Source organism: Aristolochia californica, unplaced genomic scaffold (assembly GCF_029961685.1).
Source record: "Aristolochia californica isolate CCGP_79_NKW_82.1479 unplaced genomic scaffold, dmAriCali1.0.hap1 SCAF_3, whole genome shotgun sequence".
In the NCBI taxonomy this organism is placed as follows: Eukaryota; Viridiplantae; Streptophyta; class Magnoliopsida; order Piperales; family Aristolochiaceae; genus Aristolochia; species Aristolochia californica.
In genome coordinates this window covers 46,673,309-46,776,710 of record NW_027181992.1, presented here as the reverse complement: position 1 = coordinate 46,776,710, position 103,402 = coordinate 46,673,309, and the positions used below count along the sequence as shown (strand labels likewise).

General features: G+C 40.5%; 10 protein-coding genes and 2 pseudogenes across 14 annotated transcripts; 7 read left to right on the top strand and 5 right to left on the bottom strand.

The window, feature by feature from the left end:
- Window positions 1–8,465: 8,465 nt before the first annotated feature.
- Window positions 8,466–14,514, top strand: LOC137958387 (tyrosine--tRNA ligase 1, cytoplasmic-like). 2 transcript variants are annotated; one of them, XR_011113980.1, is made up of 11 exons: window positions 8,466–8,801; window positions 8,913–9,060; window positions 9,940–10,223; window positions 10,459–10,555; window positions 10,710–10,815; window positions 10,903–10,985; window positions 13,074–13,219; window positions 13,667–13,772; window positions 13,920–13,979; window positions 14,151–14,244; window positions 14,357–14,514. XR_011113980.1 is itself a non-coding variant. In XM_068805370.1 (10 exons), exons 1-10 carry the CDS (start codon window positions 8,698–8,700, stop codon window positions 14,169–14,171), a joined length of 1,155 nt encoding a protein of 384 aa, XP_068661471.1. In that variant the 5' UTR covers window positions 8,466–8,697; the 3' UTR covers window positions 14,172–14,514. The 2 variants fall into 2 exon arrangements, 1 of the variants encoding a protein (XP_068661471.1); XM_068805370.1 differs by having other exon boundaries at window positions 14,151–14,514.
- A 169-nt stretch (window positions 14,515–14,683) lies between these two features.
- Window positions 14,684–26,053, bottom strand: LOC137958385 (uncharacterized). Of its 4 annotated transcripts, none has more exons than XM_068805366.1 (9): window positions 26,025–26,053; window positions 25,518–25,900; window positions 23,796–24,990; window positions 20,325–21,660; window positions 19,955–20,234; window positions 16,747–16,854; window positions 16,353–16,631; window positions 15,634–15,777; window positions 14,684–15,373 (listed from the first exon to the last, which is right to left on the bottom strand). In XM_068805366.1, exons 3-9 carry the CDS (start codon window positions 24,934–24,936, stop codon window positions 15,185–15,187), a joined length of 3,477 nt encoding a protein of 1,158 aa, XP_068661467.1. In that variant the 5' UTR covers window positions 24,937–24,990; window positions 25,518–25,900; window positions 26,025–26,053; the 3' UTR covers window positions 14,684–15,184. The 4 variants fall into 4 exon arrangements, with proteins under 4 accessions (XP_068661467.1, XP_068661468.1, XP_068661470.1 ...); XM_068805367.1 differs by lacking the exon at window positions 26,025–26,053 and having other exon boundaries at window positions 25,518–25,595; window positions 25,713–25,907; XM_068805369.1 differs by lacking the exon at window positions 26,025–26,053 and having other exon boundaries at window positions 20,325–21,567; window positions 25,518–25,907.
- Window positions 26,054–27,357: 1,304 nt separating this feature from the next.
- Window positions 27,358–31,544, top strand: LOC137958893 (transmembrane 9 superfamily member 2-like). The gene is made up of 7 exons (XM_068806094.1): window positions 27,358–27,658; window positions 28,394–28,434; window positions 28,538–29,123; window positions 29,771–29,908; window positions 30,023–30,179; window positions 30,263–30,747; window positions 31,019–31,544. Exons 1-7 carry the CDS (start codon window positions 27,492–27,494, stop codon window positions 31,236–31,238), a joined length of 1,794 nt encoding a protein of 597 aa, XP_068662195.1. The 5' UTR covers window positions 27,358–27,491; the 3' UTR covers window positions 31,239–31,544.
- A 2,079-nt stretch (window positions 31,545–33,623) lies between these two features.
- On the bottom strand, window positions 33,624–35,082 carry LOC137959055 (non-functional NADPH-dependent codeinone reductase 2-like). The gene is made up of 4 exons (XM_068806332.1): window positions 34,700–35,082; window positions 34,333–34,576; window positions 34,071–34,250; window positions 33,624–33,977 (listed from the first exon to the last, which is right to left on the bottom strand). The coding sequence occupies exons 1-4, from the start codon at window positions 35,008–35,010 to the stop codon at window positions 33,753–33,755; spliced, it is 960 nt and encodes a 319-aa protein (XP_068662433.1). The 5' UTR covers window positions 35,011–35,082; the 3' UTR covers window positions 33,624–33,752.
- An 8,169-nt stretch (window positions 35,083–43,251) lies between these two features.
- Window positions 43,252–44,612, bottom strand: LOC137959911 (non-functional NADPH-dependent codeinone reductase 2-like; annotated as a pseudogene).
- Window positions 44,613–52,786: 8,174 nt separating this feature from the next.
- LOC137960131 (non-functional NADPH-dependent codeinone reductase 2-like) lies at window positions 52,787–54,427 on the bottom strand (annotated as a pseudogene).
- A 5,328-nt stretch (window positions 54,428–59,755) lies between these two features.
- LOC137959193 (serine/threonine-protein kinase BRI1-like 2) lies at window positions 59,756–63,278 on the top strand. The gene has a single exon (XM_068806552.1). The coding sequence runs from the start codon at window positions 59,791–59,793 to the stop codon at window positions 63,157–63,159; it is 3,369 nt and encodes a 1,122-aa protein (XP_068662653.1). The 5' UTR covers window positions 59,756–59,790; the 3' UTR covers window positions 63,160–63,278.
- Window positions 63,279–64,022: 744 nt separating this feature from the next.
- On the top strand, window positions 64,023–66,395 carry LOC137959644 (uncharacterized). Its single transcript, XM_068806998.1, has 10 exons — window positions 64,023–64,174; window positions 64,269–64,404; window positions 64,558–64,623; window positions 64,698–64,776; window positions 65,035–65,291; window positions 65,386–65,427; window positions 65,529–65,688; window positions 65,789–65,844; window positions 65,935–66,006; window positions 66,133–66,395. Exons 1-10 carry the CDS (start codon window positions 64,023–64,025, stop codon window positions 66,262–66,264), a joined length of 1,152 nt encoding a protein of 383 aa, XP_068663099.1. The 3' UTR covers window positions 66,265–66,395.
- A 458-nt stretch (window positions 66,396–66,853) lies between these two features.
- Window positions 66,854–67,486, top strand: LOC137959643 (protein DMP6-like). The gene has a single exon (XM_068806997.1). The coding sequence runs from the start codon at window positions 66,854–66,856 to the stop codon at window positions 67,484–67,486; it is 633 nt and encodes a 210-aa protein (XP_068663098.1).
- Window positions 67,487–67,785: 299 nt separating this feature from the next.
- Window positions 67,786–72,238, bottom strand: LOC137959642 (pentatricopeptide repeat-containing protein At5g15280, mitochondrial). Its single transcript, XM_068806996.1, has one exon. The coding sequence runs from the start codon at window positions 72,236–72,238 to the stop codon at window positions 68,351–68,353; it is 3,888 nt and encodes a 1,295-aa protein (XP_068663097.1). The 3' UTR covers window positions 67,786–68,350.
- An 866-nt stretch (window positions 72,239–73,104) lies between these two features.
- LOC137958950 (thioredoxin-like 1-1, chloroplastic) lies at window positions 73,105–74,601 on the top strand. Its single transcript, XM_068806173.1, has 4 exons — window positions 73,105–73,427; window positions 73,540–73,722; window positions 73,864–74,028; window positions 74,128–74,601. Exons 1-4 carry the CDS (start codon window positions 73,215–73,217, stop codon window positions 74,362–74,364), a joined length of 798 nt encoding a protein of 265 aa, XP_068662274.1. The 5' UTR covers window positions 73,105–73,214; the 3' UTR covers window positions 74,365–74,601.
- Window positions 74,602–87,703: 13,102 nt separating this feature from the next.
- Window positions 87,704–88,471, top strand: LOC137959641 (CASP-like protein 4D1). The gene is made up of 3 exons (XM_068806993.1): window positions 87,704–87,888; window positions 87,970–88,105; window positions 88,214–88,471. The coding sequence occupies exons 1-3, from the start codon at window positions 87,704–87,706 to the stop codon at window positions 88,469–88,471; spliced, it is 579 nt and encodes a 192-aa protein (XP_068663094.1).
- The last annotated feature ends 14,931 nt before the right edge of the window (window positions 88,472–103,402 follow it).

Here is a 103,402-nt window from a genome sequence, read left to right as displayed (position 1 = left end):
ATTAAATAAATGATTTTTTTATAATATTAAAATAGTTAATCAAATGTTTGTTGGTGGCTTCAAATTTGTAAAAATTTTGGTGCAAATGACTATGAGATTTCTTCTATTTCTCATATACCGCCTTCATCTTGATGTCGTCTATAGCATCAATCTAATGTAAAAGAACAATGTTGTATTTATTTGGATAAAAAGCCAAAGTATTCGTATTATCTCTAATATGGAGGAATATACTACTCATAGAATATCCTACAAACATTTCAGTTTCATTTACTTTTTCTATTCTAAGCTTCTGGCACGTATGAATTCATACAACTATCAATCAGTAAGCACAAAGAATCATTTCATAGTTCAAACCAACACTTTTGTACTAAAATGATTGGATAATCCACTGAATCGACAATGATAAGAACATCTAATTATCAAAAGAGTAAAAAAGCAAAAAAAAAATGGTATTGCATTAATCAATGACGGAATCGTTAATAGATAGAAAGGGAAATTCCCATTTAACTAAAACTACCTACAAAGTGGACACAACTTATTGGTGATGGACAACGACGATGTGATAAGGAACGGCGATACACGGAACGATGGAGAGCGATGTGATTCAAAGCGTCACGGAGAAAGATGTGATAAAGAACGATGCGAATCGGAGCGGATCGAAAGCAAACTGATGCGATGCGGAACATAATACGAAGTGCCGTGAACGTCATGATGTTGATCGATACAAGGTGATACAAAGCGACACTCGGGACCCCATCTTGGGGCATCCCCCTTTATCCTCTCTCGCCTAAAAAAATCCAGAACCACACCCCCTACCACATCACCCCCCAAACCCTTGGGTGGACGCCGAATTGACGCAGCAGCAAAATAAATGCGTTGAAGCGGAGACCTCCAGATCGAAAGAGCTTGCCGATGAAAAAGGATGGCAAACTGTAGTCAGTCGCACATCAAGACGAAGGATCAGATTGGAAAATCCATAAGATTTTCATTTACGAAATGGCACTAGATCTATCTCCCTCCGGAAGACGGTAAACCTCAATGGCTCCTCTTTGAAAATAATCTCCCTAGCAGGAGTGAAGCGATCCTTCATCTCCATTCCCATCCAGGTCGTGGAAGCTTTCAACTTCATCCTACAGAAAGTTTGGGAGGGGAAGATTGGGCGAAGTTTCGGCCGCTCCCTCTTCACTCGGGAGTTAGAGTTCTAGATCCACACTCTATTCCACGGGGGAAAGCTCGAATGCTCTATCTCCCAAAGACGAGCTAATAAATTCATGAGAATGATTTTTATACAATAGAGCCCAAGCTCTGGCTTGGTATGGAGACAATTCAAATCCTTGATATTCCACCTCTCTTAAACACAAACCCCAGAAAAATCCTTCATTATCTACCACAAAAAAAAACCAACTTGTCGCTCCCCATCATCGCCCCTCAGGAGGACACAGAACCCCCAAGACTCACCACTGGAAACACCTCCTCTACCCCTTTAACCCTAACCACCCAGAAAACCCCGATAAAACTCCCAAAGAAAACTATCACCCTTCCCCCCTCTCGAAATCAGCCACCCACGAGAACCATCTCTCCCTAATCCTCCCCAAACAAACCCTGAGAGAGGGTAGGAAGAGGTTATCTTTAGCCGCAATTGTAACAGTTGCAAATGATCACAACTCAGCCATGTCGATCAAAGCTTGGATTGAAAAAAAAAACTACATTCAATGGCCAGTGATGACCACCCACATCCAAAATCACCTTTGGATGTTAACTTTCAATTCTCTCGAAGATAGAGAGGTGCTCTTCAAAGACAAAAATGAGGTAGGATCCCCAATAACAAGCAAATGGCCATGGGATTCTGGCTTATCCAGGATCGGACAAAGAGTAACGGTGCACAACATCCTGACAGAGCTTCGATGTAAGCGCACACTCGAAACCATAGAAACTATCTTCGAAGAGCTCATATGGGCCGAGGACAACCCTCAAGAATTACTTTGGGAGAATTTCTTCATTAGACCAAAATCTTTGGTAAGAGGAACCAAACTCATTGAACTTTTTTTTGGTGATTTATCCGCTTGGATCTCGCTAGAATTTGGTGATCTATGTTGTCCCCTCCCCCCATGGCTTCCAACTCATGAGCTCTGGAATCGTGGCTGACTCTGCAAAAATCTCCACCGAGTACTGAGTTAAACCAGGTCTGCTCTGACCCATTGCTATGGCCCGAGTTAACCAGTCAAATTCAGGGTACCTCAAGTTGAACCCCCATAACCATCTCGAAGGAAAATTCAAATTTCAAAACCCTCAAACCCATCACTCACCCCATCACCTCAACGCCTATTGCCACTCCTGAGAACACCTTGCCTCACACTTCCCCCATACCTTTCGACAAATCCCAAAGTACCTTCCTAACGGAAGCTTCCAACACACTCCTCCCATCTCTTCCGCACCAACTCAACTCTTTTCCTTCTCTGCACCAATCTACCACAAATCCCCCTTACCTGGAACCAAGTACCACTTTGGTCTCTCCCCTCACGACAATTGGAAACCCCGGACCTTTGTCCTTCCCCAATCTCACTCTTTTGCACCTAGAGCCAAGAGCTCTGACTCCCGACATCATTCATCTACCACATCCCCACTCATGAGGAACCCTTCCCCTTCTTATCAATCACACCACCCCAGATCAACATCTCTGTACCAGCCTCCATCTCCCTCTACAACCATAGTCAGTCTGACACTGACTTAACCCATCCCACCCGCAGTCTTCCCCTGGAAACCCAAGTCTTTAGCTCAAACCCCCTAAACACTCTAAACCCATTCTGCCACCCCCTATCCCACCAAGACAATCCCTCACCCGATGCAGAACTTCTCTACCCTTACAGGTCCCCTCAAACAAATGACACATTTCCCCTTCCCTCGGGAACCCAATTATACCCTGAGCATGATGGAAATATTTCTCGAGACCCCTCACATCGCCCCACCGAAGCCTCACCTCCTATTAAATAGAGTACCCCCCATTGGATCAACTCACCTCCTCCCACTTCTAATCCTTCCTCCGTCGCCCTTTTTCATACTCCTCTAGCCTCATGTTAAGCACCTAAAAGACCGGCCTGGTAGGTAGCGGAAAACCAAGTATTTTACCCAGGATCATAACATCACATCCCACCTTCACGAGTTGACGACCCACTCTAGCGACACCGCTAGGTCGCCCCCTCCGAGATTCAAACTTACGAAGTGGGTGCCCGCTCTAATACCAAATGTTAAACACCTCGCCAATACTACCCAAAAGATCAGCCTGGTAGGTAGCGAAAAATTAAACACTTAAACCACAAAATCATAACAATACTCCCACCATTATGAGTCGACGTCCACGATGGCCCACTCTAGTGACCCAGACCGCCTTTTTGCGCTACGCAGGTCTCTAGGTCGCCCCCTCCGGGATTTGAACTCGCAACTGCGGTATAGCTCTGATACCAAATATTAAGCACTTAGTCAATACCCAAAAGATCGGATTGGTAGGTAGCAGAAAGCCAAACACTTAACCCCAAGACCATAACACCTCAATGGACCCTAATTCCACAAAAATTCCAGAAACCTCGACCAATCGCTATGGAAACAATACCCTCTCCCCCATCACCTATTACAGACGCACGCCCAAACAGGCAAAGCCACCCGCAACCCCCATCAAAAGACTACCCTCATCTCACCCGAAAGGAACGATGTAAAAATTTACAGACATGGATTATGAAACACTTGGCATGCAATGTCTCCCCGCATAGGTTCGAGAAGATGCTGGAGTTGTGTTTGGACTTCTCCAAATACTATAATGGCCTCTTCTGCTACACAAATAAAGATATTCACAGGATCTCCTGGCCATGATAATCTTATCCTGGAACATCTGAGTAATCAACTCGCTCCCTAAGTGAGACACTATCAAAGCAACCATTTTTTAATGTAAGTCTGATATAGTTATACTTACATAAACAAAGTTGCAATCTTTTGATCTCTATATAGCGCACAGTCTCTGGTTTAAATCTAACCTCAAGTCGGCTGTGATCGATGCGATGAGGGACTCTGGAGGCATCCTTGTCATCTGGAATCCGAATTCGGTTGAGGTTGTTTCTACGAATCTTGGTCATTTTTCTCTTTGCATTCGCTTCCGTGACAGATCTCTAGGATCTGAATGGGCCCTCATGGGGATCTATGGGCTTTTGGGCAATGCGAACGATCTATCTTCTAGGATGAAATTTTATTCAAAGTCCAAAAATGGAATGTCCCCTGGCTTCTACTTGGGGATTTCAATGCCACCCTTGTTGTTCCAAAAAAAAAACACTCCTTAAAAAATAATCACCTCCACAATGCGAGCTTTTTTCTGACCTGATCAATTGTCCTACACTCATAGAAATTCCCCTTGCAGGGAAAAAATTTACTTGGTCCAATGACCAAAATCCCCCCATCCTCTCCAAATTAGACCGTTTCCTGGTTAATCATGACTGGCTGACTCTTTTTCCCAATACTGCTAGTCAGGTTCTCAAAAAAATTGGCTCAGACCACTGGCCTATCCTCATGAATTCTCATCCCCCAAAAAGGGGTTTTTCTCCGTTCCGTCTTGAAAATTCCTAGCTCTTGGAGGATTCTTTTACTTCAAACTTGAAGAATTGGTAGGAAGATCTCCCTCATCATCCAAACCTTGGGTGGGCATTCCACTGCAAACTCAGAGCTCTCAAATCAGTCATAAGACCCTGGGCTCGCACCCTTATTGTTGATGTTGGAAAAAATAAAGCCTCCATCCGTCTCCGAGTCTCTGAGTTGGATCTCCTGAAGGAACAAAGGTCTCTCTCCCCCCCTGAAATCATATGCAGAAATAGCCTGAACCATGAACTCTTAAAAATCCTCACTAGTGAAACCACTTACTGGAAGCAATGTGCCAGATTTCGATGGCTATCTGACGGAGACGAAAACATGAAATTTTTTCATGCTATTACCTTCGACTGAAAAAGAATTAATCGTATATCCTCTCTTAATCAATGGACAGGAATGTACAGTTGGTGTTTCTATTGCTAATGAGTTTGTGAAGTTTTTTTCAGGTCTTTACACAGAGGAGAATTTCAACCACCCTGTCCTAGACCAGATTGACTTCTGTCGAATCTCTGAATCAGATGCTTTTCATCTGAAAAACCTTTTTGCCCGGATGAAATTGATGTAACAACTCTCGGAATGCCTAGAGATAGGGCCCCTGGTTCGGATGGTTTCAATGGGGAATTCTACCGTCAATACTAAGACATTATCAGAAGTTATGTGCACAAATTTGTTAACAATTTTCATCAAGTAAGTATCACCTACAAATCCATTAGCGCCTCCTTCATTGCCCTTGTTCCAAAAAAATCCTATTCCGCACATGCAAAAGATTACAGACCCATAAGCCTTACCACAAACTCCTACAAAATCCTAGCTCGTATCCTTGCCAAGCGCCTCAAATCTGTTCTCCCTAGTATCACCAGTCCCTGTTAGAGTGGTTTTATTGCTAGTTGAAATATACTAGACTCATTTATGGCTGCCCATGAAATCCTTCACTCTTTCAAGAAATTGAATAATCCAATAGTAGTTATCAAACTTGACTTCGAAAAAACCTTTGATAGAGTCAACTAAAAGCTAGTAAACCACCTCCTCAATAAGATGGGTTTTCCCATTCGTTGGAGATTCTGGATGAGAAGTTGTATATCTAATGTCTCCTATTCAGTCTTGGTAAATGGCAAACCTTGTGGATATTTCAAAGGTTCTAGGGGAATCAGGCAAGGGGATCCTCTGTCCCCCCTTTTGTTCACTCTCATTCGAAAACAGTTAGCCGCAATGATTTGTTTGTCTAACATGTCAGGATGGCTAAAACCTATCTCTCCTAACCCTGCTCTCGATATTAGCCTCCTTCAATATGCATATGACACTATTCTTGTCTGTGACGACTCCGTCAATCAAATTCATAATTTAAGTGCCCTACCGAGCTTATTTGAAATCTCATATGGGCAAAAAATTTGTTGGGATAAATCATCTATCTCGGGTTATAATATTGAGCCTGGTCTACTAAACTCTATGGCCAGTTATCTTGGATGTTGCATTGAATCATCTTCTGAAACCTATTTGGGCCTCCCTCTGACCCCGTCTAAAACTTCTTGGCACCCTGTCATTAAGTGTTTGGAAGGAAGGCTTGCCACTTGACGGGGGAAATTCCTCGCAAAAGCATGCAAGTTAATTATTATCAAATCATGTTTGCAAGGAATTCCTAACTACTATTTATCTATGTTCCAATGCCCAACTTCAACCAGAAACAGAATTGAACTCCTAAAGAGACGTTTCCTTTGGGGTGGTCCAAACGGTGAAAAAAAATATCATCTGGTTAAAAGGGAGGAGGTATGCAAGCCAAAAGCGTTGGGTGGGCTGGGTATCCGAGATACCTCCACAACAAACTTTGCTCTCCTCCTTAAGGGGATTTGGAAATTTAGTATGTATCCTGATTTGATTTGGAGAGCTTTTGTTGTAGATAAGACAAATCTCCACTCTGGCTAGTGGATAGAGGGAAGGCGAATTTACTCTCTCACCTGCCTGGAAAAAAATAGCTCGGCTCCTCCTCAAATTCAAAATGGCTACAAAATGATACATTGGAAATGGAAATACAACAAAATTCTAGAATGACTGGTGGGTTGGCCAATCTCCTATAAAAAATAACTTCCCAGAAATCTTTGGCCTCTCGTGTAACTTGGAGATCTATATCTCTAACATCTGGTTAGAAAGTGGGGACTGGAATCTCAATCTTAGAAGACATCTCCCTGATCCTGAAGCTCTCCTTGCATCCCAACTCCTTCACAATCTTCCAACCAGACAGCCAAATATCTCCAGTGACACTTTAATTTGGACTCCCTGCCCAAAGGGGTCCTTCTCCACATCTTCCGCATATATATACTTAAACAACCTCTCATCAGCCCACCCAAAGCTCCCTACTACATGTGCTTGGGATCTACTCACCCCTCCACGTGCTAAATTCTTCACAAAGCACCTTGCTGCCTGTGCTTGGGATCTACTCACCCCTCCACGTGCTAAATTCGGCATTTGGTCTGTAGTAACAAAATCCTAACTTCTGATTCTTTAATACGACGGGGTACACCTGTCTTGGACCCTCTCTGCCCTTGCTGCAAAAATGCTCCAGAAACATCAACCCATATCCTTCTATCATGTCAGCTTGCCTACGTGGTCTAGACTTCCCTTCTAAACAAAATTGGCCTACAATTCTATGCTTCTGGAAACATTGTTGACACTATCCTTTCCCTCGTCAGCTCAAAACTCCCAAAGTTGGGTAAAGTGATAATATCTTATTGTATTGGACATATAATCTGGGATCTCTGGAAAGCATGTAATAGGAGGAAATTCAAATTCAAAACTTGTCCTATTGAGGTTTTGACTAAGCAAATCTCTAGCCAAGTTTTTGTCTGGCCCCTAAATAAAAAGGAATTCAAAAAATTTAGTGATTCAAACTTCAGAGGAAACTGGCAGACTATCGCTGAGCTGTCTCTGCCTTCTCACGCCCCATCTATGGCTACATGCCCCCTTCCTCCTGGGCACACAAAACTCAATTTTGATGGAAGTGCTTTTAGTTATCCCGGACCAGTTGGATTCGGTGGTATTATCCACAATGGAAATGGCAATCTCCTCTTCTCATATGCAGGCCCCTTGGCAACTCAGATTCTACCACTGCAAAACTATCTGGTCTTTTGCACAGGCTCAAAATCTTCTCTAACCTCCTTTCTGGTCCACTTTATATTGAAGGCGATTCAAAAGTAGTCATCAATTGGTGTGTTAACCATGGCCAACCCCCGTGGAGTCATTGGAATATGTTCAATGAAATTTGTAATTTATTTTCTCCATTAAACTGTAAATAGAACCACATTCTGCGCTGTGCTAATCACCTGACAGACTCCCAGGCTAAGGTGGGTATTTCTCTCCAACACTTTGTTGTGGAGTCAGGCCACCAAAGTTAGGTTTGTAATTCCCTCCCCCTTTTTTATTAATATACATACTTTCATAAAAAAAAAAAAAAATGGACATGCTTTCTAACATCACTTCCTAAGGCTTGCTTGTTTTTCTTCTTCTTGAGGCCGGATTTTGCAACTTTGAAACTCTGGTGGATTGCACTCAATCTTGCAAATGCCTCAGGTTCATATCAGGGAAGGATTTCACTTCTCCCACCCATAAAAACACACAGTAACACATTTTGCCTCGGGAAAGTGAATTCACGTGCACTAACAGCCCGAAATGGCTAGTTAAAAACAAGGTTTTTTTGCTAAGTATATAACGTAGATTCGGATGTGGGCCGGACCTGGGTTGTTACCCGGCTCTAAGAGCAAGCAAAAAAACCTTAGTCGGACCCATCTTATACCCAATAAACCCCCTTCTCAGTTCACCCAACTCTGCAGTCTCCCCGACCCCGGACGCTCGCCTCCTGCAGTGCCGCCGTTTTCTCTCTGGCACTCGATCTGCTTTTCATATTCAGCAAACCGGCAAGCATCCATCTCGTTTCCTTTCCTTTCTCTTTCTCCTTTTTTACCTCGTTTGTCAAAGAGGGAAACCGCCGGCTCCCTATAGAGACTTCTGTAACTGCAATTTTGCCACGAATTTCTCATAGTTGACTGTATCAGAGTGGTGGCCGCAAACAACTAAGGCACAATGGCGGAGGATGCCGCTTCAGACCATGTACCAGCGGTCCAAGATCCTCCCAGTGTGCAATCTCTATCGCTTTCTTCTCAATCTCCAGCTTCTGCTTTATCCGGGTAAAAGATAAAACGGAAAGAAATTATAATTTCAAATCCAATTTCACGTTTAAATACGAGGCGCCGAATCAATTCGTTTTGAGGTGTCTAACGTACTTGGTACATTTATAGATTGACTTTGGAAGAGCGGTTTAGGATTATACGAAGCATCGGGGAAGAATGCATCCAGGAAGAGGAATTGATGAGGCTGCTATCTGCGAAGAAGGAACCTATCTGCTATGATGGTTTCGAGCCTTCGGGAAGAATGCACATCGCTCAGGTAAACTTTTTAGAATCATGACATCCTCCCGCCCACCCACTCACGCATAATCTATCCTCTTAGTGTTTGCTATTTTTGGAAATTGTGCCAATTGGGTATGCATGACTACCATTGACTACCATGTGGTACCTTTTTAGTTATCTGAGTTCCATTTTTTTATTTTATGAGAAGGCAATACCTGAATTCCTTGACGAGTTATGACTTGAGTATGATTATTGCCGCCATTTGATGTGGACTTCTTTTATCATGAATTATTTTCATGTTAAATTACTTGCACTGTTACACTTGATTATGATTATTTTTTAGACCAACAAATTGATTATAAAAAAAAAACTGCAAAGAGATGAAATGATTCTATCATTTAGGCCAATCAGCAGAAAAAAGATTGAAATTTTCCCTGGAGAGAACTCCTAGACTGAAGAAGGAAGGATGAATCTCTAATACAATGTGCCCTCAAACAATTCATTGCTCTAATACCATGAAAACTAAGAAAAGAAGGATTAAAGAGAAGAGAAGAGGAGAAGAAAGAGAAGAAAGTTGAAGAAAGAGATTGTGTTTAATTCAGTCTCGTTAAGCTGTCTAGTCCCTAACCCTCTTACTAAAACAGTTTAAGTGAATTACAAAGAAAAAGTCCATATTGCCCCTAGGACACTTATGCCACTTACAATCATAAAACAGTAATAAAAAAATTATAAAAATTACATCATTGGACTTCCCAAATTAATATCTTGCTTACTAGAACATCAAGACACAATACATCATAGTAAAATTATCAGACTACCCCTGGACTCTAACAATATATGTATTGAATTGTCTGATGACATATCAATGGAAGATGGAATTTGAAATGTTGATATGAATACTTCAATTGCTAAACAGGGGGTTATGAAGGCAATAAATGTGAACAAACTCACCACTGCAGGCTGCAAGGTCAAGATATGGGTTGCAGATTGGTTTGCCCAGCTAAACAACAAAATGGGGGGTGACCTGAAGAAGATTCAAAACATCGGTCGATACATGATTGAAATTTGGAAAGCAGTAGGAATGAATCTTGATAAAGTTGAGTTTTTATGGTCTTCTGAAGAAATTAATACAAGAGCCAGCGAGTACTGGCCAATTGTAATGGATATTGCTCGAAGGAACAATCTTGCAAGGATTACTAGGTAAAAGTAGAGAATTTATTTATTTTAAATGTTTTGTTGTTGCTATTTAATTATTACGTATGATGTAGATAGCATTATTGTCAAAAATAGTATTTAGATATTAGGAGGTACCCTTCCATTCAAGTTTCTTCCTCAAAAAGTTCTATTCTTTCTTGAGATAAGGAAAGTGTTAAATAGCTTTCAGAATCCGTTGCTTAGTGTTTTTTTGCTTAGCAGAATTTCCTTATTTTGGCAGGTGTTGTCAGATCATGGGTCGGAGTGACCAGGATGAATTGACAGCTGCTCAAATCTTCTACCCATGCATGCAGTGTGCTGATATCTTTTTCTTGAAGGTACTGTCTTTGCACTCATTATTCATTAATGCTATTGTGATTTATTATCATGGACATGGTCGTCGACACATGGTCGTCGTTGTTAGTATCATATCATACTATCAACAAGACTTTCTATTCCAGTTGTGTATTGATTGCCAACGTTTGCTTACAGGCTGACATTTGTCAACTTGGCATGGACCAGCGCAAAGTAAATGTACTTGCCAGAGAGTACTGTGATGACATCAAAAGAAAGAAAAAGCCTATCATCTTGTCACACCGTAAGCCCTTTTCTCTTTTTGGCATCCTTTTTGTTTCGTTATTACTATGTACTATATACAGAACCTGAATTGCTGGTGTTATCACAGATATGCTACCAGGTTTACTGCAAGGACAAGAGAAGATGTCAAAGAGTGATCCATTATCTGCCATTTACATGGAGGATGAGGAGGTATGAGTGGTACATACAGACATGATAATCCGGTTCATAGTGCAGAGTGATTTAAAGATGGTATCCCTTTTTAAAATTATTATATTAAGGGAAGAAATGATTTTTTTAGAAGTACAATAAGGGCCCAAAGAGGGAAAGGAAATTAATGGAGAACAATTAGGCTACCACAGAAAAATAAAATTTTAATCTAAATGCATAAGAATGGAATCTCCGACTAGAAGATTTTGTTGGAATCCCCAGATTTGGCAAAAGAGTCAGCGAGGTGATTGGCCTTGCACCACACATGAGTCCATGTGACGTTGAGATGGTCAAGGTTCAAGATACTTCCCTTGATGGCACTCCATAGAAAGTGCATGATCTTTGGGGGTGCTGGAATTTTCCATTAGAGGGAGCAGGAAGCCTTAGTGATGCTCAGTGGAAGATTTAGGTGTAGAAGCTGGAGACTGAATTCTCTAGAAGTGCTATGTGACTAGATAAAATTAGTCCTGGCCATGGGTTAGGGAGTGGACCACAAGCATACGTGGGATATTACTGGTGGCAGTAGCCTGATCAATCTTAAAGGTTGTGTTTGAAACATAGAAAGTGGAGAGAAAATAAAAGAAAGAGAAGTAGAAGAGAGAGAAAATGAAAGATAAAGAAAGAGGTTTTTGTTCTCTTGTTTGAATGCCCATGGAAAATGAGAGAGAAAATGGAAGAGAAATATAGTTTCTCTTGTTTGAATGCATGCGGAAAATGGAAAAAAGAAAAAGAAAAATTAGTAATATTTTAAAATTTTGATAATTAAAATTTTCTCTCTTATTCCTATTTCATTTCTTTTCCTCTCTAAATTTCATTCTTTTTGAGAGAGTCCATTAACTAAGAGAGAAAGTAAGTTTCTCTCACATTTTCTTCTCTTCGAAAATTTGTGCTGCCAAACATTGGAAAACGAATTTCTGTCCCTTTTTTTTCTTTTCTATGATTTCCAACATGCCCAAAGTGCCAGTGGAAAGTTTAAGTTCCATGTAAGATGTCCAAAATCCCTGGAAGAGTCACACACAAGAATGAAGGTCACAAGCAACACTGTGAACAGATGGGAAGAGAAAAAATACTCAAAAGTTCAGTTTTATCTCTTTTTAACATAGACTAAGGCTGTTTGGAACAAAGAAATTAGAAAGTAAAGAAAAGAAAAAGAAGAAAGAGAGATGTAAAGTTGGGTCCAAGGCTCATCCCAAAATGACTAGCCAACTTAGGAAACCTCTTTCCTAGTTAATAAACTAAAAATTTTTGTACTCACTAATCTATGTGAGACTATTCCTTAACACTCCCCCTCATGTGTAGGCCATCTTTTTGTGGCTCTACAAGTGGATAGTTTAGGTGTAAGCCCTTTTTTGTGGCTTTACAAGTGGATAGTTTTAGGTGTAGGCCCTCTTTTGTGGCTCTTCAAGTAGATAGTTTAGGTGTAGATCCTCTTTTGTGGCTCTACAAGTGGATAGTTTAGGTGTAGACCCATATATGAGTACCCGTTTTGATACCATGTAAATAGAAAAGAAAAGAAAAGGAAAGTGGTTTATTTTCTCTTGTTTGAATGCCCGTAGAAAATGAGAGAGAAAATGGAAGAGAAATATAATTTCTCTTATTTGAATGCATGCAAAAAATGGAAAAGAAAAGAAAAATTAGTAATATTTTAAAATTTTGATGATTAAAATTTTCTCCGATTTCTCTTTCTTTTCTTTTCTCTCCAAATTCCATTTCTTTCATGAGAAAGTAAATTTCTCACATATTTTTTTTTCTCTTCGAAAATCTGTGCTGCCAAGCACTGGAATTGGTCTCTTATGGCCACCATTTTAAATGATTAAAAATCACTGAACTATAAATGGAGGTCCAGATTTGTCTGAATCAGAGCATCGGTTTTAATTGTTTTACTGCTCTTTAGCATGATCAAAATTATATACTTATCAAGGAGAATTGTCAAGAAATACTGTGTGATATTTTTTCATTTTTAATTTGTGTGCTTGAAATTTACAATTTTATGATATAATCTTTTTCATGGTTTTGGTCATCAGTCGACAACCAGTAATGATTTGTCTGTTTTGATTTTCAAATTTATAGGCTGACGTAAATCTGAAGATAAAGAAAGCTTACTGCCCCCCAGGAGTTGCTAAAGGAAATCCATGTCTTGAGTACATTCAATACATCATCTTCCCGTGGTTTGGGAAGTTTGAGGTAGAACGCAGTGAAAAAAATGGTGGAAACAAGTGAGTACTCTCTTGTCTTATTATAAAAGTATTTCTTTCTTTACAAGAAAGGTATTTGACCAGTGCTTTCTCAACTTATGAAGAACTTGTGTTGTGAACTTCTTTAGGTTATTGACTCTTTCCCAGTCCATTGAACACGGCTATACCAAGCTCCTGGTTTTCTAGTAGAGTATTTATATAACCTCTGATATAGGGAGAGTTTAGTGTGGTTCTGTTTAAAAAGGTTCATACAGAATAAGTTTAATCTAAGTGTAAGAAGTCAAGTCGAGTTAGAGTGGAATTCAGTGAATGAATTATTGCAAAAGGAAAGGAAAAGAAAAGATGAGGCATGAGGTTCTTGTTTTTCTAGTTAGTCTAACATTCAAATTGATGATAGTTCATTTCAAAAAAATTGATGATTGTTATTTCAGGGTTTTAATTCCTAACCATGACTCACCTCAATTTCAGGACTTTTGCCAGCATGGAAGAATTAATTGCTGACTATGAGGAGCAGCAGTTGCATCCTGGTGATTTGAAACCTGCTCTTTCTAAAGCTATTAACCAAATATTGCAGGTATCTCTATTTCTCTCATGTACTGCACCAAATTGAGTCCAGTATTGGTTAGAGATTTCTGAGCAATTCTCAAGTTTCTCTCACAAAATGTCCAGCCCCACTTATACCACATTTCTCAATGCTAATGTAATACTTTCATCTTAACAGCCTGTTAGAGATCATTTTAAAAGTGATAAAGAAGCCAGAGATTTGTTGAAAATTGTCAAGGTATCGACTTTTTTAAGTGCTTATCTGGATCTATAACCCACCACCTAAGCATATGTTCTATTTTATTGTTGCCAATGTGTTTACTACAATCTCCATTCAGAAATTTATCTAGCCAAGGAGCTGCTGACTAGATTTCATGGTCTAATTTCTGTGCCCTCTTTATTATTCTAGGGTTACCGAGTGACAAGGTGATCTCAAGGGAACATTACTCCTCACAAGTTCCTGGCTTCAATTCTCTATTGCATATTACACCTGAGAAGATTAGGTTAGTGTTACAACTGACGTTAAACTGTGTCCAGATCAAGGAGGAGAATTTTCTTTGTTATTGCTCGCCACTAACACAGCTTTTCTAATGTTTCTTTACGTATAACCTCCAGCAGTCGAACCAGTTCCATTTGTGATTTTGCTCGCCCAGTTAATTGTATATGGAACTTCATGATATTGAGGATTTCTGCTGCTGTTGACAACACCTGCTTGAATTGTGGTGATTTTTATTTTCTCCGAAGTTATGAAAATCTATCTACATGGACCGGAACTGATGACTTGTATTTGGTATGCCATCAAAATGATTCACCAATAACTAATGAACTAATCTTAAAAGCTATCGTATCCTCGTCGGCATCAGGCTTAATTTTGCCAAAGCTAGCAGGATCTCTGGGACTGTTACATCAAATGCCAAACCTGTATCGTACCAATATCACAAATTATAACCATCAAAAGCCCCGAAAAGCATTCTCTATGAAATCTCTTTAGTCCAAGGAAAACACAAAAACAAGTTACAAGTTGCAATACTGCAAAGTCACCACTCACCACGCCCCATGTAGAGTAGCATGACGATACAGAATCGAAGTGTTCCTTCACCTACAAAACCGTGGTAAAACCTAGGTTCACATTCCAGTAAACTCCAACGTAAAAAGAATAATCACATCATATACAAAAGGGCACCGGTGATATAAGACCCCCTAATATTTGAGCGTGCACAATTACAAGTTACAGCAGCTTAAGGTACAACACGATTGTGGGGTGAAAGTCAATGAATTGGCAATACGACCATGAGACAAGCCTTTGATACTGGGATCAATGCTGCGCTTTGGCATCAACGGCCTCTTAATTCCTGTTTGCCGACGCCTGTGCGTGCAGTACATGCCAACCACTGATCTCACAACAAACCCTTTGAAGTTGCAGCCAAGAATGTATCGGATCTGTCAAGATGAAATGGGTTCATAAGGGTATGAGAGCCATGGGTGCTTCAGAGCTTCGGATGCTGATGGGCGCTTCTCTGGATTAACTTCAAGAAGAAGGGCAACAAAATCAATAAAGCCCTGATCCCCCATTGGCAACCGATGCCGCAAGGATGTCTTTTTCGGGATCAGATATTCTAGCCTGTTGGTATCCTGGAAGCAGCAGTTTTGAACGTCAGACGATAAAAGAATACAAGAAATTAACAGGATGAAGTAAGAGTAGATCTTGGTTCCACTCTTGATACTAATAAAAGGATGAACTAGGAAAAAAAAACTGAACATATTTTTTAGGCCATTTGTAACTTTATAGCCTCTATTAACAGAAAGGCATTAAAACACTATTGCAGACTTTACGTTCTTAATCAAGCAAATTGAAGAACATAAAAAAGCAAACATAAATCTAAAATGATAACCTGATTCCGTTCATAAAGCATGTGATTCTTAGTAAAATACTTATACGTATCACGGCCCTTAGCAAGCATTCCCTGGTCAATGGCTCCAATGATCCCAATTACACGTGCTAGAAGAGTTGCCGGTGAATCATTTTGAAAGAGAACCTGCTCCAAATGAAAGAATTTTTAGTCACTAAATGCTGGCAGTGCAGTAGGCAGAAAGAAAGAACAACTGTAATAAAATAGCTTGCTCTAGCGACAAAACAGATTGCTTGGTAGAGATCGCAAAAGAAAATCATAAATATCACAAACAAACTTATTCTTTGACTTCTTAAAGATAAAAGGAATTATAACTATCATTTTCAATATAAAAAATTCCTAATTTTATGACAAAAAAATAATAATAAAAAGCACTAACAATGCTCACTATTCAACAACCACAACCACCGCCACTACTATATTATTATTGTTACTATGTATTTTTTGTTGTTGTTGTTATTGTTTCATTGAGAATCGCATAGATGATCTCCAACAGTTTGAGAAATCAGAAAATAACTCTTTACCCCAATATAAAAAAAAATACAAGGATAGAAATTGTTCATAAAAAAAATTACTAGCATAGGTTGATGACACTGAAGCAAAATATCAAAGATCAAACTTGACCAAAAAACTAATAAAATGCATATGTTCCATTACTAATAATTCCAAAAATTGCAAAGTCGAGGTCTGGTGAGCCTTACATTTCCAGTGCAAAGTTCTGCCAGGATACAGCCAAGTGACCAAATATCAATCTTCTTATCATAAGGAAGGCCCAAAATAACCTCAGGTGCACGATAAGATCGGGATTGTACATATGAGCACAAATGATCTGTCTCAAAGCAACTACTGCCAAGGTCAATGACTTTGACCTCACACCTACTGTAGCTCTTTACCAAAATGTTCTCAGGCTTCAAATCACAGTGGATAAGGCCAAGACCATGCAAGAACTGAAGTGCCTCCAAACATTGGATGGTAATTGACTGCAAAACACAATTTCAATCGTTTCATAACCAAACACCTTAGGGAGAAAAAAAAAATTACTCTTTTTACAAAATAAATAAGAATCTAATAGAATTTTTCACAGCCTCTACAAACCTGAAGCCTTGGCATTGTGAAGTAAACCTCTCCACCGGATTCTCGGTTGAATTTGTGAAACTCGTATAAATTTGCTTTGAGGAGTTCGCATACAATCAACAGGTGCTCCTGAAAGGGACAATTGTTTTAGATTACTACTGTTAAATTGGGTCCAAGGCCCTATCCCAAAATGACAAGCCAACTTAGGAAACATCTTTACCAACTAATAAACTCAAGATCTTTGTACTCACTAATCTATATGGGATTATTCCTTAACACTCCCCCTCACGTGTAGATCCTCTTTTGTGGCTCTAAAAGTGGATAGTTTTAGGTATAGGCCCTTTTTTGTGGCTCTACAAGTAGATAGTTTAGGTGTAGGACCACATATGAGTGCCTGCTCTGATACCATGTTAAATTAGGTCCAAAATCCTATCCCAAAATGACTAGCCAACTTAGGAAACCTCTTTACTAACTAATAAACTCAAGATCTTTGTACTCACTAATCTATGTGGGACTATTCCTTAACAACTACAATTTCCTATATCGAAATATATGTAACTTCATTACAAAGAGACAACAAAAATGTACACCATCTATTTTGACACGTCCTGTAGTTTTTCTTATAATGATAAGAAAGACAATTTCATTAAGAGGGCTCCAGGGAGCTGCAAAGTGTATAAGTGAGGTAACACAAGAAAGAGGCCAAAAAGAAATGAAAAGAGGTCCTAAAGAAGTACCAGGAATGTCAGAAGGGGAGTGAGGTTCCCACAGCGAGGTGCTGCAAGGAAACCCCCTCACTGGCCAAAGAATCAGGACACTTCCTGTAATTAACAACACAGAACACCTATGAACTTGAAATAAAAGGTATCCTTACTATTTTGGTTGATGAAGAAGTGACCAGTACCTGTGTTGTCAAGTTAAAAGTGAGGGATGCCCCAAAGTATTAAATAGCATCACTCTCCAAATTAAACCAAAAATGTAGGACGAGAGAAATAAACTTTCAGAATCTGGGTTATTATTGAGCTTCTTGTTATGGAGGATTAGCCACTAAAGGGAATAATAACTAAACAGGATGTGAGGTAAGAAAATATAAAACAACACCATCATTGCAAGCAAATATACATCTTACAAACAGAAATATTTTTGCTTTTAAGTGACTTATTTGGTATTCACATTAAACCAGAAGGCGCATCTGACAGCCCAGAACTCAAAAATAATCATTATGCATATAGCCGATTATATTTTTTCAATCAAGTGCACTATTAAAGGACATGACAAACTGAGTTAGATTGCGATGTCCTGAGAAAAAAAGTGGCTTAAAGAGTTGTATAATGCCATTTCATGCCACACAACAAATGCCTTTAGAAAGCTTTATATAAGGAATATTTTCTACCAGGTAAGTGAACATATCTGGAATAAATGACCATCGGAAGATTATTTACTTCTTGTTGGTGAAGGACTATTGTCTGTCTCCTCTTTGCAAGGATACTTCGCTAATTTCCTTTACCATAAGTTGTAATTGAGATGCCAATGATCCCATCGTTTCTTCCACCACTGCTTCTTGTACTTTGACATCTCAATAAAATATGCTCTCTCAAACAAAGAGGCAGTCTCCCTTTTCAGCCCATAAGAATACCAACTTTCACAAAGGCCATGGTGGTCAGCCCTTCTTTCTGGCCTCAGCCTTTCCTCAAACTGTCCACTCACTTTCAGATGCTACTAAGTAGAAGGGGATTGTGCAAACGTAAATCAAGGAAGCAACTCTACGTTGTATTGACAGCAAATGCTCGTTGTTAAGTTGAGCAGATGCAAGACATCGTTTGCGTCCGAAAATCCTTTCAGTGAAGTCTCTCCAGGCCAGCCACTCAGCTGGTTTCTTAGATGGAGAAAGGTACAAAGACGGATGCTCCATCTAGGTACTAACTTTTTTTTTGTGTAGTGTTTAAATGTATTTTTCTTGTGGTTGGTAGTTTTTTTTTTTTTTTACATCCATTCTCTCTTAAGAATCACTCACCCTTAAAACAGTATTATAAATTCCTTAAGAGGTAACACATCCAAGCTCTTCAGGCCCCAGAAAATTCATGGGAAATAACTGAAGAATACCTTTGGTGCACAATTAAAAAGAAGGACAGTTTTCTCTGATTACAATGCTGATGCCCTAAAACTATGAACAGTATGCGAATAAAAATTTTGGTTTACCATTTAAAAGACTACCTACAATGGCAAAAAGTAAAAGAATTAAATTTGGTTTATCAGGGTTTTTGGATATCCTTGCAACAATAATTGCTTTTTGATTTTTTTAAACAACAGCTTTTTAATTTTTTTTAAAAAAAATAATTGCTTTTGTGAATGCAGATTCATCAGAGAGCCCTAGTGCAGCCCAGGCTTTTAATTTTTTTTGGTTACAAGTCCATGGGACTCTCCTACAGTAATAAGAGTGATTCCTCAGTCCTTGACTAACATTTTGTAGTCACTAGAGTTGTAGGAATCAAAAAATCGTGATAAAACTTATTATTTCTTCACATTTCCTTTCTAAAACCAGACAAATCCCCAGAAAATATATGTTGTCTTTTTAAATGACACTAAGAAATGTTGTCTATTGAACTCTTTCACAATAAATCTCACAAAGATGCATATAAAACCTAACGTTCCTTTGTATTTAGTGAAAGCTCCTATGTTAGGGCCAACTAACCCCAAATCTGAAAGTTTATACCCATACCAGAGAGTGATTTCCTCCAATCCTTCCTCTAAGTTCACGGATTTCCCCCCTACACAGTTTTATAATATTAAAGATAGACCATAAAACAAGTAAATTCTTGTGCTCTTCCAGGTATTATTTTCATCTGTTTTGCAAGCTACTTTCTTGCTGCTTTATACCTCCTCTTTTTCTATTTTCTACTCTAATTTCCATAAAAAAAATAAAAAGTTTAAGTAACTACAAACCAATTACATCTTTAAATATTTCAATAATCCATATTGTGACTTGAGCTTGAAGAGAGAGAGAGAGAGAATTAAATAGACAGAAGCATGGGAGAGAAGGTTCCAAAGGCAGACCACGGGCATGTGACCCTGATACGGGACACAAAAGAATAAAAAAGAACATAAACAAGCAGTAAAAAAAAAAGGAAAAATGCTAGACTATCAACACATCAAACAATAGAACAAAAATAACCATCTCCTCCACTCCCACTCGTTCCTGGAAAAAGATAATAATTATTCATTAACTTACCCGATAATAGAAGTAATCATACAATCGCAGAATATGATACTTGTCTGCAGGATCATGCTTGTTGACAAATTTGAGAAGCTTTATTTCATCAAGGCTCTGATCAAAAAAGTCTTTGTTGTTCTTTATAATTTTCACACAAACATCCATGCCAGTGTGCAAGTCATGTGCTTGAATAGCTTTACTAAATGCTGCTGATCCTAGGTATTCAGTCACATGATAACGTCCAGCAATCACTGAATTCAAAACAACATGGAAATTCTTATCCTCCTCAAAGCCAGTCCTGAGAAACAACACAAAAGAATAGACATTAGAGAAGACACAATCAGCATAAAATTTGCAAATGAATCAAGATAAGAAGATCTAAACATGCCTGTTTTTCCTGTGCACAATTTTGAGATTGAAAGTCTCAAATTCTTCCTCCTGAGCTTTAATCTGCTTTACTTGCTCTTGCACAGCTGCTGCTTCTTCATCTTCAAGCATTATCCCTTGATCTTCTTCTTGCACATCACTTGCTTTGTCATCTTCGACTTTTCTCACTTCAAGCTGTCCTCCAGCACAACTAGAGTTTGAGGGTGATGAAGCAGTTGAGCTTGTCAACTTTCCAGTGTTACAAATATTCTCATGTCTAGAGCTGTTTGCAGGGGAAGAGTCATTACTCTTTCGCCTCCAAGTGGCAAGCATGTCATCACTTCCGATCAAACCATTACGTGAATCAACTGCAGCTTCTTGCTCATGTGACCACAAATCTGTAGAAGACTCATGTTGTGTTCTTTCCCCAACACTTAAGGGAGGTGGGAAAGAAAATCCTCCATCACCATAACTCACTCCTAATGTGCCCTTTTCATGCCCCATAACATACTTATTTGATTCGGTTTTAGCTGACCTTGTTTTATCTTTGCTGAGAACAATTCTATTTGTGTTCTGAGAATGTTTGGTACTACCTAGACTGACATCATGGTCACGAAAATTCTCTATATTACCTTCACTACTCTCTCGCACCAAACTTTCCCGTACTTCAGTTCCTATTTCAGCAGCATCACTGCTGATTCCCACTCCAATTGACCTGACAGAACCATGTTGATCATCTTCAATGCATAGATCATCTGGGTGAGGCCTTTCACACTCATTTAACACCCCCCCATTCCCCAACATGATGAGCTCATTTGTCTGAGTGACAAAGCCCTGCCACACAGGCTCGGCACGCATCAGATTTAATTCTTCTTCATCCATCAATTGACCATCGTATTGAGATATTAAGTCATTTTCATGCCCTCTATTATACATCGTGCCCATTGTAAGCTCCATAGGGTCCTCTGCCACACCAACTTGCTCAATCTTTTTTGATTGGAAGTAATGCTCACCCGAGAAGTATGAGTCTTCCTCAGCAAAAGATTGGTCATCCTCTTCCTTTGTGGGGACTCTTTCTTGCTGATCTGGAACACTACCATGGCCTGTTCCCTTTTCATTGTCACTTGGATAATCAATCTCATGTGCCAAGAACCAGGCTTCATCTTCGATTGGCTGCCTCATATAACCCACGTCATCATCATCATCATATTCATCAGAATCCCAGTATTCATTTGGATAGTCAACTGACTCGCTCAATCCATCACCTATAGTTGCAAAACCAGAGACTAAATCAGAAGCATCCTCTGTGATTCCTTGACTAACAGACAACCAGCTGCATCCACCTGTCTTTTTCGCACCTATTCACATCGTACTCACAGATGATTAGGGATCATTAGAAAAAGATTAACAGATTGATACTAAACTTTTTTTTTTCTAAAAATTTCTGTAAATGATCAAGAAATTAACGTGGTTACAGAAAGTGGATTTTCAACTCTTGTGGTATATAAGTCAGTTGGTAATAAATATTCCTACTCAGCTCCCAACAGAGATTCCCTACACCGAGATATAGGTTGAGTAACATAATTGAACTGGAACAAAAATCACCATAGATGGTGATAAATCAGAGCAGGAGGGAAAATTAAAAAGGTTCAGATAAATTTTCAATAACCAGCTTATCATCAGGATCATTATATACCTTGGTTCACATACACTAGTTTTGTTGATGATGATAATTCATGGTTTTCTTTTTTCAGATAAACAGCGAATATATCTTAAATTTTGATAACTTCAAAAAAGCAAACAAACATTATCCCACCCAATTCTTTCTTAAACCAACACCATATGTCTCCTTCAATTTTTTGCACTGAACAGAGAAAATGTGAAGTCTTCTCTGGTTTTTCCCCGCGAGCATAGAAATGGTTTTAGTTCCCAATAGATTACCATTAACAAAGAGGAGGGTCCACAATGAGATTGTAAATATGCTTCATAAGCGATTTGCCCCTCTTGTTTGAGAAAACCGTACTACAATATCTTCTGTTTTCCTTCATCTTGCTCTCCATAATCTCTCCAACTCCAAGTCAACAAACCAGGAGTTCAGCTCTTCCCAAACCTTTCAAATTTTAAAGCGTCTAGAAGGAAATTTTGGAAAATCCAGAAATCAGTCTAAGCAACGGTTTCTGATTTGGTCTAGTTCGTACGTATTATTTCTTGTCTGGTCTTTCCTATAGTGTCATTGTACAGAAAGATTTTTGCTGGAAGAAGTAGCAACTAAAAAGATATAATTATAAAGCCTTAATTTTTGCACCCCATATAGGTCATGTCCTTTATTGCACATGAACAAAAAAAACTTTTACCAGTATTCCATTTTTCTGAGAATTGCATGTTTTCCATTGTGCAGTCCTTTCATATCCTACTTTGGGCTTGTAGATTAGGGCTGCTCGAATTTCTTAAACATTATATTTTCAGGAAAATCAGCCCTTTTTTCAATGATAAAAAAAGTGATTAAGTCTATCAGCCCTTCAAAAATTTCTTTATATTTTTCTAATATCTTTTCATATCCTACTTTGGGCTTGTGGATTAGGGCTGCTCAAATTTCTTAAACATAGTATTTTCAGGTTAATCAGCCTTTTTTTCAATGGTAAAAAAAGTGATTAAGTTTATCAGCCTTTTTCTAATATCTTTTTATTTATTAGTTCTCTAATTAAGTGATATATTTAAGAATTCAAAACAATTTGTTTGAACATTATTCCTGATAGTCAGCTTATTGTGCATTGACTCAATCGAGTGGACCTTTGTTAGTCACTACCAGTTCAAGAAATCATTCAATTCTAGCCAACCAGGGAACATGTCTTAGAGAAAGAACAAGAGAACATAAAGCATTCTAAAGATCTGTCAGCATTTTACTGATGTGGCACAAAATGCTTCAAGCAACAAATTTTTTTTGAGAAGATGGAGCAGAAGAAAGTTTTGGTAGAAAAAGGTGATTAACTATTTGTTCCTAGTCAATGGTCCAGAAAGTAGATATGCTTCCAGGGCAACTATTACCGTCCTTCATCCTTTTTTAGTGGTTAAAAATGATCCTCACACTTGACATTGATGAAGGTTCTGCAACCAATTCAGTGCCTTAGGCACTAAAATTGACATGAAAAGCCTCACAACTACATCCTCAGATAATCGAACTATTATTGACAGCAGTGCCCTCACTGCATGAAATCAAAGCTCTAGAATGAAAATAGGAAATGATATCATGTAAAAGAGCTAGGAAAAAACAAGGAAAATGTGAAGAGCACAATGATTTTGTTTGCCATGTTTTACTGACTAACCACAGTCTCTGCTGTCTAGATTGCATTGGAGAAGACAAGGCCCATGAATGCATACAGACGTAATATGATGACCACATCCCTAGGCATTAGCCTAGAGTGTAAAATGAACAGCATAAGAATCCTAAGAAAAGTGTTCAGGAAAATAAACAGGAGTGCTAAGAAAGGTCAACCTGAGGAATTGATCTCTTGTCCAATTGGCACATCCAGAAATGAACCCATCAAGGAGTTGTCAATGCTACTCATTTTTATTCCAGAGCCATGGCCATCAAGTTTCTCCTCCCAATGTAAGCCCACTGATTTGTCCTCGGATTTGAGTTTAACAGGAGGAAGCCTTGGTAACTCGTCTTTGTGATTCTCTGTGACAGGTGACAAATCTGGGGTTCCAACATTCTTTTGCTGTGAGCTTGCTTGAGACTTTCCCGGTAATAAAGGCCTACTGACTTCATTCAAATCCAATTTTAATTTTCCCTCTTTCTGGTAATCAGCAGAACCAGTAACATTATCATAAGCCATTGATGTATTCGTCATGGGAAAGGGAAAAACAGTCTTGATAGGGCACTGCTTCCATAGGTCAGAAGAAGCCTGGGTGGAACATTCATTAATATCCCATTGTTTATCAGAAAAAAAATCTTTAGAGTAAACACCTCCACTGCAACATTTATTTGATTGATCAAATTCAATGTGTTCCTTTCTTTGACTCTTTTCAGACTTCATTTCAGTTTTGGATTTGCTTGTGCTTCCAGCCCACAAAGGCCTCTTATTCCCCAATAGATCTGTCTTTGTTTCATGACTTTCTCCAGGGTTTGTGATCCCAATTGAATTCCTTTTCTCAGACAATGCAACTGATTCAATCTTGGAGCGCCCAGATATCTGAAGGTCTGACAAACTATTAGAAATAGTACCATCATCACCGGGATTAAAGTTCCATGAATACAGATCTGTTAAAGTATTGTCTGAACCCGAAGTTAACCTCCCTGTCAAATCGTTGGCCTTATTCTTTTCAAGAGAAGAAATAGTTTTGTGCTTGCTTTCTGTACCATTTCTGGTTGCCTCGCACTCAACCTCTTTGATTATAAGTTCCTTAGAAACTTCACTGGTTCGAGAAGCTACAGCACCAGGTTGTGTCACTGATCCAACACTACTTTTCCCTTCTTTTTGTGGATCATTCAAAAAAATTTCCTCGGCAGAAGGCCTCTGAATAGATAAATTTAAGTCCGAGCGACTAAGGAGCTCCCCACGCAAAGCAGCCTCTGCACGAGTGAACTGATTTCTTTTCAAGAAATCCAATATCACTTCAACAGTATCGGCCATTGTTCAAACACTAGAGGTGTTTGAACAGTCACGATAAAGAAGAACTTGATACACCTGAATACAGACATGAAACAAATAAACGGAATTATTTGCTCATCTCCAAAAAGTTCAGAATATGGAAATCATGTTTTGGCTCAACTTAAAGGCAAAAAAGCATTGCCTCAAGAAGCAAAAGAACAAGGCAAGAAATACATTGTTTCAATACCCCAACGAACACATAAGACGAGAAGCGCTTATAAGTTGTATGACACCTAGAAATGCCTGCCTCTCGCAAAGAATTTTTTTAAAAAATCCAACATAATTACATTAAGTGATATCAAGTAAACCATTTCTCACATCGCAGCTGAATGGGAAAAGGAAAGAAAATTCCGGCAGCGGCAATAAGACTGCACAAAACAACAGCCACAACATTTCTTCAAAGCCAATCACCAAAAACTCAAATCACTCAAAACGCATTCCCAGTTAAAATAGCCTCAAAACTTCCGTCAAAAGAAGAAGAAAAAAAATAGTAATAGTAACATAAGGAGAGACCGGCGAAAAAGAAACAAAAACAACAACGCTTCAAGAAACCCTAAACACACCTTATATGTCATCAAGATGACCGCGATTCAACGAAAACAGCTGGAATGAGGATCTGCGGACTTCAAAAACCTTGAAATCTGATGAGTGGGTAGCAGAGAAGGGTACAAGGGGAACAAAAAATCCCTGATCACGGACCAAATAAGAACAGGATAACAGAGAAAAAGATGAACCGGTCAGGATTTATCAGAACTTACGGATCGAAGGCGAGATTCCATTTTAATAAAAAAAAAAAAGGAGGAATGAGAATCGTAGAGAGGCCCGTCAGCTGAGAGTTTGCGAACAGCCTGAGATTCCACCGGAGTTAAGAGCAGAGGGAAGAACACGAGGGAGAATAATACAGCATTTTTGCGTTCAAGCCTGCAAGTGCCGGACCCAAGACAGGCTTCGGGGAACAAAACACAGGGAAATAAATTAGAAAAATAAAAGGATAATTAAATAAATAGAAATAAATATAAATAAATAAATTTAGGGCCAGGGGTTAAGAGTCGTTAAGACCGTCGTCTCACCTCTATTTTTCCTCCGGATCTTAAGTTTTCTTACAGGGCTCCTCGTGACTGGGGAAAAGGGAATGTCCAGCTAAATCTTCCTTGAAATGACGATTTTAGCCTTCATCTTGTCGTCTAATGGATTCAAATACTGAGACCCACTTCACCGGCCCCGGCCATGATCTTCCTGTTTTTTATGCGAGAATCATGCCGCTACTTTCCAAACTGGATTCAACTGGATCCACCTCCAGAAGCCCCTACACTTCCTGGATTTCTTTTTTAGGCAAAGGAGCTTGGCCTGTAAACTCATTCGACCAGCGAAGAAAAATGTTCAGTAACGACGGAAAAGACAAGTGGAGACAAGAACTTGTCTGAAATGATTCCACAAACTAACGGAATGGTGAAGAATTCACTTGTAAGCATCGTGAATGTCAGCGTAGTGATTCACTCCCACCACAAGCAAATCTTCCCACCAGTGCTGCCACTACGACAAGGAGAAGGGTGAAGAACTTCATAGTCATTTCGATGGCAGTGAGAGAAACAATTCACTCTACTCCCGGCACATGGGCTTCTTCAGGTTTTCGAGCAACAGAAATTTTTGCAGAAAGGAAACTTTACCTTTGCAGAACATGGCACCAGGCCGGAGATTGCGCCGGAGCGGGACTTGATTCTGGTTATGGGTGAAACTGATTCAAACGAACACCACAGAACGCTCTCGACGAATTATCATACGCATACTCGGAGTTCAGCAAAGCCGTCAAATGTTGAAACTTGTAGCATAAAACACATGTTCTGTGGATTATCCACAGCTTCAAGATCGAGAGAGGGGATGGGGAGCTCGTCGGAGGAAGGCGGTGGCCATTGACTACAGCGAGATCGGAGCCATGGCGAAGCAACGTTGTGTCGATTGATTGTGCAAGTTCTTGACGCAGAGAACTCGGTTCGTTTGGGTGAGAGATGCGAGTTCACTCAAAATATGTCAAAGGCCAAACCCGCGCCAACCCCTTACCGAGTCACTTGAAATTCAACTACATATGGCGTGAGTCAAGTCAACTCGGTTCCACGTTCATAATGACTTCTCACCAAACTCTAAATAAACAAGAAAAAAAACCAGGTTCATAACGTCTCGAGTCCGAACTGGAATAGGTTTTTAACGGGACAAAACACCATAATTATGTTGGCTCGAATGATTTGGTTCCACTCAGCGACCGGACCCGATTCACAGGACCTAGTCGCGTCGCGAGCCGAGATCATCCGTGGCATATGGTTTTGTCCAACCCGTCTTTGATGGGCCCACCTTTACGTATTAACCACCCTGGCCTAACAGAAAGATCAGATCGGTTAGGTGCCAGATACCGTCGGAGGGCGCGGAATCGATTCATGGCTAGACTCCGAAGTCCATTTCACTCTCACGAGTCACGACAATAAAATGCCTGTTACGACACCCTAAAAGCCTATTATCTCCATTTTTCCTACCGAAGCGGAAGAATGCGGACAGAGGGCCGAGGAATGGAGAAACTCTCTTCGATCGCGATTGTGATATTGGTTCTGTGCTGTGTGACTGGTGCATTGTCGGATGCCTCGAATCACAGATACAAAGCTGGAGATCCGGTCCCTCTCTATGTCAACAAGGTTGGGCCGTTTCATAATCCCAGGTAAGATGTTTATTCGTCAATTTCCGCAATCTTTGTTTGCTTCTTTTGTTCGGTGGCTGATCTATAGACTATTTAGTGCTTTTAGCTGTAATTCTTAGGCGTCTTATTGGATCTCTTGGCTTTAGCGTTGGTTATCAGACTTTGTTCATTCTAGGAGCGGGAATTATTGTTGAATGTTTCCATGGTTTAAATTTTATATGTTTATTCTTCTTTGTTGGCCTTTCTTGTAATTCTTGGTTTGATTGTTGAGAAGCAATTGACGATTATTTTTGAAAGGCGATTGCCTACTGGATCTTTCTTGGGTGTCCATCTGCTACACAATTTATGGCTCTTTCTAGGTTCAATTATTAATTCATACTTGTCATAGAATTTTGGTGAATCGACGACTAGCTTCAGAGGGACGTGGGAATATGTCAGTATTGTGAACTCGGAATTTCGGTTGTTTGCTTAGTGTTTATTTCAGTAGCATAATGTAAGCGAAATTTTTGTGGATGTCAGTGTGACCCGTAGGATTTTGTATTATAGGCTTTATATTCATTCACTATCTAGAGGATTACTAAATTTTCTATTTTCTTGGAGGCAAGGGATTGTTTCCTATTTCGTACTCTTGGTTTGTAAAATCTTGGATTTTTCGAATGTTTGTTAGACATGCTGTGAATATTGTATGATTTTGATTTTCTGATGATTGGTTACTAATTGACAATTATCTCATTCTGTTCATGTTTCTGGTTTCAGTGAGACTTATCGGTTTTTTGATCTTCCCTACTGCTCACCAGGTTTAGTTGTCCTGCCTTGCATTTAATTCGTTCCCAATTTTTTCGTTCAATTCCCATTTTCTAATAGTAGTTGTTTTCTTATATTCTTGAAATACGATGACAGATCATATGACAGAGAAAATAGAGGCTCTTGGGGAAGTCTTAAATGGTGATCGTTTGGTCGAGGCTCCCTACAAGCTCGACTTTATGGTTGATAGAGAATCTGAAGTTGTTTGCAAAAAGAGGTTGTCCAAGGAAGAAGTAGCCCAGTTCAGGAATGCAGTAAACAAGGACTACTACTTCCAAATGTACTATGATGATTTACCAATATGGGGCTTTATTGGGAAGAACGATAAGGAGGCAAAGGCGGATCCAAGAGAGTATAAATACTATCTTTACAAGCATATTCACTTTGAAATTCTTTACAACAATGACCGGGTCATTGAGATTAATGTTCATACTGATTCTAATCCAATGGTGGATGTCACTGAGGACAAGGAAGTTGAAGTAGAGTTTTTGTACACAGTAAAATGGAAAGACACTGATATTCCCTTTGAGAAGAGGATAGAGAAGTACTCCCAAACTTCATCCTTCCCACATCACCAGGAGAGCCATTGGTTCTCAATCATTAACTCATGTGTAACAGTTCTTCTCTTGACTGGGTTTCTTGCTATGATTCTGATGAGGGTGCTCAAGAACGATTTTATTAAGTAAGGATTGTCTTCAGCCACAGTTTCCTCGGTCTCAATCTTCAATTTCAGAAATTCATAATAGTGTCTATTTGCTAGCGTAGATATAAATGCCTTTTCCGCATCCTTTTTAAAGATGAAGTTTGTGGTATGCATATTGAAAACAGCTCAGAAGATGAGGATTTAAAAGATAAAAGTAAAGTTTTATTTTTACTCTCATGTGTGGATCTGTTTTAAACATGCAGAAGTACCAGTATTTATTTTATTTTATTTTTTATAACCTCTTTAGAACTTCAGGTTCTTGAAGTGATATTTGGAAATCTTTGGTAAATTGTACCTGAAAGTTGATGGCATTTCTTGATATATCATGTGAGACTAAAAAAAAAAAAGGAAACTAAAAAGACTGTTAGGCAGTGTTGGTGTTTTGCTTCTAGGTAGCATGTGAAGGTTGTTTGCATGGTGAGAAGTGGATTTCCAGAAGTGAGTTCTAGCTGTCTTCAGATTATTCATGAAAATGCCTTGTTATTCTTAGAAGATTAGAAGACCAGATATGAAGCAACTTACAAAAATTCACTTATCCGATAAATATTACAAAAAAAATTCATTTACTCTTTGAAGATTCTGAAAAATATTAATTTGATTCTTTTTTTTTTTAATATGTGTTGAAGGTATGATCATGATGAAGAATCAGCTGATGATCAAGAAGAAACTGGATGGAAGTACATCCATGGGGATGTGTTCCGCTACCCAAAGTACAAGTCCTTGTTTGCTGCTGCTCTTGGTTCTGGCACTCAGCTGTTTACATTGTTAAGTATTCTTGATTAACTTCCGTTTTTAGTACGTCATCTGAAGTTATTAAAGCGCTATATAAGTCGTAAAAGTTATCTTCTTTTAATACAGTCTTTGTGGTTTGTGTTCAGGACAATTTTCATTTTTGTTCTTGCATTAGTTGGTGTCTTCTATCCATACAATCGAGGAGCTCTGTTCACTGCTCTGGTTGTCATATATGCGCTAACATCTAGTATTGCTGGCTATACGGCCACCTCTTTCTATTGTCAGCTTGAAGGAAAGAACTGGGTACTTTTCTCATCAATCTTCATGCCTAACTTTTTCTTCTTTTTGCTTTTCAGCTAATCCACCTTATTCTTTTGTTTTGATAGGTGAGGAATCTGTTGTTGACCGGTTGCCTTTTCTGTGGGCCTCTTTTCCTGACCTTTTCCTTCCTTAATACTGTTGCCATTGCATATAGTGCTACTGCAGCATTACCCTTTGGCACAGTTGTGGTGATTGTTCTCATATGGACATTAGTAACATCTCCTTTACTTGTTTTGGGAGGGGTTGCTGGGAAAAATAGCAAGGCCGAATTGCAAGCTCCTTGCCGTACTACTAAGTACCCTAGAGAGATTCCAGCACTCTCTTGGTATCGAGGGACTATACCCCAGATGGCAATGGCAGGGTTTTTGCCTTTCAGCGCCATCTACATTGAACTTTCCTACATATTTGCTAGTGTATGGGGACACAGACCTTACACTATTTACAGTATTCTCTTCATTGTGTTCATCATCCTCCTCATTGTTACTGCCTTCATCACTATTGCTCTTACCTACTTCCAGCTGACTGCCGAAGACCACGAATGGTGGTGGAGGTAAGCTAGAATTTGTTGTTTAGACTGTAGTTATTTATTCTTCCTGTGCACTTTGTCATATAACAATTTTTTTTTTTTTTTGGAACTAGCTAGAGAATTTTATCACATGCTATGACAACTCTGTTAACATTTTCTCTTCAAAATAACTTGTTTTTTAAAGTAAAGACTGGAACTTCCCTCTATTCAAACAGTAGAAGACTGGAACTTCCCTCTATTATTTTTAATCAACCCCTTGATCTGATTGTGTCTTTCCTCCATTCATCTGATGCAGGTCGTTTCTGTGTGGGGGATCAACCGGCTTGTTTATATACGGTTACTGTTTATATTACTACTATGCTCGGTCGGACATGTCTGGTTTCCTGCAAACAACGTTCTTCTTTGGTTATATGGCTTGTATCTGCTATGGATTTTTCCTAATGCTTGGATCGGTGGGCTTCCGTGCTGCTATGTTGTTTGTCCGTCATATTTACCGGTCTATCAAGTGTGAATAGTTGGTTTGTTAGCTAGGCATGTTTCTTCCTCCTTGTGTCATATTCTTTTCCTTCTATAGAGAAAGGGTTCATTGTACCACTGAAATGTCATCAAAGAGTAAGTGTGCTGGAAGCGGCAAGGTGTAGTTGAAGGGCTGGAATCACCTTGGTTTTTTTTTGAGATTATGCTCAATGGGGGTGAAGGCAGCACTTTATATCTGAGAAAATCTGAAATTTTTGGAATTCAAAGGAAAGAAAGAATTACGTCTGAAAACACAGCATTTGACAATCATACCACAATGCTATTTACTCTATGATATTTGTGTTATAGTATATAAGGATGAGATTGTAAATATTTATATTTTTAAGGGTATTATTATAATTTTTATTTTAAATCTTTATACTTATGTATCAAACAAAAAATCAGTGATGGTTCTTCGATTCTTCGTTTCGGAAAATAAATTGGATTTTTCGGAAACTTTGTCATGGTATCAGAGTTTCGTTCTGCGCCCTGTTTTTTTGTTTTTTCGAGCTTTTTCGGTGCCTTCGGTAGTCTCAGTTCGGTGGTGGAGAAATTGGTTTGACGTTGTGCTCTCAAAGGTGCGTTATCTTTTCCTCTTTCTTGGTTTTCGATTTGTAGTGGATTTCGAAGGGTCTTGTGGGTTTTTTTTTTGGATTTTGGAGGTTCCTCTCTCGGATTTAGCGAATTTCGACAGCTCCTCTCTCGGGCATTTCGGTTTTTGGTGTTCGACGGGACATTGGCTTGTTTTTTTTTTGTGTGTGACGAGAGCAAAGGTCCACTCCACGACGTTTCTTTTGCTCGGTACATGTGTTGCAGTGTCTGCCGCGACCCTTTTCTACTGTTGAAGCCATGAAGAAGTGGCTCATATTCACGTAGGGACATCATATCATCTAATAAGGTAAACCAGTTCCCTATCCGTTTCACGGGTAAAATTTACAGTGCCTAGGAATTTCCATTTCGTTTATTTGTTATGGGAAAGGAGTTATGGGGTCAAATAGATGGGACTGATCCAGCACCTTGGGAGGCCGAGGCTTTGTCCAAGTGGATAGTCAAGGATGTTAGGGTCATGACCTGGATCCTTGGCTCTGTTGAGCCTCACTTTGTTCTTAATTTGCGGCCTTATAAAACTGCGACTAACATGTGGAGTTATCTCGCCAAGTTTATCATCAAGATAACTCGGCTCGACATTTTCAATTGGAGTATGAGATGGCTCATTTCATACAAGACAGTCTATCTATCTAGGAATATTTTTCAGGTTTTCAAAACCTTTGGGCTGACTACGCCGATATTGTTCATTCTACTGTTCCCGTTATAGCTCTCTCTGCTATTCAAGCAATGTATGAAACAAGCAAAAGAGATCAATTCTTGATGAAATTCCGTTCCGATTTTGTCATTGCACGGTCTAATATGATGAATCGTCATCCTGTCCCCTCTTTGTCCCCTCTTTAACTGCTTGTTTTAGTGAACTCGTAATTGAGGAGCGTCTAACCACTCGGGTTGGCATCGAACATCTGACAGACTGACGTTATTATGCAAACCGATGGGGCGCTCGGTTTGGTACCTTTTTGCCGTGTCAAAATGCCTATAACCGACCTCAATAGCGGTGAGGATGGCGGAGGTGACGACTTCCGGAGGAGGGCGCGGCTCCGCCCCTGTTCCCAGGCTGAGCAGTGTAATCTTGTGCCCTGAGCTCAGCATCGCTTCCGGAACTCTAGCCATTGTTTACCGGAAAGGAAACAATCGGAACAATGACTCAGCACGGGAAGAAACTGAGATTTCTGACTGTAGTCGCTGGTATTCAATAGCGACCCTAAAAGCGAAGTGTCGTGAGAATTCTGCTTTCTGTGCCTTGCCAGAGTAACTGTTGTTAGTCAACTGTAAAATAACAAATCACCTCCGGCGGCCTGTCCGTCTCCCTTGGCGGCTACTTTTTGAGTGTGGAATCGAGTCCGAATACACTTCCTGTATGGAGAGAAACGTGTTTAACTTATTTGGAATTTAATACATTGAATCATATAAATATATCTCATAGTATACAGTGTTTAATCGAGGGTATTGATGTAAGTTAAAAATCTTTTTGGCTATTCTTACCAATTTCTTTATTCTCACTGAGTTTTCACAAATAGTTGAAGATGAAAGAAATTGTTTGCAACTAAGGAGTTAAAATTTGTAGTTTTGTAGACGGTCTCATCCAGTTTATGCATGTTTATTTCCAATAAAATTATTATTTTGGTTTCGAGGAGAGATTTCATGTAGTGATTTTGCCCAAGGTCTCATTTGTGGTGGTGTTGTCTTTCTTCTTTGCTTTGATTATCGATCTTTTGGATTGTCATCTCAGAGAATTTTAGGCCAAATAAAACTTTGATGTGGCACCAGTAAGAAGATCAATAGAAAACCAGTTCACCTCTTATTACCATCGCACAGTGATTCCATATTAAACACTCCGGACATACAGTTTCTGAATCTCACGTAATACAGTTATGTAGTAGACTAAACTCCCGGCCGGCGAAGATTTATACTTCTCCGTCCCAAAACTCTTCGATTGTTTTGAAAGGCCCCAGAGGCGAAACAAAATCTTCTCCGCTGAAACCTCTGCTTTGTGGACTCTGATCGATCTTCTGCAATTCGTCTTCAGTCAGTTCCCAGTCGAAGATTTGGAGATTCTCTTCCATCCGTTTCTGGTTGAAACTCTTGCCAACCACGCTGACTCCTTGCTCGTGTACCCACCTCAAAGCAACCTGCAACAATATTTCGCATCTATCAGACTGTCTAAAGATGTAAGCCTCACTTCTCCCTTGATGAGAATTCGTAAATTCGAGAGAGGTAAGAACCTGAGCTACTGATTTCCCTTTGGCGTCTGCAATTTCTTTCAGGATAGGGTTACCCATCACGTTAAGGGAACCCCAAGACGCACCGTTGGCTCCCAAAGGCGACCAGGCGCTCACATGAATTCCCTTATCCTTACAGAATCCCACCAGCTTCTTCTGTTGCCATCCGGTGTTCATTTCTACCTGAAACGTTATATTACCAGATTCATCAGTCATCATCAGCAGCAGCAGCAGTTCTGTGATTACGAGTATTAAGACATCATACCTGATTCACTGCAGGAGGGATTCTGGCAGTCGCCAAGAGATTCTCGAGCTTCTTGCAAGTGAAATTGCTGACGCCGATGGACCGGGCCAGACCTAGTTTGGAACATTCCTCCATGGCTTTCCAAACAGATTTCACGTCCATGACCAAAATGTCCTCCTTTCTAAGTGATGTTCCCGGTGATCGATTCTTCAAGCTTATAGGGAAGTGGATGAGATAGAGATCAAGGTACTCCAACCCCAGATTCCTAGACCAACCCAAGAAATTAAACAGATCGAACAACAAATAAGAAGAACGAAGAAGATTCACCTTCTCAATTTGTCCCGCAAATCTGTTCCATAGTATTCGAATATTAATTTTTTTCACTTACTCGAGAGTTTTCTGAAGGGCCGGAAGGACAAGGTCGGGATGGCCGTCCGTGCACCATAGCTTGGACGTGATGAAGAGCTCGTCTCTGGACTTGACCAACCCACGACGGATAGCTTCTGCAATCGCCGTGCCGATGGGGCGCTCGGTTTGGTACATTGATGCAGTGTCAAAATGTCTATAACCAACCTCAATAGCAGTGAGGATGGCGGAGGTGACGACTTCGGGAGGAGGGCGCGGCTCTGCGGATGTTCCGAGGCCGAGCAGTGGAATCTTGTGCCCTGAGCTCAGCGTCGCTTCCGGAACTCTAGCCATTGTTTATCGGAAAGGAAGCAATCGGAACAATGACTCAACACGGGAAGAAGATGAGATTTCTGACAGTGGTGGCTGATATTTCAACAGCGAGACCAAGCGAAGTGTCGTGAGAACTCCGCTTTCTGTGCCTAGCCCGGACTAACTGTTGTTAGTCAATGTCGTCTTATCGACTCCGTCGGCCTGTCCATCTCCATAGACGGCCACTTCGAGTCCGAATTCAATTCCATTGACTGACCCATCAGGAACCGACAAACTTGACTGGGTCAAGTGGGTAGTAGGGTTCTAACAAGGGCAATGCAAGGGAGGTCATTTTAATGGACTTCAAAAGGTTTATCAATCAAATGGGTGGTAGATCAATGAAAAATAGCCCATACCCAATCAGACATAATTGGCAATCGCGCCATATGACTATGTCACTGAATAAAATCTTTTTATGGAACTTGTTAATCAAAATTATCAACCTAAGTTAGATAAACCAAAAAATTATAAAAATAATTTATCTATAAATTTATTATTTATTTTAAATCTTAGATATCCTATATGAAATCCAACAACAAATACAATTTTTGGTTATGAGCACGAGAGAGGAACAAGTTTATGTATATAGGAGACTTGATACTTGTTGGCTTTCCACAATACTTATCCTATACTCTGTTATAGACTCCATAGCATCTCGGGTAATTAACAAACGTAGGATTTAAATTATGGAATTTCCTTTTTATGTATGTTGGTTTGGTTTGGTTTAATTGTAATTCTCGTGACTTGGTGACCCACGGGTTGGGTTTGACATTTGCGTCCCTAATCCTATTTATAGGGGAGAAGGGCTTTATTGAAATCAAACATTGAATCAATTAGAAAGGTAGAGGTCGGATTCTCCCTTCTGAGGTTCAGGTCGAGCCTCTTCCAAGCCACGCACATAAACACAGGAAACTCCTCTCCACGTCAAGAGCAAACCTAGAGGGAAGAAGGGTGATGAGATCCATGGCCCGAGAAGACCCTAACATCTTGGTATCAAACAGGTTTATTGGCGGGGACTTTTTACTGCTGGATAGACAGACGCTTTGCCTCTAGAGGTCAAATTGCAGAACCCTCAAGACCTAGCCCATGCTATGAATCTTGCCAGAACCATAGATGCAAAACAGCGTGTACTGTAAGAGTCTCTGGTTAGAAGACCTTCTTGTCCGAGCAGAGCGACCACCCCTGCCCCTGCATCATATTCAGGGACTCCACGTGCTGATTTTTCCCCATCCATGCCACCAACCCAGTACATTAAATGATTGTCTAGACCTGAAATGGAACAGTGGCAAACCAATGGTCTTTGTTATAACTGTGATGAACAATATGTCCAGGGTCACTAATGCAAGAGGTTATTCTGGTTGGAGGTATTAGATGACACCGAGGAAGATCATCCAGTGGACGACATTATTGAGGTAGAACATGATGAACTAGCTATTTCCATCTATGCTATGACTGACATGCACAGCTCCAACACGATGCAAGTTCGAGCAGGGTTGCAACACCTACATTTACTGGCCTTAGTGGACTCAGGCAACACCCACAACTTCATTAGTCAGCCAACCGCCGAACAGCTTGGATTGGTCATTCAACAAAACACCGGCATATCCGTCTCAGAGGCCAATGGGGCCAAAATATCCAGTGCGGGTATTTCTCCCTCCACAACATTTTGTATTAAAGGGCACTCCTTTGTAGCCGATTTTTTTGTCATTCCACTGGTTGGGTTTGACTTGGTACTCGGGATTAAATGGCTCCAGACGTTGGGGCCGATCTTGTGGGATTTCAAGGCACTTACCATGACGTTTACAGCTGGCCAGCATCCGATTACCCTTCATGGCACACATATTATTGTGCCCTACACTCTTCAGGAAATTCAGGTCCAGAGTGCTGAACACTGCAAGTTAAAAACTTTACTTACAGAATTTGGTGATTTATTTCAGACCCTACTACCCTTCTGCCTATTCACCTTTGTGATCACTGCATAAGGTTGCAATTGGGGACTGAACCTGTGGTGGTCCGGCCTTACCGTTATCCCCACTTACAGAAGGATGAAATTGAGCGCTACTGCTAGACTATGCTCGCCCAAGGGATTATTCAGCCCAACAGGTCTCCCTTTTCCTCCCCGTGTTACTGGTCAAGAAACATGACAAGTCCTAGAGGTTTTGTGTTGACTACAGGGACCACAATGCTCATACAATTAAAGATAGATTTCTCATACCAGTGGTGGATGAGCTATTAGATGAATTACATGGTGCCACTTTATTGACAAAACTGGACTTGAAGTCAGGTTATCATCAGATTTGGTTTCATCCTTCAGACATGGAAAAAATTGCGTTCCGCACACACCATGGGCATTTCGAGTTTCTCGTCATGCCATTTGGTCTCTCCAACTCCCCTTCCACTTTTCAGGCCCTAATGAATGAGGTATTTAATCCTCTCTTGCGGAAGTTTTTTCTTGTTTTTTTTTATGATATCCTGGTATATAGCAAACACTGGGACGAGTACCTTCATCATATCCGCCAGGTATTTACTATATTACGTTCCCATCATTTGGTTTTAAACCAATCCAAATGTTATATGGGCACGTCAGAGGTGGCATATTTGGGACACGTTATCTCAGCAACTGGTGTGCAAGTCGACCGGAGCAAAATACAGGTCGTGACCGACTGGCCTACTCCCACATCTAGCTCAGCGTTAAGGGGTTTTTTTGGGACTCGCTGGTTATTACAGAAAATTCATCCGTAACTACAAATAGATTGTCACTCCTCTCAACAAACTCCTTAAGAAAAATGCATTTCTCTGGTCCGACACAACAACTTCTTCGTTTGAGCACTTGAAGGCCGCATTATCTTCGGCGTCGGTACTGCAGTTACCAAACTTTGATGAATTGTTTGTGGTTGAATGTGATGCCTCTGGCGGGGGTATTGGCGCGATTTTACAGCAACATGGTCACCCTATAGCTTATTTCAAGAGACAACTAGGCCAACATCACCACAAACTCGTTGCCTATGAAAGGGAACTGATCGGTTTAGCTAAAACCATCCAACACTGGAGGCCCTATCTCTGGGGGCAGAAGGGATCATTGCAGTCTGAAGTATCTCCTAAAAAGATAGGTTTATTCTGTCTCAATCGGGATTTTTATTGGCGGGGCATGAAGAGAAGTGTGACATACTATGGCACAGCTTGTCAAACGTGCCAGCGGAACAAAGTCGAATCCTTAAGTCCAGCAGGGTTGCTCCAACCACTCCAGTTACCTTCACAAGTTTGGTCTGATATTTCCATGGATTTTATCGATGGATTGCCGCCATCTTCGGGTAAATCGGTTATTTTTGTGGTGGTTGACCGCTTCTCAAAATATGCACATTTTCTGCCTTTGGCACATCCTTACATAGCGGCTCACGTTGCCCAGCTCTTCATGGATTCTATTGTCAGATTACATGGGTGCCTGCGTCCATTACTAGTGACAGAGATGCCATCTTCACCAATACTTTCTGGAAGAAACTCTTCAAACTACAAGGCACCAAGTTGGCCTTCTCTTCTGCCTACCACCTGCAGATCGATGGCCAAACAGAGGTAGTCAACTGTACCATTGAGATGTACCTCTGTTGTTTTGTGGGCGACTCGCGTAAACGGTAGGTTAGGTGGCTGGCATGGGCAGAATTCCTTTATAACACCTCTTACCATAGCACACTTAGCACAACTCCTTTCAAGGTCGTATATGGCAGAGATCCACCCCGGCTTTTATCGTATGAACCCGGTTCTTCCAAGGTGGCCACCTTGGACCAGGCTTTAGGAAAACGGGACGCAATGCTCAGCCAGGTGTGCACTCATCTCCAAGCCGCACAACAAGCAATGAAACTCTCTTATGATAAAAAAACACTGTGAAGTGGTCTTCTCTCCGGGGAATTATGTGTGGCTTCATCTTCAACATTATCGACAACTCTCCCTAACGGCTTCCAAGCGTCACAAATTATCCCCTAAGTTTTATGGGCCCTTTCCAGTGCAGGAACGCATTGGCACAGTCGCCTACCGCTTGCAGCTTCCACCAGATGCTAAGCTCCATAATGTCTTTCACGTCTCACAATTGAAGGCCTCCAATGGCGACTCTCTATTGCTACATACACCCTTGCCAATAGGGGTGGCTTCGAACTGAGCCGGCTCGCGAGCGGCTCGAGTTCGGCTCAGTTCGATTCGTTATTTATCGAGCTCGAGCACCGAAATTGGCTCGTTTACCTTAACGAGCTGAGCTCGACCAAAGTCATGTTCGGTTCATCGGCTCGCGAGCGGGGAAGGGGGATCGAGAGCGAGGAGGGGGAGGAATTTTCCTCCCCTCATCACCGCTGAGTCCCTCCCATCGGCTGTTGTCGCCACCTCTACCGTCGACGTAGTTGTTCGCCTGTCGTCTCTACCGCCGTCGCAACTGCTCGCCGGCCACCTTTGTGGCCGTCCGTTCAATTTCTTCCTCCCCTCATCGTCGCCTCTGTTTCCGCACTACCGATTCCGTCATCGTCGCCCCCGTCACAGCCGTCATCCCCGACGATAGGTCCTCCCCGGTGCCGTAACCCCCTTCCCTTCACGTCGTCTCGGCGGAAAACCAGAACCTTAAGTTCAGGGGAGAAATTAGGGGAGAAATAATCACCCCCTCCCCCGCGCGAGGATGATCTCGCATGTGCGATTTCGCACGTTAGGGATCATAAAGTAAAAAAAAAAAAAAAAAAAAACTATTTCCTCTCAAAAAATTAAAAATAAATTTTATAGAAATAAGTTTCTATAAACTATTAGTGTCTCATTTTTTTTAAACATTTTTCTAATTTAAAATTTTTATTAAAAAAAATAAAATTTTCTAAGTAAGATTTTCGTACCAAGATGGGGTAGAAAACTGTATAGAAATTTTTTGAATAAGTATTTAACAGTTGATGTTGTAATACTTTTAGCATGAAATAATTTTCATTGCAATTTTGTGTTTGGTATTTTATTTAATTAAAAATTTATCGATAAGTATAATAATATATTAGATTGATTATTAATTTTTATTTATTTCCCTAGAAGAGACAGTAAAAGGTCCATTTAACTTTCCTAAGAAAATTTTAAAATATTTCTTATAATTTTCTAATAAGTCACTAATAGTAATAAGACTTTATTTAAAGGTTTATTTGGGAATATGTATCATAGGAAAAATATTTTTAGTTTTTCCTAAAATATAAATTTTCATCTAGGGGCACTAAGGAGGTCATAATAAATTATGGCTAGATTCAAAAATTATAAAACAAGCTAGACAACAATTGGAGTAAAAAAGATTAATATTGGTGCATTTTAATCCATTATTGAAATTCAATCCTGAACCTCCCCTATCATTATATTTTTAAAAAATATATGCATAATTTTATATATAATTTATTTAAAGCCACCCTTACGTGTGAGATCATAAACAGGGGAAAAAAAAACTCTTTGTCACTTCATCATGGCTCTTAAAGAAATTGAAGAGATATTTTAGTAGAAATACGTTTCTAGAAACTATTAGTGGTTTTTTCATCAAAATGTTGAAAAGACATTTTTAGTAGAAATATAGGGACCATTAGTGGCTCATGTTTTTTCAAAATATTTTTCTAATTATAAATTCTTTTTAAAAAATCATATAATTTTCTAAGTAAGATTTTCTTGCCAAGATGGGTTAGAAAACCACATTGAAAAATTTTCAAAAGGTATTTGACAATTGATGATATAATACTTTGAGCATGAGGCAATTTTCATAGCAATTTTGTGTTTGACATTTTATGTGATTAAAAATTTATCGATAAGTATAATAATATATTAGATTAATTATTAATTTTATTTATTTCCTTAGAAATGGCAATAAGAGGTCCATTTAACTTTTCTAAGAAAAATTTAAAATATTTCTTGTAATTTTCTAGTAAGTCTCTAATAGTAATATGATTTTATTTAAAGGATTTATAATTTTTATTTGGGTGATTGTAAATTGATAGTGATATTTCATTTAATTTTGTTATGTTTGATTATTGTATGGAGTTTTTTTATAATGTTATACAGTGTATGGAGTGTTTAGACTATTTTATGGAGTGTATAAACAATTTCATGGAGTGTTTATGGAATGTATAGACAATTTTATGGAGTGTTTATGCAGGTATTATGTAAATTGATTATGCCCAATTTTAAGTAGAGGTCATGCCGAATTTTATACAAGTATTATATATATAGATTACGCTCAATTTTAAGTAGAGGTTATGCCCAATCTTATACACGTATTATATATCTATATAGGTTATGCCCAATTTTATGTAAAATGTATGCATAATTTTATATATATTTTATTCGATATATATTTTTTGAAAAGTTTTAAATGTATGTTGAGGCTCAAGCTCGGCTCGAAGCTCGGCTCGAACTCGTTGGGCTCGAGCTCGATAACAATTTAAGCTCGAGGCGAGGCTCGGGTCGAAACTCGGGTCGAAATATTTAAATCAAGCTCGGCTCGAACATAAGCAACTTCGGGCTCGACTCGGCTCGATGCCACCCCTACTTGCCACCGCTGCAGGAGGGACGGGTGCTTTCCACTCCAACTCAAGTGTTGCAGGCTCGCCGAATTCAGGGCGACTGAGAGATTTTAGTGCAGTGGGCCGATACGGACCCCATTGACACTACATGGGAGCCCTTGGCGTCATTTAAGGCTCTCTACCCCACCTTCGAGCTTGAGGACAAGCTCTTTCTCTACGAGGGGGGTGATGTTATGGACTCCATAGCATCTCGGGTAATTAACAGACGTAGGATTTAAATTATGGAATTTCCTTTTTATGTATGTTGGTTTGGTTTGGTTTAATTGTAATTCTCGTGACTTGGTGACTCGCGGGTCGGGTTTGACATTTGCGTCCCTAATCCTATTTATAGGGGAGAAGGGCTTTATTGAAATCAAGCATTGAATCAATTAGAAAGGTAGAGGTCAGATTCTCCTTTCTGAGGTCCAAGTTGAGCCTCCTCCAAGGCTTAACTCGTTTTCACTATTGCATGCACCAAACACAGGAAACTCCTCTCCATATCAAGAGCAAACCTGGAGGGAAGAGAAGGAAGAAGGGTGACGAGATCCATGGTTGGGAAGACCCTAACATACTCCTTGAGTGAGAAAGAGAAAGATTTCTCAATTAAATAAAATATTTAAAACCTAAAATACACATTTGTATCTGAGAATTTTTACAGAATTCACCACATTGATCGGGGTGAGGATCTTTGACAGTATCAGTATTAAGTTAGTGTCTAGAAGAACCATATCATAATCTTGTCTATAAGAGCTTAAAGGATTTCTTGTAATTTTCTAGTAAGTCTCCAATAGTAATAGGATTTTATTTAAAGGATTTATAGTTTTTATTTGGGTGATTGTAAATTGATAATGATATTTCATTTAATTTTGTTGTGTCCGATTATTGTATGGAGTTTATTCATAATGTTATGTAGTGTATGGAGTGTTTAAACTATTTTATGGAGTGTGTGGAGTGTATAAACAATTTCATGGAGTGTTTATGGAATGTATAGACAATTTTATGGAGTGTTTATGGAATGTATAAACAGTTTTATGGAGTGTTTATGTAAGTATTATGTATATAGATTATGCCCAATTTTAAGTAGAGGTCATGCCCAATCTTATACATATATTATATATATAGGTTAAGCCCAATTTTATGTAGAGGTCATGCCCAATTTTCTGTAAAATGTATGTATAATTTTATATAAAATTTATTTTATATATATTTTTTGAAAAGTTTTAAATGTATGTTGAAGTTCGAGCTCGGCTCGAACTCGGTTAAAATTTTTGGGCTCGAGTTCGATAACAATTTTAGGCTCGAGACGAGGTTCGACTCGAAGCTTGGCTTGAAATATTTAAATCAAACTCGACTCGAACGTGGGCAGGTTCAGGCTCGACTCGGCTCCTGGTCTCTTCCAGCTTATGCATGTTTATTTCCAATAAAATTATTATTTTGGATTCGAGGAGAGATTTCACGTAATGATTTTGCCCAAGGTCTCATTTGTGGTGTTGTTGCCTTTCTTCTTTGCTTTGATTATCTATCTTTTGCATTGTCATCTCTGAGAATTTTAGGCCAAATAAAACTTTGATGTGGCACCAGTAAGAAGATCAATAGAAAACCAGTTCACCTCTTATTACCATCGCACAGTGATTCCATATTAAACACTCCGGACACTACAGTTTCTGAATCTCACGTAATACAGTTATGTAGTAGACTGAACTCCCGGCCGGCGAAGATTTATACTTCTCCATCCCAAAGCTCTTCGATTGTTTTGAAAGGCCCCAGAGGCGAAACAAACTCTTCTCCGCTGAAGCCTCTGCTTTGTGGACTCTGATCGATCTTCTGCAATTCGTCTTCAGTCAGTTCCCAGTCGAAGATTTGGAGATTCTCTTCCATCCGTTTCTCGTTGAAACTCTTGACAACCACGCTGACTCCTTGCTCGTGTAGCCACCTCTAAGCAACCTGCAACAATATTTCGCATCTATCAGACTGTCTAAAGATGTAAGCCTCACTTCTCCCTTGATGAGAATTCGTAAATATCTTCGCGAGAGAGGTAAGAACCTGAGCTACTGATTTCCCTTTGGCGTCTGCAATTTCTTTCAGGATAGGGCTCCCCATCACGTTAAGGGAACCCCAAAACGCACCGTTGGCTCCCAAAGGCGACCAGGCGCTCACATGAATTCCCTTATCCTTACAAAATCCCACCGGCTTCTTCTGTTGCCATCCCGTGTTCATTTCTACCTGAAACGTTATATTACCAGATTCATCAGTCATCATCATCAGCAGCAGCAGTTCTGTGATTGCGAGTATTAAGACATCATACCTGATTCACTGCAGGTGGGATTCTGGCAGTCGCCAAGAGATACTCGAGCTTCTTGCAAGTGAAATTGCTGACGCCGATGGACCGGGCCAGACCGAATTTGGAACATTCCTCCATGGCTTTCCAAACAGATTTCACGTCCATGACCAAAATGTCCTCCTTTCTAAGTGATGTTCCCGGTGATCGATTCTTCAAGCTTATAGGGAAGTGGATGAGATAGAGATCAAGGTACTCCTCAACCCCAGATTCCTAGACCAACCCAAGAAATTAAACAGATCGAACAACAAAGTAGAAGAACGAAGAAGATTCACCTTCTCAATTTGTCCGCAAATCTGTTCCATAGTATTCGAATATTAATTTTTTTCACTTACTCGAGAGTTTTCTGAAGGGCCGGAAGGACAAGGTCGGGATGGCCGTCCGTGCACCATAGCTTGGACGTGATGAAGAGCTCGTCTCTGGACTTGACCAACCCACGACGGATAGCTTCTGCAATCGCCGTGCCGATGGGGCGCTCGGTTTGGTACATTGATGCAGTGTCAAAATGTCTATAACCGACCTCAATAGCAGTGAGGATGGCGGAGGTGACGACTTCGGGAGGAGGGCGCGGCTCCGCGGATGTTCCGAGGCCGAGCAGTGGAATCTTGTGCCCTGAGCTCAGCGTCGCTTCCGGAACTCTAGCCATTGTTCATCGGAAAGGAAACAATCGGAACAATGACTCAACACGGGAAGAAGATGAGATTTCTGACAGTGGTGGCTGATATTTCAACAGCGAGACCAAGCGAAGTGTCGTGAGAACTCCGCTTTCTGAGCCTAGCCCGGACTAACTGTTGTTAGTCAATTTCGTCTTATCGACTCCGTCGGCCTGTCCATCTCCATAGACGGCCACTTGGAGTCCGAATTCAATTCTATTGACTGACCCATCAGGAACCGACAAACTTGACCGGGTCAAGTGGGTAGTAGGGTTCTAACAAGGGCAATGCAAGGGAGGTCATTTTAATGGACTTCAAAAGGTTTATCAATCAAATGGGTGGTAGATCAATGAAAAATAGCCCATACCCAATCAGACATAATTGGCAATCTCGCCATATGACTATGTCACTGAATAAAATCTTTTTATGGAACTTGTTAATCAAAATTATCAACCTAAGTTAGATAAACCAAAAAATTATAAAAATAATTTATCTATAAATTTATTATTTATTTTAAATCTTAGATATCCTATATGAAATCCAACAACAAATACAATTTTTGGTTATGAGCACGAGAGAGGAACAAGTTTATGTATATAGGAGACTAGATACTTGTCGGTTTTCCACAATACTTATCCTATACTCTGTTATGGACTCCATAGCATCTCGGGTAATTAACAGATGTAGGATTTAAATTATGGAATTTCCTTTTTATGTATGTTGGTTTGGTTTGGTTTAATTGTAATTCTCGTGACTTGGTGACCCACGGGTTGGGTTTGTCATTTGCGTCCCTAATCCTATTTATAGGGGAGAAGGGCTTTATTGAAATCAAGCATTGAATCAATTAGAAAGGTAGAGGTCGGATTCTCCCTTCTGAGGGTCGGGTCGAGCCTCTTCCAAGCCACGCACATAAACACAGGAAACTCCCCTCCACGTCAAGAGCAAACCTGGTGGGAAGAGAAGGAAAAAGGGTGACGAGATCCATGGCCCGAGAAGACCCTAACATCTTGGTATCAGATAGGTTTATTGGCGGGGACTTTTTACTGCTGGATTGACAGACGCTTTGCGTCTAGAGGTCAAATTGCAGGACCCTCAAGACCTTGCCCATGCTATGAATCTTGCCAGAACCATAGATGCAAAGCAGCGTGTACTGTAAGAGTCTCTGGTCAGAAGACCTTCTTGGCCAAGTAGAGCGACCACCCCTGCCCCTGCATCATATTCAAGGACTCCACGTGCTGATCTTTCCCCATCCACGCCACCAGCCCAGTACATTAAATGATTGTCTAGACCTGAAATGGAACAACGGCAAGCCAATGGCCTTTGTTATAATTGTGATTAACAATATGTCCAGGGTCACTAATGCAAGAGGTTATTCTGGTTGGAGGTATTAGATGACACCGAGGAAGATCATCCAATGGACGACATTGTTGAGGCAAGACAGGATGAACTAACTATTTCCCTCTATGCTATGACTGACATGCACAGCTCCAACACGATGCAAGTTCGAGCAGGGTTGCAACACCTACATTTACTGGCCTTAGTGGACTCAGGCAACACCCACAACTTCATCAGTCAACCAACCGCCGAACAGCTTGGATTGGTCATTCAACAGAACACCGGCATATCCCTCTCAGAGGCCAATGGGGCCAAAATATCCAGTGCGGGTATATCTCCCTCCACAACATTTTGTATTGAAGGGCACTCCTTTGTAGCCGATTTTTTTGTCATTCCACTGGTTGGGTTTGACTTGGTACTCAAGATTAAATGGCTCCAGACGTTGGGGCCGATCTTGTGGGATTTCAAGGCACTTACCATGACGTTTACAGCTGGCCAACATCCGATTACCCTTCATGGCACACATACTATTGTGCCCTACACTCTTCAGAAAATTTAGGTCCAGAGTGCTGAACACTGCAAGTTAAAAACTTTACTTACAGAATTTGGTGATTTATTTCAGACCCCTACTACCCTTCTGCCTATTCGCCTTTGTGATCACTGCATAAGGTTGAAATTGGGGATCGAATCTTTGGTGGTCCGACCTTACCGTTACCCCCACTTACAGAAGGATGAAATTGAGTGTCAATGCTAGACTATGCTCACCCAAGGGATTATTCAGCCCAACAGGTCTCCCTTTTCCTCCCCGTGTTACTAGTCAAGAAACATGACAAGTCCTAGAGGTTTTGTGTTGACTACAGGGAGCTCGATGCTCATACAATTAAAGATAGATTTCCCATACCAGTGGTGGATGAGCTATTAGATGAATTACATGGTGCCACTTTATTTACAAAACTGGACTTGAAGTCAGGTTATCATCAGATTTGGGTTCATCCTTCAGACATGGAAAAAACCCCGTTCCGCACACACCATGGGCATTTCGAGGTTCTCGTCATGCCATTTGGTCTCTCCAACGCCCCTTCCACTTTCCAGGCCCTAATGAATGAGGTATTTAATCCTCTCTTGCGGAAGTTTGTTCTTGTTTTTTTTATGATATCCTGGTATATAACAAACACTGGGACGAGTATCTTCATCATATCCACCAGGTATTTACTATATTACGTTCCCATCATTTGGTTTTAAACCAATCCAAATGTTCAATGGGCACGTCAGAGGTGGCATATTTGGGACACGTTATCTTAGCAGCTGGTGTGCAAGTCGACCAGAGCAAAATACAGGCCGTGACCAACTGGCCTACTCCCACATCCAGCTCAGCGTTAAGGGGTTTTTTGGGACTCGCTGGTTATTACAGAAAATTCATCTGTAACTACGGATAGATTGCCACTCCTTAAGAAAAACAATCTCCTTAAGAAAAATGTATTTCTCTGGTCCGACACAGCAACTTCTTCGTTTGAGCACTTGAAGGCCGCATTATCTTCGGTGCCGGTACTGCAGTTACCAAACTTTGATGAATTGTTTGTGGTTGAATACGATGCCTCTAGCGGGGGGTATTGGCGCGGTTTTACAGCAGCATGGTCACCCTATAGCTTATTTCAACAAACAGCTAGGCCAACATCACCACAAACTCGTTGCCTATGAAAGGGAACTGATCGGTTTAACTAAAACCATCCAACACTGGAGGCCCTATCTCTGGGGGCACCCTTTTCTTATACGAACCAATCATTGCAGTCTGAAGTATCTCCTAAAAAGAAAGGTTTGTTCTGTCTCAATCGGGATTTTTACTGGCGGCGCATGAAGAGATGTGTGACGGACTATGGCACAACTTGTCAAACGTGCCAGCGGAACAAAGCCGAATCCTTAAGTCCAGCAGGGTTGCTCCAACCACTCCAGTTACCTTCACAGGTTTGGTCTGATATTTCCATGAATTTTATAGATGGATTGCCGCCATCTTCGGGCAAATCAGTTATTTTTGTGGTGGTTGACCGCTTCTCAAAATATGCACATTTTCTGCCTTTGGCACATCCTTACATTGTGGCTCACGTCGCCCAGCTCTTCATGGATTCTATTGTCAGATTACATGGGGTACCTGCGTCCATTACTAGTGATAGAGATGTCATCTTCACCAGTACTTTCTGGAAGGAACTCTTTAAACTACAAGGCACCAAGTTGGCCTTCTCTTCCGCCTACCACCTGCAGATCGATGGCTAGACAAAGGTAGTCAACTGTACCATTGAGATGTACCTCTGTTGTTTTGTGGGCGACTCGCCTAAACGGTAGGTTAGGTGGTTGGCATGGGCAGAATTCCTTTATAACACCTCTTACCATAGCACACTTAGCACAACTCCTTTCAAGGTCGTATATGGCAGAGATCCACCCTGGCTTTTATCGTATGAACCCGATTCTTCCAAGGTGGCCACCTTGGACCAGGCTTTAGCAAAACGGGAGGCAATGCTCAGCCAGATGTGCACTCATCTCCAAGTCGCACAACAAGCAATGAAACTCTCTTATGATAAAAACACTGTGAAGTGGTCTTCTCTCCGGGGGATTATGTGTGGCTTCGTCTTCAACATTATCGACAACTTCCCTAACGGCCTCCAAGCGTCACAAATTATCCCCTAAGTTTTATGGGCCCTTTCCAGTGCAGGAACGCATTGGCACAGTCACCTACCGCTTGCAGCTTCCACCAGATGCTAAGCTCCATAATGTCTTTCACCTCTCACAATTGAAGGCCTTCAATGGCAACTCTCCATTGCTACATACACCCTTGCCACTAGGGGTGGCTTCGAACTGAGCCGGCTCGCGAGCGGCTCGAGTTCGGCTCGGTTCGATTAGTTATTTATCGAGCTCGAGCCGAGCTCGAGCACCGAAATTGGCTCGTTTACCTTAACGACCTGAGCTCGACCAAAGTTATGTTCGGTTCGTCGGCTCGCGAGCCGGCTCGAGGTGAGTCGGATCTGTATCGGGATCGAGAGCGGGGGAGGGGGATCGAGAGCGAGGGGGGGAGGAATTTTCCTCCCCTCATCACCGCCGAGCCCCTCCCATTGGTTGTTGTCGCCGCCTCTACCGTCGACGCAGTTGTTCGCCGGCCATCTCTACCGCCAGCCGCCTTTGTAGCCATCCGTTCGATTTCTTCCTCTCCTCGTCGTCGCCTCTGTTTTCGTCACCGCCGCTTCCGTCGTCGCCTCTGTTTCCGTCACCGCCGCTTCCGTCGTCGCAGCCGCCATCCCCGACGATAGGGGGAGAAATAATCACCCCCCCCGCGAGGATGATCTCGCACGTGTGATTTCGCACGTGAGGGATCAAAAGTAAAAAAAAAAAATTCCTCTTGAAAAAATTAAAAATAAATTTTATAGAAATAAGTTTATATAAACTATTAGTGTCTCATGTTTTTTTAAATATTTTTCTAATTGAAATTTTTAATTAAAAATATATATAATTTTCTAATAAGATTTTCGTACCAAGATGGGGTAGAAAACTGTATAGAAATTTTTTGAATAAGTATTTAACAGTTGATGCTGTAATACTTTTAGCATGAAATAATTTTTATTGCAATTTTGTGTTTGATATTTTATTTAATTAAAAATTTATCGATAAGTATAATAATATATTAGATTGATTATTAATTTTTATTTATTTCCCTAGAAGAGACAGTAAAAGGTCCATTTAACTTTCCTAAGAAAATTTTAAAATATTTCTTGTAATTTTCTAATAAGTCACTAATAATAATAAGACTTTATTTAAAGGTTTATTTGGGAATATGTATCATAGGAAAAATATTTTTAGTTTTTCCTAAAATATAAATTTTCATCTAGGGGCACTACGGAGGCCATAATAAATTATGGCCAGATTCAAAAATTATAAAACAAGCTAGACAACAATTGGAGTAAAAAAGATTAATATTAGTGCATTTTAATCCATTATTGAAATTCAAACCTGAACCTCCCCTATCATTATATTTTTTTAAAATATATGTATAATTTTATATATAATTTATTTAAAGCCACCCCTATGTGTGAGATCATAAACAAGGAAAAAAAAAATTCTTTGTCCCTTCATCATGGCTCTTAAAGAAATTGAAGAGATATTTTAGTAGAAATACGTTTCTAGAGACTATTAGTAGTTTTTTCAATAAATATTGAAAAGACATTTTTAGTAGAAATATAGGGACCATTAGTGCCTCATGTTTTTTCAAAATATTTTTTTAATTATAAATTCTTTTTAAAAAATCATATAATTTTCTAAGTAAGATTTTCTTGCCAAGATGGGTTAGAAAACCACATAGAAAAATTTTCAATAAGTATTTGACAATTGATGATATAATACTTTGAGCATGAGGCAATTTTTATAGCAATTTTGTGTTTGACATTTTATGTGATTAAAAATTTATCGATAAGTATAATAATATATTAGATTAATTATTAATTTTTATTTATTTCCTTAGAAAATGCAATTAGAGGTCCATTTAACTTTCCTAAGAAAATTTTAAAATATTTCTTGTAATTTTCTAGTAAGTCTCTAATAGTAATAAGATTTTATTTAAAGGATTTATAATTTTTATTTGGGTGATTGTAAATTGATAGTGATATTTCATTTAATTTTGTTGTGTTTGATTATTGTATGGAGTTTATTTATAATGTTATGCAGTGTATGGAGTGTTTAAACTATTTTATGGAGTGTATAAACAATTTCATGGAGTGTTTATGGAATGTATAGACAATTTTATGAAGTGTTTATGCAGGTATTATATAAATTGATTATGCCCAATTTTAAGTAGAGGTTATGCTGAATTTTATACAAGTATCATATATATAGATTATGCTCAATTTTAAGTAGAGGTTATGCCCAATTTTATGTAAAATGTATGCATAATTTTATATACATTTTATTCAATATATATTTTTTGAAAAGTTTTAAATGTATGTTGAGGCTCAAGCTCGGCTCGAAGTTCGGCTCGAAGTTTGGCTCGAACTCGTTGGGCACGAGCTTGATAACAATTTTAGGCTCGAGGCGAGGCTCGGGTCGAAGCTCGGGTCGAAATATTTAAATCAAGCTCGGCTCGAACTTAAGCAACTTCGGGCTCGACTCGGCTCGATGCCACCCCTACTTGCCACCGCTACAGGAGGGACGGGTGCTTTCCACTCCAGCTCAGGTGTTGCAGGCTCGCCGAATTCAGGGCGACTGAGAGATTTTAGTGCAGTGGGCGGATACGGACCCCATTGACACTACATGGGAGCCCTTGGCGTCATTTAAGGCTCTCTACCCCACTTTCGAGCTTGAGGACAAGCTCTTTCTTTACGAGGGGGGTGATGTTATGGACTCCATAACATCTCGGGTAATTAACAGACGTAGGATTTAAATTATGGAATTTCCTTTTTATGTATGTTGGTTTGGTTTGGTTTAATTGTAATTCTCGTGACTTGGTGACTCACGGGTTGGGTTTGTCATTTGCGTCCTTAATCCTATTTATAGGGGAGAAGGGCTTTATTGAAATCAAGCATTGAATCAATTAGAAAGGTAGAGGTCGGATTCTCCCTTCTGAGGTCCAGGTCGAGCCTCCTCCAAGGCTTAACTCGTTTTCACTATTGCACGCACCAAACACAGGAAACTCCTCTCCATGTCAAGAGCAAACCTGGAGGGAAGAGAAGGAAGAAGGGTGATGAGATCCATGGTCTGGGAAGACCCTAACATACTCCTTGAGTGAGAAAGAGAAAGATTTCTCAATTAAATAAAATATTTAAAACCTAAAATACACATTTGTATCTGAGAATTTTTACAAAATTCACCACATTGATCGGGGTGAGGATCTTTGACAGTATCAGTATTAAGTTAGTGTCTAGAAGAACCATATCATAATCTTGTCTATAAGAGCTTAAAGGATTTCTTGTAATTTTCTAGTAAGTATCTAATAGTAATCGGATTTTATTTAAAGGATTTATAGTTTTTATTTGGGTGATTGTAAATTGATAGTGATATTTCATTTAATTTTGTTGTGTCCGATTATTGTATGGAGTTTATTCATAATGTTATGCAGTGTATGGAGTGTTTAAACTATTTTATGGAGTGTATGGAGTGTATAAACAATTTCATGGAGTGTTTATGGAATGTATAGATAATTTTATGGAGTGTTTATGGAATGTATAAACAGTTTTATGGAGTGTTTATGTAGGTATTATGTATATAGATTATGCCCAATTTTAAGTAGAGGTCATGCCCAATCTTATACATGTATTATATATATAGGTTAAGCCCAATTTTATGTAGAGGTCATGCCCAATTTTCTGTAAAATGTATGTATAATTTTATATAAAATTTATTTTATATATATTTTTTGAAAAGTTTTAAATGTATGTTGAAGTTCGAGCTCGGCTCGAACTCGGTTAAAATTTTTGGGCTCGAGTTCGATAACAATTTTAGGCTCGAGACGAGGTTCGACTCGAAGCTTGGCTTGAAATATTTAAATCAAATTCGACTCGAACGTGGGCAAGTTCAGGCTCGACTCGGCTCCTAGTCTCTTCATGCTTATGCATGTTTATTTCCAATAAAATTATTATTTTGGATTCGAGGAGAGATTTCACGTAATGATTTTGCCCAAGGTCTCATTTGTGGTGTTGTTGCCTTTCTGATTATCTATCTTTTGCATTGTCATCTCTGAGAATTTTAGGCCAAATAAAACTTTGATGTGGCACCAGTAAGAAGATCAATAGAAAACCAGTTCACCTCTTATTACCATCGCACAGTGATTCCATATTAAACACTCCGGACACTACAGTTTCTGAATCTCACGTAATACAGTTATGTAGTAGACTGAACTCCCGGCCGGCGAAGATTTATACTTCTCTATCCCAAAGCTCTTCGATTGTTTTGAAAGGCCCCAGAGGCGAAACAAACTCTTCTCCGCTGAAGCCTCTGCTTTGTGGACTCTGATCGATCTTCTGCAATTCGTCTTCAGTCAGTTCCCAGTCGAAGATTTGGAGATTCTCTTCCATCCGTTTCTCGTTGAAACTCTTGACAACCACGCTGACTCCTTGCTCGTGTAGCCACCTCTAAGCAACCTGCAACAATATTTCGCATCTATCAGACTGTCTAAAGATGTAAGCCTCACTTCTCCCTTGATGAGAATTCGTAAATATCTTCGCGAGAGAGGTAAGAACCTGAGCTACTGATTTCCCTTTGGCGTCTGCAATTTCTTTCAGGATAGGGCTCCCCATCACGTTAAGGGAACCCCAAAACGCACCGTTGGCTCCCAAAGGCGACCAGGCGCTCACATGAATTCCCTTATCCTTACAAAATCCCACCAGCTTCTTCTGTTGCCATCCCGTGTTCATTTCTACCTGAAACGTTATATTACCGGTGTTATTTGGGTGTCTTAAATGGATACCCGAATACCCGAGTATCTGCTCTGGGTTTCTGTACCCGATTACGGACTAACGTATATTACCCGATTAAATCATTTAATCGGGATCTCTCTATCAGGAGAGTTTGAGCGGAAAAGGGGTTTTTCGTCGGGGAAGAGGGTTTCGTCGAGAGGAAGAGGGTCTTTCCGGGAAGATGGCTTCATTGGGAGAAATCGGTGTTCGATTTGTATGCTTGGAGTCGCAAACCTCTCTTCTTCGTTCGACTTAGTGGAATTATCGTCATCTCCTGTGAAGTAGGTTGTTGCCAAACCACGTAACCCTTGTATCTTCTTCTTTGTGATTTATTTACTGTTTTTGTACCTATTTATGTTTTCTCACTTTGATTATGATATCCTTGATTATATGCTCGGATTCATCAGCGGCAGCAGTTATGTGATTACGAGTATTAAGACATCATACTTGATTCACTGCAGGTGGGATTCTGGCAGTCGCCAAGAGTCTTGCAAGTGAAATTGCTGACGCCGATGGACCAGGCCAGACCGAGTTTGGAACATTCCTCCGTGGCTTTCCAAACAGATTTCACGTCCATGACCAAAATGTCCTCCTTTCTAACTGATGTTCCCGGTGATCGATTCTTCAAGCTTATAGGGAAGTGGATGAGATAGAGATCAAGGTACTCCAACCCCAGATTCCTAGACCAACCCAAGAAATTAAACAGATCGAACAACAAAGAAGAAGAACGAAGAAGATTCACCTTCGCAAATCTGTTCCATAGTATTCGAATGTTAATCTTTTCACTTACTCCAGAGTTTTCTGAAGGGCCGGAAGAACAAGGTCGGGATGGGCGTCCGTGCACCATAGCTTGGACGTGATGAAGAGCTCGTCTCTGGACTAGACCAACCCATGACGGATAGCTTCTGCAATCGCCGTGCCGGTGGGGCGCTCGGTTTGGTACATTGTTGCAGTGTCAAAATGTCTATAACCGACCTCAATAGCGGTGAGGATGGCGGAGGTGACGACTTCCGGAGGAGGGGGCCGCTCCGCGGCTGTTCCGAGGCCGAGCAGTGGAATCTTGTGCCCTGAGCTCAGCGTCGCTTCTGGAACTCTAGCCATTGTTTACCGGAAAGGAATCAATCGGAACAATGACTCAGCACGGGAAGAGTATGAGATCTCTGAATCTAGTCGCTGGTATTTCAATAGCGACACTAAAAGCGACGTGTCGTGAGAATTCTGCCTTCTGTGCCTCGCCCAGAGTAACTGTTGTTAGTCAATTTCCTTATCTTTAGTTTTTATGAATTTCATCGCGTCGACTCCGTCGGCCTGTCCATCTCCATTGACGGCCACTTCGAGTCCGAATTCAATTCCAGTACGGAGATTGTCTCTCCTTTATTGGTGAGGCAATAAAAAAAATTTGAAGAAGACCAAAATAGCAAAAATCTCACACCCTGTTTTTCAAATACTCAAAAAATTTGAACAACCCTGATTTCAAAAGAAACCTTTTAAAATACTGGACAAAACTTTTCAGTCTCACATGGCTTCCCTGTAAAACTTGTTCGAAATTGAAACATTACAATGCAAGGAAGAAGAAGAAGAAGAAGCTTTACACTTCAAAAGCAAGGAGAATAATAATTAGTACATTAGGGACAATGCATGTGGATGTGGCAAGCCTATGACTTACTTGATTCAGTCTCACCCTCGTGCCCCACCTCTCAAACATTAAGATGCCCTCGTCTCTTTACAGTACTATTTTTTAGCTTTCTCTTTCCTGCCACAAACTCCAACGCTCCTTTTCCCTGTCAACTCTTCGAGTTCTCAAAATCCCCTTATCCACTACTAACCTACTTCTCCATCCAGTTGCTTCAAAAGGGTTACAATCCGATACAGATGTTATGTATAGACATGGATTAATAACTTGCTGAGTTAACTCGTAAGGTAGGTGGATCAACTCTGAATTTCAGAGGGAGATAATTGGTTCGGAGGTTCAACTCACTCTTGTTTCTTACGTCTCATCTTCCTACTTGCTCAGAGTCCAGCTTTCAACAGCGGATTTCTTCCTTTTGAAACAGGGAAGACGTATTTGGTTAGATCCATCAACAGCGGAATCCAAGGCTTTTCTTTGTCTTTTGGAGCTGAAAAGAGAAGAAACAGTTTTGGATTTTCTGAGTTTTTTTTCAATGATTGGATTCGGCAGAAATCCCCGGTTAAGAATGGTGATGATATTGTGGGTCTCTTCGCGTGCTCTAAGCAAAGATTTTGATGTGTCTTGGCTGGTTTTTTCCGCATGAAAAGTCTCACCCACTACGTAAAAATAAATCGAAGATTTGTAGCAAGGTTTTTTCTTCGCCTTGTCAACTTCAAAAGCGAGGCCCTACTCATGGCTTGTCTCCAACATTTCCCACTTTGATTCACCTTAATAAAATAATTCTCCAGCGCTCACAGAGGGAGAGAGAGAAGAAGGATGCAGTTAAAAGCCTCGAGTCAAACGAGGAAGCTTCATCTTTCTCCTCAAGGGGGGGTTAGTCAACTTGAACGACAAGATGATCTTCAACCACATAACGCCCTTCTCCACTTGAAGTCATTAGTGGAGCGCAGATGAAGCATCATCTCGATGCAGGGGATGAAGGGGCCCTTCATCTCCACGGTTTAATTTCAATCATGTGGAAGAAGGCCCTTTTTGATCTTCTTCGAATTGAAGGACGGGCGACGCCCTCGGCCTCGCTCTCTCTCCTCGCACCCCCCCCCCCCCATCGCGCGTCGTTTTTTCTTTTTTCTTCCTCTCTCCCGCACTCCCTTCCCCACCGCCTTTCGCCGGACCAATAGCTTTCGCCGCGCCACCGTCGTCCACCGCTGTCTAGCAACCGAGAACAAACCCGAGGAGAGCTCAAGAGAGTCTCCGTCGAGGTGAGTTCGATAGTAGTCGCTCGCCAAGCCGAGAAGAGATCCGAGAGGGCTTCTCCGGTGCAACTTCCGCTTTCCGACCATCCTCCGGCGTCGGTTACGTATTTTCGACCAGTCCCGGAGCTATTCCGACTCCAACCGAGACTCGAGAGAGCCGGTTGGAGAACGTCAGCTCTGTTTCGCTCTTCGCTGGACGTTACCTCCGTCCGTCGGCTTCTAACCGTCGTCGCCGGCGTCGTCTCTACCTCCGGCCACTCACTATTGCTACCCGACGCCACCAATTTCCGAAAATTGCAGCACCCGTGAGAACGAGTTGCTGCCCGAGCGAGAGGAGGAAGAAGGGGAGTAATTCGTCATTATTGAATTTAATTTTTCATATAGTTTGAACTTAGGTTTTGAATGTTAATTGAATCTGATTTGATAATTAAGGTTTATTTAAGATTTATTTTCTTGATATTTGATTAAATTAGCTAATTAGGGTAAGATTATAATTGAGGTTGGATTTTGGTATTTTAATCCGATTTCTGTCTTTAACTCTAGGCGCCCGAGAGGGGCTAGACGCAAGGATCGAGAATCCGGATTCGTGGTTACGTGGCGCTCGAGAGAGGTACAAATCAAGGTAAAATCCAAAGTTGATAATTTTAGCATCATCACAATAGGAAATTGATTCTCTGCATTCTATTGTAATCCGATCTTTGTCATTAACTCTAGGCGCCCGAGAGGGGCTAGACGCAAGGATTGAGAATCCGGATTCGTGGTTATGTGGCGCTCGAGAGGCACGAATCACGATAAAATCCAGAGTTGACGTTTCCTGTTGTGCAAGTAGTTAATTAAATTATTGCTTGACAATTTAGGAAGTAGTTAATTAAATTATTGCTTGATAATTTAGGATATAATTAGTGTTTAGTTCAGATTAATTCATCATATTTGGTTAGGCTAGTTGACTGAAGAATACACAAAATTCAATCCTCCCTAGTAAATAAAATATAATTAAAGTATGCATTTGATTAATATATCATCATTAATTATGTCAAAATATATTATTAATTAATACAATACAAATCTATCTTATGTTATTAATATAATATTTTTTATTCATTAATCAGAATTTTTTTATTCACTCTATTGTATTAGTGATTTAATAGTGGTAATTAAAATATTGTTAACTCAGACACTTTGGTTTAATTAGTTTATTTTTATAATTATTAAAATCAATAATTTTAAATTTCTTTAAGATGAAGAAGAAGATGAAGTTATCTTGACTAACACCCTATTTCAAAGATTTCGAATATGAAAATCATGTAGATACATAATATGAAGATGAAGATGAAAATCAAATTTTCATTTTGTTGAGTAACCCCCCCCCGAAGGAAATGTATAAACACCGCTTGGACTCCACTGTTCACCAATCATAAACATCAAAGATATTTGGAATCTTTGAGAGGGTCCGAGGGAAGAAGGGAGGTTTTCATTCTTGACGAAACTTCTTTAAATTGGTCAAAAACAAGATCAAACATGTCTGGAACCTCTGGGTATTGGGAGACTCCCAAGTTTCTCTTTTTTATCTTATCTGGAACGGCTTGGATTGACAGAGGAGACTGCTGATTGCCTACACTGATCATAGCAAGCGAGGTAATCTTGCTTTTGCTCCAACCAGAAAAATAAGCAGCCAGCGACCTGATAAACTGAAAATCTTTTTTATTTTGGCAGATTGAAAATGGGAATTCTGGGAGTGGAAGTCTCCCTCCCCAGCACCATCTTCAAACATTAGTTTTCCCATCTGAGCTTGTAGGCAGTTAATGGTGGAAGATGTCATATATCCAGTTACCGAGAATGTGGAGAGGTGGGTTTGCTTTGCATTAAGAGTTTCATTTGATTGATTAGACACTTAGAGCACTCCAGGAATAGAAAAGAAAGATAATTCTAGCCTTATGATTGATTGAAATGACAAGAAAACCATTTGGTTGTCCCCCCCTGTAGGGATTTTTCTGGTCAAACCCTCCTCAATGAAGGTCTTTAGTGGATGATGTTACTGTAAATTGGGCATTGGGCATTGTGTGAAAGTTACTATAATGAAGCTGATCATGGGAATTAGTTTAATGTGAATTTGATCATGCCATCCTTCACTAGAAATTATAGAAATACAAATAAAAATATTTTGGTGTTTGTGCCAATTTTAAAGGGATATTAGAAAATTTCTTTTAAAAAATAAAAATAAACTGAAAACGATTTTAAAAAAATAATAACAAAATAAGTCTAAGGCCCTGATAGTGACTGAAAAGATATTTCGGTTCAAGGACCATTACTACCTCAAATTTCTTGAAAATACTTTTCTAACCAATAGCTGAAAAACCGTATGAAAAATTGACAATTGATGTTGTAATACTTCCGTATAAGGAAATTTTTCATGACAATTTTATATTTGATATTATTTTTACTAGTAATTTATCAGATAAATATGATAATATATGAGATTTATTTTTTTTATTTTCCTAGAAAAGGCACTAACAAGTCCATTTGATTTCCCTTGGAAATTTCTAAAATTTACCAATTTCCTAATAGATATTTTCTATTTGTTCACTTATATTCCAAGGAAAACAAGGTATTTCCAAAAGCTGAGTGACTCAACTCGATCGACCAATGAGAGTCTCCATTGTGAACTCAATCACTTATCAAGTGATTAAAAAAGTCCCAAACCCTAGTTAATTATCAGTAGTGTTACTTATTAGTTAAATCCAATGTTATCAAAACTAGACCGAATCGACCGGTTCAAGAGAGGATGATGACCAACCGAATTGGGTCCACATCGATAATTAGTGTAAGAGACATGAAAAATGTTTTGGAGGGAGGATTACAAAAGCTACAAGATTATGACAAAAGTTAATAAAATAAAAAATATATATATATATAATGAATCAAGTGGTAGCATCCCACTTTGGTCCGACCTACTACAGTTAAACCCGGTTTGATGGCCGGCTCGATTTTCAATAACATTGGTGAGGCTGAGGTGGGTCCCATATAACATGATCCACCTCACATCACCATAATAAAAAGAAAGAGGTGAGGAAGTGGGGACTAGAGAGTCATCATCAGCTCCGATGGGGTTTGAAGTGGGTAATCGATGTCACTCTGTGCGGGCAGCGTGACAAACCCTATGCTCTCTTCATTTTCCCTAGATAGAAAATTTGTGACAGATCTGTGCATTGGATTTAGCCACATATCCCATACTGCTATTCACTAAGCACGCGCATCTCACGTGCCTTTCTCTACTGACAGATTAGGACCTTTCGATGAGCGACTTTCCCTTTCCCTTTCTTTCAATCCTTTAAACGCCTCTTCGTTGCCTCTGGATCGATGCTGTCGCCTGTCGGGCCTCCTTTTGACCAAAAGTCAACTTCTCTCTTCCCGTATATAATCACCGGCCACCACCCTCCCTCTCTCTCTCTCTCTCAGCTTTTCCCTAAAGCTTCTCGTTTCCTCTCTGCGCAATCGGCTTTCATCATAGTAGGCATTCTCATCTCTCCGTCTTCCACCCATCTTTCTCTCTCACCCCAATTCCTCGACTTCTCCTCTGTGAAATGGAGAAGCGGTTTCGGCTTTTTCTTCCTATCCTCTTCTCCTACGTTGCGTTGACTACGACGATGAAACCAGCTTTTGCTCGTGACCAGGCCTCCAAGAACGACGCCGAAGCTCTGCTTCTGTTCAAGAAATCCGTGCAGAAGGACCCGAATGACGTTCTGACCGGTTGGCAAGTCGGTAGAAATGCATGCAACTGGGAGGGTATCAGTTGTACTCTGGGACGAGTCACTCAGCTCGATCTCAGCCATGCAAGTCTTGTAGGCACACTCTCTTTCTACCCGCTAGCGTCTCTGGATATGTTGTCTGTGCTGGATCTCTCTTACAATTCTCTGTCTGTGAATTCGTCGTCGTTGCTCCAATTGCCGCCCTCGTTGGAACGACTGGATATTTCGGCCACTGTGCTGGTGGGTGTTGTCCCTGATAACTTCTTCTCCAGGTATCCAAACCTTGTTTCTGTAGATCTTTCTCGTAATAATCTTACTGGGAATTTACCGGAATTTTTTTTTGCGAATGCCGATAGTTTACAGAGTCTAGATCTCTCCTTTAACAATCTATCTGGCTCGATCAATGGTCTGGTGTTTGGATCTTTCTGTCAGAGCTTACTCAGTTTCGATATCTCCGGAAACCATTTCTGGGATGTTATACCATTTTCTTTGTCCAACTGCTCCAGCCTAAAGAACCTGAATCTGTCTTTCAATATGTTCACTGGTGTGATACCACGATCTTTCGGGGAATTCAGTGATTTGCAGACGTTAGATTTGTCACATAACCATCTAGTAGGTTCTATCCCAGTAGAGCTGGGAAATGACTGTCGATCACTTCTACTACTCAGGATCTCCGCTAACAACATATCAGGCTCACTCCCTCCTTCATTGTCGGCCTGTTCTTCCCTGCAAGTCCTTGATTTAACAAATAACAACATATCTGGCCCTTTTCCTGATTCACTTATTCAGGACCATGCCTCGTTGGAGCAATTGCTTGTCAGCAACAATTTCATCTCTGGACCGATTCCCGCGGCCTTGTCTTCCTGCAAGACCCTGAGAACCGCAGATTTCAGCTCCAACAAGCTTTCTGGAGTCATACCCCCAGATCTATGCCCTGGTGCAGCTTCTCTTGAGGAACTACGACTTCCTGACAATCTCATTACTGGAGAGATTCCTGCGCAGTTGTCGCTGTGCTCGCAGCTGAAGACCATCGACCTCAGTATAAACTACCTTACTGGTCCGATTCCGGCGGAGTTTGGGCAGCTTGAAAACCTCGAGCATTTGATGGTCTGGTTCAATGGACTGCGGGGTGAAATTCCTCCACAGCTAGGCCGATGCAGTAAACTGAAGAATCTGATTCTCAACAACAATTTATTTGTCGGAACGATCCCGGTGGAGCTCTTCAATTGCAGAAATCTTGAATGGATATCTCTCACCAGCAATGGAATTACCGGCCACATTCCACCCCAGTTTGGACAGTTATCAAGACTCGCTGTTCTGCAACTCGCAAACAATAGTTTGAGTGGTGAAATTCCAAGAGAGCTGGGAAATTGCAGTAGCCTGGTGTGGCTAGATTTGAACAGTAACAGACTGACGAGACAGATACCCCCACGTCTGGGTCGACAGTTAGGCGCAAAGGCGTTAAGCGGGATTCTCTCCGGCAACACCTTGGCCTTTGTTCGTAATGTGGGGAATGCATGTAAGGGTGTCGGAGGTTTGCTTGAATTCGCCGGAATTCGACCTGAGAGACTGCTGCAGGTCCCCACATTGAAGACCTGCGATTTCACCAGATTGTATTCCGGCGCCGCACTGAGTGACTGGACGCACTACCAGACGCTAGAGTATCTCGATCTCTCTTACAATGATCTTCGAGGCAAAATTCCTGATGAATTTGGAGATATGGTGGTGTTACAGGTGCTTGATCTAGCCCACAACAAGCTCTCAGGGGAGATCCCTGCGTCGCTAGGGAAGCTCCGGAATCTGGGAGTGTTCGATGCGTCTCACAACAGATTGCAGGGGAGAATTCCCGATTCTTTCTCGAATCTATCTTTTCTGGTAGAGATCGATTTATCGAACAATGCTCTCACGGGTCCAATTCCTTCGCTGGGACAGCTGAGCACGCTTCCAGCCAGCCAGTATGCCAACAATCCAGGCCTCTGTGGTGTCCCGCTTCCGTCGTGCCAACAAGATTTCCCTCCGAGTATCCCGTCGCCGGCGGTGGAAGCCTGGCGGAGACGGGGTGGTGCTAGTTCATGGGCCAATAGCGTTATCCTTGGAATCATGATCTCCTTGGCTGCCGTCTGCATCTTGATTGTGTGGGCGATTGCGATGCGATCCCGGCGCAAGGAGGCCAAAGAGGTCCAGATGTTGAACAGCCTACAGGCTGCCCGGGCTGCTACGACATGGAAGATTGGTAAGGAGAAAGAACCGCTGAGTATCAACGTCGCGACATTCCAGAGGCAGTTGAGAAAGCTTACTTTCTCGGCACTCATTGAGGCTACCAATGGCTTCTCCGCCGATAGCCTCATCGGTTGCGGCGGTTTCGGAGAAGTTTTTAAGGCCACGCTCAAGGACGGATCCAGCGTCGCAATAAAGAAGCTGATACGTTTAAGCTGTCAAGGTGATCGCGAATTCATGGCGGAAATGGAAACGCTCGGCAAGATCAAACACCGTAACTTGGTTCCCCTGTTGGGTTATTGTAAGGTCGGGGAAGAGCGTCTTCTCGTGTACGAATTCATGCAGTTCGGGAGCCTGGAAGACATGCTGCACGGGAGGAAGAAGGAGATGACACTGACATGGGAAGAGAGGAAGAAGATTGCCCGTGGAGCTGCGAAAGGCCTCTGTTTTCTCCACCACAACTGCATCCCCCACATTATACACCGCGACATGAAATCGAGCAATGTGCTGCTGGACAACGAGATGGAAGCAAGAGTGTCTGATTTCGGCATGGCGAGGCTGATTAGCGCACTGGACACCCACCTCAGTGTGAGCACTCTGGCCGGCACGCCGGGGTACGTCCCACCGGAGTACTACCAGAGCTTCAGGTGCACGGCGAAGGGTGATGTCTACTCCTTCGGGGTGGTTCTTCTGGAGCTCTTGACTGGGAAGAGGCCGACAGACAAAGAGGACTTTGGGGATACGAACTTGGTGGGGTGGGTGAAGATGCGAGTCCGGGAGGGGAAAGGGAAGGAGGTGATCGATCCTGAACTACTGATTCATCTCGACCAAGAAGAGAAGGGACAAGAAGAGAAGGAGATGTTGAGGTATTTGGAGCTCACGATGCAAAGCGTGGATGACTTCCCTTCTAAGCGGCCTAACATGTTGCAGGTGGTGGCCATGTTGAGGGAGCTTACGAGTGCTGAGGGGGAAGGGAAGAGTGCGTAACTCTCCGAGTCGGGTTGCTGAGTAACTGAGTTAGGTCTTGTCATGTTTTTATTTACTTAATATTGTGATTGTATTATTTTTTGTAAAAATATCATCGGTGATGAAAAAAAAAACGCTTGTTTTTTATTCTGATTTTGTTCACAATTTCTTGATTCTATTATTTTTCCAGGGATCCCATTTCCATTGAAGACGATTAAAATTCGATACCAAGTGATAAAGAATAAGCATAATCCTTTCAGTTATCTGATAAGATCCCATTGGATTGATCCCAACTTGTATTTATCTTCACTTATCTTTTTTATTCTGAATTGTATAAATACCACCCTTAATAAATTGTAAAAATTTGTTTAATTCATCTTCCAATGTGGTTCAATTCAATATCTAACATATATCAGAGCTGATCGATCTTCTTCTACATTCTCTACCCGTTTTTTCGCTTCCTCTGCTTCTCCACCCGTAACTCACTCTCTACGGACGATTGCAGATTCAGGCGATAGTTTTTATACAATTTCTCTAATTCTGGACGTTAAAAATTCAGCAGCCGGATATCATTCTACCTTTGCTGCAATGTCCAAGTGCTAAATTCAAGCGACGGCCGGTAGTTTTGAACTCATATAATAGTAAGACAAAATTCCAGTATCCTAGCAGACAAATGACCTTATAAAAATGCTCAGGATCGCAAGGTTTTGCACACAATCCAGTAATGAACCAGACCTTGCATCTGAATCCTTCCCTCCTCGTAGAATAATGATCGGTTCTGAAAGAAACAAGGTGAAAGAAGCCAAGGACCGCGAAGAGACCAAGAGACAGAGACTCTTATAAAAAGCGGAGACGGGAGAAACTGGTTCAACCCCAGAGAAAGAATGGTCTCATCTCGGGCTCTCTCGATTGTAACTCTGGTGCTCAGGCTTCTTACGCTTGCTCTGCTTGGTGCATCAATCTTTGTTCTGGCTACTGATAAGATCGCGTTCAGTGATGGATCCAAGGTCAGATTCAAGGACGTCATTGCTTACAGGTACAACAGGACTCGGGCTTGAAACTGGATAGATGGGAAGGGAGGATTATAATCACCTGTAAAAATTAATATAATCTCATGCGGCGAATTTCAGGTTCGTGATGGCCACAGCTGTTCTGGGCTGCCTTTATACTCTGTTTCAGATACCATTTGCTATGTACTACGTATTTACAGAGAAAAGGCTGATACGGAACAAGTGTCTGCCGCAGTTGGATTTCTACGCCGACAAGGTTGGTTTTTTCATAATCTTAAGCAAGATAAAGTTTGCCCATCATCTCGGATAAATTAATGTCAAATCATGAACCAACTTTACCAAAAGAGCCTGCATTTGTTCTTTTTCTTTGACATCTTCCGAACAGTGATGGTGGAATTTGGTCGAACAGATTGTTGCGTTCCTGTTGGCGACGGGCGTGGGAGCTGGGTTCGCGGTGACCTTCGAGTTAAAGAAGGTAACTCGTGACTTTGTGGATGGTCAGATAGTCTTCGAAGACTTCCAGAAAGACATTGACAAGTTCTTCGACAGAGCAAATATTGCCGTAGGCCTCCTGTTTCTGGGATTCCTCTGTTTGGCAGTGCAGTCGTTCATCTCGTCGATGCCGGAGGTGAGGAAGAAGAGCACGACCAGCAAAGGCTTTTTCGGTTGAGGAAATAGGATTCCCAAATGTTCAAACAGGGAAAAGTATTTAATTTCTCGCTTTTGTAATTTATCTTCATCGCCAGAGGCCAATTTGTGTCACTGGCGATGAGACATCAATAAGGAAGTCTTTTCACGTTATGTAACATGTAAACCTAATAATACTTATTATATTAGCAAAAATTACTGGTATATCTGAATCGCAACCAATCATGTGCCGGTGCAGCAGATTCCAACATTGCAGGCCACTCCATGTTTGCACTACGTGGCGACCCTATCGAGACCGCTGCAAACCAGGGGTCGAGAGTCGAGGATGAACAAAATGGCTCCTTATCTTCTTCGTTTCGCTGTGAGAAAGGAAACTCGATCGTCTTCCTCACTGGACTCGAAAAGACAGAGGCTGCTATGGGTTTCGCTGCGCCCCATTTACACAGCCCCCTACTCCATGCCAACAGAATGGAGATGAGCTCGTTTCCCAAAATGGTAATCTATTCGCTAGTTCTTTCCATTTTGTTCTTGAATTCTGTTTGTTGTTTTAAGTGCTCTAATTTTTCCGATTGATGAGAAATTATGGCAGAGGAACAGTTCGACCTTCAAATGGAATACTGGCTTGCCTCAGGTACAGATCTTTATCGCATGAAACTCACAACAATGTCACATGAAGTTAGATATATCATACTCCTGAAAATATATTCTTTTGTCAAAACCAATGGATTGCAGGCAGAAGGCAACAGGAGAAAAAGGGCCATGTCGTGGAGAGCAAACGCTTTCTTCGACTGGTCTATAATGGCCGTGTTGGTAGAACATATCGAGGGACAGAGAGACTATATACTCCATAAGTCTGTCTGGCATCTTAGCGATGAATCTATAAAGAACGTCTGTACGTACATTTCTTTTCCGTTAGTCCTGCTACTATTCCCTCATGGATCAGAACAAAAGGAGCTCATCCGACTTGTTATTCTTTGTGTAATTTGCTACAGATACCATGTATATCATGTTCACTTGCTGGGGATGCTGCTTCTTTGGTGCAATGAAAGTGGGTATAGTCGTATATGTTGTTGTCGTTCAATTTTACTCCTGGTTTCCTTCTGTTTGTCTCACGGTTTCTGAGAAGTTATTTTCTTAGGATCCTTTTTATGATGGAGAGACTTACAGGAAAGAAGGTGGGGATGGAACAGTGCACTGGTTCTATGAGAAGGTCTGTTTTATGCCTTTACTTATTTCTCGATGAAAGATCTCAAGAAACCAGAGCTGCGAGCCTGTGACGACTGATGTAATATTGAAAATATTCCCGTACTGAATTTCACAAGTTCGTGTTGTGCAGCAAGAGGATATTGAGGAGTCTGCTAGGGCAGAGCTGTGGCGAGAGGAGCTGATTGAGGAGATTGAGCAAAAGGTCGGAGGACTAAGAGAGCTTGAGGAAGCAGGGAAGAAGGCGAAGGAAGTCGTCAAGTGAGATGGGATTCACAAAATCACCTCATTCCGATGCTTGCTTGCAAATCAAAATGAATCTCCATATTGGATGTAAATACTCTGGAATTACTATATATATATCATGAATCAGAATGCGGGATAATTTTTTTTCCAGATCAACTTTTTGTGTTTTATCAAGTTCTCTCGTCAAGATGCATGGAACGGGATTGATTTTTGACAGAAGCTTATCTGTTGAAACTGGTAAAATAAGAAACGTCAATGCTTAGAACAAACACGAAGCGGGTAAATTAAGAAAACCGATCTTCTCCCCACCATTGAATGAATACAGTTAACGGAAATAGACCACATTTGGGAGCCTCTGTCATTCCAGCTTCCTTGCTGCAGTTACATAACGGCTGTTTATTTCTTCATACACAGCCGCGTTCCTGGTTTCATTTAACCTCCCATAAAAGCTTTTCACCGTGCTTTGCTTCCAACACATTTCTGGTCCGACAAAAACTTTAATCTCTCTCGCCATATCCTAGCAATTACTCGCAAAACAAGTGTAGAGGTGATCAGAGAAGATTCGATAGGGGGGAAGTACGAGAAGGGCAGGAAAGTCTAAGAGGGTCATGGAGATTAAGATTGAAGATGCAGCAGCGCAGCACCATCAGCCACTCTTGCAGGGAGAGAACGTGAGCACCTCTGGCCCAGCGAGGTCACCGGTGCAAAACGCGATTCATCAAACCTTCAAAAGCACAGCCCATTTGGCTAATCTTCTCCCAACCGGAACTGTTCTTGCCTTTCAGCTATTATCTCCAGTTTTCACAAACCAAGGAAAATGCAACTCAACGAACCAGTACATTACGAAATGTCTCACTGTGCTGTGCGGGATTTCTTGCTTTCTGCTTTCATTTACAGATAGTTATAGGGATGGAGAAGGAAAGGTCCGTTATGGGTTGGCAACGATGAATGGATTATGGGTGATAGACGGGGAAGATAACAACACTCTTCATCCAGAAGTAGCGAGAAAATACAAAATGAAGTTCATCGATTTTGTGCACGCCATCATGTCGATAATGGTTTTTGGAGTGGTTGTCCTTTTTGATCAGAATGTGGTAAAATGTTTCTGCCCGGAACCATCTGAGGAGACGAAGCAGGTCCTCACCGGATTGCCTGTTGGAATTGGAGTCATTTGCAGCATGTTGTTTATTGCATTTCCTACAACACGCCATGGGATTGGCTTTCCGCTCTCCCGCCATTAACACAATCGTCCTGTAAAAGCAAACGCTTGCTGACCCAAATTTTGGAACCAGCTGTACGTGATTTCACATCGATCTGTGAAAACATCACAGAGATTAAAAAAATAATTTTCAATTTCCTAATGCTGTTGTAAACTCTCAGTTTGATTTCCTTTTTTTTTCCTTTTCTTGCTGTTACTTAAGGACAGGACACCAATAAGCAATCACTAGAACGGCAATCATTGACTGCGGCAGGAGCAATTTATATAGATAAAAGAAAAGAATAATTTTCAGACCAACTCAAATTCAGACTCTGTAACATGTAAGTAAAAAAAAAAACAGTGGATTACATTACAAAGTAACATGATTCTCCCCAAACATATAAATTGTAGACACACAATGTACAAACCAAAGAACATGATTATTAATTTTTATTTATTTTTGGTTTGGTTTCTCATGCTAACACTGGCAATGGCAGTTGTCAAGCAGCAGCATATGATACAAAACGAACAGAGTCAAATTTACCAGGTAAAAATTCCAGGAGGAACCACAGAGAGGAAACAGACCAGAAGCATAGTGGACAAAAGCCCTCGGGTTACCATAACAAACGGCTCCTCCTCTCTTCCAATCTGTAGCCGCATCCACACTCCGATATGATGAGGTTCTGTCTGAAAATCAAAGCTGCACGCTGTAACATTTGAACAGCAATCTTCTCTGACCATTGAGCACAAATACAAGCACAATGCCAATAAAACCATCATAAAAACTTGAGCTGGAAAAGATGTAGCATCATGATGAAGCAAGGAAAAAATCCCAGGTAGTCCAATAAGTGGGGAAGATTAAGCTGGGCGACCCATCTTAAAAACTATAATACTCGTTGTCCATCTTTCATGCCTGCTTTAGTGTTGGGGAGCTACATTGAGAAAGAAGCTGAGACAGAAAACCCTTCTTTTTTTTGGTGTTCTTGTCATCTCCTTTGCTTAAACCGGTAATGATAGACCACTGAGTTTTGAAATTGGCTTCATACCCTATACGATGCATTTCATGTAGAAGTCTTGATGCTTTAGGTAGATTGTTATCTGAGCAGTACTGATCAATCACCAGCTGATACATTCCAGAGGTTGGAGTTAGACCTGATTTGAGCATGCCAACCATAAAAATTTCTGCTTCAGATGCTTTTCTATAAGCACAAAGACTGTGAACCAGCATCTCACAAGACTTTATGCTAGGGATCATGTTCCTACACAACATCTCTTCATGGAAATCAAGGGCTTCATCCAGTGCACCATGGGTGCATAATCCACAAATAATCGAATTGTAACTTATATCACTTGGAGTACCACCTTTTCCTAACATCACATTGAGTAGTTCAACAGCCTTTTTTAGCCTCCCCAACTGAGAAAAACGTCTAATCAAAATATCATAGTCAACATTCTTAGGTATCAGGCCTTTTTCTTGTATTTGACCCAAGAACTGTTCTGCTTCTTGAACCTTACCATATGAAACAAGAGCCTCAACAAGTGTGTTTTGGACAACTGAACTGTGAGGCCAGCCTCTAATTTCCATTGTTCTACTCAACTCCAATACCTTCTCAAGCCTCCCATGATGAGAAAAGTACGAGATTGCCAGTCTAAGACTTCGATTGCTTGGTTTCAGATTCTTAATCATCATAGAATGAAGTGCCTCTATTGATTTTGACGCAAGGTTAACCTTATAATATCCATATATTAAAAAATTGTAAGTGTTCTGATCAAGGGACAGGCACTTCTCATCCATTTCATCCAAGAGTTCTGTGACAAGTGAACTTTTACTTGTTTGGAAAAGATAAAATATCAAAATGTTGTATAAGACTATATGCGGGAACCCACTTTCTCTCAACATAAAATTTTTAAGGCTTAAGACATCAAGGAACCTTCTGTGCTTACACATCAAGTGTACCAGAAATCTGTATGTCGAGATAGAGAAGCTAACACTCCTCCGAAATATGAAGCCTTGTAACTCAAGTGTGTGGATCAAGTTGTCTCCTCGACAAAATTCTTGAAGTAGCACATTAAAAGTTTCATCATCTGGTCTCTCCCGGTTTTCTATCATCTCCTGTAACAAAAAGACGGCGTCATTGACCTTCCTTATCCTACAGAACCCATTTATTAGAGCATTCTTCACAGAAACAGACACTTCTGCCTGCTCACTGAACAACTCCTTCAAAGCGATTGCTTTCTCCAATTGATTGGACCAACATAAAAGAGGTATTAGCATTCTACAAACATCAATACATGGAACTATGTTTTTCTGTAACATTATATCAAGCACTTCAAATGCCTGATAGAAGTATTTATCTTTGCACAACCCTCTTATCAAGTGGTTGAAAGCTTCAGCATTCAACTCGAGGCCCCTCCCAAGGACTTCTTTTACCAACTCATAGCCAGCACTTGTAAATCCTCTAACAGATAGTTCTTTGAGGAATACATTGCAAATATCAACATCTACATGAAGGTTCTTCTCTAACAAGTCCTTCAAAAGCTGTAACGCTTCCTTAAGCATCCCCAATTTGCATAGATAGTGAACAAGAGCCTTCCAATCCTTCGGCGCTGGCAACCAGTTATGGTCTCGGGCTACTTCCAAGCACTTCTGCAGTAGTACCCGGTTCCCTTCCTTGCCGAGGCCAATAATAACGGCTGAAAACGTCTCATTGTCAGCAGGAAGCTCTCTTTTGAGCATCCAATCCAAAGTAAGTCTTGATTTATACATCATTTTCCTATAACTAGTAGTCTGGATAAGCAAATTGAGAGTTTCTGTATCTAGCTGGCCCCTCATCTCCACCATCTCATCTAAAAGAGCAGCCGCAGAATCTGAATGAAACTTTGTTCTGCAGAGGCTTTGCAATAGTACAGAATATGCAGAAGAAGACAGTGGTTGACCCCAATGAGAGATTTCACTCTTCACACCTAAAGCACCTTTGATATTATCTTTAACACATTCTCTCTTTAAAAAGAAATCCAAATCCGGAACAATGGCGGATCTGAGAATGCCAGTTAAAGTCTTATTATACTCCTCAGTATCAGTGTCCAAATACATTCCATTGCCAAGACCATCAAAGAACTCAGCTTTAGGGAGAACAGGATCGTTATCTCTTTTAACCCTCACATTCAACCGATCCAGACCCATGAAAACAAATATTTTGGAAAGAAAATATTCTGAAGAAGATAAATAAAGCAGACCAAGTTTTACCATTTCTTTTGCTATCATCTTCACTTCTTCAAACTCTCTATTTCTACAATATCCTGCTAATAAAACTCTGAAAGTAAATTCGTTCGGTACTACCTCTTTCTCAATCATGTCACAGAAAATGTCTTTGGCGTACGTTCCTATTCCAGCCACAAATACGCCAGCAATGAGGGCATCATAAGCACGTACATTAGGTTTTAGGTTTCTAGATATCAGTTCAGATAGATAAATAAAACCATCTTTCAGCTTCCCCTCTTTGCAACTCCAGTTTATAAGGATTGCAAAGGTTATCTCATCCGACTGAAAGCCTAATGCCTCCAATTGCAATAGGAATGTCCATCCTTTCTCTGTGCCAAAATGTTTACACTGAGAAGATATTATCCTATTGCAGATATGGGAATCTGGAACATGCTTCTGCTCATTCAAGAAATTTAGAAGATCTACAAAATCTTTTTTCTTACAGTACCCATCAGCAATCTCATTAAGCACTGCACGACCAGGATGAATTCCTAAACCTGCAACCTTTTTTAGAAGTATTCTAGCTTCCTGAATCTTCCTCTCCTTGCATAGAGCTCCAACAACATACTCAAAATGATTTTCCACATCAATAAATAATCTGTTATCTATCATGTTCATCAGAACTTTCTGCGTCAATTGGGCTTCATTACTTTCAACCAGAAAATCAAGAAGGCGATTATAGCATGAATTCGACAGCACTATACCTCGAGTCCTAGCTTGATCATACAATGTTATGGAAGTCTCTAGCTCACGCGCCTTGACGTACTCTTCAATAATCTTATCAAACACTTCAACTCGACCAAATGTTATCCTACAAATTTCCCTTTTCTGAAGCAAAGCCCAGGCCTTTCTGATCATTCCTGCACGAACAAGCAGCGAAACCATGATTTCATTTGACTGAGGTAGATGACAGAAATCTCCGCCCTGGTTAGCAGCCCAACTGAACAATTTCCACAAAAATTCGACATCTTTTGCTTCAACATCCAATTTGGTGGAACGGTATTCAAACGCCAGACATATCGCAAGGACATCTTCCGGTCTCAGAGCTGAGACACGCCAGAAACGACGCGTGACCGCGGGCAGCGAGTGAGAGGCTAAGAGAAGATCTTGCAAAGAACTATCCCCAAAGCTATCAATTTTCTCCTCCCAGATGTAAGAACACTTGGAAATTACTGATTGCCCGATACCACAATGACGAATCGAATCATAACCAACGAGTTTTCTTTCTGTTTCTTCCCCGGGTGATAAAGTCGGTTTCGACTGCTCAAAGGAAAACTGAGAGACGCTGCAGGATGAGAAAAGCTCCGTCCCAAGGAAGAAGGGCGATTTACTAAGTGGGCCTATCCTTGTTATGCTTTGAGAATGAGATTTCACCGAGAAGAATGAAGCTTTTCCGGAAGAGTTGAAGGTAGCCGAAGCGCAAGAACGGACCTGGAAACCGAGGATCGACTGAAGGTTATTCACAGGTCTCAGTAGACGGAGATACGATACGCTAAACAACTTGCAGGAGCAAGAATTCTGAGCTCTTCTCATCCACCATTGATGGCAATGTTTTGCTTTGATTCGTCCCACCGAGACGTAAAGCAACTCCAGTGTGGGTAGCGATTCCTCTGTAATCTGTGCCCTCTGCAGGAAGGCGAGAACGAGAAGATTTTCTCTGTAGATGGGCTGGTCATGGACTAGATGGATACTTAGAACCGACGCACGTCTCTTTTCCGGCTCATAGCAAAGGGAAAGGAACAGCCCAGCCCATTCTATATGCTCTAATATTATGGGCTACTCAGTAGTCCCATGATAACCCATTAGCTTTGGAATATGACCAGCCGGTAACATCATTCGGGTCAGTTTCCTTCTTCCGAATCCGACTCACTGCTGACGAAGCCTCCTACCTGTCAATGACCACTCAGCCCCTGGTTTGGACTACGGACAACGAAGAGTCGAAGACGACAGCCAAAATAATGGTACCAAACATAGAAAGCCAGCTTAGAAAACCTGAAAAAATCGACGACGATCAATCTGTCTGACTCAGAGTCTGCAACGCCGACGATTCTTTCGTCCTCTTCCAATATTGAAGAATCGGAATCGGATAACGTTGTAATGCGAACTGTAACTCTGGGTTCCACATATCTTCATTACTCTATTCTCTTTCCTGCTTTCTGCCTCGTCAGCCTCGCCCCTTCAAATCTCCCCTCACGTCAGCTTCCTCTTGCTACCTTCTCCTCCTCCGCAGAAAGGAAAGGAACAAAGGGTTCTGAAGAAAGAGTAGAGCTGTTTTCTGTATCTTTTTCCTCCTGGGTGTTTGTAAGGGATTGAGGGTCTTCCCACTTTTTTCCTGGGCTTCAAAGGGTCTAGTCGTTTTAAATCTGGTTTTTGCTGGGGGGGGGGGGGGGGGAAGAAGAGAGAGGGAAGATTAACGGGTTGTTAATCTTTTTGGCTTCAATAGGTGCTGTTGATGTGAAAGAAATAATTTTTTCGAAGGGATTATAGAGACGTATTTGTGTTTCTAGTTATGGCGAGCTCTTTGAGTTTGGGAAGCAATCTCTGTGTTATCAATTCCGGTCCAAATGGGTTGAAGAGGAAGACGACAGCCGGGCTTCCTTCTGTCGACGCGGTGGATTCCTCCGCGCTGAGGATCGAGTTTAGGGGGAAACAGATGGTTGCTTCTCAGCAGAAAACATCCGATGAGTGGAGTTCCAGATGCTATTCAAACCTAACAATTCACGTAAACAGCTGTTCCCCTTCTTCCTCTTTTTTACTCCCTCGTCGCCGCCATCGTTCCTTGAAAATTTTGGCTATGCTTCCTATCGTAAATCAAGTGCTGTATTCTCTTTCAGGCTCAAGCAACGTCTTGCATCAGTCGAGCTTTACGATGGTGGGATAAGAACCTTAAACCCAATATTGCGGAAATCAATTCGGCTCAGGAGCTTGTCGATTCATTATCCATCGCGGGCGACAAGCTCGTCGTTTTGGATTTTTACTCTTCCGGGTGCGGCGGTTGCAAAGCTCTGCATCCTAAGGTAATGAAATAGCAGATTTTGCATGGTTTTTGCATTACTGCAACTCGTGGAAACTGAACATTTTCTTCCTATTACGTTCTCTTCTGTGTTCTTTCGAAAGTTATTGAGGTACTTCTTCCTAATATTATGCTCTCGTAACAGATCTGTCGGATTGCGGAGGCAAATCCAAACGTTCAATTTCTCAAAGTTAATTACGAGGAACAGAGGTCTCTGTGTACCAGTCTTCACATCCACGTACTACCCTTTTTCCGTTTCTACAGAGGAACCGAAGGTCGAGTTTCCAGCTTCAGCTGCACTATTCAAACTGTAAGATATAATCGATCCTTGCAGAATCAAGCATCGACCACGAATTCTTTTCCATCAAAGCGAGAAAGACAATTCCTAATCTTTCGTTTCCTCTTACAGATTAAGAAATTCAAAGACGCCATAGCAAAGCACGGTACAGATCGCTGCAGTTTGGGACCTGCAAAAGGTCTAGAGGAATCAGAGTTACTGGAGCTGGCTGCCGAAGGGCTGCTCTCCTTCCACCATCGTCCCGGATCTGCAAACTCAGGAACAGAGAAATCACTTCCATCTGGCATTTCTTCCACTGTTAATAAGATTGAACAAGCTGAAGAACTGCTTGCAGCCTTGGCACTCTGAAATTCAACTGTGCCATGATGCTGCAGACCCAGAAACAAAAAACCCACACCTTCTTTTCGCTCTATCATTTAAAGACGAAAATCACTCCATTTTAGTTGTCTCTGAGGGGAGGGCTATTTTTTCCTCATTTGTGGGTGTTGAGAATTACTGTTTGCTGCCATTTTTGAGCTCTGAATTGTGTATATATATATTCTGTAGGCATTTTAGTCGGTTTGCGTTATTGCCTTGTTGTTTTAACCGAGTCATCTTCAACTGTCTCTTTCTGGGCTGTTCTGCTCCAATCTTTAGTGAAAAACCAGAGAAACAAAAGCTCGTCTGCAGGCAGCAATGGCTTTGGATACTTGCGTTAAGTGGGCAAGTCTCCGATAGGGCTGTCCTCGGGTTTTGACACGTTCCAATCGTTCATGTGACTTTTAACCTAAGTCTAGACGTTTTTAACTCAGTCGCATAATTCAGAACCGAGTTCCATACGAGTCATGCCAAGCGGCCCGGATGGCGGAGGGGAGATCCGAGTCGTGTCGAGAGGCGTGCCCAGTCAACGATGAGAGACCACTAATATTACGCGTCTCGAAAGCGGGGAAAGCGGACGAGAGAAAAGTGGGGTCCGCAATCTCTTTTAAAAACGTTGGTCTAGTCAGACATTCAGGGATCTGACGTGGAAGCGGCTCGTTTTCCCACCAGTGGACCCTACAACAGTCCTTTCTATTTACTATTCAGGGGGGCGATGCGGCGACTCCAACAGGTCAAAATACAGCGTCCTTGCCTGACTACATCTTTCTCTATTATTTTATTGTACAAATTTACCCTCGCTCTACGTTTAATTTTCCTCGAGACATCGATTTGCAGGCAGTTGGCTCCTCGAGTTTCTAAACCTGTGACTCGAGTCGAGTTATGATGACTCACGGACTTCGCATGGCCACGACAACATTATCATAAAATTTTGATTAGATCAACTTAATCGAACATTATTATCCTATAATTAAAAAATACATAAATTAGGAGTAATTATAATTTATAGGTAAAATAATTATATTATAATATTAAATAGTATTGGGTGAAAATGAAACAATTAGGAGTTGGTGTTACAAATTATTTTGTTAATAAATTATCGACAATAATAATAAATAATTCTATAAAAACAAGTCAAAAAAATGTTACAAATTCTTGTATAAAATAATTAGATAATAATTATTATTATTATAATACAAATATGAATAAAAATCCAATACAAAATGATACCTAACCCACAGTGAACCCGTCTCAATACTCACGGGTCATGCTTGTATTACTAAAAATGGGCCTCTCCTTTAACTCTTTCCATTTCTGTAATTAGGGGTGGCTTTGAAATCAGTCGACTCGAGTTCAGCTCAGTTCGATTCGATATTTCTCAAGCTCGAGCCGAGCTCAACCAAAGCCAGATTCGGCTCGACAGCTCGCGAGCCGACTCGTTAAATTAACGAACGGCGGATTCGGGGGAGATTTGAGAAATTTTCGGCAGTCTGCCATTTCCCATGCTGCTCACTCTCCCGATTTTTTTTTTTTTCAGTCACTCTCGCTTTCTTGGTCTCCTCCTTCCCTTCTCTCTTCTTCCTTCGAAATTTTTTTCTCCCTCTCGCCGTCGGTGCCCCTTCTGTCGTCGCCGCCGCACCTAATCCTTCCCCCTGCGCATCACCTTCTCTGTCTCTCATCGTCGTCGTCATCGACTCCCGTAGCGTCGCCCTCGCCTCGTCGTACCCCAGCTAGAGCAGCTTGTCACAGAGCCCAAGCCCATGGCATACTCATTGGGCATATGATCCCTTTGAGGATACATAGAGGAGGTTCTTGCCCAAGCCCTCTATGGATGGCCCAACCCATGTTCTAGAAGGAGAGATCTCTAGAAGCTCTCTAGAAGGTTTCGCACATACACCAAGTTGGGTTCGATATATGCACTTGGGCATACACCCGAGTATTGTATATAAGAGTCTAGAAAGGTTCATAACTAGATGGTAGTGGAATAGTCTAGAAGGATCCAAACCATTGGATCAATAACAAGTGTATACAATCTAAAACATTCATTGTTCCTCCTCAAAACTATAAATAGGGGAGAGTCTCTCATTTGTACACAACTGATTGGAGTGCAATACAATCTCTCTTGAGCAAGTCCTTTGAGTCCTCTTAAGTTCTCTCATTGTTTTCATCGGGCGAGTGAGTGTAGCTCTTGCAAGTAAGAGTGAGAGTTAGGCTGATTTGTGTGTTTGCATAAGGAATTTGCACACAAGTGCCGCACGGATTAAGCAAAGGAGTTGCGACCCCGTGACAGTCGGTATCAAAGGTTTGGTTCGAGAGGGGGAATTGCTGAGGATTGTTGCTGCATCATGGCTAGCGATTCGCAAGTGACCAACGTGGCGGTGGAAGGCCAGTCTTCAAAGTCGAAGAGAGATAGGTCAAGGGACCGAGGTCGGGAATCGGCATTGGATGCTCGTATCTCTATATTGGAGACTCGGTTCGGTAAGTTCGAACAAACTCTCTCTTGAGTGTTTGAACAAGTCAAATGTTTTTGTAGATGCCTTGCATAGTCTTGAAGTTGACATGCAAAGTGCGGTAAGGGTTTTTAAAACCTTAGGTGAAAAGATGATAGAGAAGGTCGAAAGCATGTCAAAAAAGTTTGAGACTATGGAAGGCGAAATGACTAGCCTCCGTGAGGAAGTAGCTGAGCCTGAAGATATTAAAATTCATTTGGCCCTGATGGAGAAGGCGGTAGCCACTGGGGGAGGGCTTAGACCAAGGGAGTTCGCTCTAAAGGTCAAAGTCCCGGAACCTAAGAGGAACAATAGGAAACGAGATGCCAAGGACTTAGAGAATTTTCATGGATGAATTGCAACCTTGGGAAGAGCAAGAGTTGCAAAGGCGTAGAGTTCAAGACCTGGCCACGGCACTCTCAACGGCGAAGAAGTTGGTCGAATTCACAAAGAAGGTTGAGGACTCGAACAAAGACAAAAAAGGCAAACCTAACCAAGGTAAAGGCAGGGGAGACAAGCTGAAGTACTAGAAGGAAAAAAGCCAAAAAACCAGCTATGATCAAAAGGCAAAAGTAAGTTCGTCCCACGTCGCTCGGGTTGTTTCATTTGTGATGGTGACCATAAAGCTTTTGAGTGCCCAAAGAAGAAAACTCTCAATGCCTTGTTAGTAAACAAGGAAGGCCATGAGGAGGAGCCTAAGATGGGGGCACTTAGACTCCTCAATGTCATAAAGGGGTAGGCTCATGTGGCCAAGTCTGCTGCCCATTCAGTTAAGGAACGCATGTACGTAGACGTGTTTAAATAGCAAAAGAACACGTGCTATGATTGATACGGGAGCCACTCACAACTTTATCTCAAGAGAATAGGCCAAGAGGTTGGGTCTCAAATTGGAGAAGGATGTGAGTAGGATGAAGGCGGTCAACACTGAGGCTAAGTCGGTGATTGGGGTTGCAAAGGGCATCGCCTTTAAAGCATGAGAATGGCAAGGCACCATTAACCTGACAGCAGTGCCTATGGATGACTTCAAAGGTCATTCTCGAAATTGAGTTCCTTAGCTCGGCCCAGGCCATTCCTATGCCATGCTTGAGTGTGTTGAGCTTTCTGGATGAGAAGGCACCTTGCATTGTCCCGATATTGAAGGATGACAAGAAGATAAGTAAGATGTTGTCCGCTATGCAGCTGTTCAAGGGCCTCAAGAAGGGTGAGGTAAGCTACTTGGCCACCTTGTCAAAAGAGAAAGGCGGGATGCCCATGCCGCGGGAAGTCGAGAAGGTCTTTAGTGAATTTAAGGATATCATGCCGCCAAAGCTACCCAAGAGATTACCACCAAGGAGGTAAAACTCGATCACCAAATCAAGTTGGAGCCCAGTTCAAGACCCCCTGCGCTAGCCCCATATCGGATGCCGCCACTTGAACTGGAGGAACTAAGGAGGCAACTATTAGAGTTGTTGGATGCTGGCTTTACACGACCATTGAAATCCCCTTATAGAGCCCCGGTATTGTTCCAAAAGATGCACAATGGGACCCTTAGGATGTGTATCAACTACCGAGCGCTCAACAAGGTAACCATCAAGAACAAATATCCAATTTCGCTCATAGCAAATTTGTTCGATAGGCTAGATGAGGCACGATACTTTAGCAAACTTGATATACGATCGGGGTACTATCAAGTGCGTATTGCTAAAGGAGACAAGACGAAGATTACTTGCGTCACAAGGTATAGAGCTTACAAGTTTCTAGTAATGCCCTTCTGCTTGACGAATGCCCCAGCTACGTTTTGCACTTTGATGAACAAAATCTTTTATCCATACTTAGATCAATTCATGGTGGTTTACTTGGATGATATTGTGGTCTACAGCCAAACATTAAAGGAACACCTAGACCACTTACGAATTATTTTCTAAGTGCTACGAGAAAACTCTCTCTATGTGAAGAGAGAGAAGTTTCATTCCTTGGGCATTGGATCGGAGATTGGCGGATTTGGATGGACAACTCCAAGGTCCACGCTATAACAAAGTGGGAGGTACCCATGAAGATGACCGAGTTGCGGAGCTTTTTGGGCATCTTCAACTACTACCGGAGGTTCATTGAAGGATACTCACAACGTGCTGCTCCACTCACAAATTTGTTGAAAAAGAACGTCTCATGGCTATGGACAGAGCAATGCCAGGAGGCGTTTGAGGACCTTAAGGGCGCGGTAACGGCGGAACTAATGCTCAAGTTGGCGGACCATTCCAAATCTTTTGAGGTACACACTAATGCTTCTGACTTTGCCATTGGAAGGGTTTTGGAACAAGATGGGCACCCTGTTGTATGTGAAAGTCGAAAGTTGAATGAGACGGAGCGGAAGTATACGGTCCAAGAGAAGGAGATGATGGTCGTGGTACATTGCCTAAGAACGTGGAAACACTACTTGCTTGGCTCTCGCTTCATTGTCAAAACGGACAATGTGGCTACAAGTTATTTTCAGACTCAAAAGAAGTTCAATCTGAAGCAAGCGCGTTGGCCAGACTTATTGGCTGAGTTCGATATGGTGATTGAGTACAAGCCTGGATGAATTAACCAGGTTGCAGACGTACTAAGTCAAAAGGCTAAACTAGCCGCCTTGAAGCTCGAACACGTGGCCACGGTAAGCAAACTTAATGAGACTTTGCCAAGCCGTATACGAGAAGGGCTTAGCAAGGATGATGTGGCCAAAGACATCATTCAAGCTATTGAAGATGGAAGGACAAGGAGATTTTGGCAAGAGGATGGGCTTCTCTACACAAAGGGAAACCGTCTTTCTATACCAAAGTGGGCACCCTCAGAAGAGAATTGATGAAGGAGTGCCATGACACCCTGTGGGCTGGCCACCCAGGGCAGAGAAGGACCCTTGCTTTGTTGGAGACTAGGTACTATTGGCCACGGATGGTGGACGATATAGACGAGTACGTGAAGACATGCCTAGTTTGCCAACAAGACAAAGTTGAACATAGAAAACCGAGAGGGTTGTTGGAGCCATTACCTGTGCCGGAACGATCGTGGAAGAGTATCTCTATGGATTTCATATCGGTGTTGCCTAAGATGGATGGGATGGGGTCTATCTTAGTTGTGGTAGATCGGTTCTCCAAGTATGCTACTTTCATTACTGCTCCAACAGATTGCGCAGTAGATGAAGCAGTCCAGCTGATCTTGAAAAATGTGGTGAAGTATTAGGGAGTCCTTAAATCAATTATAAGTGACCGAGACCCTCGGTCCACAGGGATGTTTTGGACGGAGATGCTCAAACTCTTGGGGACAAGACTTTGCTTCTCCACGAGCTTTCACCCCCAAACAGACGGATAGACAGAGCACACGAATGCATTGCTGAAGGAATACCTAAGGCATTTCATGAGTGCAAATCAGAAAGATTGGGTGAAGATTTTGGATGGAGCCCAATTTTGCAACAACTTGCAAAAGAGCGAGTCAACAGGCCACAACCCCTTTGTGGTTGCAACAGGCCTACAACCTTTCACACTATTGACGGTAGGGACCAGCTATGAAGGCAAGAGTCCTACAACCTACTAGTTTGCCAAGAACTGGCATGAACAGGCTGACATAGCAAAATCCTATCTGCACAAAGCCGCTAAGAGGATGAAGAAGCACGCGAATGAAAAGAGGTAGCCACTTGAGTTTAAGGTGGGGGACTTCGTCATGATAAAGTTACCACCCCAACAGTTCAAGGTTTTGCACGGTAAGCACAAAGGGTTGGTAAGGAGATATGAAGGGTCTTACCCCATCATCAAGAGAGTTGGAAAGGTTTCATACCACGTCCAACTCCCACTATCCCTCTAGATCAATCCGGTCTTTCATGCAAGCATATTGAAGCCCTATCATGTAGATGCGGAGGATCCTTCACGAGGAGTTAGCAAACGTGCACCGCCATTGATGACTTCTCGTTTGACAAGGAGGTGGAAAACATCATTAGTGATCGTGTAAAGAGACGAAGGGGAGTCCAGCCTAAGACGAAGTACTTAGTGAAATGGCGTGAATTGCCAGAGAGTGAGACTACATGGGAAGAAGCCGAGACGCTATGGCAGTTCGAGGACCAGATCACGATGTACATGGAACGCAACGAGGACGTTGCATAATTTAGGTGGGGGAGAATGTCACGGAGCTCAAGCCCACAGTATACTCATTGGGCATGTGATCCCTTTGAGGATACATAGAGGAGGTTCTTGGCCAAGCCTTCTATGGATGGCTCAACCCATGTTCTAGAAGGAGGGATCTCTAGAAGCTCTCTAGAAGGTTCCGCACATACACCAAGTTCGGTCCGGTATATGCACTTGGGCATACACCCTAGTATTATATATAAGAGTCTAGAAAGGTCCATAGCTTGGTGGTAGTGGAATAGTCTAGAAGGATCCAAACCATTGGATCAATGAAAAGTGTATACAATCTAAAACATCCATTGCTCCCCATCAAAACTATAAATAGGGGAGAGTCTCTCATTTGTACACAACTGATAGGAGTGCATTACAATCTCTCTTGAACAAGTCCCTTGAGTCTTTTTAAGTTCTCTCATTTCTTTTATCAGGCGAAGGAGTGTAGCCCTTGCAAGTAAGAGTGAGAGTTAGGTTGACTTGTGTATTTGCAAAAGGAGTTTGCACACAAGTGTCGTACAAGTTAAGCAAAGGAGTTGCGACCCCGTGACAAGCTGCTCTGAACCCTCACCCGTCGTCGTCACCCCCCTACTACCGCCTGCTATCGCCGTCAGATCAGCCGGTCACCGCTCTCGCTGGAACAGCACAGAACCCCCCTGATACCTAAGTTGAGGGGGGAAAATAATTTCCCCCATCGACACTCTGTCCCACACAGCGTGCGAACTCGCACGTGTAGTTAGACATGCGAGTTTGGCAGGTGCGATTTTTTTATAAAAAAAAAAAAAAAACTTGCAAATCCTATTCTCAACCTATTTTTCCTCTGGACGATGCAATTTTGTCAGCCCTAACCGCCTCTAGTACTGCTTTTTCTCCGGACGATGCAACAATACGTAAAAATATAGTGTGTTAAAATTAGTATTTGATAAAATTTTCTTGTTTATTTATTTATTTTTATAATTAATCATGTGCACAGTTAATTGGCTCACGTAATTATTGTATTAATTGACAATAAATTGTTATCATTAAATAATATAATATCTAATTTAGTTAATTAATATATTTATTTATTTTAATTAAACATTAAATTACTTATTCGTGTTGTAATCATGTTTATTTTACCTAATTTGGGGTTTAAATATTATGTTTTAATTAACTATGCTATTATAAGTTACTCATTTTCTTGTTTTTTATAAGTTTCTCGTTTTCCACACTAATACCAAGTTTGAAATTGAATTTCATGTAGATGAATTAAATAAATTTGAAGCAGGAGATGAAGATGAACTTTAAATTTTAAGTTTGTCGACTAACCCCCCCCCCCCCCCCCCCCCCTATAATTCTCATATCTGCAATAACTTCAAAGTTTACATTTAGTAATAGACTCATATCGTTCTTCCTTGACACTAAATACAGTTCAAGCTTTGATTTATGGCAGTGATTGGGTTCGGGCTCTTCACAATTTAAAGATAAATCAAAAGGTGAATTTCTTTGATTAATTATTTATTATGATATTTTTTAGTATTTTTTAGTTTTATTTATTAAATTTTTGTTTTATGATTATAGCCTGAGAATAAGAGTGTAGAGATAATGCTACCAGCTACATGATTTTTCATGTTTTTCTCATCATGGTAATTTTAATATTTTTAACGACATTAAGTAACTAGTAGTTGAATAATATTTTTTTATCTGACAATAACTAATTTTATTTTATTTTTTTTATCATAGAGGGAGATTTTGGTCATGCAGGGACGTATATTATTTTCTAGCATGAAGAGAAACAACTATAGTTTGTAAATTTATAATGGATTTATAGTGTGATTGTAAATTGATAGTGATATTTCATTTAATTTTGTTGTGTTTGATTATTGTATGAAGTTTATTCATAATGTTATGCAGTGTATAGAGTGTTTAGACTATTTGATGAAGTGTATAAACAATTTCATGGAGTGTTTATGGAATGTATAGATAATTTTATGAAGTGTTTATGGAGTGTTTATGCAGGTATTATGTATATAGAGTATGCCCAATTTTAAGTACAGGTCATGCCCAATCTTATACATGTATTATATATATAGGATATGCCCAATTTTATGTAAAATGTATGCATAATTTTATATACAATTTATTTGATACATATTTTTTGAAAAGTTTTAAATGTATGTTGAAGCTCGAAGCTCAGCTCGAACTCGGTTAAAATTTTTGGGCTCGAGACGAGACTCGACTCGAACATAGGCAGATTCAGGCTCGACTTGACTCGATGCCACCCCTACTTGTAACCCATACTCTTGTCTCTCCTGCTTCGTCGTTGACTTTCATCTCCTCCCAAACCAGAAAGACAAGAGAAAAGGAAGAAAAGGAAGAAGCAATTGGATGAGGAACCTCCACGGTCTTATTATTGGTAGTGTTGCCGTTGCTTACTCACAATTAACCTTCCTGAAGAAAAAAAAATTGAAGAATAAGAATTTGTGTTTTAAAACCTCTTTTTGAACTAATAAACTAAAGATATTTGTACTCAGTAATCCATGTGAGATTATTTATAGTTTTGGTGTAGGTCATGATTCTACAGATGGGATAGTTTAGGAGTAAGCCTTCCTTTGTGACTATACAAGTGGATAGTTTAAGTATAGGCCCATATATGAGTACCTACTCTAATACCGTGTGAAGTTAGGTCCAAGTCTATCCCAAAATAACTAGCTCAATTTAGAAAACATATTTTTTAGCTAATAATCTCAATATATTTTGTAATCATGTGCATTATTCTTTCATAGGGTAGAATTTGGGTCACAAATGGCGAAAATCTCGTAGGAGTTAATGTTATTCATCAACCACATGGTGCATACGTGTTTTGAATTTCGATTTCGGAAGAAGAAATAAATAAACTTTCATGCATCTAAGGAGAGGTCGGGCCTGTTTCCCTTCAATAATGTCATCTTCCATCGCCATAACCAATTGCATCACAAAGATTTGGAGCTTTTCGTACTACGAAACCTCTTTTGTCCTTGATGACAGCCTCATTTCTTGGATGGGCATCCCCTTCTGCAACAACCTCGGCTGGTTAGGTTCATTAACCTCCTCTTTTCTTCTTCGGTTGACATACTCTTTATCCATTTGTGACAGCAGATACAGTACAAACTACAGTGAATACATGTTGAGGTTGAAGGAGGACTCTTTGTTCTTTTGAAGATATGCAGTCTACGGAGGTGTAGATTTAGTATTTTCTGGGTTGGGTATCCTCAGCAGTAATCTTCATATATGTTTCTGGGTTGGGTATCCTCAGCAGTAATCTTCATATATGTTTCTGGGTGCTTATTCTTCGATTCCTGAAAGAAAAGGAAAGAAGAGATTCAAACAGAGAGAAGAGACGAGAAATAATCCAATATCAAGTCACCGATCCACTTGTCAGGGTTTCAGCGAGTACAATCGAGAAAAATATTCGAGGTGTAACACCTCTGCTTCAGCAATTTAACTGTGATGTACTGGATTTCTCTACCAACCAGCACGGACTCTCTTTCTCTCTCACCCAACCATCGCCCTCTTTAATAAGAGAAAGCCTCCTTTCTCTCTCTCAGGAACTGGTAAGCTTTTAAATCGTCACAACAGCTTTCATGTTTTGGCTGTAAAGATAAACCCATTTTAAACGTCTGGCACAGGGACGCTCTCTGTACTCTTTTGAAGGGAAGAAGGAGAAACCACCCATTTAAAGCGACACCAGACTGCTGCCACATTAAAGAGAGAAGACCCGTTAAAGATTCACAGGAGTACTTCTCTTCAATGGAAAGGTTAGGTAAAGCTGGCGCCTGCCATCCATTATTTATTGTCCTTGACTTTGCTTTTTCTCACCTCCATAAGACTCCTGGGCGAACTTGTCTTTCTTGGCTGATGGTGGAGAATTACATGAAGAGTGTCCGATTAAAAGTTATTAATTGGAACTCATTTACAGGGCAACGGAAGAAATTTCTTCAGGCTCTATCCTTGTCTCTCCTCTTGTCTGATAATGAAACGATCTTTCTTTGCTATCTCCACTTTTCCTTTTTTTAGCAGCGCCGCCTTCAACAAACAGATGAAAAATGCCAAGGTTTGTCGTCAACCCTAATTTTAGGTTCAGATGAGAATGAAGAAACCAGAGCTTAAACATCTAAAGCAGTCTTGAATCTCTGTAACTTGCAATTCTTACTTGAGTAAAAGAATACGGAATTCAAGGAAGCGAACACTCGCACAAAATTATTCAGAAAATCTCATTATATTTGCTGACAAAATGTTATTCTTTTAAAAGCAGGAAGTAGGTATAGGAGGCAGTTGTGAAACATAGAGGGGCTACCAGTAGACGTTGGGCAACATGTCTAGATTTCAGAAGCTTAAGCTTCTCTTGGTTTTAGCACTGATGCAAATGCCAAATCCAAGGCCAACAAGAGCCTTCTTCAGATCAGGAACCTGATCTTCTTTATCTCTTTACTCCGCTGGTAAAAAATCCAGTTTCTGCAGATCCTAATATGATCCCTCTTTATGCCTGAAGAGCATCAATTATTCTGCTGCCGCCATGTCTCCCTCAGAAAAGCTCTTTATAACCGATCTCGATGACTCTCCCTCCCTTCAGTCCTCATTCGTCCACTGTTCTGTCAAGAGATGCAGAGCCCAATGGCGAGCCATTCTTCCCTGTTCACATTCCTCTTTCCCTCCCAAGGGCAAAGGTGATTTATGCCCTTCCGCTGGCGAATATAGCAGGTTTCTCTTTTGGGAGAAACATCCATTTCCATGAACATGGATGGAATGCTTGGGGTTGGCTGGCAGTCTGATCTCTGTGAAGCAAAACAGAATGAGAATCAGAACAGAAGCTCTATGTTAATTCTTTTATTCATCAAAGGTCTTGCATGTGGAAAGGAGGATACCTGGTGCAGCCAAGGATGACTTGCCGGAAAGCTTTCCATATTTTCTCTTTCCATTCATGTCGAAATTTTATAAGTTTTCTCGTCTGAAGTCGCTCGGCAAGTTGTCTTTGGCTACATTTTTCTCCTCTTTTTCTCATGCAACACCTGAGATGATAAGCCAGAAGGTGATGCAGGCTTTTTGCAGGATTAGTTGTATCGGCTGACGTTAGAATTCACAACTTTGTTTCTGCTGGTAATCTGTTGTTCAGAAGCTTTTCTACTAGTGGAAACCATTCTCCAGATATGACTGCTTTCATCTTCTGCATAAATGCTTCAATTGCTATTATTTGAGTAACCGTTTATCTCCAGATATGACTGCTTTCATCTTCTGTATAATGCCGAATTCTTAATTTTTTTCTGCGCTAGATAGTGAAGCAGAGAATCATCCCTGACCCTGACAATGTCGATTTCATAATTTTTTGGACGATTAATATTAAGTTCTTTTTATCATATCTTCACAAGCTTAAACTACGAAGATGAAGCTCCTTCAATCGTGTTTTTACTTGTCACCTCGTGGATAATCTTCTCTGTAGGCTGCTGTGGTGGCCGATCTGCTGTTCTGTTTTACTGGAGACTGCTGCTACTGCTTTGAGCAGAGGTGGTGTAGTCTCGCCGATAGACATGGCGACGAAGCAGAGGGAAACCTGGAACAATTCATACCCTTTTGGAATAGAAGATGCCTCGTCTACTTCTTACTGCCCAAAGAACGAACTCTACTAGCGTGCATTGTTATCTTTGGTTTTTCAGCAGAAATCGCTTCTGTCTGGACAGACGAAGCTGTTACTTGGGAGATGATCGATCCCATTCACGAGAGACGTCCGTGATCGATGCTGATAATGACTGGCTTTTTATTAGTAGACAGAGAACCCATGGGTCTTCCACTCACCCTGTAGAGGTTTAGAGTGTGGGTAAGGTTAATTTATCATTTGAATAATTGTTAAATTGGGTCGAATGACCTATCCTAAAATGACTAGCCACTTACGTAATATTTTCCGATCTAATAAATACAAGATCTTTATATTCACTAATGTATGTAGGATCATTATTTTAAACAACAATAAAACCCATTATGGGTCAGGCCAATCACTTTTTCACGTCTCCATTTTTTTAAATAAGAGAAGGTTTAGGGTTTAAGGTTTAGGGATTAGGGTATAGAAGGGAGTGAGGGTGATTGGGCCTCCTCTCTCCCTTATCTACTTGTTTATTGAATCTCATAATTTGAACTTCAATTTTTAAGTTTTATCTTTTGCACCCAATTGAGGAGTAGGTAGATTAATTATAATCTTTTAAAAAAATTTCTTTAAATACTTATTTTTATTGGTCGGAGAAATATTTCTCTTCCATTTTCTTCTCCCGTCGTATTTTTATACAAAGTAGTCAAATTTAACTACAGGCCCTAGTTTAAAAAAACATGTCCATGACTGAAATTGAAATTAGGGCAGAAATGATGCTCATAATTGGTAATTGCCCAAAGTCCTTATATTAACTCCTTCCCGTTGTCAATTTCGAAAGGGATGATTTAAGAGTCTAATAGGTCTCCTTCATGCAAACTTCTCGGTGAATTTCTTCATCAGATGCCGTCATGGCGCCTGCAGCCGAAAGCCCCCAAATTTGTTCACTCTGCTTTGTACGTATCATGAGAAACAATATTTCAACGACCAGATACAAAACGCCAGTGAGAACCAATTCAGTTCTTGGTGGAAGTACCAAAGATCGTCTCCTCCCTCTCGAGTTTAATATCTAACTGGGTCTACCTGGTGTTCTCAAGAGGAAGAAGATAGACGCTGCTTCAGCAAAGATGTCAAAGACAACTCCATCGGAACCTTCTCCCTCCAAGCTCTGGCCCATCTCGATCCTGTTGCTCAGACTTCTGACCTTCCTCTTCCTCATCGTTTCACTCATCGTCCTCGTGACAGATTCCGTGACGCTCACCTTGGATCTTAGAACTGTCAATCTTCACTTCAACGACATCTATGCCTACAGGTACGACTGCTTCCCACTTAAAAACCGTGAACTGATCAATCGGTTCTCGATAGCTTGTAATCGTTTTGTTCCGCGATGCAGATATCTGCTGTCGGCTGCAGTGATCGGATGCTCCTACACGCTTCTGCAAATTCCCTTTGCTGTATACTACGTTAGCATGGGAAAACGGATGGGAAGCACCGAAGGGCTTCTTCATTTTGATCTTTTCACGGACAAGGTTTCTTCTATCTATTGCAACTAGCTCCAATCCTGTTCTAGCTGCAGAGGTTTGGATTAATTACTTGTACTTCCAAGAGTTCTGATCATGTCAGGGTATTGTGAACAGCTGATTACGCTGCTGTTAGCGACCGGCGTTGGTGCTGGATTTGGGACAACTGGGGATTTTAAGAAGATCTTGGACAGCGTGGTGGACTTGCTGGAAGACTACGGGGAGTTCAACACAGCCGTATCCCTTTCGAAGCTCGACAAATTCTTCAACATGGTTCATGTATCTACTGGGTTTCTTCTTATTGGATGCGTTTGCATGACTGTGTTGTCCGTTATCTCCTCCTATGCTCTCGTTAACAGAGGAGCTTCTTCTTGAGCCCTGTACTTCAATCTTTCTTCCCTATTTTGATCAGTTTATGAATTACAAATTTCTGGGCTATCAAATTCTTCTTCATATTTGACCTTTTGGGCTTATGAAGTTATTATTTTCTTTGGAAATAATTATTTATATAAAATTTATTTTGGTTTTTTTATGCATACTTCATTTTTCCAATGCATATTTTTGTGTTTTCATAAATATAAGGAATCAATAATTAGTGTAAAGTTTAATCAATAATTTTGAAGCCATATTTAAGTTTATATTTGAGCAATTAAGTAATAACCACGTCATTATTAATTATGAAAACGTCTAGTGATATTAAGTTTAGTCATATAAGGTTAACGATATTAATAACTATAATTAATCATAAAATATAATAACTCAACCCCACAAGGTAATTATTATATTTAATTTATTATTTATGATGGGATCTAAACATTTTGTTAGTTGCACATGTGTACCGATAAATATAAGGTAATAAAAAAATACTGATAAATTTTATTTCTAAACTCTACGATAATTTTTTCAAATATTTTTTTTATTTTATAAATATTTTAAATCGATAATAAAAGGTGTTAATCGGAAAGAGTAAGATTTTTTAATTAATTAATATACATATTTTATATTTTATTATTGTAAATATAAGGTAATAAAATGTGTACCAATAAATTAGATTTTTAAAATAAAAAAATCTCAATATTTTTTAATTAATAAATATTTTAAATTGATAATAAAAGGTGTTAATTAGGTAAGAGTAAGATTTTTTAATTAATTAATATAATTTTAATAATTTATTATTTTAAATATAAGGTTAAAAAGAATTACAGATAAATTTGATTTTTAAACACTAAAATAATTTTTTAAATACTTTTCAATTAATAAATATTTTAAATCGATCATAAAAGGTGTTAAATAGGTAAGAGTAACTTTTTTAATTAATTAATTTACTTTATTTAAAATAAAAGGTAAAAAAAAAGTGTACAGATAGATTTGATTTTTAAACTCTAAAATAAAATTTTCAATTTTTTTTAAGCAAAGCCACTCCCCCCCACATCGGCCTTCCTCCCTCTCAGCCTCCATCTCCTCTCCCTCTCGACCTCCGTCGGAGAGCACGAGAGGCCGAGCCTATGTCACATAGCCTCTCGCCCTCCCGACTTCTCTTCTCTCTCGGCCTCCCTCTCTTCTCCCTCTCGGCGTACCATCGAAGCCCCGCCTCCATCGCCGTTGCCCGTTGGCCCGTCGTTGAGGAAGACGATGGTTTAATTTTTTCTAAGTTAGGAAAAATTAAACCATCGTCATAAAATATAATAATTTATATTTTTATTTATTTTATAGTTACTATATTAAATTAGTGATTTAATAGTCACAATTAAAATATTTTAAAAATAAATATTTGATAAATTATTTTGGTTTAATTATCCCTTCGCTATAATTAATTAAACCAATGGTTTTAAAATTTGTGACAATATATTATTAATTAATAATACATAAAAAATATATTATGTGATTGATAAATATATTTAATTATTTATTATATTATTTTTTATTATTGTATTAAAGTAGTGGTTTTTTAATGTTAAATCATATCTTATATCATTAAAAATTAATATATTTATTTATTATATTCGCTTATGTTATTATTTATTTATTTTTAATAATTTATTCTCGTCACACGTAATTATTGTATTGATTTATAATTAACTATAATCATTAAGTAATATAATATATTATAATACTACATGTTAAATCACTTATAAGAGTAGTAATCATGTTTATTTTGGTTAATTATCTATATAGATATATGTTCTATTTAAGTATATTATAAAATGTTACTCATTCTCTTGTTTATATCATACTTTTCATTTGGGGCACTAATACTGAAATCTATTTTCCAATACATTTGAATTCGTCTACACTAACACTTAAAGATGAGTTGAAGTTGAATCAATTCATTTAAGATGAATTAAAGTTTTCACTTTATTTCAAGTTCATTGTGAACTAACCCCCCCTAACCCCTTAATCTAATGAACTAAATAATACGGGAGTAATTCATCGCATTTCGTTTTGGACTAACCCCTGGTATCATCCTTAGGGCTTCAATGGCTTTCTGGTAGCTAACCCCATCGGCCGAGCCAGTGTTCTTCGTAGGCTAACAATTGATCAGTATTCTCTTCTTCGCTGTGTCCGTTAAGCTAACTCTCCAGCAATATTACAAGATAGACGAGGAACTGGGTCACCTTTTCAAGTTAATATAAGAACCAAAATTACGTTAAAGAGTCTTTTCATTTGATTTGCCGTTACGAACGATTTCAGTTCGATTTTGGATATAAATGCTGGATATAAACCGGGGATACGAAAGCTTGGAGGTAGGGGACGATTGAGTGGTCTTGTAAATTAATGTGATGGTGCATCTGAACACTCATCATCCAACGGCAGAGGGCCCTAGTCGGCACAGAAATGGCGGATCTGGGCGGTTGCTTGGGTGTCCGCATCGGAGGAACAAGGCTGCAGGAGACATAAAAAATAAAAAAAGAAATCATCATATATCAGGTGGTATAGGCCAATTTCATGGGCTTAGGCTGGGTGCTTGTAAGTGGATTGTACCAGGGGCCCAGAAGTAGACCCAAAGGGTTGATTGGGCCCATTATGTTACTGAATAAGATAAGTAGATGATACGTATAAGTGGGGAGTGATCATTTTATATTGGGTAAAGCTAAAAGCTTGGGCAAAGGGGCTAATGCTTGGTAACAATTTAAGTATTCACTTCAAAATCATATATAAATCATCAGGTTTGTGTCAAAGAGATTATTGTTAGCATGGATTATAGTCTTAGATTAGGACATGACAAGGGATTTCGGTGTTCGGAATGCCCCCAGACTTTGGCTGAGCTTCAGTCGGTCCTATGTATATTGCAAATCAAGGAGTTTTATCTATAAAATTATAAGGTTGAGCAATAAACCTCTTTGCCGTCATAAGTGGGTTAGTCATTAGCACATAATTAAACGCAATTCAACGTGAGTTAGGTCTAAACCCAAAGTCGGTCTCTATGTAGGAGACAGTTGTTACTAAATTAGCATAGCTTATGATTTAGAAATGTATTAATTTATTGGGCGGGATAATAGACTTGTTAAGTGGTTAGTCATTTTGAGAAGAAATAAAAAAAAAAAAAAAGGATTTTACGATGAAATTATTTCATCGAAAATTTCATTTATACATTTAGTGCCTATATTTAAGGCAATTGGAGAAGGGTTTACTAACATTAATCCAACAAGTAACAATAATTTTCACATTTTAATTAAGGGGAGAAAAGAATAATTAGTTATTTAAAATTTTATTAAATAAAAATTGAAATCTTGTCCTGAGGTCACAGATACCTCCATTGTTGACATAAACTTTACGTACAAAGTGTCTTCTGTGTACAGTCGTCGTCTACCCGTCAACGTCTCATTCTCTCTCTGCGCGAGCAGTCTAAATTCCATGAGAACCCCGTCGTAGGTACAATTGCGTGAAAATATCTGGGATGAATGGGTGAAAACTGGCAAAAGTAAAATCTCTGCAAAACCCTGCTCCTTCAACCTCCATCTCCATTAACGATCCGCCATTGCATGTGACCCATTACTCCAGGCCTCGCTTTGTTCTCGGCCTCGCTAGAGGACATATGAATGAAACAAAAGGAGTCATAAAAGCCATTACGACTCTCTTGGCTAAGTCCTTCGCGCTTCTTCTCTCCCCCCAACCCTACCACTAAATTCAGATGTCAGCTTCTGTGAGCCAAACAGAAATTCAATGAGAGTAGAGACGAGCATTTATCCCTGTTTCCAGGCGTTCGATAATGGCTCCCAACCGCCCTGAATTGAAACTTCCTTCCCGGCTACTGTAGTTTCGCGTTCAATTAAAGAAACTGAGCGAACGATTACAGAAGGTGGAATTGGAATTCGGATCTACCTTTTGAAAACGCGGAAAGATTCAATTAGCTAGATCTCCGGCCCGGGTAACTTTTGACCTGCGATTCGATGTTTTTAGCTTAGAATATATTCTGCAAGAAGATTTGGTTCACATGTTGCTTGATTATCACTTCACGTAGCCTTGCTTTCCCCGTCAACGACCTCATTATGTTGCTGCCTGGATACGCTTAAAGATAAGAATGGCGGAATGGCGGGAACTGTTGAAAGAGCAAGATTACAAAAGGGTAAGGGTTGAACGAGGAGACGAGGTTGATGGGACCATGAAGTCGCCCCACGCGGAATCATCCAGCGTCTGTAAATCGTGGGGCAGTAATGGGCCCCGGAGTTGGTGCAGATCAATGGAGTGGGTTTGTCTTTATAGAGAATGGATTATATGGCAGCGAACGGGACGACTGCAGACAATGTTAGGACACTAAAATCGTCAAATCAGGCCTTGGGGGAGGGAATCTGTGGGAGATCAGTAGGCAGGATGTGATTGTTGGGAGGAGCAGGAGATAGATGCCTCCGAGTTGTCCCCCTGCCATTGAATCCATCAACTGTTCGGCCTAGCTTGAGATGATCAGATTGACTCAAGGGAGGTCTCCATCTCTCTCTCTCTCTCTCTCATGGTAAATGGATTAAAACTGTTCCGAGAAGCAAAACTGTTGAATTGGAGGAAGAACAGTCTCCAGAATGCTGCCGTTTGTCCTTTAATGGCACCCAGTTAACGGGTCCAAGGACGTGTACTTGAAATGACAAGAGCAAACTAATGAAGTTCAGTTTTAGGATAAAAAAACTAGGGTTTCATCTGTGGGGATGAAGCTTTTTCTGGATTTTCAGCTTCTTCCCTTCTCTGGGAAGGATTCTCGTGGTAATAAAAGCCAGATTTGGCAGCTTAATCAAAAAAAAATTGAAAGGATTTGCATCGGTCAACTATTACTGTATCATCATCATCATCACTGCCCTGCTGACTACTTTGACTACTTGACTAAGTCAAGACTCCACTCGATTCACAATTGTTTTCTTCACCTGACTTTCATATATTTTACTCCTTTAATCATTAATCATAGGTACAGAGTCTGGTCGTGCGATCAGAGCCCTCTTTTTGTCTAACATCTTTAATACTTACCCATGGTTTCTGCTTCTTCCAAATACAAGAATTCGGAAAAACTGACACCGAAATCAATCAAAGTATGCTTAAAACGATAACCCAATTGCAAAGTCATTGAAACACTCGAAAGCTTTGAACGCAGGAAAGGAAAGAGCATCAAGCCCGAACCCACGAGATGCAGAGCTTTCAGCTCACTTAGGCTAAGGATCTGAATCTTCTTCTCAAAATTTTCCATAAACAAATTAGTAACCAATTACATTAGTGTCTGCAATCTCATGAACTACATCAGTTGAAGCTTGAAGAAAGTTTTCAAGAGAAGACCATGAAGCATTTGAGAGAGAGACGTAGAGGGGAACAAAAGGAGCTTTTGGGCGAGGGAAGAAGAAGAAGAAGAATAAGTTGCAATCTTAATATGGTCAGAGCTTTTAGCATGTGAAAATGGGGTTTGGCTTTTCGTTTTCTCTACGGCGCCATCATTTATTTCCTCTCTCTATCTCGCCCCCTCTGACAACCCATTTACATCTAAAAGATTTTTTTCCAAAATCATATTTTTTCTTAAGAAATACAAAACCTTCAGCAACGCCAGAATTTTCTTCTTCGTTTTCTTTCTTCTGTTTTTCCCTTTCTACGGAGACTTCCTCACAGACTAGTTCATGAGGGTGCACCAGATATTTTTCTGAAACCCCACCACTTCTTCGATATGGTATCATTGTCACCGACTTTCTCAGAACTCTTTCTCACTTTATTTTTTGTAACATCACATAATTGCTCTCCAGTTAATTTTCTGCAAATACTGTCTCTCTCTCCCTCTCCCTCTGTCTGGTCTGCTACCTAACGAAAATAAGTGAGAGAAGCAGATAACCAAAACCCTCTCTTTTGGCAGATTATACCCAGGTTATTCATAAAAAATAAATGAAACCTCGCCAGTTGCACCCAGCAGGGCCCCGGGACTGTGCTGGGCTATTCTAACGTGTCAAAAGCTGGGGCACTAAAGTGGATAAATTAAAGAGCTGCTCCTCCTTTCTCCATTGCGATGCTTTTTGTTAAACTTTCCTTGAGGAAAGAGTCGTCCCTTTTGTATGTGAGCCACCAGTCCATGTGCCTCCATCACCTTCACACAATGGTGGGTGGATCATTTCATACGAAAGACAAAAAAAATGAAACAAAAAGTGATGTAAAAAGCACTGGGAGTGGTAGCATGTCACTCTAAAAGGAATAAGATAAGAAAGGTATTGCATCGAGGGGAGGGAGGGAGGGGAGAGAGAGGGATTGCCTCAGGCGAAAGAGACAAGAGAGTTGATATAGAAGGATCTAAAGACGAAGGCTTCTTTTATCTATGGCTTCACATCATTAAATGGCTTTCAGAAAAGGTAGCCCTAGAAAACCCTAATCATTCAGCTGAATGGATACTTCCATCTAGGCATTTGGGGCCACGGCCTTTGTAAAGATTCCAAAACAAAGCTGCATGGCGAGTGAGCTTTTTCTCCCTTGTTTGCCTTTTCCCCTTTTCTTAGACGTGTTTTGGTGATACCAGTCAGATTTAAGGGATGCCAGTACAACCCTAAAAGATGATATACACCCTATACAACTCAAGATTCCCACTTAAGAAGTTCAAACATCTTTTTTATCCTATAACTTTGTGATCTCTTCACTTATCATATATGTTCTCATTAGATTTATCCCATGTTGTATTTATCTTCTCGCGTAAAGTTTATATTTTTTATTCTAAATAGTATAAATACCACCTTTAATCAATTGTAAAAGTGTGCTTCAGTTCAATATCTAATATGGTATCAGAGTAGGATCTGATCTATCATCTCAAGTAGTTTAGGTTCGTATTCTATTTTTTTTTCTTTCTGTCATGTCACAGTGACCATTGTTTTCTTGGCATTCGCACCTCCATAGTGAACTTTTCATATTACAAATTATATATTGATGAAAAAATCTTTTAGTCTACTTGTTATCACAAAAATAATATCGGTACCCTCACACTCGATGCCATTGTTTTGGCTCGTATTCCATGTAAAAATATTCTTAACACCTTTTATGTGCATTTTTTCTTTGATATCATGAGTACAGGACTAGCCAAATTAGAAGGTGTTGTCGCAAGTAATCAGTATAATATCTTTCTTATTGTGTATAATGGATGTACCAATAGTAACGAATTTCAATTATCAGGATACAAATACATACGAACCTTCTTAAACAAACCATGAAAGGTCTAAACCCATTTCACCTCTTCTCTTCCATCTTACATAATCCAAACCATAAACATCAAATCTTACAGGGCATCGTCTCCTCTTTTTTTCAAACGAGACGGATTTTTTCCCGATCGATCATTTTAGCTTCGGTATCACTCAAAACCATGGATCTGAGAGGCCGAAGTGATGGAGGACCTACTCTCTTTTTGGACAGCCACACCATAGAAGGACCCACCTCGTGGAAACTCTAAAAGGGCTTCCGATTCCACTTTGTTCTTTGGTCCTTGTCTCCACAACTTTAGACGTGTGATATGGTGTCTTTTACTTCTCTCTGCAGTTTCAGAAACGAACCTTTGCACCACATGGTCTGTTATACTTTTGGGGGGCCTTTTTCCCCTTTTTTCCCTGATCTGATTAGTATTAGACTGATACCTGTTACTGGTTCAACAATGGCGATGACTCTGGAATGCCAGACGTAACCTTGTAAAGCACAAAGGAGATATGGTTCAGTAATCATCGTCAATACTGGGGACAGATTGACACGACTTGCTTCCTGTAAGCTCGTGTATTATGCCTTTCGATTAGACTAAATCAACGTCTCACTCTCAACTAACTGGCGTCGACAGCACAGTGAGAAATTTGACGCATTTCTGATTTCAGCGGATCACTCGATCAATCTCTCCTTCATGCATGCCCATTTCTAGATAAAAGATTTCGATTCAAACGGTATCTCCAGAGGAAAGTAATGATGGATTGTCCATCCAATGCCGAAAGTACTGGGTCTAGGAGTTGTTTATTCTATTCAAGCCTTGTAATGGTAATGGTGGTTCTAAGCGATATAAGTAGGGTACTGTTCGTGTCATCAAAGTTTATTTTGACTAACTTTTGCATTGAAATGTTTTTCTATTGGTAAATGAATTCCCTTTTCGCCAGCTTTTGGTGCCCTGTGTATCTTCTAGGTTTAGCTAGTGATTGAATTACACAGAGAACCTCCCCTTTTAGTTCTTTTGCGGGATAAGAATATTTGAGTTAAAACCAACTCAAATAATAAAAAAAAATTATTTTAGTGGATTAAGATGATATTAAACTTGTAACAGTTCCAAGAAGTAAGGCTAGAAGTCGTGCCCAAGCAATTTGAGGCTCAAGATGGGAACAATTCTGTGAGGTCGACCGACTTAATGCACAGTTGCTGCTGAGTTAATAATGGTGGGCACGTCTCACCTAAACTGAACCGATCTTAAAACGCAGGAAGTTTTGGTGGAATGAGAGCCACTCCTCCAGTTTTGGCTTTACTTTCTTCTACCCTTTACCAAACGAGTCCTCTAATTGCAGCACGCATTTGCAGGGACGATTCCTGCAACTAAAATGAAAACAAATTCTGACCCCCACTCCATCGATCATTTTTACTGTTTGATGCCTTGTACCCATTCCCCAGCTGAAGACGTTTGGTTTCATGTCGATTGTCCTCACCTGTGCCAGTACAAATGTTTCAGAAATTGAGCCATTCCTACCAGGAAAAGAGAAGATGCCGTCAAATCTCAGGTCATCCTTGGCCTCAACTTGCTTCTCCCCCATTAGATTTTAAAGAGAAGTTAGATTAACAGTCCAACTCTCTCTCTCTCTCTCTCTCTTGTCACAACCTAACAGTGACGATTTTTGAAAAAGGCGAATGCTTTTCTCTTGAACCAGAGAAAGGTAGGAAGGTACTGGATGGTTCCATGGCTGCCATTTTGGGAGCAGGATGTGGTTTTCCTTATCTCAACCATATCGTCAAACAGTGATGAAAAATCTCTTGATCACTCAATAATGTATTTCTTTTCGTTTTTTCTGATGATCACTGGTCACTGTTTCCCTGTTTCTTTACAAAAGAAAAGAGCAAAGGAAGAAGATGAGTTGGGTATGTCAAGCCTGTTAAACAGTGTTATCTACATTGTCTACATTGTCCACAAGAATAAAAAGGGGAAAGGGGGAGATATTAATTCCTAAGCTTATCATCTTCATAGCTGCACTTCTCTGTGATGCCTCAATTATGAAAATTCTTCATATCAACTGACAGAATAATGGTATGAAATTGTTCAATATGGAGTTTCCTGACTTGGGTCCCACTTGTTTCTCGCTGTCTAGATCATGACCGTTGATTTTAATAGGTCAAACGTGTTGTATACCACCATGGGGATGAATAGATGAGTGGGGCAGACCTTACCAACCTCCTCACATGGATGTCTCACCACCCATTTTAGAGAGGACAACTTTACATGCTAATGTGATATGAAATGATACCAGGCCAGTCACCCTTTGCAAAGGGGCCCTCCCAATTATCTGTTACCGAGTCTTATGCCAACTCAGACTATAGGTTACTCATCAATTGAACCAGTGACTTGATGTAAATAAGTCTCATTCATGTTCACCTGTGTAAGCAGGAAGTATAATCTACTACTCCAATTGAACCAGTAGATTACCGACAACCGGATAAATCTTTGGTTTACCAAAAATAAATGCGAAGCATCGCCATCTAAGCAGCTCTGCAAGTAGGAGATTGATGTAGATAGACCGTGAAAGGCCATCTCTTTGGTGTTTTCCTTTTCAAAAGTTTAAGAAACCCCGACATGATAAGGTCATATAGAAGATTCATTTCCATCACCCACTCTAGCCGTGGATGTTATCTTTGTGACTTCAGAATCGGTGAGAATGTCTCTTGATAATCTACGTCATATGTTTGTGTAAATTCTTATGCTTCTAGCCTCGTCTTGTACCATATAACCACTCTAACGGATTTTTACTTGATGGAGAATACCCTTTTACACCCCTCTGTGTTTTTATCTTCAATTAAAGGACAATACTCTAACCCTCATATTTCATAAATGCCTCCGTTCCTTCCTTCGGGCTTGAGCTCACCTAGGGTTTTTTCAGAGCTTCATCGACACTTGTGGGAACATGGTGTGAGTAGAGTTCATTTACAATCTTTTTGAAGGGTTCAGACAGTTCTTTTGTAAACACATAATTGGCAACAAGATATTTCGATCTTTGTTCATTCAGGGGAATATTTGTTCAGTGGTTTGCCCTGATTACACCTAACAAGTAATTATTAGCCAACAAAAAGTGGCGTTAATCAGCCAAACACTAAGAGGGATTGCAAGAAAGAAAATCGCAACGGTCAAGATCAGTCTGTCCTAGATGTATGGCGTCACACCAGAGACAGACAAGCCACATTAGAAGATCGCATCAATCCGCAGTCTGCGCGTCGGTTCCTCTCAGATGAAAGCCATCAGCCCCTTGCTCCCTGCGCTGGGAGAGGCCACAAACGCCACCAGACATCCCACTACCGGCTGCCCCTCGAGCGTCAAGCACCAGTCAAGCGTGCAAGCTGAATGTATCTCTCCGCACAAGATACAAAAGGAAGAAGCTACGAAGCAGACAGAAAGATAAATGAATGTGTTGGTCATTTGATCTGATCACAGCCATTATGTGTTTGGAAGCACCTTACAGCCATTAAATTCCTTCCAAACCGCACGTTCCGTTGGATTTCTCTCCATAATAATCAGCTCTAGACAAGAAAAAACAGATAGAGAGAGAGAGAGAGAGAGAGAGAGAGAGAGAGAGAGAACAACTTGGTTAATTGCTCGTTTTGATGATTAAGAAAGAAACCAGCATCCTATCCCTTTTGTTACTGGTTTAATCTTGTTGCTTAGTCCAATGTCACCTCCTCGTATGCTTCCTTAATGGTAACATGATTATCAAATGGGGTTTCTCTAACATGGGTAATGATAAATAAATGAGTGCATTATGGTGAGTTCATCATGTATGAGCTTATTAGCAATTTTGGGTTGCTTTCCAAAAGGAAGAAAAGATAAGTGGGAAAGCATGTGGAGTTTAATTCATCTCTTGTGCACATTCACTTTAGACTATTCAGTCTAGTACTTGAAGGCTTTTGTGAGCTTTCATGGCTGGACCACTGATCAACTTTAACTGATCATCACACATGAGCAGGAAACGGAGTAAGGTCCACAACACAGTCCTCTAATGGAGTTTCTCAATCTCCTGCACGAGTACTACTACCTCAGCGACTGTAAATAATTTCAATAATATCAATGCAGCTTTAATTATTTAAGAAACTACAATTTTGTGGACCGAAATCACTGATGAACTCCGTAAACTATACATCGCAGTCGGAAATAATATATCGGTCTCTTGATAATCTATTCATTAGATTAATCTTATTCATTGTCGATAGAACACTAGTAATCTTGGATGAATATTTTCAACTTTAATTGGTTTGTTAACTTTTGCTACTAATTTATGAGATCTTGTAACAACTGGTTCATTATTTTTTATGATCAGAAGAATTTGTTTTTGAGGGTTTAAGGGTATTAGAAGGATTTCAAGTCTAGGAAAAAGGATATTTCTCTTGAGAATTGCTACTAGGGTTTAGGGAAACAATAAATTTTGTTTATTATTATTTTTTTTAGCAGAGCTACACTATACTTAAAATTTTAATGGTTAAATTATTTTTAGCTTATAATAAAAATATTATTTTTGGTAGGGATGCTCATATGGGTATTCAACCCTTAAATGTCCAATATATTGTCAATACATATCGTGTATCGATACTATCTAGTCATGTTAGCTCTCTAATCTGCATGACTCAAATCTGAATTCGAGTCGACTTGGTGATGTACAAATTATAATTTTGTTATTTTTTTCTTAGAGCTATAATAATAATTACTACAAATTTTAATAAAATAGCTAGCAATTTTTCAACATAACACCTATAAGATATCGATTTCCTTGCCGGTCATAGTAATAATTACAAAAAAAAATTAATTAAAAGCATATTCTTTTATAATATATAATTTATGTATATATATTTTTCCTTTTTCCCGTGGTAAATAAATAAATAAATAAATAAATAAATGGACTAGGAAGTTTCTAACCCTAATCATTAAAAAGGAAAATAAAGCGAAAGAAAACAAAATTTCAGGGGGGCACAAACCCTTGTAACCTCATCATCGCCTCCGCCTCCGTAAAATGCCGGTAAAATCCGAAATCGAAACCACCACCGATGTGCGACTATAAAAGCCAAAGTTTCGTAGCGGTACAAAACGCCAATCGCTCCGCAGCGCCCGAGTCAGACCTCCGGAGGGCGGACCCATTCGCCCTTGTCGGTCCTCGGATCCCCGCCAATCATGCTCACGTCTACCACATTTCGCTTCCTCCGCCGTCCTCACCTGCCAGCTAAGATCCCACTCCTTCTCAATCCGCTCCCGCCACGTGTACTTCGGCAGGCCCTCGTGTGTCGCTTTTTGACTATGGAGTACGTTTTGTCTTCATGCTCTCAGATGGGACAACCGCGGCCAACGGTTAAGATATAAAAGGAAAGCTTCAAATCTGGACAGTCGTCATAATGACGCCATAGACAGAATCTATTGACGCCGTGAACTGACGCCGTGAGGCAACTACTATGGGACCCCGGGGGGGTTCGCACGTGAAGTCATGATACTGGCACGAGTAAAAGGTTTGCCGTGGGCCCCAAGCACTCGAGTCCGCGTCTGCAGATCCCTGAGCCGAGTTGTCACGTGGGGAGGTGAAAAGGGTGCGTCGCACATGCGGTCGCTTTTTTACTGGACCCGCTTCTGGGTTTTGACCCAGGACAGTAAAGTCAATATCATAGTTAAAAAGGTTTGACCGAGCTTTAGGTTCTCATTAGTTTAATATAAAGATTAGAAAAAAAAAGGGAAGAACTCAGGCTTCGAGGTATGTTGTGAGCTGTCTCTATTTTTATTTCTTTTTGTTCGTGCCTTTCCTTTTCGTTTTCGAGTAATTTAGACTTTTGGACGGGAAAAAGTATAAAGGGAACAAATAAAAGAGGCCAGAAAAGCTAAAAAGGCCACCATTTGGATGCTGGGTTCCATGGAAAGAAATAATTTCGATCTCAACAATTCGTCCGAGTAGTTGCAGGTATCGATGTCAGGTATCAAATTTCAAACGTTTCGATTTAAATACTAAATACTGACTCAGAACTATTCAGGGCTTCCGAGTCGAAGCTTATCGAGTTTGCGACCCACAGTACAGAGAAACTCGAACTGGATACCTCCATGTAGAAAACCTAATGAGGGGGTGAGGGGGAGAGGGGGAGAGAGGGAGGGGAGTTCCTCATTTATGCATTCAAAAGGAAATGCAAAGGGGCTGGTAGTTTTGTTGTTTTCTACGTTTTGAAGTATTTTCTGAAAGTAGGGATTTCTGGCTCTGGAGGAAGAAGAGGCGTACAAAGTGTCTTTTGTGAGGATTGAGGGTCTCTGCTAGCGCCTCGCTTTATTTTTTTCCCTTTCTTTACTCCGCATCTCTCCCCCGCCTTTCTCCTTTAAATTTCTTTTGTTTTTCCTAAGAGGAGAAAGCTTGGCTTTTCAGTCTCCCACGATAACAGCACCACACTTACACTGTCAGCTTCTTCTTCCTCTTTTCTCTTCCGTTATCTTCTTCCAGTCATGGAAACCAGTACTGCTGCATTTGCACCCAAAAGAAGGAGAAGAGGGCAAAAGCACAATCGCTCTATTGTGTCGCTGCATGGTGGTGGGACCCCGTGTTCGGAAAATCCGGGTCCTTCATACGATCTGGGACCTGCTTAGCCTTACTGGGTGCTTCGTCTTGTTTGCTTATTATTCTTCTGAAGAAAAACAAAGGACGGAAAAGAGAAAAAGACGAGAGATATGGAGATGGAGTTGCATGGGTGTTTTAAAAAAAAAAAGGAGTTGAGAGAGAGAGAGAGAGAGAGAGAGAGAGAGAGAGACTCCCCGTTTTGTTTAAACTAAGCAGGTATGATTAGATTCGGATCGAGAAGGTGTTGGGAAGGATGATTGCAAGAAACATTCTCTTCGGATGCTGCATGTGTTGAGAATCGCCTCCCCATCATCTCCCCATGTCTTAACACCCAATAAACAAACAAAGATGGCTTGCTTTTCATGCATTATTATTATAATGTTAACAAACATTTAACATACGAAGCTCGATCGACTCTGCTCTGCTTCGATCTTCGTCTTCCTTTGCTGCTGCTTCATTATCTTCTCTCTCTTTGAATTTAATTAAACAACTCTGATGACGTGGAGGAATTATGGAGTGGGAATGGGCATGGGACCATCTCTTTTTCAGCCCAGGCAGCCACCAAACAAGACACAATAGTTTCGGTGTCGGGTGTCCTTTCTTGGAGAGCTGCTTTCTTCTTCCTCCGGACTCTTTATTCTGACACTCACTTAATGGGAGATGTACATCAGAGCGCTCTCTCTGTGACGGTAGGACTGTATTTTCAGTTTCACCACCCATGTTTGACATTCCAGTCAGCGGAACTGTTCTTCACTTCGGGCCTGAAAAATACTCGATTTCTCATCCCCGTCTTAGGCTAACGAATCGGTTGTCTGCAGCCGGTATCAGCGACGTATTTGTATTTGAAATCTCATGTTCCTGTATCTCTGCGCGTAGAATCATGAGCAAGATAGAGGCTACCAGAAATCTCAGAGAAAATCATTCAGGGAAGCGTTTGATTGACAGTAATGCCCCTTTGAAAATGACGCACAGCGAGTCTTAGAGAAACGGGAAAATTCCTGTTTGGCCGGCTTAATTAATAAAAGGGTCATTCTTTGATTAGATTAGGTCAAGTTCAGTGACGTTTCCCGAGTTTATC

Excerpts from the sequence above, each read along its gene's own strand:
- LOC137958387 (XM_068805370.1), top strand. The coding sequence starts at position 8,698 with ATGGCGGAGGATGCCGCTTCAGACCATGTACCAGCGGTCCAAGATCCT. Across the intron at positions 10,224-10,458 it reads AATCTTGCAAGGATTACTAG|GTGTTGTCAGATCATGGGTC; the intron begins GTAAAAGTAGAG and ends TTATTTTGGCAG. Across the intron at positions 13,773-13,919 it reads CTATTAACCAAATATTGCAG|CCTGTTAGAGATCATTTTAA; the intron begins GTATCTCTATTT and ends TCATCTTAACAG.
- LOC137959641 (XM_068806993.1), top strand. The coding sequence starts at position 87,704 with ATGTCAAAGACAACTCCATCGGAACCTTCTCCCTCCAAGCTCTGGCCC. Across the intron at positions 87,889-87,969 it reads AACGACATCTATGCCTACAG|ATATCTGCTGTCGGCTGCAG; the intron begins GTACGACTGCTT and ends TCCGCGATGCAG. Across the intron at positions 88,106-88,213 it reads TTGATCTTTTCACGGACAAG|CTGATTACGCTGCTGTTAGC; the intron begins GTTTCTTCTATC and ends TATTGTGAACAG.
- LOC137958893 (XM_068806094.1), top strand. The coding sequence starts at position 27,492 with ATGCGGACAGAGGGCCGAGGAATGGAGAAACTCTCTTCGATCGCGATT. Across the intron at positions 27,659-28,393 it reads GGGCCGTTTCATAATCCCAG|TGAGACTTATCGGTTTTTTG; the intron begins GTAAGATGTTTA and ends TTCTGGTTTCAG. Across the intron at positions 29,124-29,770 it reads CTCAAGAACGATTTTATTAA|GTATGATCATGATGAAGAAT; the intron begins GTAAGGATTGTC and ends TATGTGTTGAAG.
- LOC137958385 (XM_068805366.1), bottom strand. The coding sequence starts at position 24,936 with ATGGCCGATACTGTTGAAGTGATATTGGATTTCTTGAAAAGAAATCAG. Across the intron at positions 20,235-20,324 it reads ATTGTGCACAGGAAAAACAG|GACTGGCTTTGAGGAGGATA; the intron begins GCATGTTTAGAT and ends GTTGTTTCTCAG. Across the intron at positions 15,778-16,352 it reads CAGAACTTTGCACTGGAAAT|GTTCTCTTTCAAAATGATTC; the intron begins GTAAGGCTCACC and ends CATTTGGAGCAG.
- LOC137959055 (XM_068806332.1), bottom strand. The coding sequence starts at position 35,010 with ATGGCTAGAGTTCCGGAAGCGACGCTGAGCTCAGGGCACAAGATTCCA. Across the intron at positions 34,577-34,699 it reads GCCCTTCAGAAAACTCTCGA|GAATCTGGGGTTGGAGTACC; the intron begins GTAAGTGAAAAA and ends GGGTTGGTCTAG. Across the intron at positions 34,251-34,332 it reads TCCCTCCTGCAGTGAATCAG|GTAGAAATGAACACCGGATG; the intron begins GTATGATGTCTT and ends ATAACGTTTCAG.
- LOC137958950 (XM_068806173.1), top strand. The coding sequence starts at position 73,215 with ATGGCGAGCTCTTTGAGTTTGGGAAGCAATCTCTGTGTTATCAATTCC. Across the intron at positions 73,428-73,539 it reads ATTCAAACCTAACAATTCAC|GCTCAAGCAACGTCTTGCAT; the intron begins GTAAACAGCTGT and ends ATTCTCTTTCAG. Across the intron at positions 74,029-74,127 it reads TCAGCTGCACTATTCAAACT|ATTAAGAAATTCAAAGACGC; the intron begins GTAAGATATAAT and ends TTCCTCTTACAG.
- LOC137959193 (XM_068806552.1), top strand. The coding sequence starts at position 59,791 with ATGGAGAAGCGGTTTCGGCTTTTTCTTCCTATCCTCTTCTCCTACGTT.
- LOC137959642 (XM_068806996.1), bottom strand. The coding sequence starts at position 72,238 with ATGAGAAGAGCTCAGAATTCTTGCTCCTGCAAGTTGTTTAGCGTATCG.
- LOC137959643 (XM_068806997.1), top strand. The coding sequence starts at position 66,854 with ATGGAGATTAAGATTGAAGATGCAGCAGCGCAGCACCATCAGCCACTC.
- LOC137959644 (XM_068806998.1), top strand. The coding sequence starts at position 64,023 with ATGGTCTCATCTCGGGCTCTCTCGATTGTAACTCTGGTGCTCAGGCTT. Across the intron at positions 65,428-65,528 it reads GGAATACTGGCTTGCCTCAG|GCAGAAGGCAACAGGAGAAA; the intron begins GTACAGATCTTT and ends AATGGATTGCAG. Across the intron at positions 65,845-65,934 it reads GCTTCTTTGGTGCAATGAAA|GATCCTTTTTATGATGGAGA; the intron begins GTGGGTATAGTC and ends TTATTTTCTTAG.